The sequence below is a fragment of the Mobula birostris genome, chromosome X (assembly GCF_030028105.1).
Source record: "Mobula birostris isolate sMobBir1 chromosome X, sMobBir1.hap1, whole genome shotgun sequence".
Lineage (NCBI taxonomy): Eukaryota > Metazoa > Chordata > Chondrichthyes > Myliobatiformes > Myliobatidae > Mobula > Mobula birostris.
The window spans coordinates 60,533,404-60,677,582 of NC_092402.1; the positions used below are offsets into that span (position 1 = coordinate 60,533,404).

General features: G+C 44.8%; 3 protein-coding genes and 1 long non-coding RNA gene across 4 annotated transcripts; 3 read left to right on the forward strand and 1 right to left on the reverse strand.

Annotated features, from left to right (window-relative positions):
- Positions 1-332: 332 nt before the first annotated feature.
- On the reverse strand, positions 333-3,156 carry LOC140191465 (uncharacterized). Its single transcript, XR_011883828.1, has 2 exons — positions 2,858-3,156; positions 333-515 (listed from the first exon to the last, which is right to left on the reverse strand). It is a non-coding gene; the product is annotated as an uncharacterized lncRNA (long non-coding RNA).
- On the forward strand, positions 1,608-10,169 carry LOC140191464 (insulin-like growth factor-binding protein 5). The gene is made up of 4 exons (XM_072248901.1): positions 1,608-1,981; positions 3,466-3,668; positions 7,319-7,438; positions 8,580-10,169. Exons 1-4 carry the CDS (start codon positions 1,651-1,653, stop codon positions 8,715-8,717), a joined length of 792 nt encoding a protein of 263 aa, XP_072105002.1. The 5' UTR covers positions 1,608-1,650; the 3' UTR covers positions 8,718-10,169.
- Positions 10,170-22,988: 12,819 nt separating this feature from the next.
- On the forward strand, positions 22,989-66,734 carry LOC140191692 (sterol O-acyltransferase 2-like). The gene is made up of 16 exons (XM_072249342.1): positions 22,989-23,200; positions 30,378-30,475; positions 32,170-32,228; positions 38,233-38,369; positions 39,355-39,414; positions 43,200-43,307; positions 44,680-44,962; positions 46,793-46,868; positions 48,378-48,462; positions 55,108-55,153; positions 58,178-58,307; positions 59,473-59,570; positions 60,832-60,930; positions 61,549-61,684; positions 63,457-63,602; positions 63,781-66,734. The coding sequence occupies exons 2-16, from the start codon at positions 30,391-30,393 to the stop codon at positions 63,835-63,837; spliced, it is 1,605 nt and encodes a 534-aa protein (XP_072105443.1). The 5' UTR covers positions 22,989-23,200; positions 30,378-30,390; the 3' UTR covers positions 63,838-66,734.
- A 24,300-nt stretch (positions 66,735-91,034) lies between these two features.
- LOC140191473 (protein reprimo A-like) lies at positions 91,035-92,650 on the forward strand. The gene has a single exon (XM_072248918.1). It carries the CDS (start codon positions 91,170-91,172, stop codon positions 91,482-91,484), a length of 315 nt encoding a protein of 104 aa, XP_072105019.1. The 5' UTR covers positions 91,035-91,169; the 3' UTR covers positions 91,485-92,650.
- The last annotated feature ends 51,529 nt before the right edge of the window (positions 92,651-144,179 follow it).

Genomic DNA, 144,179 nt, shown 5'->3' on the forward strand with positions numbered 1-144,179 from the left:
AACAATTGTGATAGTAGCATGCCTATTATTAGGGTGGCATAGTAGATAGTGCTTCTTTCTATAGTTCCAGCAAGCCAATTCCGCCCCCCCCCCCCACCAATTTCTGGTGCTCTCCTGACATTCTGAAGATGTGCTTGTTGGAAAGTAAATTGGCAACTGTAAATTGTTCCTAATGTAGGTCAGTGATGGGGTAATTGTGGTGGGAGTTGATGGGGATGTGAGAGGGAGCAGGTTGGGTGGTGGTAAATGGGATTCCTCTGAGAACCGGCAAGACTCTGGCCTTTTTTTGTCACTATTAGAATATGAAATATTCAGGGCATAGAAAATTAGCATCTGTGAAACGCTTTTATTTGTGTTGTTTAAAAATACAAGTATCATTGCTCTGTCTTAAGTACATACTAAAAAAAGTAAGTGTGCTACTTTATTTTGAAGGAAGAAACTCCCATCCTAATTCATCAGAACCTTTCCACCAGATTACGCTCCACGGGCCCACGTGAATTCAACTCTGCCAACACCTAAAAAAGTACAAACAAAGCAATCAGCTCAATTTATACCCAATCTATTGCTTTAAGCATTCAGTCTGCTCATTGCTGACACACCGTAGCTGCAGTATTACCATTTACAGGAGGCTTCTCTAACAGTACCTTTGAAACCAATGAACTCTTCAACCTTGAAGGACAAGGACAGAAGGAAACATCACCACCTTTTAACTTGAACAAATATTAGTTATTTCATCATCGCTGATTAGTCAAAATCCTGAAACATCCTATCTAATAACATTGTGGGAGTACTTTCACCACAGGGACTGCAATAGTTTTTTTAAAAAAGAGGCTCATCGCCATCTCAAGAGTATGAGGCTATGCCAGCAATTCCAACATTCCATATTTTTTTAAAACTTGCTAAATAATACCTATACAAAATACTTAAAAGAAATAATTTGCATGAAAATACTTATCTGCAAAATATGCACCTAAAGTACTTACATTCAAAATAAATATTTTAAGAAACAGATATTCCAAAATATAACTGTGCAAGAAATAGTAAATACAAGAAATAAATACATTGAAAATATCAAAAACATACTTTAAAATATTCATAGAAATAAAAAAAATAGCCTATTTCTTTGCCAATCCAAAGAAATAGTCTACAAAGAAATACCTACACAACCTATATCAGCGTAAAATAGCTGGAATAAATAAATACTACAATCTGAAAAACACCTAAACGCATATGTGAAAGTACTGATCTATAGGATATTCTCATATTCGAAAACATTAATCCATACAAAATCTTATCTACAAAAGAATGAAGGGTACTGGTAAGATACTTATGAATAAATATCTTTATTTTAAAAGTAGTTACAAAAACAGTAATGAAAGTTAGAAACCGAAATAGGCTAAAACAAAATATGAAAAGTTCACGAGAATACAGTAAACTTTTGTATGCACTTGACTGTTAGACCATCCCATTCACAAGCCATGCAGGCAGGGAGCTGGCGCCCTGTCACGTACATAATTCGTCCCCCCTCCTTGTGTGATTTAAATAATTTCTTACCTATTCAGATTCTGGGGCATGCCCTTCCCTGCCTATTTAAAAAGGGGGGAATAGCAGACTGAGCAATGTCGTGGAGCGATCAAGCTGCTGCAAACAATGCTCGGGATCTGCGTACTGCTCGCTTGGCTGGGATTTTCCAGCCAGCTCCGTGCGCTAGCTGCAATGATAGAGTGTGCCCCATGCAGTGAGGAGGAGGTGTCCTCCTGCCACCCCCCCAGGGGCTGCGAGCTGGTGAGAGAGTCCGGCTGCGGCTGCTGCCTGACATGCGCGCTGGCGGAGGGAGCGGCGTGCGGTGTGTACACCGAGAGTTGCGCGTCTGGCCTGAAGTGTATGCCCCGCGGCGGTGAGAGGGCGCCGCTTCAGGCGCTGCTGCAAGGTCGGGGCATATGCCGCAGGTCGAAGCGCAGGAACCTGGTTCAGCACACTGGTGAGTGGGAAACGGTCGTGCACAGCGAACAAAGGGGTTGCATCTGAGATAGATTTAACAAGCAATCTAAACTGATATAAATTACGTTGCTATAATTTTAGGAATTATAATTTCAAGTTCTAAATGGTGTAACTAAATTAGGTAATGTAAATGCGAACTGTATAGAGCCAAACCATAAAACATCTGCTATTTGAAATACTCTGGGATCAGTGGGAGAGATGAGACTTTTTTTTTTAAATGGCTTGTGGGCAAAATAGATTCTAAATATTTGAAATTTGTATGTTGAATAAAGTCGGCGGGAGTGGATCCTAGTCCAGGGACAGCGGATTCGCATTAGGAAATTGCATTTCTGTGGGTAAGGAGAATGCGATGTCCCTATAGCGGTTGAATATCCTGACATAGCTGACACTGGGTTAGGTACTTTCGCTGACCTCTTCTAAAGGATATTTTTTGGGGGGAAAAAACGGGCTTTGGATTTTTTTTCAACCTGCAAATTGTCCACAAGGAACAAAGAAAAGAATCGGTCTACAAAACAAACAAAAATTATAATCTCGCAAAAGTTTGAGTATGTTCAGTAAATCAAAATTAAAATTTCCTGAGGATAGAGAGTGGAACAATCTAAACGTTGCATGCCCAATAAGCAATCTCTGCGTACTGGAACGTTGTATTACTGCCCAAAACACAAATTGACTGTGCTCCTATCCCCAATGAAGCGAGTTTAGTTATTTAAAAAATGTAGTATGTGTAAGGAAGATCCCGTAAGTGTCATTGATTGAAAGATAAATGTATGGAAACAAGGACAAAGATTCCCAGCTTGCTTCTGAAATTGCACCATTCCTTTGAGAGAATAGATGGGGCCTCAATTTGACATCTTACCTGAAAGGCAGCATCTCCAGCAGTGTAGTACTCCTTCTGCACTGTGCTGGGACTGTTGATGTTACAGTATGTGTTTCCCTAAAGTGGGAGTTGAACCTGTGCCGATCTTGTTCAGAGGTGAGGGAGCTACTTCTGAGCTATAGCTGACATACACCTCTGTAAGAACAAAAGTTGACTCCACAAATATGTAATGAATCCATAAGACCACATCTAGTGAGATCCCCCTGTTGACGAGAACTGTTACTGCAACGGTTTTGTCTTCACTCTCCGCACTTCCACGAACACTTGCCTGTTAGTGGCATGTGATCATTGCTCAGAAGTAAACTAAAGTGGTTTGTGCGTTACTTACAAGAGCTTCTAATGAAATTGTTTTTCTTTATCTAAGATGCTTATCCAATTGTGGTTTTATCAAAAAAGTGATCTCCCATAAGTAATGCAGAAGCTAGAGCTTGTTGCAGTAATTTGCCAAATTCCTTGTCTGTTTAGAAATATGTAGATATCGGCTTTGTGAGACAACTGTGCTTTTCTTTCTTTAGAAAATTTAAAATTTCTTTGCATGTTTCTGGGCTCTGTATTTCACTAGGCTGTTCACATTTGTATCCCTATAGGAAACCTAGAGGCTGATGAAAAATATTCTTTCGGAAAGAGACAAGATGGCAAAAACCATGGAAAGTCGCTTGATGGTCCCAGCCACCACTTGAAACTGAAGCCTCATCGGGGAAATCGCTATTCAGCAATGGGAACTGTGCACACTGTGACGAACCCTTCAAAGCCTACTGTGGTCACTACACTTATGCCAGATTCTGAATATGTAAGTAGTAGGTTCAAGTGAACACGAAGCACTACAACAAATTCAATTACATGTTTTAGGGGTTGCTACATTGGAATGTGGATTCCTGTATCAGAGAACTTGAAGTACAAATAAGAAATGAGTATTAATGACCAGCATTTGAAAACTTGGTCTCACTTGCAGGCGTAATAGAAGTGTTCCATAAACCATTTGCCCAATTTGTGTCTGGTTTCTTCAATGTACCAGAGACCATGAGCAGTAAATGCATTATACAAAATTGAAAAAGTAAATGTATCTATAGAAGTGTTTTTATTTCATATTTCCTGCATCTGAGGTATTTTACTCTGCATTTGACTGTACGTTGTACTGATTCTGACTGTTTGATCATATAAGACCAAGCAATACTAGAAACGTGAATTCACAGAAGTAGGTCCTATCAGCTATCACTTCAAAATGCCATTTCTTTCTTTGCATGACCATTAAAATCTCTGAAAGTACTTAACGACAGTTTATTGACTTCTGAAAATGATTCAAGGTGCTTCACCGGATAGTTTTAAAGAAAGCAAGGTGCTTTGTAAGGAATTGGGGTAAAGGACCAAAAGATCAGTGAAAGGTTGATATTAAGGAGCTCATGAAAAGTGGAAAGAGCTGGGGAGGTGTAGTAAGGGAAATTCCCTGACCTTAAAGTCCTTGGCAGCAGAGGACTGGTGATGTTCAGACAATGAAAATGGGGTGATTTTGGGGGAGGGGAGACCAAAGTTAGAGAAACACAGGAGGGTGATGAGGCAAAGTAAGAGTATGAGATATTTGAAATAGAGGGTGAAAGTTTTCAAAGTGCAGCGTTACTTCAACACTAGATGTTGGTATAGACTTTTGTATCATCTTAGCTTTATGGAGACTGGAATAAAGAATAAAAACTGAAAGTGCAGCATTTTTTTTGAAGAAGAAACAGAATCAATATTTGAGATTGAAAATCCTTACATCAGAATGAAGAAGACGTGACCAGGGTGCATTGGAGTAGCCAAGTCTAGAGGTAACAAGGGTGTGGATGAGTTCCACCAGCGGATGGGTTGAGGTAGGGACAGAATCTGGTAATGTTGCAGAAGAGGAAATCACCAGAATGAGTGTGGTTCTGTAGCCTGAAGCTCTTCTCTAGATGAGTTAAGTGAAGTTTGATTTATTGATTTTTATTTAACTTTCTCTATCAATGCACTGGTAAATCTGAGCATAATATTAAATCTCTGTTGCAAAATAATCCATAAAGAGAACATATTCTATAAATCTGAAATTCTAAGGACTGATTCAGCTTTTCTATATAGATTGCTGCACCCTGGCAGAGAAGGCTTTTACTAATGACAGTATTTGTGGCTGCAGTATTGACTGTTCTGACTGAAGTTTCTGTGAAAAATAGATCCATTATATGAGTGTGCTTCTCAATTTAATGGACATCCATATTTCATATATTGATCTGGGTTTCAAATATAAATTCTGGTCTGTAACAGCTGTTCTGAGTTTGGGTCTCTTCAGAAATGAGCGAGTCGACAGCAAACTGTAATCAATTTGGTAAAAGAGTTACTTCAGCTGAAATAATTAACTCCTGGATTCACGCAACCGTGAGGATTGAGTCTCCATGTTTATCAGCCCACACAGAGTAAAATGGAACAGTTTCCTCCTTTCTGGTACTGTAGATCTTGCATGTGCTTCAGGGTCAGCCCTGGTATATGTATATATGTAACTTATTGGGAATTGGGAATACACTTGTAGTCATAGCCGGTGATTTCAGAAAAGCTTCTACAGAAAACACCAGATACAGAGGTGTAGTGAGGCTGAAGTGTGCTTTGGAGCACATTTTCATGGCATCATTAAGAGCTTCTTAATTTTTACCTTTGACCTTGCCCAACTCTGCTTTGCCGTAGCTCGTCTACTCCAAAAACCCTCGTCCATCTTGACTATTCCAACTTGCTCTTGGTTGACTTGCCTCAATCTACTCTTCAAAAACTTGAGCTCCTCCATACTCTGCCTGCTGCTGAATGCACACCGTCCCACTTAGCTGTGTTCTCTGGCATAACTGCCTGCGAATGAAGCTATGCCTCAATTTATAAATTCTCATCCTTTTTTGCAAGTCTCCCTGTGGCCTTGCCTTTCTCTATTTACATATAATCTAGGAACAGGAGTAGACCATTTGGCCCTTCAAGCCTGCTCCACCATTCAATGAGATCATGGCCTGAACCGATTGTAACCTCGACTCTGGGATCCTGCTTGACTCTGGTAAATGTTATTCTCTTGTAAAGATTCTTCCTTTCACCATCCTTTTAAGGAAGAGGGAAAAAAACCCCACCTTGCCCCATCTTGAATGTAATCCCTTCCAGCTCAACAACTTCTGAGCTCTCTACACTCCATTTCTGACCCCTTCCTCATCTGCGGGTCTAATTGTGTGAGCTGCCAAGACCCTGAAGACCTGCAACACTTCCTAACTCTCAAAACTATCCCAATGTCAAGTTTTTGGTTATCTGTTATGATGTTTTCCAATATGGCATGAAATTTTATTTAATAAAGTTTCCATGGAGGACCCCAGGAGGTTTTTCTTTGTTAAACAGACTGCAAGAATGCATGTTGTCATTGTTAGATTACCCAGGTTGGATTATTGTCCCTATATACTATAGTTGGCTGAATTTGGTGGAATATGCTCATACAATGAAGTGGTAGTCTCCAATGTTGCTCTAATTTGTTTTAGTTTCCATAATAATTGCAATGAATCTGAAACATTTAATAACCAAATTTGGGAAGGAGAGGTTTATGAATATGACCCTCTGATCCTGCCTACATTCTGATGAGTTTGCAAGTGAAGTAAAGAATAGGGGTCAGGACAGTAACTGCCAGTGAAATGGAGACCTGTCAGATAGTCTAGTACCTTAAGCAATTAAATGTAGATTCACAGACCTGTACCCCTTCTATCCTCCCCTCAAAGTCTATGCTGTCCAAAAATAAATGTCATAAACTGGAATTTTCTCTTTTCCCAGAAAGCAATTCCTAACAAGCAAATCTAATTAGTCCTGAATTCTGTCATAAATAGTATTTAACTTGGTTCAGAAGCTTTTAAACAAGTGGTCTACAAATTTTATTAACTTTTTAAAAGTAGTTCAAGTTTGTGTCTCACACTTACTTTTGCTCAATGTATTTGTTCCTATTATTTTCAATGAGTGAGGTTGAGTGGTGGAATCTAGGATTGGTTCCCAGGTTGCTATCCCAGGTACTAGAAATGACAAGCAATACTAGACCTGTTTCTGAAGCTACTATGTGGAAGGCATTGAAAGTCAGTGCTAGTTTGCAGAAAAATGGTGAATTTGTGCCTGTTTCTGACAGACTTCTGAGTGAAGAGAAGGTATTGTTTTAGGGTGTTGCACTTAAGACATTCATGAACAGGCATTTTTAAGGCTAATCGAGAAAAAAGTTAAGTCTGTGAAGAGTAATATGTTTTTCTTTTTTTAAAAAAAAATTGTACCAATTTTCTCTGAATACTTGTGATATAATGGTCATTTGTTTGACATAGCATTATGTAGCCCGGTGGTGTTATTGGAGCCAGGAGGGATTTCAGTGGAACCACTAAGAGTTCCAGATAGCTCTTTCAACTTGCCTTACTGATTGTTGTCTGATCATTGATCTGTTTTTAGGGCCCATGTCGGAGGGAAATGGAGTTGATTCTGCAGGATCTGAAGCCGGAATTTTTCCGCAGCCCGGAAGACATCTACATCCCAAACTGTGATAAGAGAGGCTACTACCGAAACAGACAGGTAAACATTGAACCCAAAGTAGTAAACTCTTCTGTCATGAGTGATTATGAAACCCTGTGCCTTCTAAAGCAACAGTCATTTCCAAAGACGAGTGGCATGAAAGGAAAGAAGATAAGGACAGCAACTATTTTGTTTTAAACAGTCCGATATCTTGACTCTGTTTTCCATTCCCCTTGAGACTCATCGTGATCCTTGCCTTCCTGGGTATGATCAGTTAACTTGCTGACCAAAAGCTGGACTGTCAGCTTTATATAGCTATGTCAGTTAGAGTTGGATGAGAAATTTAGGGCATCACTATCACGTAGCGGTTAGCGTGATACCATTACAGCTCAGGGCGTCAGAATTCAATTCCAGCGTCCTCTGTAGGAAAATTTGTACGTTCTTCCCATGTGCGTGTAGGTTTCCTCCAGGTGCTCTGGTTTCCTCCCATAGTCCAAAGGTATACTGATTAGTAGGTTAATTGGTTATTATAAATTGACCTGTGATTAGGCTAGGGTTAAATTGGTGGGTTACTGGGTAGCACGACTCGGTGGGGCGAAACGGCCTGTTCTACACTGTATATCTCTAAGTTAATACAGAAGTCTGCATTTTCTGACTAATATTTTAATGTTTCTGTTGACCTTTTGTTTTTAATAAAAATATTATTAATTTTTTTTTGGCTATTGTTACTATAGAGTCCAGGCCTGGGATATAGGATAAGATGCCTGTTGTTATGGCGGGGCTACAATTATTCTTATTCCTAAAGTAGAGAAGAGGAAACATTGAGGTGGGATCGGGCAGGGACCGCTACAATTGTACCTCTGTTTAGACATAGCCACAACTAAATTTGCCTAACCATCTTTCATAAGAGATATTAATATTTCAGATTCCTATTAAAAGCTCCCGTTGGACTATTTGAAGGAAAAATAGAAAGTTATCCCCCTTGTCCTGTCTAAAATTTATTCCACCATCAATACTAAAAAGGGATTCTTTGCAAAATTACAGTTTGGGGGAGTTTGCTATGTACATATTGACTGGAACATTGACTACACTTCAAGAGTACTTAATGGTTATGACTTTTTTTCTGGGTTATTTGGAGAATGAAAGGTGGTGCAGATAAGTGTATATTTTGATTTAACACCATGCTTTTAATATTTTGTAGTGTAAACCATCAAAAGGCAGAAAGCGTGGCCACTGCTGGTGTGTGGATAAATATGGTCACTCACTTCCTGGGCTACCAAGCAGGAAAAGATCTGTGTCCTGTTCACAAACTGCATCTTCTGAAGAAGTTGGGTATTAGTTTGTGCAGGGCGGTACTGCCTGAAGTTTCCGAAGAGAAGATTAAATTAGAAATGGGATCTCTCCAATCAATCTTGCTCCGTATCTGTAGGTCAACTCCAAAAAAGGTTTGCAGGCTTTCTTGGAGTCACGTCTGATGGAAGTAGTTTAGTTTAAAGATTAGAAAACATGCAACAACTGCTCTGAGAGTCTTCTGAAATCTGACTTTAATTCTAATTCCTGGTTGTTCCGAACATGGGGCCAAATTCTTTAGCCAGATTGTTTCAGTGCCAAGTCCCTGCCAGTAATATAATCCACTAGCATGGTTTCTGTGCCCCATTGCTTGATCATTTCTTCATCCCAGCACCAGTCTTGAGCTGGAGCTACAGGAAGTCCGCCTGGTGAAGTTGTTTCTGTTAAAACACTAAAGTTAAATCTGAAATTGCCATTTCACAGAACACCCAGAATATAGTAGAGAGCTTCTCCTGGTAACATAGTGAGTGAAAGCACTAGCTGAACTAACACTGAAAGACACAGACTAGGTCAGTGCCGTATTGGTTCTCATCCATTGGCCCCTGCTGGAGAAAGTGCCCATTTGTTGTTCAGTTCAATGGTGATGCAGAGCTTTGACAACTCTCTCTATTCAACTTCTTGCAAACAGCAGTAGTCATATGAGATAGCAGCACATCCCAGCATAGATTAATGCTTTCAGGAGAGGAAAAATAGTTTAATAGATGAAGTGGCGTAGCAGTAACATTACTGAACCAGGAATGCAGAGGCCTAAACTAATTGAACACAGTACTGTGTGGCATCTGGATAGGTGTTCCCGTCTACTAATACATGGTTTGTATTAGCCTTTGGAGCAGGATAATCCGAAACTTTTTTTTGTTAATGTCATTTTAAAGAGTTCAGGATGATACAAAAGAAAGCCTTTGAATAAACAGATTTGTTTCACCTCTGTTTAGTTTTATTATTAAACCTTACATAATTGGTATCCAGAAGAATAAGCACTGACTATATTTAAAAGTGGCTATCTTTGAGTCAGACAATTGTTTTATTGCTCTTCCATCAGCGCTGTGCAGCAATGCTTTTTTTTAAACAATAAAGGTTACTGTCCTGCTTTCCTCCTCCAAGCTTAATATTTTGAAATTTGTTTAATTTAACATTCAGTTTAAAACCTCCCTGTTAAGTTTCAGGATGCTTCTTGTGAATGTACTGTCCTCGATGTGTTTCTCTGCATACAACCCATGCAATTTTATATCACTTTACAGAACTTGATAAACACTATGTATTTTTTTTTACTGGGAATATGATGCACCTAAATATTTAAAGTCCACGAACAGAAGTAATGAAGTAGTATTTTGAAATGTAGTATGTCTAAGATCAATAAATGCTTCTTTGTGATAAATTGGTGGTTGCTTTGAAATTGGGAATGCTTTTGCGTTTTATTTAATAAAATCTTTCAACAACTTGATCAGTATTTCATGTTCCTCATCCACAATGCATCTGGGAGAAGTAGCTACGCAGCATTTGAACTGATGATAGTTAGCCAGTCAGTCTGAAAAAGAACATGGGACTCATCCAAAACTGATCAAAGGAGAGTATTGCCTGACAGAAATTGGCAGCAGGATTCCCTGCTTTTTATACAAGAAGTGGGTGGGGGAACTGGTGAAAGCACCCTCATTGGAGTAGACCTTCTCTTTCACTGAATGATGCAACACACAAAAAGGACATTTACTCTCTAGGAAGAGGTACAGTCGACGTTTCAGGCCAGGACCCTTCGTCCTGACGAAGGGTCTCGGCCTGAAACGTTGACTGTACCTGTTCCTAGAGATGCTGCCTGGCCTGCTGTGTTCACCAGCAACTTTGATGTGTGTTGCTTGAATTTCCAGCATCTGCAGAATTCCTGTTGTAAGTCATTTACTCTGTTGTGCAGAGCTGGCTGACTCCTTTGAGTTGACTATTCAATGAAATTATGGCTGATGCTCTGCCTTGTGTACCTGAGGTGCATAATCTCCAACGTCAAACAATCTGCTGGGGGAGCTCTGCGGATTGAGCAGCATTTGGGGAGAGTGAAGGAACTTGGGTCAAAACACTGCATCAGGACTGAGTAGGTAGTGAGATCGTCCTTCACTACACCCACTCTTCCCCCCCCCCTCCCCCCCTTTATACTGGCTCTTTCCCTTTCTGGTTTTGCCTGATGTAGGGTTTTGACCCAAAACATTGACAATTCTTTCTCCCCCACTGGCCTCAGACACTGCTTGACCTGCTGGCTTTGCCCACATTCCAGCATCTGCAGTTTCTCAGTGTAAGGAAACCTGAACTTCGTGTGACACTTTACAGAGCCAGTTGTAAGGTTGGGGTTCAATTCCCACAGCAGTCTGTGAGGAGTTTGTACGTGACTGCATAGGTTTCCTCCCACATTCCAAAGATGTACATTTGGGGTTAGTGAGTTATGGGCAGGTTGTGTTGGTGCTGGAAGCATAGTAACACTTGCAGGCAGCTCCCAGCACATCCTTGCTGATTTTATTTGGTGCAAGCGGCTTCGCTATGTTTTGATATAAATGTGACAAACAGCTATTTTATTCTTAAATCTTCCATCTTTGTGTATGCTTGATTTTGCAAAGTCCCTTTGAGATTGAAAATTCTGAAGATTCTTTGTGAAGTGATTTTTCCCCCTTAGTCTAAAACGGCAGACCCCTTATCCTGAGACCATACCTCTCCTTATTTTAGACACTTGAGCTGAGGAAATGGCATCTTGCTATCAATCTTCAATCCCCTTTGAACTAATAGTATTGTCTCACTTTCTCAAAAACGCAAGCATTTCTTCAGATGTCTGGAAATCTGGAGCAACACAAAATTCTGGAGGAGCTCAGCAGATCAGGCAACACCTACGAAGGAGAATAAACGGATGACATTTCAGGCCAAAACTTCATCATCAGGACTGGCAACAAAGGGGGAAGAAGGTGGGGGTGGAGTACAAGTTGGCAGATAATAGGTGAAGGAAGATGGGTGGGGTGGGGGGGGATGAAGTGAGAAGCTGGGAGGTGATAGCTAGAAAAGGTAAAGCTGAAGAGGCAATCCGATAGGAAAGGAGAGTGGACCATGGGAGAAAGGGAAGGAGGTGATGGACAGGAAAGGAAAGGGAAAAGTTGACTGCTTATTCCTTACCATCAATCGGGTTCCCAACCCTTTTTTATGCCATGGACCCCAGGTTGGTAACCCCTGCCATAGATGTTTCTTGTCCTGGTAAGTTCCTCCAGCATTTTATGAATTGCCTCACTTTCTCTACAGTTCTGATTCTCAAACCTTTTAAAGTATTTATTCCCACTCACCAAACATTGCTATTGAATCTGTTCCTACCATCCTTCCAGACATTGTACTCCATAGTAGAAAATAAATTCTCCTATTTGCCTCTTAAATCCGTAATTACTGACCCAGAAATCAGGGACTTATCCCATATACGCCATTAAACCTCTGTGTTTGAACCCCTCTGCTAATATGCACCATGAATTTTCTCAGCTATTGGGATACCAAACCTTATCTTCTCTAGTCTCCACATGTCTGATTGCCTCAATATATATATTTTTAAAATTATGCTGCAGTCAGCTTCAGGGTCATGCTAAATGGAGCAATGCCTGTTGAAAAGGTAATGATTAAACCCTTTACAACTGATCAATTGCCCTCACTCCTGACCTGAAACGCAACTGTTGATGTTTTTCAGAATTTTGCAGATTTCCAAACACATTCCATTCTGAAGAAAGCTTGGCAGTTGAAATATTAAAGAATTTTGGGTACTGTTGTTCAGAAGAGCTGCAACCCACACATGATGTGAAACAGATTGCATTTTCCACTGGACCACCTGGAGTAATGATTAACACATTGCAGAGGAGTGGGTGTGTGTGTGTGTGGGTGGGGGGTGGGTGCTGGGGAGTGGGAAGATGCAGAAGACAGGGAAAGGAGTGGAGCAGGTTTAACTGAGGCTGCACCAAAGGAAGAATGTTGGCATGATTGAGGCTGGACAGGAGGAGGGAAAATGGCCCAACTGTGCCAAGATGGGGGCAACACAGTTGCAGCAACCCAGATTCAATCCTGTCTGTGTGGATTCTTTGCGTTCTCCCTATGACTGTGGGTTTTCCCCGGTTTCCCCTGACATTCCAAAGGGGTGTGGATTGGTAGGTTAATGGTTGGTTACTGCCTGCTAAACTGCTGGCGTTTAGGGCAGCAATGAATATCCTTCATCTTTGTCCATGGCCATATACTGTTGCACTCAAATGTAGAAGGATTCTTCATTGCTGTTTCCGTAACAGTTTTCTTTCGACCAGTCAGGGTTGTTATCCCTGAGCTGAATCTCTGAACCTGGAGGAATGGTGAACCACTCTTAGTCTAGTCTCTACTCTGTTTGGAATGGGTGACCCTACCAAGAGCCAAAGCATAAAGCCCTGACTCCAGCCAACATAGCCCACTGGGTCAATGAGGCACACAAGCCTCCAAACCATGATAAAGTTGCAGTCCTCTTGGAGGTTGTAGGTTAATAGGCTGCTGTAAATTGCCTCCAGTGTGTGGGTGAGTGGCAGAGTCTGCAGGGAGTTGACAGAATGTGAAGAGAGAATGGGATTCATGTAGGATTACTGCAAAGGGGTGGTTGGTAGAATGGAGTTGGTGGGCTGAATAAAACACACAGAATGCTGGAGGAACTCAGCAGGCCGGGTAGCATCTATAGAAAAGAGTACAGTTGACGTTTCGGGCCAGACTCCTCAGCATTTTTTCTCCAGTCCTGATGGAGGGTCTCAGCCCAAAACGTCAACTGTACTCTTTTCCGTAGATGCTGCCTGGTCTGCTGAGATCCTGCAGCATTGTGTGTGTGTTGCTCGGATTTCCAGCATCTGCAGATTTCCTCTTGTTTGCGATTGGTGATCTGAATACCCTGTTTCTGAGCTATGTCAAACACTATATGACTGAAATAGGGGAACTGAAATGTATGAACATATGTATACAAATACTTTATTTGTTCAAAGCTTACCGAAGCATTTTACAATCAATAAATGACCATTAAAGTGAAGACGTTGTAGTTGCTCTACAAACATTTGTATAAGCAGACCATTTGCATTCAACTACTTGCACATTCCATAAGCGAATTAGCATTCAGAACTTGCAAGTAAATATGGTCTTTTAACATAAAAAATCTCTATTTCATCATAGAGGCATGAGACACAATGGATGCCGGGCCATGCATCAAGAAGACTTTAATGAGAGTTTTTCAAAAAGAGTAGGTAATTTAGGGAGACAATTCCAGAGCACAGGGTTCAGAAAACCTAATGGCAGAGGTAGTGATGGTGAGCTGAAGACAGACACACATGAATCCAAATCTAGGATGATGTTCTGGGATGAAATGGTTGCAGGGAGAGTAAAAATTATAGATGAGAAGAGGCAAAGCAACGAACAAACTGCTGGAAGAACTCGGCAGGAGATCCATGGAGGCAAAGACACAGTCAACATTTCAGGCCATGATCCACCATTAGGGCTGAGGGTGTACCGTAGAGGGAAGATGGTCAGTATATAGAGGTGAGGGAGACGGATGAGACAGGTGCTACCAGGGGATAGGTAGAACCAGCTGAAGGAGCGGACTGATGGGTGGATGGAGCCAGGTGGGTAAGGGATAGGAATGTGCACCAAGGGGAAAGAAACCCTAGTTTGTAGGGAAGACGGTGATATGCAGAAGGAACCAAGTGGGAGAGCCTAGTTAACAGGGGGTGGGGGGAGGGGCAATGGGATGGAAAAGGTGGACAAAGAGTGGGAGGGAAACTAGATGGACTGAAGGGAGTAGGAAAGGAACACAGAAGGTGTGGGTAACTTAAAAATGGAAACATTAATATTCATACCATCAGGCCATTAGCTACCCAAGCAGACTGTGAAATGTTCTTCTAGTTTGCGTTTGGCCTCACAGTGGTAGTGGAGAAAATCAAGGATGGACAGGTGTGGGAATAGGAGTGTGATTTAAAAGAAGGGTGCAAGTTTTGAGCTAACTTGGATTACGAGCCACTGTGGAAGAATATGAGCAGAGGTGAGCTGGACTTGGTGGGGGATAAAGTGAAGGAGAGGAGAGGCATCAAGTCAATGAGAGTCTCGGTAGTGGGAGAGCTGAGGTGAGGAGCAAGTGGAATCTGCAGTTTAATTTAGATTTTGATCTTGCACCAGGCTGATTGGCTATGCTCTACAAGAGCATCATCTCTGTGTTCACTGTGCGGAAATGGGGTCAGAGATATTAAGGCAACTGGAGAGTGAGGAAGGAGACTGAACAGAACTGAAAAGAAAAGCAGAGGCACCAACACAAATAATAGGCATCCAGGTGGGAGGATTCTCCCACTGTCCTGAGGGGAGCAACTTCAGCATTTAGACCCAGTGGCAAAAGATTTCCAACTCAGGACATTATGTCATTTTAGGAGGAACCTACAGGTAGTAGTATTCTTGCTGTACCCATTGCCTTTGTTCTAAGTTATACAGGCTGCAGGTTTGGGAGCTGTATGTGTCCCAGTGCCAGATGCTGTACAGACTGTGTGTGTGTGTGTGTGTGTGTGTGTGTGTGTGTGTGTAGGGGTATGTGAGGGTGTTTGTGTGTGTACCCTAGAGTCAGACCCTGTACACCCTCTGTGTGTGTCTGTGTATACCAGTGTCATACCCTATCCACCATGGGTGTGGGTGTGTTTCCCATTGTCACACCCTATACAGTGTGCGTGTGTCCCAGTGTCAGTCTCTGAACACCCTGTGTGTGTATTAGCCCTAGAGTCAGACTCTGTACATTGTGTGTGTGTGTGTGTCTCCTAGTGTCAGACCCTATAACCATATAACTATATAACAATTACAGCATGGAAACAGGCCATCTCAGCCCTTCTAGTCCATGCCGAACTCTTACTCTCACCTAGTCCCACCGACCTGCACTCAGCCCATAACCTTCCATTCCTTTCCTGTCCATATATCTATCCAATTTAACTTTAAATGACAACATCGAACCTGCCTCAACCACTTCTGCCGGAAGCTCGTTCCACACAGCTACCACTCTCTGAGTAAAGAAGTTCCCCCTCATGTTACCCCTAAACTTTTGCCCTTTAACTCTCAACTCATGTCCTCTTGTTTGAATCACCCCCACTCTCAATGGAAAAAGCCTATCCACGTCAACTCTATCTATCCCCCTCATAATTTTAAATACCTCTATCAAGTCCCTCCTCAACCTTCTACGCTCCAAAGAATAAAGACCCAACTTGTTCAACCTTTCTCTGTAACTTAGGAGATGAAACCCAGGTAACATTCGAGTAAATCTCCTCTGTACTCTCTCAATTTTGTTGACATCTTTCCTATAAATCGGTGACCAGAACTGTACACAATACTCCAAATATGGCCTTACCAATGCCTTGTACAATTTCAACATTACATCCCAACTCCTATACTCAATGCTCTGATTTATGAAGGCCAGCATACCAAAAGCTTTCTTTACCACCCTATCCACATGAGATTCCACCTTCAGGGAACTAGGCACCATTATTCCTAGATCCCTCTGTTCTACAGCATTCTTCAATGCACTACCATTTACCATGTATGTCCTATTTTGATTAGTCCTACCAAAGTGTAGCACCTCACGTTTATCAGCATTAAACACCATCTGCCATCTTTCAGCCCACTCTTCTAACTGGCCTAAATCTCTCTGCAAGCTTTTAAAACCTACTTCATTATCCACAACTCCACCTATCTTAGTATAATCTGCAAACTTACTCATCCAATTTACCACCCCATCATCCAGATCATTTATGTATATGACAAACAACACTGGACCCAGTACAGATCCCTCAGGCACACCACTAGTCACTGGCCTCCGATCTGACAAACAATTATCCACCACGACTCTCTGGCATCTCCCATCCAGCCACTGCTGAATCTATTTTACTACTTCAATATTAATACCTAACGATTGAACTTTCCTAACTAACCTTCCGTGTGGAACCTTGTCAAAGGCCTTACTGAAGTCCATATAGACAACATCCACCGCTTTACCCTCGTCAACTTTCCTAGTAACCTCTTCAAAATATTCAATAAGATTTGTCAAACATGACTTTCCACGCACAAATCCATGTTGACTGTTCCTAATCAGACTCTGTCTATCCAGATAATTATATATACCATCTCTAAGAATACTTCCCATCAATTTACCCACCACTGACGTCAAACTCACAGGCCAATAATTGCTAGGTTTACTCTTAGAACCCTTTTTAAACAATGGAACAACATGAGCAATACGCCAATCCTCCGGCACCATCCCTGTTTCTAATGACGTTTGAAATATTTCTGTCAGAGCCCCTGCTATTTCCACACTAACTTCCCTCAAGGTCCTAGGGAATATCCTGTCAGGACCTGGAGACTTATCCACTTTTATATTCCTTAAGAGCGCCAGTACTTCCTCTTCTTTAATCATCATAGTTTCCATAACTACCCTACTTGTTTCCCTTACCTTACATAATTCAATATCCTTCTCCTCAGTGAATACCAAAGAAAAGAAATTGTTCAGAATCTCCCCCATCTCTTTTGGCTCCGTACATAGCTGTCTGCTCTGATTCTCTAAGGGACCAATTTTATCCCTCACTATCCTTTTGCTATTAATGTAACTGTAGAAACCCTTGGGATTTATTTTCACCTTACTTGCCAAAGCAACTTCATATCTTCTTTTAGCTTTTCTAATTTCTTTCTTAAGATTCTTTTTACATTCTTTATATTCCTCGAGTACCTCATTTACTCCAAGCTGCCTATATTCATTGTAGATCCCTCTCTTTTTCAGAACCAAGTTTCCAATATCCCTTGAACAGCATGGCTCTCGCAAACTTTTAACCTTTCCTTTCAACCCAACAGGAACATCAAGATTCTGTACCCTCAAAATTTCACCTTTAAATGACCTCCATTTCTCTATTACATCCTTCCCATAAAACAAATTGTCCCAATCCACTCCTTCTAAATCCTTTCGCATCTCCTCAAAGTTAGCCTTTCTCCAATCAAAAATCTCAACCCTGGGTCCAGACCTATCCTTCTCCATAATTATATTGAAACTAATTGTATTGTGATCACTGGACCCGAAGTGCTCCCCAACACATACCTCCGTCACCTGACCTATCTCATTCCCTAACAGGAGATCCAACACTGCCCCTTCTCTAGTTGGTACCTCTATGTATTGCTGCAAAAAACTATCTTACACACATTTTACAAACTCCAAACCATCCGGCCCTTTTACAGAATGGGTTTCCCAGTCTATGTGTGGAAAATTAAAATCTTCCACAATCACAATCTTGTGCTTACTATACACCGTGAGTGTGTCCCAATGTTAGACACTGTACACTGTGTGTGTATGTCCAAGTGTCAGACCTTCTACACTCTGTGTGTGGGTGTCCCAGTGCCAGAGCCTGTACACCCTGTGTGTGTGTGCCCTAGTGTCAGACCTAGTACTCCCTGTGTGTGTGTGTGTGTGTGTGTGTGTGTGTGTGTGTGTGTGTGAGTCCCAGTGTCAGACCCTGTAAACACCATGTGCGTGTGTGTGTTCCCTGCTGTCAGATCCTGTACACATTGTGTGTTGTGCCCTAGTATCACACCCTGCACACAGTGTGTGCATGTGTGTATGTGCTCTAGAGTCAGACCCTGTACACCCCATGTGTGTGTCTGTGTGCCCTAGTATCAGACACTGTACAACCTCTATGTGTTTGTCTGTGCCCTAATGTCAGACCTTGCACACCCTCTGTATGTGTGTGCCCTAGAGTCAGACCCTGAACACCTTGTGTGTATTTGTGTGTGTGTGTGTGTGTGTGTGTGTGTGTGTGTCCCAGTGTCAGACCCTGTGTACACCCTCTGTGTATCTGTGCCCTAGTGTCAGACCCTGTACACCCTGTTTATGTGTGTGTGTGTGTGTGTGTGGGTGAGTGCCATAGCGTCAGACTCTTTAAACCCTCTGTTTCTGTGTGTGTGTCCTAGTGACACACCCTTTACATCCTGTTTGTGTGTGTGCCCTAGTGTCAGACTCTATACACCCTGTGTGTCTGTGCCCTAGTGTCTGACCGTGTACACCCTATGTGTGTGTGTGCCCTAATGTCAGACCCTGTACACCCACTGTGCGTATCTGTGTGTGTGTCCTAGTGACAGACCTCTTACACCCTCCATGTGTGTTTCTGTACTAGTATCAGACACGGTGCACAATGTGTGTCTCTGCCCTAGTGTCAGACCCTGTAAACCCTGTGTGTGTGTGTGTGTGTGTGTGTGTGTGTGTGTGTGTGTGTGTGTGTGCGTGCCATAGTGTCAGACCCTATACACCATCTGTGTCTCTGTGTGTTCCCTAGTGACACATCCTTTACACCTTCTGTGCATGTGTGCCCTAGTGTGAGACGATGTACATCTTTTGTGTGTTTGTGTGCCTTAGTGTCAGATCCTGTACACAATGTGTGTCTGTGCTCTAGTGTCAGACCCTGTACACCCTCTGAGTGTGAGTGTGTGTGTGTGTGTGTGTGTCCTTGTGTCAGACCTTGTAGTCCATGTTTGTGTTTGTGTGTGCCATAGTGGCAGACCCTATACAACATCTGTGTCTGTGTGTGAGCCCTAGTGCCAGACCATGTACACCCTGTGTGTGTATGCCCTACTGTCAGACTGTGTACACACACTCTGTCTATGTGTATGCCCTAGTGTCAGACCCTGTACACACCGTGCGTGTGTGTATGTGCCCTATTGTCAGACCCTATACTCCCTCTATGTGTGTGTGTGTGCGTGTGTGTGTGTGTGTGTGCGTGCGCGTGTGTATGTCTGCCCGTCATAGTGTCGATCGACCCCTGGCAGGAGGTACAGAAGCTGAAGTCCCACACCTCCAGGTTCAGGAACAGCTACATCCCTGCAACCATTTGGTTGCAGAACCAATTGTCAAACTATTCACTACGGTTTAGCAACACTGTGACCACTTTGATCACTTTGCATTAAAATGGACTTTATATTCCTGCTTGTTCTAATTGTGTAAAACCATAAGACCTTAAGATATAGGAGCAGAATTAGGCCATTCAGCCCATCGAGTCTGCTCTGCCATTCCATCATGGCTGATCCTGGATCCCATTCAACCCCGATACACCTGCTTTCTTGCCATAACTTTTGATGCCTCAAAACAGGAAACGATCAACTTCCGCCTTAAATATACCCACGGACTTGGCCTTCACTGCAATGAGATCAATGAGATCCACCCCCGCCACACACACATTCTTCTAAATTCCAGTGAGTACAGGCCCAAAGCTGCCAAACACTCCTCATATGTCAACCCCTTCATTCCTGGAATCATCCTTGTGAACCTCCTCTGGACTCTCTTCAATGACAACACGTCCTTTCTGAGATATGGGGCCCAAAATAGATGACTAGTGTGGCCTGACCAGTGCCTTATAAAGGCCCAGCATTATCTCCTTGCCTTTATATTCTATCCCCCTTGAAATAAATGCCAACATTGCATTTGCCTTCTTTACCACAGACTCAACCTGTAAATTAACCTTCTGGGAGTCTTGCATGAGGACTCCCAAGTCCCTCTGCACCTCTGATGTTTGAACTTTCTCCCCATTTAGATAATAGTCTACATTATTGTTCCTTTTACCAAAATGTATTATCATACATTTCCCAACACTGTATTCCATCTGTCACTTTTTTGCCCGTTCTTCCAATTTGTCTCAGTCCTGCTGCAATTGCATTGCTCCCTCAGGACTACCTACCCCTCCACCTATCTTCATACGATCTGCTAACTTTGTCACAAAGCTATCAATTCCACTCTCCGAATCATTGATAAACAATGTGAAAAGTAGAGGTCCCAATACTGACCCCTGAGGAACACCACTAGTCACTGGCAGCCAACCAGAAAAGGCCCCCTTTATTCCCACTCGCTGCCTCCTACCTGTCAGCCATTCCACTATCCATGCCAGTATCTTTCTTGTAACGCCGTAGGATTTTATCTTGTTAAGCAGCCTCATGTGTGGCAACTTATCAAACGCCTTCTGAAAATCCAAGTAAATGACACCCACTGCCTCTCCTTTGTCCACCCTGCTTGTTACTTCCTCGAAGAAATACAACAGATTTGTCAGGCAAGATTTCCCTTCACAGAAGCCATGCTGAATTTGACATTTTATCATTAGTCTCCAAATACCCCGAAATCTCAACCTTAAGATGCCAACACTTTCCCAAGCACTGAGGTTAGGCTAACTGGCCTATAATTTCCTTTACTGTGCCTTCCTCCATTCTTAAAGACTGGAGTGACATTTGCAATCTTCCTGTCCTCTGGGACCATGTCAGAATCAAGTGATTCTTGAAAGATCACGACCAATGCATTCGTTATCCCTTCAGCAACCTCTCTCCAGACTCTGGGGTGTAGTCCATCTGGTCCTGGTGACTTATCCAGCTTAAAACCTTTCAGTTTGCCTAACACTTTTTCCTTTGTAATACCAATGGCACTCGCTACTGCTCTTTGACACACACATACCTCTGACACACTGGTAGTGTCTTCCACACTGAAGCCTGATGCAAAGTACCCATTAAGCTCATCTGCCATTTCTTCGTCCTCCATTACTGCCTTGCCAGCATCATTTTTCCAGTGGTCCAATATCAACTCTCACCTACCTTTTAGCCATCTCTGCTCTGCCCTCATCCCCACGAGAATCCTCCTCCAATCCACCTGGGCAAGCTCTTCTCTCATGCCTCTGTAATTCCCTTTATTGCATTGTGAAGCTGGTACATGCAATTTATGCTTCTCCCTCTCAAATTACAGTATGAACTTGACCAAATTATGATCACTGCCTCCTAATGGTTCCTTTACATTAAGCTCCCTAATAAGATCTGGGCTACTATGCAATGCCCAATCCAAGATGGCCTTTCCCTGAGTAGGCTCAAGCACAAGCTGCTCCATAAAGCCATTGCTTTGGCATTCAACAACCCTCTCTTGAGATCCGACCTGATTTTCCCAATCTCCTTGCATGTTGAAGTCCATTACAATTGTGACATGACCCTTATTACATGCCTTTTCCAGCTCCACATGCAATCTCAACCCCACATCTTGGCTACTATTTGGACCCCTATATATGATTCCCAGAATGCTTTTTTTTACCCTTGCAGTTTCTTAACTCCACCAACAAAGATTCAACATTCTCTGACCCTATGTCACCGCTTTCTAAAGATGTAATTCCATCTCTTACCAACCGAGCCACACCACTGCCTTTGCCTTCCTGCCTGTCCTTTTGATACAAAGTATATCCTTTGATGTTAAGCTCCCAACTATGGCCTTCTTTCAGCCATGACTCAGTGATGCCACAACATCAAACAGACCAATCTCTAACTGTGCCATGAGTTTATCCATCTTATTCCGAATGCTATGCACATTTAAATACAACACCTTCAGTCCTGCATTTTTCACCCTTTTGAATTTGTAAGGCTTGTCCTTCCTTACTTTCATGTTACATCCATAATCTACTTGTAAACCTGCTGGCTAATCCTCAACTCTATCACACTGGTTCCCATCCCCCTGCCATGTTAATTTAAACCACTCCCAACAGCTCTAGTAAACCTTGGATTCAAGTGCAACCTCTCCCTTTTGTACAGGTCACACCTGCCCCAGAAGAGGTCCCAATGATCCAGAAATCTGAATCCCTGCCCCCTACTCCAATCCCTCAGCCACGCATTTACCTGCCGTCACATTCTATTCCTATACTCACTGTCGTGTGGCACAGGCAGCAATCCTGTGCCCTTTATTGTGTTTAATTTATGTCTTACTGGCGAATGCTGTTTGTAATTTTTATTGCTACATTGCTATTTTATAGTTTTAAGAACAGCTTCTTCCCTTCAGCTATCAGATTTCTGAATGGTCCATGAACCCATAAACACCACCTCATTATTCATCTTTTTCAACATTTACTTACTTTTGTAACTTATAGTAATTTTTTAATGATTTGCACTGCACTGTTATCACAAATGAACACATTTCACAACGTATGTCAATGATAGTAAACCTGATTTTCATTCCAATGGTGCTCCATGTCTGTGATGCTACTGGGCAGGTAAGTTTTTCATTGTACTTGTGCCACTTGTGCTCGTGACAATAAACTTGACTTTGACGACACCCTGTGTGAAAGACTGAGAGAGGACAGAGAGAGAGAGAGAGAGAGAGAGAGAGAGAGAGAGAGAGAGAGAGAGAGAGAGAGAGAGAGAGAGAGAGAGAGAGAGAGAGAGAGAGAGAGAGAGAGAGAGAGAGAGAGAAATTAAATCACAGTGATGAGTCAGAGGGAAGAGTTAAAAACAGTCCCCAAAAACTGGGGCAAAGAGCTTGTGTGTATCTTCTAGATTAGAAGGTCACCACTATAACCTCTTGGAAGATTACAACACCCTGCGTATCGGTACAAAGGCCGGCACCCAACCAAGTAGATCGAGGAGCCCAGGAGCAGAAGGACTGGAGGGTGAGCTGTGAGCAGAAATTTGGTGAGTACAGCCCGCAGCCACTCCGATTACAACATCGTATCAAGGGGACAAAAGTCAGCCAAGTCAATTTGTGGTATTTCACAAAACAATGCAGGGACATGTTTTCCTATTTGTGGCTTCATGGTTAGTAGTTCAAAAATATGTTTATAGTCTATAGTACCATGAGATTTTGATGGTGGGGGTTGAATTTCCAGTTTCTCCTCTAAAGACAAAGTGATGCAGGGCACAGCTCCCTGGGTAGGCCACAATGAGCACATGACCTATGTTACTGATTAAACAGGCAGGGCAGTGAAAGGGGTGGGATGTGGGGGAGGGGTTGTGGGGGTGGTGGTGGAGACCACACCACTGCGCCGGCCTGTTGTCATTACAGTTCCATTACATTCCACCAGTGGTCACAGGAGAGTGAGCAGCAACAGAACTTGCTATTAGCTTTTCATGCCATTCTACATGGCTGCTCCAGCAAACGATCACAAGACTGGAGCTGTATGGATTCTGCCTGCCTCGGTTTCAGCTCCCTGTGTACCCTGGGTGCGTGTCCCAATGTCAGCGCCTGTACACAGAGTGTATGTGTGCGTGTGTGTGTGTGTGTCTGACTGCCAGACCCCGTCATACAGGGCTGATTGAAAGCTCTTGACTCGAAGCACCAACTGTCTATCTCACTCCACAGAGGCTGCCTGACCTGCTGAGTTCCTCTTTCAGTTCATTTTTTCCACTCTTGTTCCTAGCGTCTGCAGTCTGTTGTGTCTCCATCCTGGCGAATTTCTTCTGCATTCTCTCCAGTGCAGACACATCCCTCCTACAGGAATGTGACCATAACTGTACACAGTGCTGTGGTCTAACCAGCGTTTGATAAAACGTACCAGAACACCCTGCTCCTGTATTCTGTTCCTTGCCTAATGAAGACCAGCATCCTGCATACCTTCTAAACCAACTAATCTACCTCTGCTGCCAACATGCAGGGACCCTTGGGCATGTACCCAATGCCCTTCTGTTCCTCAGGAATTCCCAACGTCCTGCCATTCATTGTCTGCATGCTAGCCTTACCATTCCTCCCAAAAAAAGGGATTTTTCAGGATTAAGTATCATATGCAGTTTCTCTGTCCACATTAGCAGTGAATCATCATTATCCAGGAGGCAAACCTACTCTCCACACAACCAACACCACCATAATTCCTTGCTTCAACCCTAAACTTACCTGCAACACTCATGCCCAGATTGATAATGTATCGAACCAACTGTATATTGACACACTGATCCCCAGTGTACAACAATGGACAAGACTTTCAATAAAAACAACATACAGCTCTACATGATCCTCATCTCTTTCCAATCACCAAGCTGCTGTCAGATCCAATTTACCAGATTTAACTTGACACCTGAGTTGTCCCACTGTCAGACCCTGTATACCCTCTGTGTGTATGTGTGCATATGTGTGTGTGTGTGTGTGTGTGTGTGTGTGTGTCCTTGTGCCAGACCTGTACATCCTGTGCATGTGTATATCCCAGTGTCAGACACTACACACTGTGTGTGCGTTTGTGTGTGTGTATGTGTGTGTGTCCGAATGTCAGACCCTGTACACCAATTGTGTGTGTGCAGTTTCTATACACCCTGTATGTGTGTGTGTGTGTCCCAGTGTTAGACCCTGTATGCCGTGTGTGTGTGTGTGTGTGTGTGAAGCTGTCAGAACTTGTACCCTGTACACCACGTCAGTTTGTGTGTGTGTGCATGTGTGTGTGTCCATCCTAGTGTCAGAACCTGTACACCCTGTGTGTATGTGTGTGTGTGTGTCTCAGTGTCAGAACTTGCATACACCCTCTGCGAGTGTGTGTGTACATGCACGCGCACGCTTGTGTGCATGTGTCAAACTGTCAGAACTTGTAAACTCCGTGTGTGTGTCCCACTGTTGGACCCTGTACACTGCGTGGGTTTGTGGGTTTGTGTGTGTGTGTGTGTGTGTGTGTGTGTGTGTGTGTGTGTGTGTGTGTGTATGTGTCCTAGTGTCAGAACCTGTACACCCTGCGTGTATGTGTGTGTGTGTGTCTCAGTGTCAGACACTTTACACCCTGAGTGTGTGTGTGTGTGTGTGTGTGCGTGTGTGTGTGTGTGTCTGCTGGTCCGTGTGTATCCCAGCGACAGACCTTGTACAATCAGTGTGTGTGTGTGTGTGTGTGTGTGTGTGTGTGTCTCAGTGCCATACCCTGTACACCCTGTGTATGTGTGTGTGTGTGTGTGTGTGTCTGCGTGTGGGTGTGGGTATGTGTGTGCCCTAGTGTCAGACCCTGTACACCATGAGTGCGTCCCAATGTTAGATCCTGTACACCGTGTGTGCGTCAAACTGTCAGAACTTGTACACTCTGTGTGTGTGTCCCACTGTCGGACCTTGTACACCACGTGTGTTTGTGTGTTTGTGTGTGTGTGTGTGTGTGTGTGTGTGTCCGTCCTAGAGTCAGACCCTGTACAACTTCTGTGTTCCCTAGTGTCAGACTCTGTATATGTGAGTGTGTGAGTGTGTGTGAGAGAGTGTCCCTATGTAAGATCATGTAAGCCCCGTGTGTTTCTGTGTGTGTGTGTACGCGCACGCACGTGTGCCCTGGAGTCAGACCCTGTACACCATGAGTGTGTCCCAGTGTTAGGTCCTGTACACCGTGTGTGTGTGTGTGTGTGTGTGTGTGTGTGTGTGTGTGTGTGTGTGTGTGTGCACGTATATGCCCTAGAGTCAGACCCTGTACACCGTGAGTGTGTCCCAATGTTATATCCTGTACACCGTGTGTGTGTGTGTGTGTGTGTGTGTGTGTGTTTATGTGTCTGTGTGTGTGCGTGATTGTGTGTGAGTGTCTGAGAGAGAGAGAGAGAGTGTGTCCCTATGTAAGATCATGTAAACCCCGTGCGTTTGAGTGTGTGTGTGTGTGTCCCAATGTCAGACCCAGTATACCCTGCGTGTGTGTGTCGGTGCCAGATCCTATACCCCCAATGCCTGTGAGTGCGCATCCCGGTGTCAGACCCTGTACACCTTGTGTGTGTGTCCCAGTGTCAGGTCCTGTGCACCCTGTGTGTTTTTAGTTTCTATGTGTCCCAGTGTCAGACCCTGTTCCCCATCTGAGTAGGCTGCTTCACCAAAAACATCATTTTAGGATATGATTCAGATGTCTCACTACTTCGAGCTTACAATACATTCTTGGCCTCAACAAACTGATTGCAAGGAGTTAAAATGTTGACGTTCCCTTAACACTCTTCATGACCTCAACCATTTTTCAGCTTGGCTGAATTGAAGCTAAGGTACAAGATTACCAGGGGTATAGATAGGGTAAATGCAAGCAGGCTTTTTCCACTGAGGTTGGGTGAGTCTCAACTCAAGGCCATGGGTTAAGGGTGAAAGGTGAAAAGAGGTCTCAGGGAACATGAGGGGAAACGTATTCACGCAGAGAATGCCGTGAGTGTGGAACAATCAGCCTGCACACGTGGTGGATATGGGGTCGATTTCAACATTTCAGAGAAGTCTGGATGGGATGAGAATGATGGGCTATGTCTGGGTGCAGGTCAATGGGACCCAGCAGCTTAAATGTTTCAACATGGTCTAGAAGGGCCAAAGCGCCTGTTTCTGTGGTGTGGCTTTCTGTGAGTGTATGACTCTAATTTCTTTCAAAAATCCCATAGTTCGATTCCAGATGAAAATCTTAAACCAATTTTATTTATCGTCTTATCACCAGTTCCACTCTTGATGCCTCAAATTGTCATTAGATCAAGAGAAACCTTCCATTTTGCCTCAGCTTCTGTCAGTTCTTTCCAGTTAAATCAGATAAATCAGACATTTTATTGTCACAAAGCTTTCTGATTTTCTGAACTTGTTCTCAACTGATTAAAGTTCTCTGAAGTACAGTACATGACTCAGCTTCCTTGGTATGTCTTTTAATTGTGGTTAATAGAGAATGAACTGGCCATTGAATTGTAATCGCTCTTGCCTAATTAACTTTCACTTCTCTGCTGTATAGACAAAGGGTGAAGGTTAATATTCATATGATACATACAATACCAGCATAATGACAGTAGACTTTAGAGAAACTAATTAACTCCTTCCTTACATTTTGAATTTGCCGGTGTTGAAACATGACAGTGGTTCATTGTCTGATCTTGATTCAGGTGGAGGGATGGGAACCCAATTGTAACTAAACTCATGATCAATATTTCATGTTCTGTTCTCTCCCACTGTGTGCACTGGATCCACTTTTGGTCTCTTCCACCATCAGCACTGGATTCCGTTCTGGCCTCTCCCACCATCAGCACTGGATCCAGTTCTGGTCTCTCCCACTATCAGCACTGGGTCCAGTTCTGTTCTCTCCTTCAGTTCTTCAGTTCTGTTCTGGTCACTGAGTTCAGTTCTAAGATAAACACTTTGGATCACCTGGTTAAAAAGCTCACTACCCCCCTCTCCTCTTTAAGATACATCACTGTCATGTCTCCACAATACATCTCTATCAAGCAATTGATTTAAAAGATATCTTTGTCATTTATGAAGGGAAAAGATATTCAATCTAATAAGGCGCCTCGATAGGGAGGACACATAATTTCAAAATTGATCATTACAGGAGAGAGGGCAAAGAATGAGCTTCACTGAGAAGGTGTTCGTGTTTGAAGCAGTTTATCAGGAATGATGGTCATAAACCTTTTCAGGGGATACTGGAGAGAAGCACATTATCTGTCCTAACTCAAAGCAGAAAGTTGGACTAAGTTCATTTATGGTTGTGGTGCTTTATCTACAGGGCAAAGTCAGTTGTAATTGATTAGGGATAGGGTTCAATCCCTCCTTGGACTACAATCCTCTGGCATGTAAACCATTTCCTTAACCATTCACGGGATGGTGGGAAGATCCCTACCAGAGACCAAGCGAGAGACAGGAGAGAAAACTGTGTGCCAAACCATGAGAAGTTTGTGGGGAAAAGAGGGGGACTAAAACTCCTGAACGCTTTCTGGAAGCATAAGGCTGTAAGCAGCCTTTTCTGAAGCTGAAGCGGGCAGAGGATAGAGGAGAGTCAGGCACAAAGTGAAAGGGGAAGGAGCACTGTCAGTTCATCAGAGCTGGTCACCCGGGTCCCCGGACTCAGTAACTGTCAGAGTGATCCAACACAGTACTGCTCCATGGCAAGTTGGGGAACGGTCACGGCTGGTTATTACTGTCCCATGATGTACCAGCCTAGTAAGCGATGCCCCACCAATCAATTTACCATGCAACAGGTGTGCCATTTAGTGTAGGCACTGCAGGGACGTATCATGAGATCGGGTCAGTGGAAGAGAAAATGGTATTTTTATTATTTTCAATTTTAATGCGAAGCAGCAAGAAACAAATGCTTCTCAGTAGAAACAATTGTATTTATTTATAAGTTTTCTGTATACACCCCAGCTGCTGGTTTGCAGTTAAAATCTTGGACTTATCAGAAAGACATCATACTTTGTAAATATTGTTCTTAGTACCTCCTGCACACAATCCCGTGTTGTTCTAATATTGGACGGTAAATGCTCATTCCGGAGTGCAAGGGAAAGAGACCCATAAAGTAATAAATCACCCGAACCCTGAGAAGTTGGGCCCAATGGATCCATTGTTTCAGTGTGCCCTCACAGAGAGAGTTTGCTGTGTTCTGAGTGGAAATATTTATCCTTCCAACTTTGTTTATGTGAGCTTGTGAATGATTAGGCAAATAAACCTGCGACCAAAGTGCCAGAAGACAGCAGAATCCAGTCAGGAAAGCAAATATATGGTTATTTGATGTTGGCCTGTTTGGGAGTTGGGAGTTCACAGAGAATGAATCTCAGGGACACGAGATCAGGTCGGTCTATACTGGGTAAATAGATACAGTCCCCATTCACCTTTGGTTCATGGCCAGGAGAAACGATAGATAAAAGACCCAGGAGGGAGGGGGCGGTGAGGGGAGGAGCAAGTTGCTTTCTGATTAGGGTAATTATAATCTGGAGCTCATTGACACCCAGGGCTTGCAAACTTCGGTAGGAATGTGTGAGAAAATAACTTACAGGGTGATTGGGAAACAGTGAGCAAACGTGACTGGATTTTCTCTATGGGGAGCTAGCGTGGGCATGATGGCCAATCTGTACTGTAGTGATCCGACACAAGGAACAGGCCCTTTGGCCTAACTAGCTCATCTCATTTGCCCATCCTCCAAGAGGACCACAAACTTGTCGTGGATTGGAGGCTTGCGTGCCACAATGACCTGGAGAGCTATGTTGGCTGGAGTCAGGGCCTTGTGCTTTGACTCTTGGTAGGGTCACCCAGGTCAAAGGGTAGAGGCCAGACTCGGATTGGTCCACCAGTCCCCCAGATTTGCGGGTTCAGCTCAGGGCCAACAACCCTGACTGGTAAAACAAAATCATTACAGAAACAGCAATGAAGAATCCTTGCACATCTGTGTGAAATGGTATTCCTGGGACTTGCGTGACTGACAGTAGTGAAAACCAAGAGGAAGCTACTGACATGATGAAGGAAGCCCTGAACACCGCCAAGATTAAGACCAAAATTGGTTTTGATGTCCAAAGACAGACAGGGATGGAGGATCTTCATTCTTGCTCCAAATGCCAGCTGCGCAATGGGCAGTAAGAAGATTTACCCATGTTTGGCCCATATCTCTTTAAATCTTTCCTGTCCATGTTCTTGTCGAAGTGTCTTTTAAAGCTGTCCAGGAAGCAGTATGCATATTGTGAAATGTGCTTATTGGGAACAGCTTATGTAACGGTCCACAGTATGAGCTGTTGGCAGGACACATTTCACTGTAGGGTGCCACACACAGGTCACAGGTCATGTCACCCGGATGATAGGTGACTGGTACACGTAACGTACAGTATGCGCACAAAACTGTATGCAGCATTCTGCACAGGCAGAGAATGGGTCGGTAGGTTAACCGGCCACTATAGGTTGTCCGTGGTGCTGGTGGGCTGCAGAATTGAAGAGAATGTGGGAAGAATAGGCTATGGGAAATACGGTTGCTCTGAGAGACGCCATAGACTCGATGGGCTGAATGGCATGCCAATATGTCAATAGGAAATATGGACGTCCTGTCTATGTCACTCAAGGTGCATGCAGTACATTGCAGGAAGAGCGTGGTGTGCAAATACAACACAGCATTGCCTATGCCTGCTTCTTTCACAATAAGTTGATTGTTATGTGTTTTCTCAGAATTTCAGTAAAGATGACTGAATGTATGGAAGAATATGAGGTGCGAGAGAGAAAGAAACAATCCAATGAAAACATTGCACAAGATGCTGCAGAAAATGGTAAGAGTCTGTTTTTAGATATAGGTCATGAAAGCAACATCACAAAGCATGAAACAAGTGTGGTAAACGTTACTACTGCGGCAACAAGATCAGGTCAGAGGTTTGGTGTCCTGTAGTGAGCGACTCACCTCCTGACACCCAAAGTCTGTCCGCTGTCTACAGGGCTCAAGTCAGGTGTGTGATGGAGCTCTCCACTTGCCTGGATGAGTGCAGCTCCAACAACTCTCTAGAAGCTTGACACCAGCCATGACAAAGTAGCTCACTCAATCGGTAACCCACTCCCTCCCTCCACCACTGGCGCACAGTGCCTGCAGTGTGCACCATCTTCAAAATGCACTGCAGTTACTTAGCCAGGCTACCCCAACAGCATCACCCAAACTTGTGGCCTCTGCCAACTAGATGAGAATGTGCAGCAGGCTTATGAAATGCTGGCACCTGCAGGTCACACTCCTCTTTAACAATTCCTCTTTCACTGGTCTTTTCACCCCTTTCCTCAGTGTCAGTCGTCATCCCCTGCAGCTGCCACTTTCCCAATGCCTCACACTTCACCCACGTGACCTCCACTTGAACAAAGCTCAACTACGTTCCTTTTTCACAGCTGCGCAGACCAACCATTGCTCTGAGCAGCAAATTATTACATGGACTGAAAACTGCAGGGCACTTTAAATGTTTTTTTGTAATATGCATATTACAGTGTCAGCATTCAGCAAGTCAACAGTTTATTAACAATGAGCCACCTACGTCCATTCTGTGTTTATTGTTACAATTTATAACAGTGTTTCAACTTGTAACACTGACAATGTAAATACATTGAAGCTCTAAAATGTTTCAAAGTAAAGGTTGTGGTACATTTATTAACTAGAAAATTTATGGATTATATTCATTAACACTATTACAGGGTATTTCACCATTATATTAACATAGATTTCAAAATTATATTAGCATAATTTCAAAACTATATTAACATTATATAAAAGAAAATTTCAGTTGTGCAGCAACAAAGGCTATGCTCGCGGGAGCATTTCAGTTGCTGCGTGACCACGCATCCTGAGTGCTTGAAGGTCCCTTCTCAGTGACACCTAACAGATATTAATATCTTCCAGTTCCGCTGGTGATGCAACTTAAAGCCTGATATAAAGCCCACTGCAGTCAACCTATTGTTTAACAGTCTCACCTGGGAGGTGGGGTGGAGATAGCTGGGGTCACCCATCTTGTAAAGACACTGCCCAGAAGAAGATAATGGCAAACTACTTCATAGAAAAATTTGTCCAAGAACAATCATAGTCATGGAAAGGCCATGATCACCCATGTCATATGACAGGGCACACAATGATCAAACAAGCCCATAAGTACTTCTTTCCCCTTTGCACTTAGATTTAGTGAGAATTTTTATCCATACACCGACATGTGAGAAGATCTGGTAGCTAATGTACAGGGTGAAGATCCTCTGCGACATCTTTGAGTCCCACTGTTGCTGGTTAAAGACAGGACAGAATAATTTACACTCCCAACTGTAAGGAAGTGAAATCTAACCACTGGAAAAGACACAAATGTGAAAGAAGATCGGCAAAACTTGACAGGGCCTTTGGAGCCTTTTATTTTGTCGGTCAGGGTTGAGTCAGATCCCAGAAACCTGAAAGGAACTTTCTTAACCTGATTATACTTTTATTAACCCAATTTTTCTTTCTTTGTAGGTCCTGCCAAACATGGCAATGACACTGATAATCTAATTGCCTGGAAGAGGCATATTGAGGTAGGAACATAAACCTACTATGGCTTTGCCCTCTTAAATTTAGGATTTCATGACAGAACTAGTAGCATCCTGTCAGTTTAAATTGACAGGAGTTGGCCATTGGAAGGATTTATTTGTTGCTTTAACATTGCCAAATTTAGATAAGTATCACTGATTCAGAGTTCTACAATGCAAACTGTGCTGAAATTTGCTTATTGGGCTGTTGGGCTCACCATTAACATCACAGTATACTTGTGGCGCAAATCTCTAGACATGCAAAGACTGATGACACTGCACTTGGACACATTGTGCCCTGTGGTCGACTTTTTAGGGAAATTTAAGAAAAGTGAAAGAAACAGAATGAATAATGTTGAAAGAAACATAGAAACATAGAAAACCTACAGCACAATACAGGCCCTTCGGCCCACAAAGCTGTGCCAAACATGCCCTTACCTTAGAACTACCTAGGGTTACCCATAGCCCTCTATTTTTCTAAACCCCATGTACTTGTCCAGGAGTCTCCATCACCGCCGTTGGCAGTCCATTCCACCCACTCACCACTCTCTGCGTAAAAAAACTTACCCCTGATATCTCCTCTGTACCTACTTTCAAGCACTGTAAAACTGTGCCCTCTCGTGCAGCCATTCCAGCCCTGGGAAAAAGCCTCTGACTATCCACACGATCAATGCCTCTCATCATCTTATGCGCCTCTATCAGGTCACCTCTCATCCTCCGTCGCTCCAAGGAAAAAAGTCTGAGTTCATTCAGCCTATTCTCATAAGGCATGCCCCCCAATCCAGGCAACATCCTTGTAAATTATTAACACCGAATTAGGGGTAAAAGGAGAAATAAAGAAAAAGAAATAAAAACGAATAAAGAGAGAAGGGAGGAGGGAGGGAGGGAACGTCGACTCAGGCCATGAGAGGCCTGCATCGGGCATTTTCATGCCTTACAAGGCGCAGATTGGAAGTCCGTGTGGGGCGCCACTCCTCGCACAGACACTAGAGCAATGTGTGGTTAAGTGCCTTGCTCAAGGACACAAACACGCTGCCACAGCTGAGGCTCGAACTAGCAACCTTAAGATCACTAGACGAATGCCTTAACGACTTGGCCACGTGCCCAACACAAAGAGACACAAAGAGAGAAGGAAAAGAGACAAAAAGATAAAATTGCATTGATACAGTGATAATGAAGTAGATGATTAATTAAAGCAATTATTATTCACTCATATATATCAGTCCCAAACTGGAGGCAAGGAAGTCCCTTGTGAATCTGAGGTGATGCAGTCATCAGTCTCTCCCAAGCGTTTGTACTAAGCACATGTTGTGTCTTAAGTTATAATGAACCATGCTACAGCTAGATCCACCAAATAAAAGACAGAAATTTCACTCAGAACTTCTGCCTGTGCAACTGGGCAGAAGTTCATGGATCCCGAGCAAAGGCAGGAGCCTCAGACCTGTGTTCAGCTGAAGTTCCTGGGCTAGATGGAGTGCAGCACAAAACTTCTGCAGACTGGGAAAGTTCCTTGCCAGACCTGAGCTAGGTTAACCTTGTGTAAGTCCAATTGACCCTTTAATTCCAAAGGGAAGAAACCATTTGAGAGGGAAAGGACCAGAGTAAACTAATTTCCTATTTTTGATCTAAGAGTTAATTTAAAGAGATTTGATTGTTTTGTTTAATTATTTCTTAATACCTTAATTGTCTTCACAAGAAATGTTATTCTTTCTTTAATAATACTTCTAATTTTTATTGAGGGTTTGAACTCAAACTCCTTGGCTATGCTGACAGCTGATAAGCCTGGAAGTTTAACTCAGAAATGCTTTGCAATACATGGATATTTCAGATCAGCTGGGCAAGTCTTCCCAGTGGAAGAATTCTGCTTTAAGTGAGAGCGGGCTCAGGCAGATCACTGGTCAGTGGGAGACCCAAGCTGTGATTTCCCGAAGGGAATCAATCTCATCTGCATTTGGATGAGTAAGCCTCTTTTGAGCATCCTGACACAGCGTGGTGGAAGCAATTGTCTTCTGACACTAACACGGGTGTGTTGAGTGAGATTGGACGGAAAAGCTTTAACGAGGATAGAAAGGCTCCACAAACCACTTGTAACCTAAACGGCCATGTTGGGAAATGTCTGCAATAAGGTCAAAAAATCCAGCGATTATGTGATTATCAATGCATCAAAAGAATTTTTAAAAATTACATTTCCCTCCAGTTACCATTCCCTTCCAGCTGACCCTCTCCGCGTAAGGGTCTAAACAGGCAGCGGTTCAGCGAGCAGGTTTTGCCAGCATTGTCGGGGAGGTAAAGCAAGGCTGGATTCCCCTGTTGAATCTCACGTGCAACCCAGTATTGGGAGACCAGCCTGTAAGTGTGGGACTTTTGCGTTCCCAGAAAGTTCCAGGTCTGATGGGTTTCTTTTAATCCTCCAAGAATTGGTGCAATTTTTATGAATCCCTAATGGCAGGGACAATTAAAGCATCATTCTGATCCAAGCAATTTCTTTTTTTTCCCCATTTCATCTTTATTCCCGTCCTGCCAACAAGTAGTTCATTATGTGTACATTTCCAATGCATTACCACTTGGCTGACCAGCCTCACGGGCTGTGGGACATTCTGTACTTGCTTGTTCCCAGCTCATGCACGTCTTTCAGCTGTCAATTTGTGATACCAAGAAGGCCACGCCAGTCCAAAAGACATTATAGAGAGGAGGGTTAAACTGTGATGTGTTTATGTGTGGGTGAAGGCCTGTGTCAAGGACATCCAGCTCAGAGTCCTCATAAAGATTGATAGCTTGCTTATCAGTCCATGAAACGCAAGGTCATGTTTGGAATCCAGATAAGGATTTATCACTTCTTACAGCAGGAGTTTTCTGATCTCAGTGCTCCTCCACAGAATGTATTGGTCACTCATTGGGTAACAGGGGGGCAAGGCTATCAATAATTGACAGCACTGCATCACGTAGCCTGGTCCACTCTGGACCACAGGAAACATGATGCCTTTGCACTATTAAAGTCTTTTAATGATATGTCTACCCACATTTAGGTGAATGAATTACCCTCATTATCACAAAATAATCTGCAGATGCTAGGATCAAAGCAACACTCACAACACGCTGGAGGAACTCAGCAGGTCCGGCAGCATCCATGGAAATGATGAGTCGACGTTTCGGGCCGGAACCTGACGAAGGGTTCCGGCCCGAAACATCGACTCATCGTTTCCACCGAAGCTGCCTGACCTGCTGAGTTCCTCCAGCGTGTTCTGAATGAATTACCCTCTCTTGTCTATTCCCTAACTGGGGTTTCTAGAACCAGGGGCTCTAGAATAAGAGGTCAGCCAATTGTGATAGAGATAAAGAAGAATTTCTTCACCTGGAAGGTAGTGGGTCTTTGGAACTCTTGCTTCTAAAGGCCTGTGGAGGCTTAGTAGCTGAATGTATTCAAGACAGAGTCTGATAGAGTTCTGGTTACCCAGGGAGTTGAGGGCTAGTACAAGAAAGAGCTGCTGAGGTAAAAGGTTAGCTGAGGTCTTACTGAATGAAAAAGCAGGCACAGGGGTGGGGGGCGGGGGCGGTTGGCAAATAGCCTACTTCTATTTCTCATGTAGATCCAACATCATTTTGGCTCTGTCCAACCAGGTGACCACCTTCTGTTCCTGCCATTGATGATGGACTGTCCCAGCTAATTCCGACAGTACTTGAAAGGGTGACTGCTGTCCAATTAAGTCAGAACAAGCAGCTGGAGACACTTTTCTGTGCATTGCGAGCACTTTTGGGTTCCATATCTAAGACTGGAAGCGCTGACATTGGAGAGGTCCAGAGGAGGTTTACAAGAATGATCCCAAGAATAAAGGGTTAACGTATGAGGAATGTTTGATAGTTCTGGGTCTGTACTCACTGGAGCTTAGAAGAGTGAGTGGAGATCTCATTGAAACCTGTCGAATATTGAAAGGCCTAGAAAGAGTGAGTGTAGATAGTGGTAAGTGTCTAGCATCAGAGGGCACAGACACAGAATACAAGGATGTCCCTTTAGAACAGAAATGAGGAGGAATTTGTTTAGCCAGAGGTATGTGAATCTGTGGAATTCATTACACAGATGGCTGTGAAGGTCAAGTCATTGGTTATACTTAAACGGAAGGTTGATTGCTTTTTAATTAGTTAGAGCAACAAAGGTTATGGGGCAAAGGGAGGAGAATGAGGTTAAGAGAGAAAATTAATCAGCTGTGATGGAATGATGGAACAAACTCAATGGACCAAATGATCCACTGTTTATGGTCTTATGGAATCATCTGCAGAATTTCCACCTGCGCTGAAAGCTCGTGCCTTTTTTTTAGTGCAGATTCAGCAGTTAATTTCCTCTTTCTATAAATTGCTGTGTCTTTCTGATCTCCTTGGGACTACAGGATTTGTTTTTTCTTTTAGGGTCAGCTCCTCTGTGTGTGACCCTGGCTGTTCCTTTGCAACAGAATTAACCACACAGTAGACAACTCCGCTACATGCTAAATAAATCGCGGATGTTTCTGTATTACTCACAAGGATCTGTGCAAAGCAAAGCTTTAATTTGCACTATATGTGCATTGATAGATTTTACACATTTAGTCAAAGTCGAGCTTATTGTCACATGCACAAGTACGTGCATGCCAAGTGCAATGGAAAACTTACTTGTGGCAGCATCAGAGACAGGCAGCATCATAGAAGCAGCATTCACAAGAAAACATAAATGGAACCTAAACTACGCAAATTTTACAAGAAAACAGCCAGCATTAGAACAAAAAATGTTGATTTTAGTGGAAAGTAGTCATACTGTTACTTAACTGTAGTGATTAGGATTTTGCTGTTATGGTTTAGGAGCCAAATGGTTGAAGGGAAGTAGCTGCCTTTCAACTTGCTGATCTCATAGCATTTAAAAGTACCACTTGGCGACAGCTGTGTAGGGGCAAGGTTCATATTCTGGAGATGGAAAGAACAACCAGAAGACAGCAGAAAAGAGCCAGGAGAATTGCAGCCATGGCTGCCATCACTACTACATATACATGTCCCACCCGCAATAGAGCTTGTGGGTCCAGGGTAGGACTGTATAGTCATTAAAGATCTCACCGTTAAAGGAGTGGACATCATCATCGGATTTCGATGGACAACCGAAGAAAAAGAAGAAAAGTAATGCATTACATGAATGAACTTCTAGACCAAACAGATCCTACTTCTGAGAAACCAGGCAGCAGATGTGCCTAATTTAATCCTTGTAAGAAGTTCAGCAAACTGTATGACAGGAGAAGCCATACTCATGCTCCATAGGAACCATAACCAGTGTCAATGGAATGGAGTACTAAAGACACCTCTATTCAGGTAGAAACGGCAGGCATTGTTACACATGACTACAGCGTGGGCCAGAAGGATACAGTGAAGAAGGTGCACTCCTCTGCCCACATCATCTTTCAAAATGTCAAGTTGCAGAAGCTTGTAAAATTAGTCATCTCCATCATGGGTACTAGCTTCTGTAGTATCCAAGACATCTTCAAGGAGCGGTGCCTCAGAAAGGCGACGCCCATTATAAGGACCCCCATCACTCAGGGCATGCCCTCTACTCACTGTTACCATCGTGAATGAGGTACAGAAGCCTGAAGGCACACACTCAGCGATTCAGGAATAGCTTCTTCCCCTCTGCCATCTGATTCCTAAATGGACATTCAACCCATGGACACTATCTCACTACTTTTTTTTCTGTTTTTGCAATACCTATTTTAATTTAACTATTTAATATACATAGATATACTTACCGTAACTCAGTTTTTCTATATTCATCATGTATTGTATTGTACTGCTGCCGCAAAGTTAACAAAATTTCACGCTATATGCCGGTGATATTAAATCTGATTCTGATTCTGAAATGCAAGTTGTTGAACACAGTGTTGGCCACTTGGGATCGGGGCAAATAACCGACCAGGTTACCCAAGACCAGACTGCCTGTGACCAGGATGCCATGACAATTAATCTCACGCTGATAGGAACATTCTTTTTGTCTCTGACCTAGGACATGAAAGTAGAATTATTGGATCAGTTCAAGGGTCACCTGACTGAGCTTCTAGACAAAACCATAGAAGAATACATTGAGTCCTATTCACAGTATAAACAAGTGACAAAGTCCCAGGAGTCAGGACAAAGAAACAGGTATCAAGAGCTCTATGCAGAGCAAGCGATTTCCTTTTGTAGAGGTAGTGTCACTGCTGGTGAGCACTGATCTAACTGTTCTGAACATGACTGCAGCCAGTGAATGTACAAGCTGCTCACAAAACACCTTGAGCCTGAACGTCTTCTGTCACTGGGAGTGTGGCGGGACAGGACTGCCAGCTCGCAGTTGACCCTGACCTGAACCCGTCCCGACTTCTGGAGGTGTGGTCTTTCCCGTAAAATGTGCAGGCATCCACAACATGGAAGGCTGTTCCCTGAGAGCCCTCCCTGAGGTGGAGGTGTGTATTTCAGACTGCCATCCCATCAGTTGTCTGAAGGGATAGGGCATGGGGCAGTGATGGAAATAGCATCCTGTTCTCCCATCTGAGCCAGCTCAGCCATGCTTGGCCACAGCGGAACCTCACCTTTTCCTGCACATGCCTTCCTCTGGCGCACTCCTTTTAACTTTGATTGCAAACATAGGATTAGTAACTGTGTAAGACCGTGTGTATATGTTCATCTGTGTGTATGTATGTGAGTACACATGTCCTTGGATCTCTTACTCCCTTTGTGTACAAGGAATGATACTCCACAGAAGTCCTTATATATGACTCTACTTCTCTCCCTCTATCTTTTGCTGTCTGTCTCATTCACAATTTTATCTCTCCATTTTACTTTCTCTTTTACTGCTTCTGCTATCTATCTATCTATATATATACACACATTCCTCTCTTCAGCTCCTCAATCTTCAGCTCTCTCTCTCAAACCTTTTATACTACTCCTTGTATACTGTGATGAACTCCCATAGTCTTAACAACCACTTCTCTTTCTGTCTCTAACTCTCTTTCTCTCTCTTTCGCTAACTCTCCCTAATTCTCTCTCTCTCCAGCACTTCCCCCACCGTTCACTACCTTGTAAAGTGTTGCAGTGTTGAATATTGCTGATGGGGTGGGCACATTTTTAATAACATGATCTTTGTCCCAAGGAGCAAGAAAAGTGCATCAGAGAAAGGAAAAGTCTTTGTGAATCGACGCTCGATCCTTGAGTAAGTACAAAAGGCATAATTGTGTGGAGTTACACTGTGTGGTGTGATGCGCCTGCATCAGTTTGAATTTTACACAGTCGTTGGTGGGCAAGTAACTTTGAGCTGCCATTGGGAGTACTAACGACAGCAGCAAGACAACTATTGCACATGATTATCATGGCAGGAGCCTTGGCAACACAGATGTCAGCAGGAGAAGAGGTGAATTCTTTGTACATGCACAGTAAGTTTTCAGAAATCTGAGAGGGTAGTGGAAGGAGACCTAATAATGACTTTTCAAAGTGGAATTGGATAAATTGTTGTAAAAGGGAACACAGTCTGGACCACAGCTTACACGAATTGCAGAGCTCTTCCAAGGAACTAGCACAAGCATGATGAACTAAATGGCCTCTTTTTGTGATGTCTCTTTCCAATTGAACATTACAGGAATTAAGAAGTAGGCACGGACTCGCTGGGCCAAGGGGCTTGCATCAATGCTGCTTTGATCTATGACTCTAAGCATGGGGAAATGCAGGAAAACTGAGATAAAAGACCAGCCACAATCTCATCGAGTGATGCAGCAGGCTTAGGAGACCAAGTAGCCTTGCTCTCCTCCGAGTTCTTGTGATCACGGTGAAGGTGGAGTAAGGTGTGGAGGAAAGGCAAATCCCAGTTCAGGGTGGTGCATTTGACAACGCATCACCCCCCAACCCCGCTCTCGGCGAGGTGGTATGAGGAGATGTCAGTTGGGGCATGTGCCATCAAGGACCGCAGCTGTCTTACTTTTTTTGCACCGTGCTCGATCTTTTTCATAAAGGTGTCTCGGCAATAGGAGCCAGTAATGAACATAGAGCATAGGACATTGAAGAGTACAGCACAGGAACAGGCCATTCGGCCCACAATGTTGTGCTGAACCAGCTAAAAAGCAAATCAAAAAACACCCAAACACTAATCCCTCCTACATACACCATGTCCATATCCCTCTATCTTCCTTACATCCATGTGCCTATCCAAACGTCTCTTAAAAGCCTCCAATGTATTTGCCCCTACCACCTCTATGAGTCTGGTGTCAGTCCGATTTCATGGGGCACTTGACCAAGCTCAGGGCAACAGCCTTGCAAAGCAAGGGACTGAAAGCAGGCTGGCACTGACCTGACAGTGACCTCGCTGAGTCCACCCCTTTCCTAATTAGTCACGGCTTAACTGGGCCACGGCAGATTCACGTAATCTTTGCTGAGCAGCTTGCTCCTATTTTGCTCTGGATTCACAATTTTGAACAACTGCGAGAAATGCAGACGAGAGGACTCCTGAAATTCTAGTGTTCCTGGCTGGGCCACACATTGGCAATCCTGGGATTTGCCAGTATGGACAGAGCAGCATCTCACTCAAGAGATACTTGGCTTAGCCTGTAGCCAGGACTCTGAGTTAGAAGCAAGGGTCCTTATCAGGGGATTGCCAGCTCAGAGAAAGCAATGAACAAAATTTTAAAAAAATATTGCAAATGCTAAAAATCTGAAATAAAAATAACGGCACTCAACAAGCCAGGCAGCACCTGTGGAGAAACAGAGTCAATATTACAAGTTGAAGTCCCTTTGTCATACTCCTAAAACCAGCTGTGCAAATGATGTAAGACTGGATTGGAAAACTTCAAAGGGAGAAATCTCCTTTGCTGTGCGTAAAGCTAACAGCAGGTGAAAGGTAGGCGAACTCCCTGTCCTTTCCAGCTCAGGAACCTTTGCCTGCAGGTTGAGTGGGTTACTTCAAATGAAGCCTTGTATTCATTGTTACAAATTGGAACAAGGGTCAAGTTACTTTATTGCTGCGTTTTCTTTGAACGTCCACCAGTCCTTTCATACTATGTTCCTCCAATCCTGGCTCTTGCACTTCCCTGATTTTAATCACTCTACCATTAGCGGCTGTGCCTTTGTAGTAGAGGCCCAAAGCTCTGGAACACCCTGCCCAAACCTCCCCTCTCTCTTTCTGTTTTAAGGATTTCCATAAAGCATTCTGCTTTAGCCAAGCTCGCAGTCTAGTTTCGTGTTCTCTTTGGCTTGGAGATCAGTCTCCTTCTGATGATCCTTTTGCAGAATTCACTGGGTTGCACGTCTAAGATGAGTGCATCATATGAATCACCCTCACCTCCTGTCGGGCTCTGTGGCACCAAGTGTCCACGGGGAACCTGCCTACCTCGCCAGTGCCAGTCCCCACTGCAGGATCTCTGCAGCATTGTTCAAAGGTTCAAAGTACATTTATTATCAAACTATGTGTACATTATATAATCTCGAGATTTGTCCCCGAACAGGAAGGCACGAAACAAAGAAACCCAAAAGAACCCATACGAAAAAAAGAGCACCATTGAGCATTTAATGTGCAGAGAGAAAAAAAAACTGGAAGCAAATAGTGTCCCATAGTTGAGCGCAGAGCTGAGTAAAACTAGTTGAGCAGCGATCTGAACCAGCTCACCCCTCACCTCGGGCCCTGACACCCTGACCTTTTCAGTTTGCTCTGGTGCCTAATTCAACATCCAAACATCAAGTTCACTCAAATTGGTATGCTCTGTGGCATGGACCTCACCACCTTGATTTGGCCTGTAACCGACCTTTCCGATTTGCACAGCGCTTAAACCTCTGTCTCAACATCGAGTTCAGTAGTAAAATCAGTAACTCTGCTTGCTACTTGCCTTGGGCTATTTGGCACACAGTACTTGCCCAGGAACTCACACAACACAATCCAGGGATCCCATTGATGGGTGGTTCAAGTTTATTGTTGTCATAGGTTCATACCCAGGGGATAAATACCATGAAACTTTGCTTTTAAAATAACACCCATGTTATTTAGAGTGACTCCAATTTATGACTGAATTAAAAACAAACAATTCTAAAATGGGGCAATGTTCAGTTGTACTACAGCCCTGGGGGAAAAGCTGTTTTTCAGTCTGGATGTCCGTGCAGAGATGTTTCTGTATCTCCTGTCATATGGTAGGAGATCGAACTGGCGATTTACTGGGGTGGGATGAGTCCATCGCAATTTTGCAAGCCCACCGCAGACATCGTGAGTTGTAGAAGGTTTCCATATCCGGTAGTTGCATCCCGATCACTTGCTGAAGTGCTGATTGGTCGACCTTGTTGCAGCTAGTGCACCGTACTGTCAAGCCGTGGGTCAGTATGCCCTCAATTACGCATCAATAAATGCTTTGGGGCAGATTTGCTCTCTTTAAACTTGTAGATGGCCTCAATGGTGGGGAGAGCTGTACCCGACTAATGCCAACACAAGCTGCAGAAAACATGGGAAGAGCCACTCTGAGTAACTTGCCAGCCAGCAGGCTGCAAACGTGGGCATCCTGACAGTCACTCCCCAGCTGACTGACTGCATTGAATTGATAGCTCCTTCATGTAAAGCAGGTGAACCCAGGGCTTCAGCAGTTCCAGGCACGTCTGGGGGAGTGACGCCCCCCAGTAGGCAGGATCCACAGTGTCAAGTACACGACAGTGCAGATCTCCTTCAGTCCTGCTTCCCTCCGCCCGCCACAGTGGACCACTTCAGCAGTGAAACGTCAGCCTGAACTTGGCTCTCAAACCTTGAGAGCAGGGTATGAGCGAGATAGACTTCTGTCTCAGAAGTGAGCATGTTGTCCCTGAGGCATGCCCGGCACTTGCCGGTTCCCAATCCAGGGGAGCACAATGGCGAACTGAACAGAATTCAGATCAGAAACCCCTGAGTTGGAGAAGAGCCCGGATAGTCCTCGATGGGCTGGGTTTGATGAGGGCACTCTGGTCTAGGACATGCTAACTGCCTCCGTTCTCTTCCAGTGAACTGTTCGAGAGTCCTCACATTCAGACAATATATCACATGTTCATCGCTCTGTTAATCGTGTTCGTCGTCAGTACGGTGGCAGTTGAATTCATTGACGAGGGCAGGTGAGAGCACTGATCTGTGGAGCTTCGTCGAGCACCTTCACTCCAGCCAGGGCCTCCTGCTGGCCACCTACTTCAATTGCACTTCCCATTCCCATGCCGACATGTTGGGCCATGGCCTCTCCAATGCCACAGTGAGGCCAATCCAGGTTGGAAGAGCAAAACCTCATATACCATCAGGGTAGCTTCCAACCAGATGACACGAACATTGACTCCTCTAACCTCTGGCAACCACTCCACTCTACTCCCCCACTTTATTATTTTATTCCCCCATTCTCCATTCTACTGGCCCTCTCATCCTTTCCCTTCCCCTCCCTGCCTTCATGACGTGCCCATTACCCCCCCTCCCCCCCCGCACTCTGGTTCCTTGCCTCCCTCCCTTTCTCCCATGGACCACTGTCCTCTCCTATCAGATCACTCCTTCTTCAGCCCTTTATCTCTTCCAACTATCATCTCCCAGCTTCTTACTTCAACCCCCTCCCCCATTCACCCACCTTCCACTCACCTGGTCTCAGCTTGTACTCTTTCCCCTTCCCCCACCTTCTTATTCTGGCATCCTTCCCCTTCCCTTCCAGTCCTGATGAAGGTGTCTCAGCCTGAAACATGGACCGTTCACCCCCCTCCATAGATGCTGCCTGACCTGCTGAGTTCCCCCAGCATGTTGAGCGTGTTGCCGAGGAAGCAGCTGCTGTCACGGGCACTCCAGAGTGTGGGCAACTGAACTGGGCGGTACACACTCCGTGCCAGCATTGCCATCGCTGGAGTCAACCACGCTGGCCTCAGCGCTGTTCCCAGTAGGCACTCAGTCACATGGTCTGTGGAGCCTGTGGTCGGGGACCAGCTACTGTTCACAAGCTAGAGGAGTCCAGCAATGCATCCAGAATGATTCCAGAGCAATCCCCTAGCATTATTGGGCAGCTGGCATGGCCAGAAAAAGTACCAGGGATGCCTCAGCCCGGGAGTGAGCAATAGGGTGGTATTTAATTGAGGGTTTCCAAAGGGAATTATACACAGAAACAGATCCTGGGAGTGGGTTACAGGCTGGGATCTAATCCAGGGGTTCGAATGCATTATGGATAGAATACCAGATCCCAGGAAGTGTGTTACAGGTTGGAATCTAATCCAGGGTTTCTGGGGGTTTTATGTAGCATAACAGATCCCCAGGAGTGAGCTGCAGGCTGGGATTTAGACAATGGGTTTAGGGTGAGGGTTATAACAAAATGACAAATCTCTGGGAGCGGGTAATTGAAGGGTTTAGGGGGTTATGTATAGAAATTCACTTAGTGTAAGACTTCTTGAGAACTTCTTATCTGGGATTCTATGACCTGAGTTGTTTGGGATGGGACTTTTAACTCATTTATTTTTCCTCTTTCAGGCTAATACTTGAATTTGACCTGCTGGTTTATGCTTTTGGTCAACCACACAGAGTGCTTTTTGCCTGGATCTGTCTCTTCCTGTACACTCTGATTGTGCCCTACAAAGCTCTGGATATGTGGGGAAGCTCGTATCACCTGGTCAGATATCCTCGCCTCTCCACTCTGGTCTTTGGGTTGGTGCTTATTCTGTGCCAAGTCTATGTCCTTGGATTCTATCCCATCTACACGGTCATTCATTACGAGCTGCCTCCAGCCTCGAGGTTTATTGTGATACTGGAACAGGTACAGCCTACAGCCTCACTGATCCTGTGCACTGCTTGTCCTTGCTGTTGTTTGGGTTTGTTAGTTTAAGGTCCACTAGTAAGTCAGAGCACACACTGAAGAACAGAAATTCAGTGAACTGGAAAGTGGTGAATGGGCACTGACAGGGTGAATGCACACAGTATTTTTCCTTGAGAAAAGGAACTCAAAACTAAAGGGCATGGATTTAAGGCGAGGGAGGGGGAGAAAGATCTTAAAGGGACCTTAGCAGCAACTTCTTCATCCAGAGGATGGTGAATATGTGGAATGAGCTGCCAGAGGAAGTATTTGAGGCAGGTACATTAACAGCATTAAAAAGGCATTAGCAAATGTACATGGATAGTAAAGTTTTAGAGGGAGTTGTGTCACATGCAGGTAAATGGGATTGGCTTAGGTGGGCTCCTTGGTTACCATGGTGCAGGTGGGCCGCAAGGTCTGTTTCCATGCTGTTTGACTCTGCTTCAATCACCTCAAATCAAAAGTTAGCCTCAGTCATGGTGAGTATGAAATGGGCTCAATGATTTGAAAAAGCCCACATCACAACTGCTAATATCCTCTAAAGAAACTGATCCTTACCTGATCTGGTCTCATTGCAATACGACTGACTCCCAAATGCCTTCTGAAATGGCGTAGCAAGCGTCTCCATTTGAGCAGACTGTCTGGCCAGCAGCTCTGCTGTTTTGTCAAGGTGTCCCCGAAGTGGCCCCCATCACCCTGTGCACTGAGCCACTTTTCCCTGGAGGGGAACCTGCAGGTGGTGCTTCCGGCCACCAGACAGGTCGCAGGTTTGGGAGGGGCTGCTGGTGTAGCTTTGAGAGGTTGCTGTAGTGGTTGAGGACAGTCTCGGGCTCAGAGGTGAGGAGTGGTGAAGGGGGTGAACGGTGTGGTGTGGGAGGGTCAAAGCGTGTTCACTCACGGTGGAATCTCCAGCCTCTGATCTACTTCGTAGCCGTGGTGTTTATGTTATCAGTCCAACTCTGGCCAGAGATAAACTCCTGAAAGGTGAAAATCAAAGAAAAATGCAGATGCTAGAAATCTGGGAATTGGTTTATTACAGAACATAGATCAGTGCAGCACAGAAACAGGTCATCTGGACCACAGTGCTGTGTCAAACTAATTAAACGTCTAACTAATTTCTTCTGCTGACATGATGTCCATACCTTTCATTCTCTGTGCATTCATGTGCCTATGCAAAAGCTTCTTAAGCACCCCTCCACCACCACTCCTGGCACCCACCACTCTATGTAAAAAACTTGTCCCGTGCAATCTCTTTGAACGTGCTCCCTCTCACCTTAAAAGCATGTTCTCCATTATTAGATACTTTGACCCTAGGAAAAAGATACTGGCAGTCTCCTCCGTCTGTGCCCCTCAAAAAACAACCAAGTTTATCCAACCTTTTCACCTAGAGAGTGGTCTGTGCATGGAATGAGCTACTGGGAGATGAGGTTAATTCGAGTGCATTAACAGAATTTAAAAGACACTTGGCCAGGTACATAGATAGGAAAGGTTCAGAGGGCTATGGGCCAAATACGGGCAAATTGGACTAGCTTAGATGGAAATCATGGCCAGCACGGACTGTTTCAGTGCTGTAGTTCTGTGACTTGAAGTTCCGTTTGTCCTGAGCTCAGTGGTCAACCTTCTGCTTCTGTTGCCTGAACTGAGCTGAAACAAAGACCTGTCTGAGTGCAGGAGGCTGTCCTGGAGGAAGTACTATGTTTAGTTGCCAAATCTGCAGAGAGATTTGATGAGGTAGTTATTGACAATTATTTAAGCATGATTTGAGTGGATAACTTGAGTTTTTCTTTACACTAGATTCGTTTAGTGATGAAGAGTTACTCTTACATACGGGAAAATATTCCAAAAGTACTGAAGGCAAAACCATCAGAAGGTAAGGATCGAACTTACAATGATCTCTATCAACCAATGCAATTCACTGTCAGTTTAAGCTGAGTTCAGGTTGTGGGGGCTAGCACATCCTGCATGTGATCTGCTCACGTACAAGATGCCCCCACTGGTGCCAGTCCCAAGGCCACAATAAATCTGTGCTGTTCCAACCCTGGAAATGTGTGATGGGTCAGTACAGAGGGAGATTCACTCTGTGCCTGACCTTGGGGGTGTGTGATGGGACATTGTAGAGGGAGCTGCACTCTCTGACCCTCGGAGTGTATGATGGGACGTTGTAGAGGGAGCTGCACTCTCTGATCCTCGGAGTGTGTGATGGGACGTTGTAGAGGGAGCTGCACTCTCTGACCCTCGGAGTGTGTGATGGGACGTTGTAGAGGGAGCTGCACTCTCTGACCCTCGGAGTGTGTGATGGGACGTTGTAGAGGGAGCTGTACTCTCTGACCCTCGGAGTGTGGGATGGGACGTTGTAGAGGGAGCTGCACTCTCTGACCCTCGGAGTGTGTGATGGGACGTTGTAGAGGGAGATTTACCACGTGGCTGATTCATGCCTGGGAGTGTGTAAACAGGTAGTGCAGAGGGAGCTTTGCTCTTTTGTCTAACCTTGGTTTTGGACCATGTTTTTTTCCATAAAATAGTGTCAAGTTTATTGGCCTTATTTCTTTTGAAGGAGCTGATTGATTTTGTATATGTTTAAAATCATTATCGATTTTCTGGGTTATTTTTCCTCTTTTTGCTTAAGCATAATGTTTACTTTTAGATATCCAGAGATCTTCTATCCTCTGTAAGCAATTAGCAGTTGAGTTTGTACAAGGATAATCTTTCGGTTAAACTCTGCCCTTTTGTTTGTACAGTGTGAACTCTCAGTAAACTCCCAACAGTTCAAATTCCAGCTCACTAAAAGATGGTTCCTCCCTTTACTTCCACTCTGCCTGAACTCAATGACTTCACTTTCAGTCATGCATCAGCAGAGGCCTCTCAACTAGCTAAGACCTTATATATACTATGTAACCCAGTAATTTCCAACAGTGAGCAGCTTTCTTTGCCCCCCCCAACCCCGGCCGCCCTTCCCCGTAACTGGACTCCGTGGTATCTACCGCCACCTGTAGGCACCTGATGGTATTACCCTATTCATGAACTTCTTTTTTTCTTTTAAATGGAGTACATTTTCTCTTCATTTTTCATAGTGTTAGATAAACACTGGATATTGTCCTTGGCCAGCGTCCGCTCCTCACGCCTGAGCCCGAGGTTGCCCTTGGCCAAGTAGCTGCATCAGTTCCCTCCAGACGAGTTGACAGATGGAGAACCGGTGTGTGTGGGGCCTCCCAGATATTCCCTTTCCCTGGCCTGACGTACTGACACCACATGTGCCCCCATCAGAAAAAAAAAACAATGTGATCCAATGCTAGTAATACTTACAGGTAATACACCCTGAACTCATTCCAAATGAAGTGCCAGTTTGTGAACTGATTTTTTGTTTATTTTTTATTTATAGGCAAAGAGCTTCAGATGCCAACGCTCTCCTGTTACCTTTACTTCTTGTTCTGCCCTACTCTCATCTACCGAGACTCCTATCCCAGGTAGGACTCACCCTCTCACTAAATGGGACTTTCCTCTTCCCCCATGTCCCTTCCCTCCTGTTTTGTTGGTGCAAGGGGTGTCCTCCCTTGTGGTTATTCTTGGGTTGTGGGGCTCAAAACAGAAACTGTCCACTGTGATCGATGCCCACTCCAACCCTTGTGTCAAATGCATTGGGCAGCCCATTCCAGACACTCACCTCCCCCTGTCTAAAGGAGTTGAATCTAAAATGCCTCTTCCTTCTACCTCCTTCAACTTTAGGATGGGTGCCTACTGTACAGCTGGTGATAAACATTTTCATTTCCTTTGTCTGTGTCCCCGTTATGATGGTCCAGAGCTGCTGCTCCTTTGAGAATGTCTCCAGTTTATTCTGCCTTTCCTGGTAACCCCACCAGGACGTGCATTCCCACACCCCTGTTGCTCACCAGGACACGTGTTCCCATGTCCACATTAATCACGAGGACATGCGTTCCCATGTCCACGTTAATCACCAGGACACGTGTTCCCATGTTTCTGTTGCTCACCTGGACACGTGTTCCCATGTCCACGTTAATCACCAGGACACGTGTTCCCACACCCCTGTTGCTCAACAGAACACGTGTTCCCATGTCCACATTAATCAGCAGGACACGTGTTACCAGGTCCACGTTAATCAGCAGGACATGTGTTCCCATGTCCACATTAATCACGATTACACGTGTTCCCATGCCCCAGTTGCTCACCAGGACACGTGTTCCCACGCCCCTGTTGCTCACCAGGACACGTGTTACCAGGTCCACGTTAATCAGCAGGACATGTGTTCCCATGTCCACGTTAATCACGATTACACGCGTTCCCATGCCCCTGTTGCTCACCAGGACACGTGTTCCCATGTTCACGTTAATCACCAGGGCACATGTTCCCATGCCCCTGTTGCTCACCAGGACACGTGTTCCCACATCCATGTTAATCACCAGGACCCATGTTCCCATGCTCCTGTTGCTCACCAGGACACGTGTTCCCACGTCCACATTAATCACCAGGACACGTGTTCCCACACCCATGTTAATCACCAGAACACGTGATCCCACGTCCACGTTAATCACCAGAACATGTGTTCCCACGCCCCTGTTGCTCACCAGGACACGTATTCCCATGTCCACATTAATCAGCAGGACACGTGTTCCCATGTCCACATTAATCATGAGGACATGCATTCCCACGCTCCTGTTGCTCACCAGGACACTTGTTCCCATGTCCACATTAGTCACCAGGACATGTGTTCCCATGCCCCAGTTGCTCACCAGGACACATGTTCCCACGCCCCTGTTGCTCACCAGGACACGTGTTACCAGGTCCACATTAATCAGCAGGACATGTGTTCCCATGTCCACGTTAATCACCAGGACACATGTTCTCATGCCCCTGTTGCTCACCAGGACACGTGTTCCCATGTCCACGTTAATCACCAGGACACATGTTCTCATGCCCCTGTTGCTCACCAGGACACGTGTTCCCACATCCATGTTAATCACCAGGACCCATGTTCCCATGCTCCTGTTGCTCACCAGGACACGTGTTACCACACCCATGTTAATCACCAGAACACGTGATCCCACGTCCACATTAATCACGATTACACGCGTGTTCCCACACCCCTGTTGCTCAACAGAACACGTGTTCCCATGTCCACATTAATCAGCAGGACACGTGTTCCCATGTCCACATTAATCAGCAGGACACGTGTTCCCATGTCCACATTAGTCACCAGGATACGTGTTCCCATGCCCCAGTTGCTCACCAGGACACATGTTCCCACGCCCCTGTTGCTCACCAGGACACGTGTTACCAGGTCTACGTTAATCAGCAGGACATGTGTTCCCATGTCCACATTAATCATGATTACACGCATTCCCATGCCCCTGTTGCTCACCAGGACGCGTGTTCCCATGTCCACGTTAATCACTAGGACACATGTTCCCATGCCCCTGTTGCTCACCAGGACACGTGTTCCCACATCCATGTTAATCACCAGGACCAATGTTCCCATGCTCCTGTTGCTCACCAGGACACGTGTTCCCACATCCACATTAATCACCAGGACACATGTTCCGACACCCACGTTAATCACCAGAACACGTGATCCCACGTCCACGTTAATCACCAGGACACGTGTTCCCACGCCCACGTTAATCACCAGGGCACGTGTTCCCATGTCCACATTAATCACGATGACATGTGACCCCATGCTCCTGTTGCTTACCAGGACACGTGTTCCCATGTCCACTTTAATCAACAGGACACGTGTTCCCACAACCACGTTAACCACCAGGACACTTGTTCCCATGTCCATGTTAATCAACAGGACACGTGTTCCCATGTCCACGTTAATCACCAGGGCACATGTTCCCACGCCCCTGTTGCTCACCAGGACACATGTTACCAGGTCCATGTTAATCAGCAGGACACGTGTTTCCATGCTCCTGTTGCTCACCAGGACACGTTAATCACCAGGATACGTGTTTCCATATATACATTTATCACCAGGACACGTGTTCCCAGGTCCACGTTAATCACCAGGACACATGTTCGCACACTCCTGTTGCTTACCAGGACACGTGTTCCCATGTCCACATTAATCACCAGGACACGTGTTCCCACGCCCACGTTAATCACCAGGGCACGTGTTCCCATGTGCACATTAATCACGATGACATGCGACCCCATGCTCCTGTTGCTTACCAGGACACGTGTTCCCATGTCCACGTTAATCACCAGGACACATGTTCCCATGTCCACATTAATCACCGGGGTACGTGTTCGCATGCCCACATTAATCACCAGGGCAACTGTTCCCATGTCCACATTAATCACCGGGGTACGTGTTCCCACACCCACGTTAATCACCAGGGCAAGTGTTCCCACGCCCCCATTGCTCACCAGGACATGTGTTCCCACGCCCCTGTTGCTCACCAGGACACGTGTTCCCACACTCACATTAATCACCAGGCATGTGTTCCCACGCCCCTGTTGCTCACCAGGACACGTGTTCCCACACTCACATTAATCACCAGGCATGTGTTCCCACACCTCTGTTGCTCACCAGGACACGTGTTCCCACACTCACATTAATCACCAGGCATGTGTTCCCACGCCTCTGTTGCTCACCAGGACACGTGTTCCCAAACCCACATTAATCACCAGGGCACGTGTTCCCATGTCCACGTTAATCACCAGGACACGTGTTCCCACGCCCCCATTGCTCACCAGGACATGTGTTCCCACGCCCCTGTTGCTCACCAGGACATGTGTTCCCATGCCCCTGTTGCTCACCAGGACACGTGTTCCCACACTCACATTAATCACCAGGGCATGTGTTCCCATGCCTCTGTTGCTCACCAGGACACGTGTTCCCAAACCCACATTAATCACCAGGGCACGTGTTCCCATGTCCACGTTAATCACCAAGACACATGTTCCCACGCCCCTGTTGCTCACCAGGACACGTGTTACCAGGTCCATGTTAATCAGCAGGGCACGTGTTCCCACGCTCCTGTTGCTCACCAGGACACGTATTCCCACTTCCACATTAATCACCAGGATACGTGTTTCCATGTATACATTAATCACCAGGACACGTGTTCCCATGCCCATGCTTATGACCAGGACATGTGTTTCCGTGTCCATGTTAATCACCAGGACACGTGCTCCCACGTCCCTGTTGCTCACCAGGACACGTATTCCCACGTCCACGTTAATCACCAGGACACGTGTTCCCATGTCCACATTAATCACGAGGACACGTGTTCCCACGTCCACGTTGCTCACCAGGACACATGTTCTCACATCCACGTTGATCACCAGGACACGTGTTCCAACGCCCACGTTAATCACCAGGATACGTGTTCCCATGTCCACGCTAATCACCAGTACATATGTTCCCACGCCCACGTTGCTCACCAGGACAGGTGTTCCCACTCCCACGTTGCTCACCACGACACGATTTCCCACGCCTACGTTAATCACCAGGAGACGTGTTCCCACGCCCACGTTAATCACCAGGACACCTGTTCCCATGTCCATGTTAATCATGAGGATACGTGTTCCCACGCCCACGTTTATCACCAGGGCAAGTGTTCCCATGTCCACATTAATCACCAGGACATGTGTTCCCATGCCCCTGTTGCTCACCAGGACACGTGTTCCCACGCCCACGTTAATCAACAGGACACATGTTCCCACGCCCCTGTTGCTCACCAGGACACGTGTTCCCACGCCCACGTTAATCAACAGGACACATGTTCCCACGCCCCTGTTGCTCACCAGGACACATGTTACCAGGTCCATGTTAATCAGCAGGACACGTGTTCCCACCTCCTGTTGCTCACCAGGACACGTATTCCCACGTCCACGTTAATCACTAGGATACGTGTTTCCATATATACATTTATCACCAGGACACATGTTCCCATGTCCATGCTTATGACCAGGACATGTGTTCCCGTGTCCATGTTAATCACCAGGACACGTGTTCCCATGTCCACGTTAATCAGCAGGACACGTGTTCTCATGTCCACATTAATCATGAGGTCACGTGTTCCCACGTCCACGTTGCTCACCAGGACATTTGATCCCACGCCCACGTCTCTCATCAGGACACGTGTTCCCACGGCCACGTTAATCCCCATGACACATGTTCCCACGCCCACATTGCTCACCAGGACACGTATTCCCACGTCTACGTTATTTCCATGTATACATTAATCACCAGGACACATGTTCCCATGTCCATGCTTATGACCAGGACACGTGTTCCCACGTCCACGTTGCTCACCAGGACACGTGTTCCCACGCCCATGTCACTCACCAGGACACGAGTTCCCACACCCACATTAATTGCCAGGACACGAGTTCCCACGCCCACGTTAATCACCATAACACGTGTGCCCACACCATCGTTGCTCACCAGGACACCTGTTCCCATGTCCACGTTAATCACCAGGACATGTTCCCACACCCCGTTGCTCACCAGGACACGTGTTCCCACGCCCACGTTGCTCACCAGGACACGTGTTCCCACGCCCACGTTGCTCACCAGGACACATGTTCCCATGTCCACGTTAATCACCAGGACACATGTTCCCACGCCCACGTTGCTCACCAGGACACGTGTTCCAACTCCCACGTTAATCACCAGGACACGTGTTTCCATGTCCATGCTTATCCCCAGGGCATGTGTTAATCATTAGCGTGGAGATGGGAAAACGTGTTCCGACGTCCCTGTTGCTCACCACGATAGGTGTTCCCATGTCCACGCTAATCACCAGTACATATGTTCCCACGCCCACGTTGCTCACCAGGACACGTGTTCCCACTCCCACGTTGCTCACCATGACACGATTTCTCACGCCTACGTTAATCACCAGGACCCCGGCCCCCGGCCCCCAGCCTGGCCCCCGGCCCCCGGCCCCCAGCCTTGCCCCAGGACACATATTCCCACACCCACATTGCTCACCAGGACAAGTGTTCCCACGCCCACCTTTCTTCCCAGGACACACCAGCACACGTGTTCCCACACCCACATTGCTCACCAGGACACACCAGAACACATGTTCCCATGTCCATGTTGCTCACCAGGACACGTATTCCCACGCCCACGTTAATCACCAAGGCACTTGTTCCCACGCCTATGTTGCTCACCAGGACAAGTGTTCCCACGTCCACGTTTTTCACCAGGACACGTGTTCCAACGTCCACGTTGCTCACCAGGACAAACCAGGACACTTGTTTCCACGCCCACGTTAATTACCAGGACACGTGTTCCCACGCCCACGTTAATTACCAGGACACGTGTTCCCACGCCCATGTTGCTCACCAGGACACGTGTTCCCACGCCCACGTTAATTACCAGGACACGTGTTCCCACATCCACGTTAATCACCAGGACGCATATTCCCATGCCTCCATTTCTGACTTGGTCAGGTGTTCCGTTGTCCCCTTTACTCACTAGGGCAGTTTTTCCCATACCCTTGGACAAGGGCCCACAGTGCTATCAATCTCATCTAAATGCTGTTACGTCGACTGTTATTGTTCGGAAAGACTGCTGACTGCTTCCCTTCACTTGGACATTGCTTCCCTATTCCTATTGAACTCAACTGGACTCTATTCCCATCCTCTTGTCAAATACAAGTGGGCAAATTTCCCATATGGCATTTAAAGACACCTAGCCTCCATATCGCAGCCTCTCTTTGCACAGCACAGCTCCCCTTCCGGTGTATATTTCCCCACAGGACTCTGTCTCAGACTCCTGTCAATCTCTCTGGACTTTGCTTCCCATGCTCAGCTGGGCTCTGCCTCTGTGTGCAGATTGGCTGCTCGGTGTCCTACATTCTAATCTGTGCCACACACATCAAAGTTGCTGGTGAACGTAGCAGGCCAGGCAGCATCACTAGGAAGAGGTACAGTCGACGTTTCAGGTCTCAGCCCGAAACGTTGACTGTACCTCTTCCTAGAGATGCTGCCTGGCCTGCTGCGTTCTCCAGCAACTTTTATGTGAGTGGCTTGAAATTCCAGCATCTGCAGATTTCCTCGTGTTTGCGCTCTAATCTGTGGCTACCGTTCAGAAGTACCCCTTTGGCTGTCCTCACCAGCAATCTGTTTTATTGTAGGACTCCGAGGATCAGATGGAAGTATGTGGCTCTGAACTTTGCTCAGGTGAGAATGAGGCTGTGTTTTCAGTCTGGATGTGAAGAGCTGGTCACGGCTCAGATTCCAGCCTTCACTGACAAGGACAGTTCACTTTGTATAGTTGACCTTGGAAGATCGGGAGATTGGAGCTGTTTATCAGCTTTCCCCACACCTAGAGCCCCTAGTGACTACCCCCAGAAGTGGCAACTCAGGCAGTTGAGGAAGTTTGGTATGGGCCCCCAACTCCTAAGGACTTTCTGCAGGGGCACAATTGAGAGCATCCTGACTGGCTGCATCACTGCCTGATATGGGAACTGAACCTCCCTCAATCGCAGGACTCTGCAGAGAGTGGTGCGGACAGCTCACCACATCTGAAGATGTGAACTTCCCACTATTCAGGAAATTTACAAAGACAGGTGGGTAAAAAGGGCCTGAAGGATCACTGGAGACCTGAGTCACCCCAACCACAAACTGTTCCAGCTGCTACCATCCGGGAAATGGTACCACAGTGTAACAGCCAGGACCTACAGGTTCCGGAACAGCTTCTTTCACCAGGCCATCAGACTGATTAACTCACGCTGATTTGAGTGTACTCTATATTACATTGACTGTTCTATTTATTATAAATTATTGTAAATTGCTATGATTACACATTGCACATTTAGATGGAGACGTAATGTAAAGATTTTTACTCCTCATGTATACGAAGGATGTAAGAAATAAAGTCAGTTCAATTCAATTCAATCCAATGGGTGGATAATGCAGGCTCATGGATAAGGGACATGCAGGGCTCTTCGATTTCTAGGGTCGCTACAAGGAAGTGCAGCTGCAAACTAAAGTGAAGCGGAGGTGATTGTAGGGTGACTAGTGGTGGCAGCATGATTGAATAACTGAACCAATTAATAGCTTTAGCTGGCCGGTGGTGTAGTGGCATCTGCACCAAGACTTCGAAGCGAGTGGTCCCGGGTTCGAATCCGGCCGGCTCTTTGCACTCTCTCCATCCATGCTGGGTCGAGCAAAGAGCCAGCATCTCAGCCTCGTAACAAACAGACAAAAATGCTAAAGAAACAGCAAGGTTTCCTTACCGATGCGCCACAAGGCGCGGAAGGGAACAACCACGATTAAAAGCTTGATTGTGATTTGATTAATTAATTGCAGTGCATTTAAAGGCACTGAGTTTGTGACTTTCTTTTACTGATTTTTTTTGGAATTGGGGTACCACTGTTGATGCCAACATTTATTGCTCATCCATATTGCCCCTGAGAAGGTGGGGGTTGCTGCCCTCTTGAACCTCTGCAGTCCTTCCAGTGGGGGTGCCCCACTGTGCTCTTGGGGAGCGAGTTCTAGGATTCAGACAGAGGAATGGTGATATATTTCCCAGTCAGGAGGCTGTGTACAAGAGCTTCAGGACTCACACCACCAGGTTCAAGAACAGTCACTACCCCACAACCATCAGGCTCTTGAACAAAAGGGGATAAGTACACTCACTTGCCCATCCTTTGAGATGTTCCCACACCCAATGATCTCACTTTAAGGACTCTTTATCTTGTTATTTCATGTTCTCGTTATTTATATTTGCATTTGGACAGCTTGCTGTCTTCTGCACCCTGGTCAATCTTTCACTGATCCTGTTATAGTTACTATTCTCTACGTTTGCTGAGTATGCCCACGGGAAAACGAACCTCAGGGTTCTATGTGGCGACGTGTACTCGGATAATAAAATTTACTTTGAACTTTGGGAGGTAGCTGATTGTTTTAGGATGACTGACGTGAATGAACAATTAATTGGGACGGATGGTGCTGGAGGGTCACGACAAGTTGTCAGATTTCAGAGTCAAAGTTGAGTTTATGCGTGCAGGGGTGCAATGAAAATCTTCCTCGCAGCAGCATCACGGGCGCGTAGCATCAGATACACATCATTCATAAGAAAAACATACATTGAATTAAGTTTACAAGAGAGAATGCAATGAGAACAGAACAGTCAATTGTAGTACAATGGTCATGGTGCTCCCACATTCAGGTAGTGATTATAGTTACGCAGGCTTCTGGATTGATGAGTGATTGCAAAGAGCTTTGGGCTGAATGATTGAATTAAAGGAAGCAATAGTTGGTTGGTAAATCCATTCATTGAAGTTGGGGGGGGGGAGTAGTGGGGAGGAAGTCCTGAGTAATCCAACTTCTCAAAAGTGAGGGAAAAGGGAATGGCAACATTGAAAGGAGTGCAGTCAAAGTCAAGGTGAATTTATTATTGAAGTATATATCTGTCATCATATTCTACCCAGAGATTCATTTTCTTTCAGTCATTTACAGAAAAACAAAGAAACATAATAGAATTCATGAAAGACTACACATAAAGGCTGACAAATAGACAATGTGCAACAGAAGACAAATAGTGCAAATAAAAAATAAAACTAATAGTTATATGAAGAAGAAGAAGAAGAAAACCCTTAACTCTGAGTGGAGTCATTGGGACGCCGTCATGACGGCGTTTTTTTAGCAGCCTTCTTATTCTTACGAGGCCGAGTTGCCAGCTCGACGCTCAACCCAGCACGGATGGAAAGCGTGCAAGGGAGTCAGCTGGATTCGAACTCGGGAGCCTTCGCTTCGAAGTCCGGCGCTGATGTAATATTTATATAAAAAGTAAATAATACTGAAACATGAGTTCCTGACAGTGAGTCTGTAGCAGGGGCACGCACCCCTCGGTTAATTGTAGGTGTTCACGGCATAAAAAGGCTGGGAACCCCTGATCTATTGGTTGTGGAATCAGTCCAGCATTCTGGTTAATGAAGTTACCCACGCCAATTCAGGAACCTGATGATTGAGGGTAATAACTGTTTCTGAACCTGGTGGTGTGGGACCCAAAGCTCCTGTACCTCCTTCCTGATGGTAGTAGTGATAAGAGAGCATGGACTGGATGGTGGCGGGGAGTGGTGGGAGGTTGGATGGTCCTCGATGATGAGTGCTGCTTTCCTGCAACAGTACTCCCTGTTGCTCAATGCTGCTCAAAGTTCTGGTGCAGTGCACTGTGATCACTGTGTTCTTTCCTCGCAGGTTCTTGGCTGCCTCTTCTACTTTTACTTCATCTTAGTGAGGCTTTGTATCCCAGTGTTCACCAACATGAGCAAACAGCCTTTCAGCACCAAGACGCTCGTTCTGTCCATATTCAACTCCACATTACCAGGTACAGACAGTGGGAGAGGCCAGGGTCTCTTCAGGCGCAGCAAGCATCTCACCCTGTGGACCTCGTGTCAATGTGGATCAGGCGAACGAGGTCAAAGGAAGGGTCCAGTTATAAGGTGGTTTCAAGCTGACCTTGAGAATTGAATATTAATTGATTTGGCACTGCCAGTGTGGCCTAGTTGGTGATGAATTGTCAATTACTGACAGAAATGCAATGACGATAAGACCTGTTAAAAATGATGGTTCAGCCAGACCCATAAACAACCGAGAGCAAGGCTTTAAGGAGAGAGAAATGGAGAGCACAGACAGAACAGTAACCACCACCACCCAGTCCCTTTGTCTCCTAACTTTCCCTCTGTGTGTCTACCTATTGACTGGCTCAGGATGTAGCCTCTGTGGTTAGGGGGCCTTACACTGGTGGAAAGCCCAGGTTTGTGGTGGAGGTGAGGTTCCCTTCATTCAGGCCCAGTGCATGCCTCCATCCGCCACTTCCAAGTATTTCACAGCCAGTGAAGTCACTTTTGAAGTGTTATAATTCAAGAAAAACAGCACCCCTATTTATGTCGGATGGGGAATTAACGTCATCCAGCGCACTGCAGAAAACTCTCCCATTCTTCGTCAAAGAAGTATCACAAGACCTTTTTCATTGGGTCATAGAACTGTTGGGACACAAGAGAAGGATATTCAGCCCATTGAGTCTACACAAGCTACTAGACCTGTTGGTCTCTGACCCCCACCTAGCCCTGCGAGCACTCTCTTAAATAAGGTGTGGGAGTGCCATTTAATTCCAACCCCATTCAGATTTGATCAGGAACTGTTCCACATGTCACAGTGCAAGGCCATTGGAGACTAACATCTGGCTATTCCAATAATTAAATTGACCTCACTCACTGTGCAAATGCCCCATCTGTGGGTTAGGAAAGTCATTGGGTGGCTGCTGGCTACTGATCCCATCTGTATTATCAGGAGTCAGGCCCACCATGAGTTAGTGTTGGGTAAGGATGGGATTTGACTCTGCTGTGATGCACCATGCAGTCAAATAACCAGCAGTCGTACAGCTCACTTTACTGAAGTCAACAGTTCAGGGACTTGGGGGAGGAGCTGAGCTTATGGATTTGCTCTCTTTCAATCGGATAGCCGGGCAACTGTTCACGTCTCTGCTTCAGGCACCTTCCTACTGCTGCTGTTCTTCTATGCCTTCCTCCACTGCTGGCTGAATGCCTTTGCTGAGATGCTCCGTTTTGGCGACAGAATGTTCTACAAGGTAACGGGGGGAAAGGTGGCTAAGGATGAGAGGCGGGCAGAGGGCAGTGGGTAGGTCTGGACAAACTGAACCGATCCAGAGGGACTGTCAGACCAGTGGTGGAATCCAGGGAGTAGAGGGTGTGTGTGTGTGTGTGTGTGTGTGTGTGTGTGTGTGTGTGTGTGTGTGTGTGTGTGTGTGTGTGTGTGTGTGTGTGTGTGTGTAAAGGTGTGAGGAATGGGAAGGGGAGATGGGGATACTGTCAGCGGGTGGGTGGGATGAGCTGGGGATGGAGCGGAAGGTGGGATGGGGAGCTGAGCGGAATGGTGTGAAGAATACAGGAAGGTGAGGGTGTGAGGGGGCTGGAGGGGGAGGTTGTCAGAGGTATGGGGAGGGGGAAGGAGCGGGAGGGGGTGAGGGAAGGGAAGGAGCAGATAGAAGGTAGGGAGAGGGAGGAGAAAGTGCCGGCATTTTTCCCATTCACTGGACAATTCTTGTTCTGTACCAAAATGCCCCTTCCCACCCTCTTCTGCCCTTGACATGTTCAAATCTGGTTCTGGCCTTCCGTGTGTCTCCCGGTTCTTGGTCAGGGGCCATTCACGGGCTGTCCCTCATGTTACCTGTTCTTCCACCGGCCCCCGACCGCCCCTTGCCTAAGGGAGACTCACCCTGCCACACACCCCAGTAAGTGTCTGAACCTCAGTGGGGCTGGCACGTTTCTCGTTGCCCACCGCTTGTGCCACTGCTCCATCGTTCATCCCGGCATCCATTGCAAAGCCATCCTTCGCTTCCTCGCTCCAGCAGCCATAACAGTTATCATGCTGCAGCCATTAACTGTGGACCCCCTCTCCGTCCCTCGGCCAGGAAATCTGGTGGAATCTAACGCCTGATACGTTTTCCTGGGCGGCACGGTAGTGCAGTGGTTAGCACTATGCTTTACAGTACAGGAGACCCGGGTTCAATTCCCGGCACTGCCTGTAAGGAGTTTGTACATTCTCCCCGTGACTGCATGGGTTTCCTCCGGGTGCTCCAGTTTCCTCCCACAGTCCAAAGACCTACCGGTTGGTAGGTTAATTGGGCATTGTAAATTGTCCCATGGTTAGGCTATTGTCCCGTGGTTAGGCTAGGGTTAACTGGTTTGGTCTGCTGGGTGGCGTAGCTCGAAGGGCCAGAAGAACCTGTTTCACACTGTACCTCAATAAATAAATAAATAACATCATCCCCTCCCCTACAAATCCTCATATGATTACCACGGTGATTCACCTGGCATTTCTTGCCCTAGGACTGGTGGAATTCCACCTCCTTTGCCAACTACTACCGAACCTGGAATGTGGTGGTTCATGACTGGCTCTACTCCTACACCTACACGGACTTCCTTTGGGTAAGGAGCTCACCGGGTTATCCCCGGTTATCCCCTGGTGGACCTATCCCAGAGTGGGAGGTGGGAGGTGCCGGTGGGGGGGAGGTCGCGGGGATCTAACGTGACTAGATTTACAGAGACATTTTGCTTTAGCAGAAACCTCAGGACAAGCATATTAATATGCCACGTAGCACTGGGATTTACACACACTGATATGCACACCGGTGAACGAGCACACATGCATGCACGTATGCACATATGCACAAGCATGCAATCGCACACATGCATGCACGTATACCTATATGGACACATGGGCACTCAAGGACAGTAGGAGGTGGCACCACCAAGCCCGATGCTCCCACTGCAGCGGAGTGATTGGACATAAGAGGCAGTATGGGCTGACTGCTTTTAGTCACCAGCCCCTGGCGCTGAGACCAATTGCACCTCTGGGTCAATGTCCCGGCTGTGATCTCTTGAGTCAGGCCTGGTCGGATGTCGAGCCTGTGCCTTGCTACTCTGTGACTCGGCAGTATTTCAGCACCCAGCCGCCAGGTCGCAGCAACGTGTCGCTTGTAAATCAGCATGCGCCTGTACGTGGGAGCAGTGCGGACACCAGCAAAGATGCCTGTTCTGTTGCAGATATTTGGTAGGAGGTTTCGAGCGGCTGCGATGCTCTCAGTCTTCATCCTGTCCGCCGTGGTGCACGAGTACGTCCTGACCCTGTGCCTAGGCTATTTCTACCCAGTTATGTTCTGCCTCTTTGCCATCATTGGAGGTAGGTGACACATGCAGGACTGCGATGGGAGGAAGGGGTAACGTCGCCTGCTGCGTGACTCTGAGCCGAGGCAGTGCCCCGCAGTGCAGTGAGGGTCATGTTCAGTGTGCTAGTAGTGAGCTGGTGCCAAGTGTTGGAGTGTGACTTGGTTCGAGTGGAATGTGTCCCTTCTAGTACTGAACCTGAGGCTCCCAGGTACCACCCCTTGTCTGATGGTACTGAGCTGACCCCAGGGGTTGGGTGGGGTGGGGGTTGTGGGTGCCAAAGTTAGTCAGTGCCTTGGAATCAGAAGGAGGACAATCAGTCGGGGTTCCTGCTCCTGATCGGGATCCAGATTGGACAGAGTTACTCAGCGAGAGTCAGGGCCTACGAGCAAGCTGGGGAACGCAGAGGTGGCTGTCTCCCAGAGGTTTAGTCACCTGGTCAGAACAGATTCTGGGGGGGTGGGGAGTATCCTGACTGATCAACTGGTTGGGCAACTTGGGTGAAGGGACAGAGAGCACATGGCAATGTCCTACAGAATGGCCTTGCGTTAAACTAGACGACAGCCTCAGAGGTGTAAGTGTGGTGGTGTGGGTGGGTGTGAGAGAGCTTTTGTCAACTTTACAGGCACGGTTCACATCCAGCTGCAGTTGATTAAATTAATTTCAAGTACATAAAGCACAGAATGGTACAGCACAGGAACCGGCACGTTGGCCCACAATGTTGTGCCAACCACGTTGCCAGTCTAAACTAATCCCATCTGCCTGAACATGGTCTATCCCTCCATTCTCTGTCCGTTCGTGTGTCTGTCTAAATGCCTCTTGCATCTGCTCCTGACAGCCCATTCCAGACACCTACCACTGTGTAAAAAAACTTGCCTCTTAAATCTCTTTTAAACTTTCCCCCACCTCACCTTAAAGTTATACCCTCAAGTTTTTGACATTTCCACCCTGGGAAAAACTCACTAACTATTCTATCAAAAACTAATTAAACATCACTCTGTTATTTTTTGAATGGCTCTAGGGATGTTTTTCAGAACAGACGGAGAGGCCACGTGGCATCAAGGGAAAATGAGTGACCGTGGGTATATGTCACACCTTACTGTACCTTGAAATTGCAACCCCCAGGACCAATGCACAACAGCCGACCTCATTCCTAGACTACAACCAGCGTCCAACAAGCACTCCACCCTGCTTCCTCAGGGCCCGTTCTGAGATCAGGGTGCCGCGGTGCTAACACAAATATGATAGTAAGGTCGCTGGAGCTAATTATGTGAGCCATTACCAACTCACTTATGTACATTTAGACTTAACTGTCATATATGCAACCAACTGAGAGTAGCATTCAGACACAGCATGAGCACTGGATCCAGTTCTGGACCCTCCCACTGTAATCACTGGATCCCGTTCTGAACCCTTCCACTGTAATCACTGGATCCACTTCCGGTAACTTCCACTGTGACCACTGGATCCGGTTCCGGACTCTCCCACTGTAGTCACTGGATAAGGCTCTGCCCCCCCCCCCCCCCCGGTGATCACTGGATCCAGTTCCAGTCTCTCCCACTGTGATCACTGGATCCAGTTCTGGTCTCTTCTACTGTGTATTTAAGAGTAACATTGACACATTACTAGATGCATGCAAATGCAAAACCCCAAAAAACATATGAAGCAATTGGATGCTTTAATTGAGGGGAAAGAAATGACCATTTGCCAACTGAATGGCAATCCTCAGTTGTAACCGTGATTTCTACCTCTATTACATTCATTACGTTGGTGTTCTCTTTCCTACAGTGTTCTTTAATTTCATTTTCAACGACAACAGAACGAGTCCTGTCTGGAACATCATGATGTGGGTTTTCCTGTTCATTGGTCAGGGGATCCAAGTGTGTCTGTACTGCCAGGAATGGTACGCTCAGATACACTGTCCTGTCAAAGAGGTGAGTGCGTGCACGGCACAAGCGCAGAAATCCTGTACAAACACATGCAAGCAGAAAGACACATCCATATACACACAGACACAGACACACAGTCACATGCACAGACCCACACACAAACAGACACACAGACACTACATGGACGTCACATTCTAACAGTTCATCTTCTCCTTTTATTCAGAGAACCTTTTGGGAACTGGTCACACCCCGGTCCTGGTATTGTCAACTGGAAGCTTAACCACATGTCGCAACGTATTGCCCGACATTAAATCTGTTGTCCTTTGATCAGTTTGTAAGGGGGATGGGGGAGTTATTAATTTTTGATTCCACGATATTGTTCTATGTTATTTATGTCAATCAATAATTTCCATCGTCCATTGTGCTGTACACTGACCCTGCCCCTCCTCTACTGCAGCGGCGTCTCCTTCCGATCTGCTCCTTCTCCTTGCTCCATTCTCCTTCTCTCAGTTTACAAGGAGCCCAGCTACCCATAAAGCAAACAGCGGGTCTGAACTCCTGTTTCACCTCTTCACTGAAAGAACTTGTTCTGGCCAAGGCAGTATCCTCGGTATCCTGAACAAGGAAAGGTCCCCAAAAACAGCCATTAGGTTTGATCCAGGGATAGCACAGGATTGAGCTCAGTTGCCATTCCCATGTGGTCAGTCATCTGACCTGCACAGGAATGGCTACTTAGTGAGATAATGGAGTGTGGAAAGCCTGTAAGGGCCAGTAAAGCCTGAACCCAGGTGGAAGAGAGAGAAAGCCTTTAGCATTATTCCTCCCCCAAATGAGACATCCTGGGGAACAGTGACATGTGTGAGAAGTGGGGTTCCTCGGGGATTGGCTACAGCAGATTACCAGCATGTTTCCTGAGACAAAGTCTGGTGGATACCTATTAATAATAATACCACAGATTTCAAATAATATAAACTTAATAATCAAATGCATATCAATTCCTGTACTTTGATCGAAGGTTATCAATATGTTTTGAATATGTTCTTGAGAATGTTTTGCTTGTTGCCACAGGATATTATGTGAATATAAATTCTCCAGCTCTCAACAATTCTTGTGTTTTTTTCTGGGAATGTTGTTGTTTTGTATGGCAGGTGCTTTTCTCTTCACACCTGATTGGTTTTTGTCAAGCCACTCCTCCAGCTCAAGGCCGCATCAAAGGACCATGGCAAAGCTGTCTCGGATCTTGGTGAGAGGGCATGTTTGGACCAGGTGGTGGACGTCCTGGGTTGGGGCACCACAGGGGCAAGCTGTGGTTATGTTGAAAAGTTGGCTTGATTCACGATGAAGTCTGGCATCTTGTCCACAACCGTTTCAACATGGGTGACCCTGAGTTGGCTTCGCCTAATGGAGTCCTTGAAGCATGCAAGCCTCCACACAACGTCAACGTGTTGATCCAGGTCATGGAGGATTCTGGGAATAAAGAAAAGGAATAAAAAACAGAAAATGCTGGGAACACTTGGCAGGCCAGGCAGCATCTGTTGAGGGAGAAATGATCCATGTTTTGGGTCAGGGCTCAGGAGTAGGGTTATGCTGCGAGGGCTCCCACTGCTGGCAGCTGCACAAATTCATTCACAAAGCCAATTGCAGACTGGCAACTTGCACACGGCCTCTGTCTGACCCACAGCTCCAGCCCATCTCTCACTATATGTCAGGAGCTCTCCCAAGAACAAGAGACAGATGGTTAGTAGGGAGTGTGCACTGAGAGAGAAAGCGTGTGTGTGTGTGTGTGTGAGAGAGAGAGAGAGAGAGAGCGAGTGAGAAGGAGAAGGAGAGAGAGATGGATATGGATGATGTGTGTTGGGGGAGAGGTAGAGAGAAGAGAGAGAGGGGTAGAGAGATAGAGAGGTAGAGGGAGAATAGAGAGACATAGGGAGGTAGAGATAGATGAGAGAGAGGGAGTGATGTAGAGAGAGGGAGAGAGACACACACACAAGCAGAGAGAGGCTGGGTAGAGAGAGAAGAAGAAGATGTGAGAGGTCTGTTCTCGATGGCCTGTCACTTTGGGCATGCCAACAGATTGGCTTCAGTGATTTGCTCAAATTCATAAATTCACCTACAAGATTTTATTGCTGGTGTTAGGGAGTATTCTGGAGTTATATGATTATCATCATCATTATGTGCCATGTTCTATGACGTGGGCAATCAAGGTCCCATGACCATGATTGTTCTTGGCAAATGTTTCTACAGAAGTGGTTTGCCATTGCCTTCTTTTGGGTGGTGTCTTTACAAGACGGGTGACCGCAGCCATTAACAATACACTTCAGAGATTGTCTGCCTGGTGTCAGTGGTTGCATAACCAGGACTTGTGATGTGCACCAGCTGCTCGTATGACCATCCACCACCTGCTCCCATGGCTTCATGTGACCCTGATCAGTTAGGGGGGGCTAAGCAGGTGCTACACCTTGCTCAAGGGTGACCCGAAGGCTAGTGGAAGGAAGGAGCGCCTTACACCTCCTTTGGTAGAGACATATCTGCACCCCACCACCCACTATATAAATATAGCAAATATTAATTAATGCAAGAACCAGTCTTCAGTTCTCATTGTAAATTACAAAGCCTACAAACTAAGAGATTAATTTGCAAAATGATGACCATGAGATGTTTGCATATGCAAGAGCCAAATATGAAGACAATGGGGTTGTGTTAGTTGGCCTGCACCAATCCAGTCAACATGGCCTAAGTTATTTGCAGCATCATGAGTTCAAGCTGGCAGACCAGACTGATGTTGTCACTTAGCATATCAAACATGGTGACAGGTATAGGAAATCAATACTTTAGTGCACTCAGACACAGCACTGACAACATTAATTTTGGGTGTCTGGGATTTCTGCCCCCAGAAGCTTAAGATTATTTGTGTGAATTATTTTGTGATAAAGATGTCTGAACATTCAGGGGTGTCTTCCACTGTAGATATGTAATTCAAAGGAAGCATTGTCAACCCAAAATATTGAAAGACACAATGTCATTGTAACTATTGAAATTATGTTGAATAACCTACTGTTAACTTTGATCTTAAGAGTAAAAAAAATGCAATGTACTTTTGGGTTTGTAAGCCTCTACTGAGAGTGTCTTCATGAGAATGTCTGCTTGCTGTGATGAATAAAGACTTCTGTATTAGCAGCTTCAATGTCTCTCAAGTGACTTTGATCACACTCACAACAGCTGGAGATCACACTGAGCCACCAGGCTATCGCTAATTCAGGTGTGGTGAGAGGAGGCAGCGTTTCCTCTTCTTGTGGTGAGCCACCCAGTTGTTTCACTTTTCACAAAAGACATTGAAAAAAACTAGTTGAGTTTTCAAAACTCTTCTTTCAAGCAAGTGATGAAATTAATCTAAAGCATTTTAGTTCATTGTAATCTTATTACTGTACGAGTGGGAACTCTTCCCATTGGTTGTGGGCCTTCAGTTCGAAGAGCAACCGTAAGTCATTTTACCTGTGAGAACATGGGCAGATCACGCTGAACCCTAACCATAATGCATTGCCCTCTGACTGGAGTCACCGTTTGCGATTCTGGGAAGGCACAGTGGGTGTACAGTGGTGAAACCACACAGCTCCAGAAACCCAGGTTCAATCCTGATCTCAGGAGCTGTTTCTCTGGAGTCTGTACGTTCTCCCCCCGATCGCATGGGTTCCCCACAATTGCTCCGGTTTCTTCCCACATCCCAAATACTTGAGGGTTGGCAGGTTAATTGGCCACTGTAAATTGCCCCTAGTGTGTGGGGGAGGGGTAAAACTTGGGAGGAGTTGACAGGGGCATGGGGAGAATAAACTGAGACCCGTGTAAGTGGGTGGTTAATGGTCAGTACGGACTTGGTGGGCCAAAGTGCCTGTCTCTGCAACTTCTGTCACCAAGAAAAAAAATCTTGAGATGGGCTGTTGCCACCTGTGAAAACTTTCTCTGATATTTACAGTTCTTAAATGTCTCTGATATTTGGAACCGTTTACAAACAATAAGATATGATTGGAAAAATAGTATGTATTGAAACAATTTTAAAAAATTCATAAGACATAAAAATAAAGAGTAATTTAAAAAATAGACTAAAGCAAAAAACCCTTAATATTCCCCTTTAATCCTCTGGCCGAAAATCCCACTGATGTTCAAAGAGTTTGAGATTCTGTGCCTGGTTGGACTATCGTAGGATCTGAGCGGTGATTCCTCAATATCTGGAATACTGGTCTCTCTATATCTCGTTCTCTCTCTCTGATATCAGGACACACTCACAATACAGGGAGTGGAGCAAAGATTTTCAAGACCGGTTTTAGAGATGTTGGGATTTGCCCTACCGGGAGAGACGGGCGATACTTTGCCTCTATTCTCTGGTTTGAAAGAGAAGGAGATAAACTCATTGAATTTTGCAAGATTCTTACAGGGCTTTGCACAGTGCAAAGAAGATGTTTTCCCTGGCTGAAGAGTCTAGACACAAGAGATTCTGAAGATGCTGGAGATCTAGAGCAACAAACACAAGGTTCTGTTGGACCTCAGCATCTATGAAAGGGAATAAACAGTATTTTGTGAGGAATCTAGAGCTCGGTTAGACAGTTTAGGATTAAGATGAGGAGAAAGGTCTTCGTGCAGAAGCTGGTGAATCATTGACATTCTCTGTCCAGCAGGTTTAGTCATTAACAGATGTTAATAGATTGCCTTCCCTGTACTCATCATTCAAAGTTCAAAGTAAACTTATTATCAAAATACACATGTGTTACCATGTACTACTTTGGGATTAATTTTCTTGCAGGCAGTTGCAGGAAAAAATAAATACAGAATTTAATGAAAAACGACTCATAAACCAAGACTGACAAACAACCAATCTGCAAATGGAGACAAACTGTACAAATAAAAATAATACTGAGAACGTGAGATGTAAAGGGTCCTTGAAAGTGAGTCTGTAGGTTGTAGAATCAGTTCAGAGTAGTGGTAAATGAAGTTATCCATGCCAGTTCAGGTGCCTGATGGTGTGGGACCTAATGCTTCTGTAACTCCTACCCAATGGTAGTCGTGAGAATAGAACATTGCCTGGATGGTGGGGGTCTTGGATGACGGATGCTGCTTTCCTGTGGCAGCGCTCCTTGGAAATGTGCTCAGCGGTGGGGAGAGCTTTGCCTGTGGTGACTTTTCCCATTCCTGGGCATTAGTGTTGCTGTGTTGTAACCAATGAGGATATTCTCCACTGTGTATCTATAGAAGTTGGTCAGAGTTTATGGTGACGTACCAAATGTGTGCAGACTTCTAGGAAGGTAAAGGTGCTGTCATGGTTTCTTTGCGATGACACTAACGTGCCGGTCCCAGGACAGATCCTCTGGTATATTTACTCCAAAGAATTTAAAAACTGACCTTCTCCTCTGATCTTCTAATGAGGACGGGTTCATGGGCCTCCAGCTTCTTTCTCCTCCAGTGGTACGGAGTAAATGATCCATGAGTTCTTTATGCCTGTGTCAATTAGATATACTGTGACTTGTCAGGGGAACAAGCTGCTTTGCATTACTGAAAAGAACCGTAAACGCAACAAAATGACCCTACCACATTACACTTCAAATTGGTAATTAGTTCATTACTGTCGCAGTGAAAAACTTAGTTTTGCACGCCATCCGTACAGATCAAGTCATCACATCAGTACACTGAGGGAAAACAATAACCGAATGCGGTTATAACTGCAGTGCAGGCAGGTAATAAGGTGTAAGGCCATAATGAGTTAGATGCTGAGGTCAAGATTCCGTCTTAATGTACTAGAGGATTGTTCCGTAGTCTTATAACGGCAAGGGTAGAGGCTGTCCTCGAACCTAGTGGTACATGCTTTCAGGCTTTCGTATCTTCTGCCTATATGTCTGGGGTGGGTGGGATCTTTGTTTATGCAGCAAGTAGTGTCAACAGAGTCTATAGAGGGGAGGATGGTTTTCGTGATGTACTGAGCTCTTTCCACAACTCTGCAGTTTCTTGCGGTCATGGGTCATACCAAGCTGTGATGCATCAGGATAGGGTCCCACTTCACTGACAAAACTGCCCAGTTAAACAAGTGTGTGCAATTATAGGTAGTGAGAAGTGTGTGCAGTAGTTTGGATAACTGAGTTTTCAGAAGTACAGAGCTTCACATTCATAATAAGGGATCGCTGAGCAGAGTCTCAACTCCAGTGTTGTAAATTCACAGCTTTAATTAACGTTAAGAATTCATCACAAGGTATCAATGTGATCATGGGGTGCATGCTAAGTGTGTGCTGTGATTATTTGAACGTGATTACTATGTAATACACAGAGAGGAAGGGGAGCCTGTGTGATTTCTGAGTAATGCTGACTCTAATGCAGGTCATTTAACTCACTGGGTTCCCAGCTTCCAGCCCTAACAGGTATCACAGATACCCACTAAAAGTGGGCCCATTATCCACTGTCGTGATGCAGCTCCTGTATTCGTGCGGTTGACTTAAGTTTCTGATGAGCCTTGATGGCCAATTACTAACTCCACCAGTCTGTTAGCCTCTCTCTGCCCCTCTTGGGGATGTGGTAATCTGCTCCTGTTGTCCTGACATGCTTGTTCCGATTTCCTGAAAGGCTTTTAATCTGTTAGCCGGCCAGTGGTGTAGTGGCATCCGCACCGGACTTCCAAGGCGAGTGGTCGCAGCTTCGAATCCGGCCGTCTCCTTACACACTTTCCATCCGTGCTGGATTGAGCATCGAGCTAGTAACTCGGCCCCGTAAGAAACGCTAAAGAAACAGCGAGGTTGCCACCTGATGTGCCACAAGGTGCGGAGAGGAGCAAAACTTTAATCTGGTATTTGCGTTGAAGCTGCAGTGTTCTCTGACCTGTGAACTCAAACTGTGCTACCTCTCTCTTCTTTGGTTACATGTTCTTGATGCAAGTTGCCCTTGCATAGTCATGGCTAGCATAACATAAAAATAGAGTGGAGCTGGCACCTTTGTATTTTGCTGTTATATTCTAGTATATTCTCTTCCATGTGCATGAGCAGAAGGCACATTTCTGTTATGCTGTGGTGCCTGACTGTGAGTATATTTCACTGTTGGCTTCTGCTGAGATCACTGGCACCAATGGAAGTCATAGAAATGGGTGCAAGGCCCTCTGAGTGCTTCAATATTTAAGTTAAGCTGTTACTGAGGAAGTGGTGCATTATAGAAGTGTTCTCTTTCAGGTGAGGTTTTAAATTGAAAGCATGCCTGTCTATTGGTTTTCATTTTTTTAGATATTGTATCTCTAAGACTATTTAGTCTCTGTTGATATCTTTCTGGTTTATGTCTCAAAGTTGTATTCTTAGGTCCCTCAAAATTTATTTCCAATTTATCTGTTGATATTTTCTCTTAATTCTTTTGCAAGTATTAGATTAGATTATGAAGACATGTAGTCCTCTTTTATTGTCATTTCGTAATGCATGCATTAAGAAATGATACATTATTTCCTCCGGTGTGATATCACAAAACACAGGACAAACCAAGACTGAAAAAACTAACAAAACCACATAACTATAACATATAGTTACAACAGTGCAACAATACCATAACTTGATGAAGAAGTCCATGAACACAGTAAAAGTTCAAAGTCTCTCAAATGTCCCACATCTCACGCAGATGGGAGAAGGAAGAACTCTCCCTGCCATGCCCGACCACAGTCCGACTTTGAGTCATCCGAAAACTTCGAGCTCTGATCGGCTCTCTGACACCGAGTACTGAGCGCCATCTCTGCCGAAAGATTCAACCTCCTTCTTGTTCACCAAAAGCAGGCAAGGCCGGGGATTTTGAGGCCTACCCTCCGAAAGATTCCCGACCACGCAGCAACGACAGCAATGAACAAGCGTTTCAGAAATTTCTCCAGATGTTCCTCTGTGCTTTCACATCCACTCTCCATCAAATCAGAGTTGTCCACGGCCCCTATTTAACAGATACGATGTCATTTTTCACCGGAGGGCTGCGCACGCGCAGTGCGCTACTCTCTCTCTCCTCCTGCTTTTATCCTCATTATGCTGTGATCCCTACTACCCAAATGCTCCCTTCCTTAGCTACTGACTATGACTTGATCAGGATGACTTTGCGTTATTTCCTAACAGATCAAACAATGCTTATTGGACTTCTGATGTATAGTCCTCTACGCACAGTAAAAACTTTATTGCCCAGACCTATCTTTGCTGCCTTTCCTTTCTGGCTTACCTGAGGATGGTTAAAGTCTCCACATTTATTATTCATCATTTTCTGTTCATTTCTTACCTTTGATTATATATTTCTCCCTGCACTTTCTTTCAGCTATTAGGTACTGTTTGGTTTACTTGGTTGCCCCCATCCCATCAGAATTTAATCTATGTGAATCCTATTTCTAACCTTCCATTAGTTGCGTTCCTCTACTGACCCTGTGTTATCACTGATCACTACAGCTTTGCCCTCCCCGAATTCTTTTCCTTTCTAATTCAAGTTTCAAGATTGTTTAATGTCATTTTCAGTACACAGTGTAATGAAGAACAAAGTAATTGTCACTCCAGATCCGATGCAGCACAAAAAAAACACAATAAGACAAAGAACACAATAATAAAAAAACACAGTAAATATAAATACATAAGAAAGCTTATATACATAGATTTATTGCATGTTCATAAAGTGCAGGCATATTATAACTTGCAGTGTTTAGACCAGTGGTTACCAAGGGAAGTGGTGGGAATTTCTAAGGTGGCGATAAAGGGGGCGGGTGGGATGCTTGGTATGACGGGGGGGCAGCTGAGATATCTTCTGAGAATTCAGAAGAATGAGGGGTGATATCATTGAAACCTATCAAATGGCAAAAGGCCTTGATAGAGTGGAAGTGGCGAGTATAGTGTAAGAGTCTAAGACCAGAGGACACAGCCTCAGAACAGAGGGGCATCCTTTTAGAACAGAAATGAGGAGGAATTTCTTTTCCCAGAGAGCGGTGAATCTGTGGAATTTTTCGCCACAGGCAGCTGTAGAGGCCAAGTCTTTATGTATACTTAAGGTAGAGGCTGATCAATTCTTGATTGGTCAGGGCAATGAGGGATACGGGGAGAAGGCAAGGGATTGGGCTGAGAGGAAAATTAGATCAAACAAAATGAAATGGCAGAGCAGACTCGATGGGCCAAATGGACTAATTCTGCTCCTATATTTTATGGTCTTTTGGTTTGCAGAAAGAAATCTCTAAATGCTATCCTGCACAGTGGAAAAAGGTCAAGTTGTTCTATATTGCCTTTCCAACATCATGTTTAGTAGAGTGCGGTTTCAAAGCAGTTGCTCCACTTCTTTCAAAGCAAGAAACAGACCGTAAATTACTGAACGTTGGGACCTGAGACCCCTTCTGCGTGACATTGAGCCTGATGTTGAGAAACTGATATCACTACACCAAGCCATCCATCTCACTGAACAGTGGAAAAGCAATGTGAATAGTCGGACTACTAATGTATGCTCTAAAATTGTTGATAAAAATAGTTTTTAATCATAAATAAATAAATAAATATTTTTTATTTGTGGCTTTAATTACATTTAAATAATCTTTGCAATTATTTGTCACTGCTTTGAACTTGCGCTTTCTACTTTCTTTCATGATGAATCGTAAATCAAAATATTTTATAGTTTTGATGTAATGCTGGAAAGGGAGAGGGGGCACTGAAGATGTGGTCTGGGAGCCAAGGGGGTGGTAAAGCAAAAAAATTGGGACGCTCTGGTTTAGGCTCAGGCCAGCTCATGGTGGTGTTGTTTTGGTTACTTTGCTACGACTGGTTCCTCACTATGTGTGGTTGTCTTCAACTCCATAGTCTTCTGAATGCAACGTGCATTTGCTGTACAATGAGTTTACCATTCGCAGTTGTTACTTCAATTTGAGATGCTGATGCTTATTTTATAAGTATGTTTGTCCCCTGCTTGCTTATGTGGCTATTAGTCCTTATCTTTGTCTGAAATTCAGTATCACATCTGAATTGCTATTCATTTTACCACATCCATCTGCCCAGACGACCTTACCAAAAGTCATATCCAGAACCCACATGATATCCTTTCTGCTAGGACAGAGCTGTACAACCTTTCCTTTGCAGAGAGGTTAAGAGTGACAATCCAAATCACATCTGAAAATCCGTCATGTGAATTGTGTTTAATTTATCCATATTATACCATACCATTATCTTTTAACCAGGTACATTAATAAATAAATTCAAATGTGTATTAATAGTTTATTTTCTGATAGCAACCAAACAGCAACATGTCACTAAAAGTCTCTTGATTTTATATGCATTGACTTTCTTGTGTTTTGGCAACGTAATTTGATTGAATTCATTTTGAAATCCTTTACTGATCCTTAAGACTAAATAAGAGTCTGGGTTTTTGATCCTACCCACATATACACGTTGTATATCTCAACATGGCTGTTAATAATCCACTCTTTTACAAATTAAACAGCATTTCGACAATAATACTTAGCAAGTCGGCATTGTTTACTTTCATTTAACAAAAAAAACTTCCTCGAATTTTCTTTCCTTACTTCTCCAAATTGTATTTAATCACTTTTATCGCTGTTTATTCTTTGCCAAGTCATCATCCAGCTCATCATAAGAGGCTATTGTTAGAATCTAAATGCAATTTGGATGTAGTGGAGTATGTTTGCAATTGCTGAACCATTATTATGAAACAGAAAAAGGTCTGTATAAACACAAATTAAGCTTTAAGGTTTGGCAAGGTAAATGTGAATTATGCTTTTGAAAAAAAAGTACTGTTTTGTTTTCCAACCTCCCTGAAGCTTGCTGCTCAACATTAATTTACTCTGCTTTGTCATTTTTTTTTTTGTCAGCATCCTCTCTAAGTGTTTTCAAATCAAGATACTGAAAGAGGTGGAATGATTAAAATTTCTGATTACTTGTTCAAAAAACAAATTCTACAGAACAGCGAACAGTACAGTACGGGAACAGACCCTTTGACCCACAATGTTGTGCTGATCTAAATAAACTAATGACGCCCAATCCCTTTTGTCTGCACGTGGTCCGTTCTCTGCACATTCATGTGCCCAAGAGCCTGCTAAATTCCTCTATCATATCTACTTCCACCACCACTCCTGGCAGCACATCCCAGGCACCACCACTCGCTGTGTAAAAAACCTGCTCCACATGTCTCCTTTAAACTTATCCTCTCCGACCTTAAATGAACATCGTTTTGTATCAGACCTGGGAGAAAGATACGGCTGTCATCTCTAACTATGCCTCACATAATCTTTTATAATCCTATTAGTTCTCCCCTCAGTCTCCGACGCTCCAGAGTAAGCAATTCCGATTTGGCGAACTATTTCTTGCAGCTAGTGCCCTCTAACCCAGATAAATCTGCCTGAGCGTAAGTCTGTGAATGCAAAAAATCCAAAATAGAAACAGAAGCTTTTAGAAAGCATTTTTAAGGCAGGCGGCATCTGTGGAAATTCAGAGCTAATGTTTCATATCAATGAAACATGACACAAATAGAGAAAGCTTGGAGACAGTGCGAGCGGGAGGATAGGCAGGTGATAGAGAAGGGACACGCTCAGACCGATGGTTTGAGATGTGTCTATTTTAACGTAAGGAGTATTATGAACAAAGCAGATGAGCTTAGAGCGTGCATCAGTACTTGAAGCTATGATATTGTGGCCATTACAGAGACCTGGATGGCTCAGGGGCAGGAATGGTTACTTCAAGTGCTGGGTTTTAGGTGTTTCAGAAAGGACAGTGAGGGAGGCAAGAGGTGGGGGCGTGACACTGCTGATCAGAGATAGTGTCACGGCTGCAGAAAGGGAGGAAGTCATGGGGGGATTGTCTATGGAGTCTCTGTGGGTGGAGGTTAGGAACAAGAAGGGATCAGTAACTCTACTGGGTGTTTTTTATAGACCACCCAATAGTAACAGGGATATCGAGGAGCAGATAGGGAGACAGATTCTGGAAAGGTGTAATAATAACAGGGTTGTCGCAGTGGGAGATTTTAATTTCCCAAATATTGATTGGCATCTCACTAGGGCAAGGGGTTTAGATGGGGTGGAGTTTGTTAGGTGTGTTCAGGAAAGTTTCTTGACACAATATGTAGATAAGCCTACAAGAGGAGAGGCTGTACTTGATCTGGTATTGGGAAATGAACCTGGTCAAGTGTCAGATCTCTCAGCGAGAAAGCATTTTGGAGACAGTGATCACAATTCTATCTCCTTTACCATAGCATTGGAGAGGGATAGGAACAGATAAGTTAGGAAAGCGTTTAATTGGAGTAAAGGGAAATATGAGGCCATCAGGCAGGAAATTGGAAGCATAAATTGGGAACAGATGTTCTCAGGGAAATGTATGGCAGAAATGTGGCAGATGTTCAGGGGATATTTGCGTGGAGTTCTGCATAGATAAATAGAACATAGAAACATAGAAAACCTACAGCACAATACAGGTCCTTCTGCCCACAAAGCTGTGCCGAACATGTCCCTACCTTAGAACTACCTAGGCTTACCCATAGCTTTCTATTTTTCTAAGCTCCACGTACCTATCCAGGAGTCTCTTAAAAATCCCTATCGTTTCTGCCTCCACCACCATCGCCAGCAGCCCATTCCACGCGCTCACCACTCTCTGTGTAAAAAACATACCCCTGACATCTCCTCTGTACCTACTTCCAAGCACCTTAAAACTGTGCCCTCTCGTGCTGGCCATTTCAGCCCTGGTAAAAAGCCTCTGACTATCCACATGATCAATGCGTCTCATCATCTTATACACCTCTGTCAGGTCACCTCTCATCCTCCATTGCTCCAAGGAGAAAAGGCCGAGTTCACTCAACCTATTTTCATAAGGCATGCTCCCCAATCCAGGCAACATCCTTGTAAATCTCCTCTGCACCCTTTCTGTGGTTTCCACATCCTTCCTGTAGTGAGACGACCAGAACTGAGCACAGTACTCCAAGTGTGGTCTGACCAGGGTCCTATATAAGGGCAACATTACCTATCGGCTCCTAAATTCAATCCCACGATTGATGAAGGCCGTATACCTTCTTAACCACAGAGTCAACCTGTGTAGCAGCTGTGAGTGTCCTATGGACTCGGACCCCAAAATCCCTCTGATCCTCCACACTGCCAAGAGTCTTACCATTAATACTATATTCTGCCATCATATGGCCCTTTATGGCTCTGCTAATTTCATTCTTATGCTCCTTCCTGCTGGCCTTATAAGCTTCAAGATCTCTATCATTACCTAGTTTTTTGAACCTTTCGTAAGCTCTTCTTTTCTTCTTGACTACATTTTCAACAGCTTTTGTACACCACGGTTCCTGTACCCTACCATCCTTTCCCTGTCTCATCAGAACATATCTATGCAGAACCCCACACAAGTATCCCCTGAACATTTGCCACATTTCTCCCTGAGAACACCTGTTCCCAATTTATGCTTCCAAGTTCCTGCCTGATAGCCTCATATTTCCCCTTACTCCAATTAAACGTAGACAACCCCTCCATGACTTCCTCCTTTTCTGCAGCCGTGACACTATCGCTGATCAACCTCTTTTGCCTCCTCTAAAACCTGGCACTTAAAGTAGCCATTCCTGCCCCTGCACCATTCAAGTCTCTGCAATTACTACATCATAGCTCCAAGTGCTGATCCATGCTCTAAGCTCATCCGCTTTATTCATAATACTCCTCACATTAAAATAGACACATCTCAAACCATCGGTCTGAGTGCGTCCCCTCTCTATCACCTGCCTATCCTCCCTCTCACAGTGTTTCCCAGCTTTCTCTATTTGTGAGCCAACCGCCTCTTCCTCCATCTCTTCAGTTCAGTTCCCACCCCCCAGCAATTCTAGTTTAAACTCTCCCCAATAGCCTTTGCAAACCTCCCCGCCAGGATATTGGTCACCCTCAGATTCAAGTGCAACCCATCCTTTTTGTACAGGTTACACCTGCCCCAAAAGAGGTCCCAATGATCCAGAAAGAAGAGGGAGTTGTATGAAATGTATAGGAAACGGGGTAAATCAGGTGCTTGAGGAGTATAAGAAGTGCAAGAAAATACTTAAGAAAGAAATCAGGAGGGCTAAAAGAAGACATGAGGTTGCCTTGGCAGTCAAAGTGAAGGATAATCCAAAGAGCTTTTACAAGTATGTTAAGAGCAAAAGGATTGTAAGGGATAAAATTGGTCCCCTTGAAGATCAGAGTGGTCGGCTTTGTGCGGAACCAAAGGAAATGGGGGAGATCTTAAATAGGTTTTTTGCGTCTGTGTTTACTAAGGAAACTGGCATGAAGTCTATGGAATTCAGGGAATCAAGTAGTGAGACCATGGAAACTGTACAGATTGAAAAGGAGGAGGTGCTTGCTGTCTTGAGGAAAATTAAAGTGGATAAATCCCTGGGACCTGACAGGGTGTTCCCTCGGACCTTGAAGGAGACTAGTGTTGAAATTGCGGGGGCCCTGGCAGAAATATTTAAAATGTCGCTGTCTACGGGTGAAGTGCCGGAGGATTGGAGAGTGGCTCATGTTGTTCCGTTGTTTAAAAAAGGATCGAAAAGTAATCCGGGAAATTATAGGCCGGTGAGTTTAACGTCAGTAGTAGGTAAGTTATTGGAGGGAGTACTAAGAGACAGAATCTACAAGCATTTGGATAGACAGGGGCTTATTAGGGAGAGTCAACATGGCTTTGTGCGTGGTAGGTCATGTTTGACCAATCTGTTGGAATTTTTCGAGGAGGTTACCAGGAAAGTGGATGAAGGGAAGGCAGTGGATATTGTCTACATGGACTTCAGTAAGGCCTTTGACAAGGTCCCGCATGGGAGGATAGTTAGGAAAATTCAGTCGCTAGGTATACATGGAGAGGTGGTAAATTGGATTAGACATTGGCTCGATGGAAGAAGCCAGAGAGTGGTGGTGGTAGAGAATTGCTTCTCTGAGTGGAGGCCTGTGACTAGTGGTGTGCCACAGGGATCAGTGCTGGGTCCATTGTTATTTGTCATCTATATCAATGGTCTGGATGATAATGTGGTAAATTGGATCAGCAAGTTTGCTGATGATACAAAGATTGGAGGTGTGGTAGACAGTGAGGAAGGTTTTCAGAGCCTGCAGAGGGACTTGGACCAGCTGGAAAAATGGGCTGAAAAATGGCAGATGGAGTTTAATACTGACAAGTGTGAGGTATTGCACGTTGGAAGGACAAACCAACGTAGAACATACAGAGTTAATGGTAAGGCACTGAGGAGTGCAGTGGAACAGAGGGATCTGGGAATACAGATACAAAATTCCCTAAAAGTGGCGTCACAGGTAGATAGGGTCGTAAAGAGAGCTTTTGGTACATTGGCCTTTATTAATCAAAGTATTGAGTATAAGAGCTGGAATGTTATGATGAGGTTGTATAAGGCATTGGTGAGGCTGAATCTGGAGTATTGTGTTCAGATTTAGTCACCAAATTACAGGAAGGATATAAATAAGGTTGAAGGAGTGCAGAGAAGGTTTACAAGGATGTTGCCGGGACTTGAGAAACTCAGTTACAGACAAAGGTTGAATAGGTTAGGACTTTATTCCCTGGAGCGTAGAAGAATGAGGGGAGATTTGATAGAGGTATATAAAATTATGATGGGTATAGATAGAGTGAATGCAAGCAGGCTTTTTCCACTGAGGCAAGGGGAGAAAAAAACCAGAGGACATGGGTTAAGGGTGAGGGGGGAAAAGTTTAAAGGGAACATTAGCGGGGGCTTCTTCACACAGAGAGTGGTGGGAATATGGAATGAGCTGCCAGATGAGGTGGTAAATGCGGGTTCTTTTTTAACATTTAAGAATAAATTGGACAAATACATGGATAGGAGGTGTATGGAGGGATATGGTCCGTGTGCAGGTCAGTGGGACTAGGCAGAAAATAGTTCGGCACAGCCAAGAAGGGCCAAAGGGCCTGTTTCTGGGCTGTAGTTTCTATGGTTCTATGGTTCTAAATCTGAATCCCTGCCCCCTGCTCCAATCCCTCAGTCACACATTTATCCTCCATCTCATTCTATTCCTATACTCACTGTCACATGGCACAAGCAGCAATCGCGAGATTACTACCTTTGGAGTCCTGCTTCTCAACTTCCTTCCTAACTCCCTGTAGTCTGCTTTCAGGACCTCCTCCCTTTTCCTACCTATGTCGTTGGTACCAATATGATGGTCGAATGAGACAGGGAAAGGATGGTAGGGTACAGGAACCGTGGTTTACAAAGGCTGCTGTAAATCTAGTCAAGAAGAAAAGTTTACGAAAGGTTCTAAAAACTAGGTAGCGATTGTGACCTTGAAGATTATAAGGTTAGCAGGAAGGAGGGTAAAAATGAAATTAGCAGAACCAGAAGGGGCCATGAGAAGGCCTTGGCAGACAGGATTAAGGGAAGTCACAAGGCATTCTACAAGTGTGTGAAGAGCAAGAGGATAAGATACGAGAGAATAGGACCAATCAAGTGTGACAGTGGAAAAGTGTGTATGGAACTGGAGGAGATAGCAGAGATACTTAATGAATACTTTGCTTCAGTATTCACTACGGAAAAGGATCTTGGCGATTGTAGGGATGACTTGCAGCAGACTGAAAAGCTTGAGCATGTAGATATTAAGAAAGAGGATGTGCTGGAGCTTTTGAAAAGCATCAAGTTGGATAAGTCACCGGGACCAGACGGGATGTACCCCAGGCTACTGTGGGAAGCAAGGGAGGAGATTGCTGAGCCTCTGGCAATGATCTTTGCATCATCAATGAGAACAGGAGAAGTTCCGGAGGATTGGAGGTTTGCAGATGTTGTTCCATTATTCAAGAAAGGGAGTAGAGATAGCCCAGGAAATTATAGACCAGTGAGTCTTACTTCAGTGGTTGATACGTTGATGTAGAAGATCCTGAGAGGCAGGATTTATGAACATTTGGAGAGGTATAATATGATTAGGAATAGTCAGCATGGCTTTGTCAAGGGCAGGTCATGCCTTACGAGCCTAATTGAATTTTTTGAGGATGTGACTAAGCACATTGATGAAGGAAAGAGCTGTAGATGTAGTGTATATGGATTTTAGCATGGCATTTGATAAGGTACCCCATGCAAGGCTTATTGAGAAAGTAAGGAGGCATGAGATCCAAGGGGACATTGCTTTGTGGATCCAGAACTGGCTTGCCCACTGAAGGCAAAGAGTGGTTGTAGACGGGTCGTATTCTGCATGAAGGTCGGTGACCAGTGGTGTGCATCAGGGATCTGTTCTGGTACCCCTACTCTTTGTAATTTTTATAAATGACCTGGATGAGGAAGTGGAGGGATGGGTTAGTAAATTTGTTGATAACACAAAGGTTGGGGGTGTTGTGGTTAGTGTGGAGGGCTGTCAGAGGTTACAGCAGAACACTGATAGGATGCAAAACTGGGCTGAGAAGTGGTAGATGGAGTTCAACCCAGATAAGTGTGAGGTGGTTCATTTTGGTAGGTCAAATATGATGGCAGAATATAGTATTGATGGTAAGACTCTTGGCAGTGTGGAGGATCAGAGAGATCTTGGGGTCCAAGTCCACAGGACACTCAAAGCTGCTGTGCAGGTTGACTCTGTGGTTGAGAAGGCATACGGTGTATTGGCCTTCATCAATTGTGGAGTTGAATTTAGGAGCCGAGAGGTAATGTTGCAGCTATATAGGACCCTGGTCAGACCCCACTTGGAGTACTGTGCTCAGTTCTGGTCGCCTCACTACAGAAAGGATGTGGAAACCATAGAAAGGGTGCAGAGGAGATCTACAAGGATGTTGCCTGGATTGGGGAGCATGCCTTATGAGAATAGGTTGAATGAACTCAGCCTTTCCTCCTTGGAGCGGCGGAGGATGAGAGGTGACCTGACAGAGGTGTATAAGATGATGAGAGGCATTGATTGTGTAGATAGTCAGAGGCTTTTTCCCAGGGCTGAAATGGCTAGCACGAGGAGGCACAGTTTTAAGGTGCTGGGCAGTAGGTACAGAAGAGATGTCAGGGGTAGGTTTTTTTACGCAAAGAACGGTGAATGCGTGGAATGGGCTGCCAGCGATGGTGGTGGAGGCAGATACGATAGTACCTGGAGGTGCATCTGAATGACAGACTTGAGTGCAGCACCAACATGGAGGCTGTGTACAAGAAGGTTCAGAGTCGCTTCTACTTCCTGAGGAGACTGAGGTCGTTTAGAGTATGCAGGCCTCTGCTTTACATGTTCTACCAGTCTGTTGTTGCCAGTACAATCTTCTATGGGGTGGTGTGCTGGAGCAATAGCATCAACATGGGTGATGCTAACAGGCTCAGTAAACTGATTAGAAAGGCTGGCTCTGTTATAGGAGTCAAACTGGACACACTGGAAGGTGTGGTAGAATAAGGATCCTACGGAAAATCCTGGCAATGTTTCTCACCCTCTGCATGTCACCTTGGCTGAACAGAGGAGCACTTTTATTAATAAACTAAGACATCTGCACCGCTCCAAAAAGTGCTGTAGGGGGTCATTCTTACCCTCGGCCATTGAGCTCTATAATAAGTCAACCTGTAGCCGGAGAAGTGATGACCCCCCCCCCAACCCCCACCGTTGGACTGTTCGAGGTAACTTATTTTTTATTCTTTCTTACTTCGTTTCTAGTATTTGTATATTTGTATATCTGTGTACTTTTGCACAACATCCAATCCAGAGTAGCTGATCCCCTAAGTGGGCTCAACCACGAGCTGCTCTAAAAAGCCATCTTGTAGGCATTCTCGAAATTCCCTCTATTGGGCTCCAATTCCAAGCTGATTTGCAATTTACCTATAAATTGAAATCCCCCATGGCTAATGTAACATTGCCCTTTTGACATGCATTTCCTATCTCCCGGTGTCATTTGTAGACCATATCTTTACTACTGTTCTGGAGGTCTGTATATAACTCCCACCAGTGTCTTTTTACCCTTGCAGTTCCTTAGCTCTACCCTATGACACTTCATTCTAATGATTTAATTTCATTTTTACCAACAGAGCGTACATGCCTGTCAAAGCAGCAGTGCACCAATGTGAAAGGGATTCACATGAAACTGTCTTAACAAAGATACTTCCACTTTTGACACTGTGCTTCTTGGTAACGTGTACAGCCTGCACTTCTCCAGCAGAGGGAGCAACAGTGTAAGAATAGAGAGCAACGTCCCGCTGCAGCTGGTGGTCTGAGACTGGTGCGGGGACTTCAGACAGGACATCCGTCAGTCCACACTGGCGCTGGCTCTTCTTAGCTAGTGGACAATGAACCAGTGTTACTGGTGGATAACTTGCTCAGTATTAGAAAGGCATTGCGTCCTGACCCAGTTCACCGATTGTCTGATAGCCTCCACCCCAAACACCACGATATTATAACTGAACTGGTTGATGCAATTCTGTTTTAAGCTCCCACCTTTCCAGTTAAATCCACAAATCTGATGAATGTGCACTGTACGCATTTCCACTGTTGACAATTTGATAGATACGGCTTTCTTAGGTGGGTAAATATGCTTGCATGAAACTCCGCTCAGGATCTGCTCTGACAGTTCCCAGTACAGAGTAATTGGAGCAAAGTAGAAATGTCGGTGGGTTACAGGGAAGGAGGAGGGAGCCCGGCACTGTCCACAGTGTTGGTTCGATGAGATGTTATACCAACTGCCTGCTCCTGGGTGTATGTCGTGCCTCTTATTCAGTGTTTTCACCTTAGTTGCCAAAACGCTCTGATGGCTCTCCCCTCACTATACTTGAAGACTCTTCCAGTCCTCTGAGGTATCTTCCTCCCTCCAATTCTGACCCCTTCATTCCCATAGTACTCTTGACTTCAGAATCCACCTCATTATGACCTTGCACTTTATTGTTTACCTCCTACTGTACTTTCTCTGTAGCTGTTACACGAGTACAGACCCTGAACTATCAAACATTATTTGTAAGGTAACCCTTTCATTCCTGGAATTATCCTTGTGAACTCCTCTGAACCCTCTCTAGTGCCAGCACATCTTTTAGATGAGGAGCCCAAAACTGTTCACAGATAATACTCAAGGTGAGGCCTCACCAGTATCTTATAAAGCCTCAGCATCACATCCTTGCTCTTGTTTTCTACACCTCTCGAAATGAATGCTAACATGGTATTTGCCTTCCTCACCTCAGACTCAATCTGCAAATTAACCTTCAGGTTGTTCTGCACAAGGATTCCCAAGTCCCTCTGCATGTTATATTTCTGGATTTTCTGCCCGTTTAGAAAAGAGTCTGCACATTTATTTCTACTATCAAAGTGCATGATCATGCATTTTTCAACATTGTATTTCATTTGCCACTCTCTTGGCCATTTTCCTATTTTTTCTAAGTCCTTCTGCATCCTACCTGTTTCCTCAACACTACCTGCTCTTCCACCAATCTTTGTATCATCTACAAACTTGGCAACAAAGCCATCTATTCCATCATCTAAATCATTGATATACAACATAAAAACAAGTGGTCCCAACACCAACCCCTGCAGAACCCCACTAGTGACTGGCAGCCAACCAGAAAATGATCCTTTTATTCCCGCTCGCTGCCTCCTACCAATCAGCCAATGCTCTAAAAATGTCAGTAACTTTCCTGTAATACTCTTAATTTGGTAAGCAGCCTCATGTGTGGCACCTTGTCAAAGGCCTTCTGAATGTCCAAATATACAACATCTGCAGCATCCCTTTTATCTACCCTACATGTAATCTTCTCAAAGAATTCCAGCAGGTTTGTCGGGAAAGATTGTCCCGTAAGGAAACCATGTTGACTTTGTCCTATCTTGTCCTGTGTCACCAAGTACTCCACAACCTCACCCTTAACAATTGACTCCAACATCTTCCCAATCATCGAGGACAGGCTAACTGGTCTATAATTTCCTTTCTGCTGCCTTCCTCCTTTCTTAGAGTGGAGTGACATTTGTAATTTTCCAGTCCTCTGGCACCATGCCAGAGTCCAATGATTTTTGAAAGATCATTACTAATGCCTGTACAATCTCTAAGGCTACAACTTTCAGAACTCTAGGGTGCAGTTCATCTGGTCCATGTGACCTAGGTACCCTTGGGTCTTTTAGCTTTTGAGCACCTTCTCCTTTACAATAGTAACTGCACTCACTTCTCTTCCCTCACACACTATAACATCAGGCATACTGCTAGTGTCTTCCACAGTGAAGACTGACGCAAAATACTCATTTAGTTCATCAGTCATCTCCTTGTTGTCCGTTATTATTTCTCCAGTCTCATTTTCTAGCGGTCCTATATCCACTCTCATCTCTTTTATTTTTTACATTCTTGAAAAAGCTTTTACTATCCACTTTGATATTGTTTGCTAGCTTGCTTTCATATTTCATCTTTTCCCTCCTAATGATTCTTTCAGTTGCTCTCTGTCAGGTTTTAAAAACTTGCCAATCCTGTCTTCCCACTCATTTTTGCTTTGTTGTATGCCCTCTCTTTTGCTTTTACATAAGCTTTGACTTCTCTTGTCAGCTACGGTTGTACTATTTTGCCATTTGAGTAAATTCCTTCACTTTTGTAATTCATCTATCCTGCACCTTCCTCATTTTTCCCAGAAACTCAAGCCATTGTTGCTCTGCTGTCATCCCTACCAGCATCTCCTTCCAATTTACTTTGGCCAACTCCTTATTGTACCACTGTAATTTCCTTGACTCCATTGAAATATGCTATGTCAGACTTTCTCCTATGAAATTTCAAGTTGAACTCAATCATACTGTGATCACTGTCACCTAAGGGTTCTTCTACCTTAGGCTCCTTCATCGCCTCCTGTTCATTACATAACACCCAATCCAGTATAACTGATCCCCAGTAGGCTCAATGACAAATTGCTCTAAAAATCTATCTCATAGGCATTCAACAAACTCTCTCTTGAGATCCATTTCCAACCTGATTTTTCCAATTGACCTGCATGTTGAAATTCCCATGACTATCATGACATTGCCCTTTTGACATGTTTTTTCTATTTCCTGTTGTAAGGCCAGTGATGATGTGGGGATGGAACTGGACTCTCTGACGGTGGTGTCTGAAAAGAGGATGCTGTCTAAGTTGCATGCCATCTTGGACAATGTCTCCTATCCACTACATAATGTACTGGGTGGGCACAGGAGTACATTCAGCCAGAGACTCATTCCACCGAGATATAGCACAGAGCGTCATAGGAAGTCATTCCTGCCTGTGGCCATCAAACTTTACAACTCCTCCCTTGGAGGGTCAGACACCCTGAGCCAATAGGCTGGTCCTGGACTTATTTCATAATTTACTGGCATAATTTACATATTACTATTTAACTATTTATGGTTCTATTACTATTTATTATTTATGGTGCAACTGTAACGAAAACCAATTTTCCCCGGGATCAATAAAGTATGACTACTACTACTACTACTACTACTAAGCTGTCATCTAGATCCCAGCTACTGGTAGGAGGCCTGTATAATATATAACCACCGGGCTGCGGACTGATAGCGGGCCGCAAAGCATGTGCTACCGGGCCGTGAGGAAACGATATGAGTCAGCTGCACCTTTCCTCATTCCCTGTCACGCACTGTTGAACTTGATCATAGGGTTGCCAACTGTCCCGTATTTGCCGGGACATCCTGTATATTGGGCTAAATTGGTTTGTCCCGTACTTCCTCTGCTAAGGTAGAGAATTCCTATGAAACCTTTCGTGCCGAAATGGCGTGAAGCGAAGAAGCAATTACCATTAATCTACATGGGAAAAATTTTTGTGCGTTCCTAGACCCAAAAAATAACCTACCAAATCATACCAAATAACACATAAAACCAAAAATGAATAACAGTAACATATAGTAAAAGCAGGAATGATATGATAAATACAAACCTATATAAAGTAGAAATGTATGTACAGTATAGTCGGGAAGATGAAGGCAAAACTGATTTGTGGGGGAAAAATTCGGCACGTACGTGCATATGCACACAGGTGCCCACGCAAGGCTTCATGGTCCTGGTAGTCTTTCCTGGGGTAAAGTGTCTCGTATTTGACTGCTACTTTTGTCCCTTATTTGGGAGTGAGAAAGTTGGCAACCCTAACTGTAAAAGACATGTTGAGGTGAGTTTAACCCTACTTGAACACCACCCCCACCCCCCCACTGGTCGGTCGGTCTGCAAGAATATTGTCAATATTAAACCGGTCCGCGGTGCAAAAAAGGTTGGGGTCCCCTGCTGTATATAACTGCCATCAGGGTCCTTTTATCCTTGCAGTTTCTTAAAGGATTCAACATCTTCTGATCCTATGTCACATCTTTCTACTGATTTGGTGCCATTTTTTAGCAGTAGAGCCACACCATCCCCTCTGCCTATCCCTCCGATACAACGTGTAACCTTGGACAATCAGCTCCCAACTACAACCATCCTTCAGCCACGATTCACTGATAGCCACAACATCATACCTGACAATCTGTAACAGTGCAATAAGATCATCCACCTTATTTCTTATGCTCTGTGCATTGAGATATAACACTTTGAGTACTGTATTTGCTACCCTTTTTGATTCTGCATCCCTAAGGGACTGATACTCACTCTGCTGGCTGCAATTATGTTTTATCATCTGCCTGCCCTTCCTGACAGTCTGACTGCACGCTATCTTTGTTTTTTTACCATACGTCCGATCCTGAGCCCCCTGCCAAATTAGTTTAACCCCTCCCCAACAACTCTAGCAAACCTGCCCACCAGAATATTGGTCCCCCTCCAGTTCGGATGCAACCCGTCACTCGTGACCAGTCATACTTCCCCCAGAAGAGATCCCAATGATCCAAGAACCTGAAGCCCTGCCCCCTGCACCAGCCTCTCAGCCACGTATTAAACTGCCAAATCACCCTGTTTCTACCCTTACTGGCACGTGGCACAGACAGCCATCCAGAAATTACTACCCGGGAGTCCTGCTTCTCAGCTTTCAGCCTAGCTCTCTAAATTCCCTTTTCAGGACCTCTTTGTTTTTCCTTCCTATGTCATTGGTAACAATATGTACCAGGACATCTGGCTGCTCTCCCTCCCTCTCCAAAATGTTGTGGACGCGATCTGAGACGTCCCTGACCCGGGCACCTGGGAGGCAACATACCATCTGGGTGTCTTGTTCACATCTACAGAATCTCCTGTCTGTTTCCCTCACTACTGAGCCCCCTATTACTACTGTTGCCCTCTTCTCCCACTTTACCTTCTACACCATGGACCCATGCTGAGTACCAGTAACCCAGTCTCCATGGCATTCCACTGGAAGATCATTCCCCATAATAGTATCCAAAGCAGTGTACTTATTATTGAGGGCAATGGCTGCAGGGGCGCTCTGCGCTAACTGCCTATTCTCATTTCCATTTCTCCTGACGGTCACCCAGCTGCTCACCTCCTGCTACTTTGGGGTGACTACTTCCCTGTAACTCTGAGCGATGATCTCCTCACTCTCCTGTACAAGCTGAAGGTCATCCAGCTGCTGCTCCAGGTCCCTAACACGGTCTTCAAGGAGCTGCAGCTGCAACCGGTCTCCCAGAACTCCCACATCTGGCATGAAAAACACACCACGGCCATTTACTACACCAGGTACAGTAAGAGGAAAAATAAAGTGAACCTTAACAGAAGCTTACCCTGAGCCAATGCCTCTCTTGAGCCAAAGCCTGACACTCCAACTCTCACCACTGGCCCACTCACAACAATGGCCGCCCCGCTTGCCCCATCTGTACTTTTATACAAGCGTTGCCGTCCTGCGAGAAACGTTGATGCTGTGGCCTGCTCCTACCACTGATTGGACCGTCAGAAAACAGTAAGCAGTATGCAAGAAAGGTTTTTCACTGTATCTTGGTACATGTGACAATAATAAGCCAATTACAAAACCAAATTAAGTCATCCCTCCATTAGTGGCTGTGTCTTCAGCGGCCAAGCCAGAAACTCTGAATATCCCTGTCTATACCCCTTGGCTCTTTTAACCACCACTTAAATTCTAATTATTTGACCATATGTCCTTGTGTCACCTTTTATCATGAATCATCTTCTGGGGATTTCTAGATACTTAACAAAGCTGCAAAATACTTTAAAAAATGTTGACATGTGAACTGCAATTTATGATTAAATGTATCAATTTTGATGCGAAATAAAAGGCAAACTTAACTCAATTCAAATTACTATGCCCAGAAACAAGGGCCAAGGATCAAGGGGCAACTTTATTCACCATAGACATTGATATGTATTAGGGATTTGCTGTGGTGTGTTGACATGACGTGACAAAAAACAGCAACATTCAACAGTTGTAACGAATAAAGAATTATATGGAAATGAAGTTAAAAATTAACGTACAGATATGGAATAAAATGTGCATAAATACATAAATACCAGCACGTATTTACAATGTAAACATAAAAGGTGGTTTAATGTGTTTACAATGCACAGTGACAGGGGGTAATTTGTTATTGTAAATTGTTCTGAGATTAGGTTAGGGTTAATTGGGTATGTCGGGGTTGGTGGGGGTGGCATGGCTTAAAAGGCCAGAATGGCCTCCCCTGCGCTGTATCAGTAAATTAATAAATAAATGTAAAGCATCCTACAGCACTAGTTTAAAGAAGACTGGCTGGAAAAATGGGCTGAAAAACGGCCGATGGAATTTAATGCAGACAAGAGTAAGGTGTTGCACTTCCATAGAACCAGCCAGGGTAGGTCATACACAGTGAACGGTAGGGCACCGAGGAGTGTGGCAGAACAAAGGGATCTGGGAATACTGATCCATAATTCGTTGAAAGTGGTGTCACAGAGAGATAGGGTCATAAAGAAAGCTTCTGGCACATTGACCTTCATAAATCAATGTTTTAAGTACAGGAGACGGGATGTTATCCTGAAGTTGTATAGGACATTGGTGAGGCCTAATTTGGAGTATTGTGTGCAGTTTTGGTCACCTGCCTACAGGAAAGATGTAAACAAGGTTGAAAGAGTACAGAGAAAATTTACATGGATGTCGCTGGGTCTGGAGGACCTGAGTTATAAGGAAAGATTGAATAGGTTAGGACTGTATTCTTCAGAACGTAGAAGATTGAGAGGAGATGTGACAGAGTATACAAAATTACAAAGGGTATAGATAGAGTAAATGCAAGCAGGCTTTTTCCACTGAGGTTGGGTGGGTCTAAACCAGAGGTTAAGGGTGAAAGTTGAAAAGTTTAAGGGGATCATGAGGGGGAACTTTTTCACTCAGAAAGTTATGAGAGTGTGGAATGAGCTGCCAGCCAAGTGTTTCATGCGAGCATAATTTCAATGTTTAAGAGAAGTTTGGAAAGGTATGTGGATAGTAGGGGTATGGAAGGCTATGGCCCTGGTGCAGGTCGATGAGAATTTGCAGTTTTAATGGATTCAGCATAGACTTGATGGGCTGAAAGACCTGTTTCTGTGCTATAGTTCTCTGACTCTAAGAGTAGGGGAGTCATTGTCAGTGACTTGCCTGACAATCTCCCATCTAAGACTATTGGGTGGGGACTGCAGGCGGTGACCTCCTTCCACCTCTTACCTTCCCAGCGTCCAGGGATCTAAACAGTCCTTCCAGGTGAGGCAGTGATTCATTTGCACTTCTAATGTACTGTATTTGGTGTTCACAATGTGGTCTCCCCTACACTGGAGAAACCAGACATAGATTGGACGACAGTTTCACATAACGTGTAGTGACCCTGGACATCCTGTTACCCACCCCTTTAGTTCACCATCTCAGTCCTATCAATCTGCAGCCTCCTGCACTGAGGCCCAACAAAACCTTGAGGAACAGCATCACATCTGTCTGGGCACACCAGCCTTCCAGGCAATATTAAAATTCTACAACCTCAGGTAACTTACTTCCTCTGTCTGTATCAGAATTCAGCCTCTCTCAGTCCCCACTTTAATACATTGTTCTCTCCACCTGTTTCTGCCGGGATTTCTAACTTTGGTCCAAAAGAAAGGTCTTCGACCTGAAAGACTAATCCTATTTCTCCACAGATGCCGCCCGACCTGCTGAGTGTTTGCAGCACGTTCTATTTCCATTGTGAATTCTTTCTCACATGCTACGCGCAGCATTTCCTTTGATCTAGACTGGTGTCACTGCCCTAATGTGCTGTTAGCGCCGGCTCAATGATAAAAATGCCTGAGTTATCCTCGTCATGGACGCACTGGTGCACATGTCACGTTGCACAGCCACAGTAGTTGTCTTCGGGTTGAATTATCAGAACCGCCCCACCACTCCAGTCGGCCACGTGCCTTCCAGTCCTTGCGCTCGCCTGGGCTCGGGAAGCAGGACCTCATGCCCTAGGGGAGGGGAGAGTGGGACGGGTGGGTCGGAAAGTAGGTATCACGTGGTACGTGGAGTGGTGAGACATAAAGTTAAAACTATTTAATCCCAGCAACCTGAATATAAAAAGAAAGAATACAGACGACCAGTAATTGCGCCTACCATTCTGTCAGTACAATTGGATTGAACCCCTGGCCTTTAAACAAATGGTTTAACCCAAACTAGTATTAAAATCCCTCGCAAGTGAGTGAAGCTGACACTGTGAGGAGGTTTATTGGTTGAAGCAGGCGAGGTGCGAAGATTCATTGGTTGGCTCAGTCCGGGCAAACACGCGTGTCGATTTTCTGTCTTCACTGGCGAGGTTTGCGAATTAACGCAGAGTCCTCAGCGGTTCGGCGTCTGCGAAGAATGAATTCTATTTGGCCGAGTACTGATTTCTATCCGACGAAAGCTGCCGCTGCTCGGGCGGTCCTCGCCTGCTGTAATTACACCCGGGTTGTAAGCGATGCCGCGGTCGGGGCAGCCGCTCGGGACGAGCGCAGCCTCTACATCATGAAAGTGGTCCAGATCGCTGTCCTCTGCGTCCTCTCCCTCACTGTCATCTTCGGTATTTTCTTCCTGGGCTGCAACCTGCTCATCAAGTCGGAGAGTATGATTAACCTCCTGGTGAAGGAGCGGAGACCGTCGAAAGAGGTGGAAGCTATAATCATTGGCTCTTTCTAAAGTTCGGAGCAAAGGACAAGACCAGGAGGTGGTGGGAAATGATCCTTGCGAAGAGGTCAATGAACTCTGGACTCTAAAGAGGACTATCAATTCGCCCTGCAGAGTGTTTAAATTCTCTGAAAGAAAATAGTTTTGTAAGAGCGCGGCTGAGTTATAAGAAGTTTGCTCGCGGTGTGCATTTGGGGTGTGGGGAAGATACGGACAATGTACTGCAGTGTAATGTCTGTTGGGCGGATATCGGAATACCGTTTCACCGTGTCGTGCCCCCCACCTCCCTTGGCTTAGAAAATTAAAAAAAGACTGGGGAAATGATTACGAGGAGTTCTCGGTTCGTCCTGTTGGATCAAAATGTAACATTAGCGTGCCTGTTTCAGTACTGAGTTCTGAACTTAAACACTTCGTGTTAAAACCGATGTTGAGATGATTCTTGCGATGGTGTATACTTAGCTGCTTTGAAAGCTTTCTCTCGGGTTTGAGTTGTCAATCATACCCCAAAGTTAGAATGTTGCGCCCTCGTTGTATAATGACCTGTCTGGCTCAAGCATCCCTGCTAGCTCTTTGAAAGTACTGTCCATTTAATGCCAAAGTCCTGCAGATGCCCCTTTCCAACCCCCTCCGCATTCCACTCTCTACCTCATTTCCATTAGGGAGGTCCCATATTCCGACCACCACACCCCGACCTGGGTCCGCGCCCTTCTCCCAAACCGAGAAACCCCAGGCAAGAGCGGGCAGGAGCTGATGTTACATTTCAAATGTAGCTTGAATCTCGAGAAGGATCAAAGTGTGTATGTAATGTGGTTTGCGGACACTCCATCCTGAGTAAAGCCCTCGAATGTTTCAATTTTCCTTCTCGGGGAGAGAACTTTTCTAAAGGCCTCTGCAGGCGGGAAAAGAAGGCGTCGAGGGTGGGAAAACTGCCGTTGCCATTGCTGGGCAAATACCTGATGTCCTTTAGGACTTTTGTTAGTCTGCTTAAAATAAATTGGGCAGCCGCACGGTAGAAGGTGTTGGAGAGGAGGACTGTATAACTGAATAGACTGACATGCGGGCGTTTATATTTAATCCGCACAGCCTTTATTAGGTGACGATTATTGTATTATTGTGTGTTTATTAATTTGTATGGGGCTTTATTATTGATTTCTAAAAATCATCAACATAGTACTGTTTCCCCCGTATATTGTGTTGAAAACATTAACAATAAATTGATCAATCAATTTTGAGATATTTGGTGTATTGATTTGAATAATTATTAGCAATAATGACGTGAATTATCTTTCTCTGCGTGTCTGCCTCTCAGTGAAACTCTGATATCGTTTTTAATAAAGTTAGACCTGAAAGTAATGTCGATTTCCCTGCACTGGCACTGACCTTTATAGATCACCGCTCATTACTGAAGGAGTGAAAGTGTCATGAAGTTAACATACGGATGGCAGGGGCATTGGTAATGGTTACACTGTTTCATTCTGGGTTCATAAACAGGTTTATCAGATGAGAGTTGAATTTTCTGTCTCATATCCCTCTTGCCAATCACCTGTCCAGCTCTTGGCTCCATCCCTCCCCCTCCTGCCTTCTCCTATCATTTTGGATCTCCCCCTCCCCCTCCCCCTCCCACTTTCAAATCTCTTACTCACTCTTCCTTCAGTTAGTCCTGACGAAGGGTCTCAGCCCAAAACGTCGACTGTACCTCTTCCTAGAGATGCTGCCTGGCCTGCTGCGTTCACCAGCAACTTTGATGTGTGTTGCTTGAATTTCCAGCATCTGCAGAATTCCTCGTGTTTATGAATTTTCTGTCTCTTAGGATTCTCGAGATGGTGTTTCTCCCATCCCATTTCCCCTCCTAGACATTGATTTTAAATTAACGTTGCTGCACACACAAAGCAGGATTTAAAAACTATCACATTAGAAATATAAAACTTTTCTTTTGAATAATTTCTAACGCGATGAGGAGGAGGAGAAGACTTCCTCTGAGTATGGTGAATTCGTAATCATCGACCCTTTACAACACAAAAATAAGCCACCCCGCAACAGAATCGGGTTTACTATCACTGACTTGCCATGAAAGTTGTTGTTTTGCAGCAGTAGTAGAGTGCAGAAGATGCAAAATTACTGTAACTTACAAAATAAACAAATAGTGTAGAAATAACGAGGTAGTGTTCATGGGTTCATGTTCCATTTAGAAATCTAATGGGGGGCGGGGAGAAGCTGATTCTAAAATGCTGAGTGTGTATCTTCAGGCTGCTCTCCCTCCTTCCTGATAAGAGTAACGTGAAGAGAGTCCTTCATGATGGATGTGCCGTGTTCTGGACGCACCGCCTCTTGAGGACGTCCTGAATGGTGGGGAGGGTCGTGCCCGTGATGGAACTGGCTGATCCTACTACCCTCTACAGCATCTTGCGATCCTGTGCATTGGAAGCTCCAAACTGGGCTGCGTTCAAACCGTCAGAATGCTCTCTACCGTACGTCGACAGGAATTTTCAACGGTCTTTGGAGATACAGTACACAAAAGACGCTTGGGTATATATTATGATATATCTTACCTCATGTACCTCCTTTGTGATTGCCGACGACACATTGATTGGCCTAATCTCAAACAATAACGAGGTGACATACAGAGAAGAAGTCATCTCTCTGATACAGTGGTGTCAAGAAAACAACCTCTCCCTCAATGTCGTAAAAACAAAGGAGCTGGTTGTGGACTACAGGAGGAACGGAGACGGGCTAAATTCTTATTGACATTAATGGCTCTAGGGTTGAAAGGGTAAACAGCTTTAAATTCCTCTGCATCCACATCACCGAGCATCTTATGCGGTCTGTACATACCTGTTGTGTGGTGAAAAAGGCGCAACAGCGCCTCGTTCACCTCAGATGGGTGAGGAAGTTTGGTATGGGCCCCCAGATCCTAAGAACTTTCTACAGGGCACAATTGAGAGCATCCTGACTGGCTGCATCACTGCCTGGTATGGGAACTGTACTTCCTTCAATCTCAGGACTCTGCAGGGAATGGTGCGGACAGCCCAGTGCATCTGTAGTTGTGAACTTCCCACTATTCAGGTCATTTACAAAGACAGGTGTGTAAAAAGGGCCCAAAGGATCATTGGAGACCCGAGTCACCCCAACCACAATCTATTCCAGCTGCTACCATCTGGGAAACTGTACCACAGCATAAAAGCCAGGACCAACAGGCTCCTGGACAGCTTTCTCCACCAGGCCATCAGACTGATTAACTCACACTGATTTGAGTTTATTTCTATGTTGCATTGACTATTCTATTTATTCTAAATTACTATGATTACACATTGCACATTTAGACCGAGGCGTAATGTACAGATCTTTACTCCTCGCGTATGTGAAGGATGTAAGAAATTAAGTTGATTCAATTCAATTCAATTTCTTGGGCCCAGGAGAAATAACTTGAGATGAAACTTAAAGTTGTTCACCTTTTTCATTGCTGACCCGTCAGTGAGGGCTGGTGTACTGTACGTTCTCCATAATTGTCCTTCCTGAAGTCTACTTGGATTTGGCGGTGGTCTTCCAATCAGTTCCATTCTCCAGCACAAATCCAAATTCTTCCATTTTTTTTCCTCTTGTGAATCTACTTAATACTCTTAAAAGGACGATTGGTCACATTACTATATGGATATAATAGCACTGGATACAGTCCCAATGGAGATTTGTGGGCTAATTCCCGGAATAAACAACAAAACATAGAGTAATAGAAGACTATAACACAGAAACAGGATCTCTAGTTCTAGTCCCACCCAACCTCAGTGGAAAAAGCCTGCTGGCATTTAGCCTATCTATAGCCCTCATAATTTTGTATACCTCTACCAATTCTCCTCTCTTTCTCCTACACACCAGGGAGTAAAGTCCTAATCTATTCAATCCTTTCCTATATCTCATGTCCTCAAGTCCCAGCAACATCTTTGTAAATTTTCTCTACACTCTTTCAACCTTGTTTACATCTGTCCTGTAAGTAGGTGACCAGAAATGCACACAATACTCCAAATTAGGCATCACCAATGTCTTATACAACTTCAACATAACATCCCATCTCCTGTATTCAATACTTTAATTTATGAAGGCTGAAAGCTTTCTTCATGAGCCTACCTATCTGGATAGCACTTTCAAGGAATAATGGCCCATGATTCTATGCTGAACATGATGCTAAGTAAAACTAAATCTCTTTTGCCACAATCCATATCCCACCACTCCCAGCATATTAATGTGTCTAAAAGCCTCTTAAAGACCACTTCTGCCTCCACCACTACCCCCAACAGACCTCTCCAGGCACTGACCACACTATATGTAAAAATACTTGCCCTGTATGTCTCCTTTGAACTCTCCCCCCCCCCCCCACCCTTAAATGCATGTCCTCTAATACTTGACATTTCTACCCAGGGAAAAAATTCTGCCTGTCTACCATATCTATATCTTTCATAATTTTATAAAGTTCTATCAGATCTCCCCTCAGCCTTTGATGCTTCAGAGAAAGCAACTCAAGTTTGTCTAACCTCTCCTTATAGCACATGTCTTCTCCCCCAGGCAGCATCCTGGCAAACCTCTTCTGCGCCTTCACTAAAGCCTCTACATCCTTCCTATGATGGGGTCATCATAAATGCAGGTACAGTACACTTAGTGGCCACTTTATTAGGTACACCTGTACACCAGCTCATTAGTTCAAATATCTTTTCAGCTAATCAACTCCATAAAAGCATGCAGACATGGTCAAGAGGTTCAGTTGTTGTTCAGATCAAACATCAGAATGGGGAAGAAATTTGACCTAAATGACTTTGACCGTGGAATGATTGTTGGTGCCAGATGGGGTGGTTTAAGTATCTCAGAAACTGCTGATCTCTGGGGATTTTCACACACAACAGTCTCCAGAGTTTACAGAGGGTGGTGTGAAAAACAAATAGTATCCAGTGAGTGGCAGTTCTGTGGGTGAAAACGCCTTGTTAATGAGAGAGGTCAGAGGAGAATGGCCAGACTGGTTCAAGCTGACAGGAGGAAGACAGTGACCTAAATAACCACACATTTCAACAGTGGTGTGCAGAAGAGCATCTCTGAATGCTCAACATGTTGAACCTTGAATTGGATGGGCTACAGCAGCAGAAGACCACAAACATACACTCAGTGGCTACTTTATTAGGTACAAAAGGTATCCAATACATTGGCCACTGTGCAATAAGCTGAGAGGGTTGTCCTATCAAGAGAGGTTAAACAGGTTGGGTCTGTATTCCATAGAGTTTAGAAGACAGAAGAGTGATCTTATTAAGACATATAAGAACCTAAGGAGGCTTGACAGGGTAAATGTAAGGATGTAGAAACATAGAAAACCTACAGCACAATACAGGCACTTTGGCCCACAAAGTTGTGCCGAACATGTCCCTACCTTAGAAATTACTAGGCTTACCTATAGCCCTCTATTTTTCTAAGCTCCATGCACCTATCCAAAAGTCTCTTAAGAGACGCTATTGTATCTGCCTCCACCACCATTGCCGGCAGCCCATTCCACGCACTCACCACTCTCTGAGTAAAAAACTTACCCCTGACATCTCCTCTGTACCTACTCCCCAGCACCTTAAACCTGTGTTCTCTTGTGGCAACCATTTCAGCCCTGGGAAAAAGACTCTGACTATCCACATGACCTATGCCTCTCATCATCTTATACACCTCTGTCAGGTCACCTCTCATCCTCCGTCGCTCCAAGGAGAAAAGGCCAAATTCACTCAACCTATTCTCATAAGGCATGCTCCCCAATCCAGGCAACATCCTTGTAAATCTCCTCTGCACCCTATGGTTTCCACATCCTTCCTGTAGTGAGGTGACCAGAACTGAGCACAGTACTCCAAGTGGGGTCAGATCAGGGTCCTATATAGCTGCAACATTACCCCTGGGCTCCTAAATTCAATTCCACGATTGATGAAAGCCAATACATCAGTTTTCTGTTTTCACCAGTGGGAGAGTCTTGAAAGAAGCAACGTTGGTACAAGACAATGGGGTGGTCATTTCAAATTGAGGTATGTAGAAATTCCTTTTCTCAGATGGTAATGAATCTCTGGAATTCTCTGCCCCAGAGTGTGGAGGTCAGATTATTAGATATATTTAAAGTAGCAGTAGATAATATTTTGAGAGACTGGGACATTGACGGCTATGGGGAACTGGCACAAATGATCATATTGAATGGTGGGACTGGCTCAAGGAGCCAAGTGGACAACTCCTGCTTTTATTTTCTTGTGTTCTTGTACATTCTTGTGATTGAGTTACATTCAGGTAGTGAACCCTATGTCATTGCCATCTGCACAGGGTGCTTAAGACTGTGTTACCTATAAAGCATCAAGATTCTCAGGGGGCAGCTGCTCTCTATAGCTTTTATAGAGTTATAGTGTCCTGAAGGCAGCAACTTTAAAATGAAATTCTCTGCTCTGTATGTAATGTGAAGATGCCACAGAAAGAGCCATTACAGCATTAATGTCGATCACATGAAGCTGTTAGGCTTCACACTGCCATGCCATCGTAATCAGGTGTAATAACCAGCACAGCATTATGCCAGCTGTAACTCACAATCACACACGGCATGCGACACCGGAAAATAACCTTATACAATGTGATTTGACAGATCTGCTTTATGAAGTTGGCTTTTAGAATTTAGCATCAAAAATGAAAATCAAAGACTGGCAGCTGCTGGAAATCTGAAACAAAAGCATAAGATGAAGGAAACATTCAGCAGGACAGGCAGCATCAGTAGAAACTCTGTCTCCATTCCCCTCATGTTTTCATCTTCAACCTGAAATGTTAACCCTGCTTCCCTTTCTGCAGATGTTGCCTGACTTGCTGAGTGTTTCCAGCATTCTCTGCTCCTTCTCACCTTAAAGCCATGCCTGCTTGTGGTTTGTGCCCTTAACATGGGAAGGGGTTCCACCAAGCACGACAGAAAGAAAAGCAAAAGGAATAAAGGTATGGTCTAATTTTTAAACAGGGAGAAAATCTGGGGTTCAAAGGAACTTGAGAGTCCTCGTGCAGGTTTCCCTAAAGGTTAACTTGCAGGTTGAGTCAGTGGTGAGGAAGATGTCGTTAGCATTCATTTCGAGAGGGCTAGAATACAAAAGAAAGGATGTAATGCTGAGACTTTATAAGGCATTGGTCAGATCACACTTGAAGTATTGTGAGCAGTTTTGGGCCCCTTTTCTAAGAAAAGATGTGCTGGCATTGGAGAGAGTCCAGAGGAGGTTCATGAGAATGATTCCAGGTTAACGTATGAGGAACATTTGATGACTCTGGGCCCTGTACTCACTGGAGTTTAGGAGAATGGGAGGGGATCTCATTGAAACTTGTCAAATATTGAAAGGCCTAGTGGATTTGGAAAGGATGTTTCCTATAGTGGGGGAGTCTCGGGCCAGAAGACACAGCCTCAGAATTGAGGGATGTCCATTTAGAACAGAGATGAAGAAAAAATTCTTTAGCTGGAGGGAGGTGAATCTGTGGAATTCTTTGCCACAGGTGGCTGTGCAGGGCAAGTCATGTGGTATATTTAAGGTGGAGTTTGATAGGTTCTTCATTAATCAAACTATGCAAATGCAGATATAAATAAACAGCAATAAATAACGAGCATGAAATAACAATATAACAGAGTCCTTGAATGAGCGTAGCTATCCCCTTTCGATCAAGAGCCTGATGGTTGAGGGGTAGTAGTAACTGTTCTTCAACCTGGTGGTGCAAGTCCTGAAGCACCTGTACCTTCTACCTGATGGCAGCAGCAAGAAAAGAGCATGGCCTGGGTGGTGAGGATCTTTGATGATGGATGCTGCTTTTCTACGGCAATGTTTCATGTCGATGTGCTCAATGGTTGGGAGGGTTTTAGCCGTGACGTACTGCGCCGAATCCACTACCTTTTGTAGGATTTTCCGCTCAAAGGCATTGGTGTTCCCATACCAGGCTGTAATGCAGCCAGTCTATACACTTTCCACCACACATCTATAAGAGTCTGCCAAGGTTTTTGATGACATACCAAAGCTCCGCAGACCCCTGAGGAAGTAGAGGTGCTGTCGTGCTTTCTTCACAACAATACTTGTATGATGGGTCCAGGACAGGTCCTCTGCGATAGTGACACCCAGAAATTTAAAGTTACTGGCTTCTCCACCTCTGATCCCCCAATGATTAATGGCTCATGGACCTCTGGTTTCCCTCTCCTGAAGTCTACAATTAAACCACTCAGCAAAATTTTCATTTTCCCTCCTGCATGCTAATTCATTAACCCCATTGATACAGCCCACAACAGTGGTGTCATCAGCAAACTTGTTTATGGTAATGGAGCTGTACTTAGCCTCACAGTCATAGGTGTAAAGTGAGTAGAGCAGGGGCTAAGTACACATCCCTGAGGTGCTCCTGTGCTGATGGAGATTGTAGAAGAGATGTTTTTGCCAATTTGAACTGACTGGGTTCTATGAGTGAGGAAATCTAGGATCCAGTTGCACAAGAGGGTATTAAGGCCCAGGTCCTGGAGTTTACAGATTAATTTTGAGGAGATGATGGTGTTAAATGCTGAGCTATAATGATAAGGAGCATCCTAATGTATGCACCTTTGCTGTCCAGATGTTCCAGGGCTGTGTGAAGAGCCAACGAGATAGCAGCTGCTGTAGACCTGTTGCTTCGGTAGGTAAACTGGACCGGATCCAAGTCACCCTTCAGGCAGAAGCTGATATGCTTCAACACCAGCCTCTCAAAGCACTTCATCACTGTGGATGAAAGTGCCACTGGGCCATAGTCATTTAGACTAGTCACCACACTCTTCTTGGGCATTCCAGGTGCTGGGAATCTGAAATAAACTAGAAAATATTGGAAACACTCAGTAGGTCAGGCAGCATCTATGGAGAGAGAACATAATTAATAGTTCAGGTTGAAGACCCTTTGACATTTCTACCTGCTTCACTTTATTTCTCTACTAATGCTATCTGGTCTGCAGAGTGCTTCCAAGCATTTTCTGCCTTTATTTCAGGATTAATTGAACTTGAGAATCTTGGATTCCCTTCCTCCACGTTTGCCTGTGTCCCGGTCCAAAAACTCTTGAAATCTAAAAATTTCCGGACAACAACCAGTCTCGTTTTATCTATTTCGAAAGGATGTTATGTTGAAGTTGGATTTGTGTGTTTGCCATACTTCTGTGCAGACAGTTGTTCTTACTTAATCTTTATTTAGTCTGAGGTTTCCACACGTGACTGGAATGCACTGGTTGATTTTGATACAAATCACAAAAGCACTCAATGTACTTTGGCAGTGATCTCTTCAACTTTAAACTAAGTTTTATGAAATAATCTGTGAATGAACTGGTGCCAATAGCAATATTCCATAGTAGATACAAGCCAAGACACCTACCATTCCCTGTAACTATTTCCCTCCTGATCTACATATGTACCTGTTTTGTTCTTAGGGGTAGAGGGAGGACTTGGTTCCACTCCTGTAGGAGATGTCGGTGTGTGAATTTGTTTAACATAGAGTGATCATTCCACACAGATGTGACAGAGGGAGAAAGTTCAAGGCTACTGGAGACTGGGGGCTTCTGTACAGGCAATGCACTCACACGTGTGTGTGGATCAGCATGCATGTGCACTTATATTTTTTATGTTATATGTCAATGATTTGGATGACAGAATTGATGGCTTTGTTGCAAAGTTTGCAGACAATATGAAGATTGGTGAAGGGACAGGTAGTTTTGAGGCAAGTAGAAAGGCTACAGCAGGACTTGGACAGATTAGAAGAATGGGCAAAGAAGTGGCAGATAGAATACAGTGTCAGGAAGTGTATGGTCATGCACTTTGGTAGAAGAAATGAAAGGGTTGACTATTTTCTAAATGGAGAGAAAATACAAAAAAAAACTGAGATGCAAAGGGACTTGGGAGTCCTTGTGGAGGATTCCCTAAAGGCTAATGTGCAGGTTGAGTCTCTGGTGAGGAAGGCAAATGCAATGTTAGCATTCATTTCAAGAAGACTAGAATTTAAAAGCAAGGATGACTTTATAAAACACTGGTGAGGCCTCACTTGGAGTGTTGTGAGCATTTTTGGGCCTCTTATCTTAGTAAGGATGTGCTGAAACTGGAGAGGGTTCAAAGGAGGTTCACAAAAATGGCTCCAGGATTAAACGGCTCATCATATGAAGAGTGTTTGATGGCTCTGGGCCTGTATTCACTAGAATTCAGTGACCTCATTGAAACCTATCAAATAGTGAAAGGCCTTGATAGAGTGGATGTGGAGAGGATGTTTCATATGGTGGGAGAGTCTAAGACCAGAGGACACAGCCTCAGAATAGAGGGGCATCTATTTAGAATGGAGATGAGAAGGAATTTCTTTTCCCAGAGAGTGGTGAATCTGTGCAATTCTTTGCCACAGCAGCTGTGGAGGCCAAGTCTTTATGTATATTCAAGGCAGAGATTGATAGATTCTTGGTTGGTCAGGACATGAAGGGATACAAGGAGAAGGCAGGAGATTGGGGCTGATCAGCCATGATGAAATGGTAGAGCAGACCCAATAAGCCAAATGGCCTAATTCTGCTCCTATAGCTTATCGTCTTATGGTCTTACACACACCCACTGACAGACACAGTGTACTCTGACCTTCCTGACTGTCATCACAGTGAGGCTCTTGAATTCTCAACCTGCTCAGTAGGCTCAAAGATCTTGTTGTGAAAATATTTGTATGAGAGTGTGTGTGTGTGTGTGTGTGTGTGTGTATGCATGCATCTGTGTGTGTGTGTGTGTGTGTGTGTGTGTGTGTGTGTGTGTGTGTGCATCTGTGTATTTGTGTGTGTGTGTTTGTGTGCATGCATCTGTGTTTGTGTGTGTGTGTGTTTGTGTGCTTGCATCTGTGTGTTTGTGAGTGAGCGTGTGTGTGTGCATGTGTGTTTGTGTGCTTGCATGCATGTGTGTGTGTGTATATGTGTGTGTGTGTGTGTGTGTGTGTCAGTATGTGCATGTTCTCCCTTCTAGATTGTACTTCTTTCCCTCCCCTCACCTTCTTATTTTGGGTTCTTCCCCCTTCCTTTCCAGTCCTGATGAAACTCTTTATTCCTCTCCATAGAGGCTGCCTGACCTGCTGGGTTCCTCCAACATTTTGTGCGCGTTGCTCTGGATTTCCAGCAACTGCAGAATCTCTTGTGTTTGTGATTTCCACCTCTCATCCTCCTTTGCTCCAAAGAGAAAGCTCTAGCTCAATCAACATATCCTCTTAAGACATACTCTGCAATCCAGGAAAAATCCTGTTAAATCTCCTCTACACCCTCTCTAAAGCTTCCACATCATTTCTATAATGAGGCAACCGGAATGGAACACAACACGCTAAGTGTGGTCTAACCAGTTATAGAGAGCTGCAACATACCTTGCCACTCTTGAACTCAGTCCCCCAACTAATGAAGGCCAACACATTACACACCTTCTGAAACACCCTAACAACTTGCATGGCAACATTGAGGGATCGATGGATGTGGACCCCAAGTTCCCTCTGTTCCTCCACACTGTTAAGAATCCTATCATTAACCCTGTGCTCTCCCTTCACACGTTTTCACATTGAACTGTACCTGCCACTTCTCAGCCCAGCTCTGCATCCTATCAATAACCCGTTGTAATCTACACTGTCCACAACGCCACCAACCTTCGAGTCACCTGTCACCCTTGCACTTCCTCATCAAAGTCGTTTATAAAAATCACAAAGGGCAGGGTCCCAGAACAGATCCTGCAGAAACTTGTGTTGTTTTTTTCTGGAGCATTGGCGGCTGAGGGCAGACGTGATAGAGGATTACAAAATTATGAGGGGTATAGATAGGGTTGGCAGTAAGAGTCTTTTTCCCTGGGGTCAAAATTTCTACTACTAGAGAGCATGCATTTAAGATGAGAAAGGAGATATGCTGAGTAAGTTAATACACAGAGAGTGGTGGGTGTCTGGTATGGGCTGCCAGGGCTGATGCTGGAAGCAGTGGCATTTAAGAGTCTGTTAGATGGCCTCATGGGTACGCAGGTAACAGACAGGTATAGACCATGTGCAGGCAGAAGAGTTATAAATCTGGCACCGTGTTCGGCGCAGACATTGTGGGCCAAAGGACATGTTCCCTTGCTGTACTGTTCTATGTCTAATGTCACAAGAAGTAACTGATGACAGGGCAGGCCAAGCTGACCTTTCACTGATGCACAGTAAGAAAGTGCAAGCACTTCCACCAACTTGCCGGCTCATTTGTCTGAGTTACAAGGTCAGCTGGGTGCAGCAGTCTCTGGCTCTGGCTGTTTATTTCTGGTGTCGACCAAATAACTGAAGGCCTCACCTTCAACGTTTCTGTGGCCTCAGGCAGTCAGCAATGACCAAAGCCATTTCTCAACTCACCGTCTCCTTCATTAAATAGCGTGCCTTGCAGCAAGCCAAGTACTGAGCTGTGGCAGGTATTAGTCAAAATGTCCTGTGTGCACACAGGCTCCAAAGGTCATTTGCCCATTGGTAACATGTACTGGCTTTTCACTGAATTATTTGAATGGATGGAAAAGAGCGAAGGTGGTATACCTCAAAGATGTAAAGGTTCGGTATGACATCTAAAACTTTGACAAACTTCTGTATATGTGTAGAGGAGAGTATATTGACTGGTTGCATCATGCCCTGGTATGGAAACACCAATGCCCTTGAATGGAAAATCCCACAAAAAGTAATGGCTACAGCCCAATTCATCACGGGTAAAGTCCTCCCCACCATTGAGCACATCTACACGGAGCGCTGTCGCAATAAAGCAGCATCCATCACAGAGACTACCATCACCCCAACTATGTTCTCTTCTTGCTGCTGCCATCAGGAAGAAGGTACAGGAGCCTCAGAACTCATACCACCAGGTTCAGGAACAGTTATTACCCCTCAACTACCAAGCTCTTGAACCAAAGGGGATAGTAGTGGAACTGTAGTGGAGCGTGTATCAAGCTTCAAATTCCTTGATGTCCACATTTCCGAGGATCTCACCTGGTCCCTGAACTCCTCCATCCTGATCAAAAAGGCGCAACAGCGCCTTTATTTCCTGCGGAGCATGAAGAAAGCTCACCTCTGTCCCAGGATACTGATGGACTTTTACCGCTGTACATTGAGAGTATACTCACCAAATGCATCTCAGTGTGGTATGGCAATTGTCCTGTATCAGACTGCAAAGCACTCCACCGTGTGGTGAAAACTGCCCAGCAGATTATCGGCACCCAATTGCCCACCATTGAGAACATCTACCATAAACCCTGCCTGGGCAGGGCAAAAAGCATTATCAGGGATGTATCTCACCCTAACCATGGACTTTTTACTCTCCTCCCATCTGCTAGGCGCTACAGGAGTCTCCACTCTCGCTCCAGCAGGCACAGGAAGAGCTTCTTCCCTGAGGCTGTGACCCTGCTGAACCTCTCATCACAGCGCTAAGCAGTATTGCATCCGTATTGTACTGTCTCAGTACTTTTATATTTGTGTGCTGTAGCACTTTTTTTATTCGCAGTTATTTTGTAAATAACGCTATTCTTTGCATTTCTGGTCAGATGCTAACTGCATTTCATTGGCTTTGTATCTGTACTCGGCACAATGACAATAAAGTTGAATCTAATCTAATAACTTCACTCAACTTCACTTTCTCCACCATTGAACTGTTCCCACAAGCTATGAGCTCACTTTCAAGGACTCTTCATCTCACATTCTCGATATTCATTACTTAATTATTTCAAATTTCAAAGTTCAAAGTAAATTTATTAACAAAGTACACATTTGTTACCATATACAACCCTGAGATTCAGTTTCTTGAGGGCATACTCAATAAATCCATAATAGAGTAATAACCATAATCAAATCAACAAAAGACCGCACCAACTTGGGTGTTCAACCAGTGTGCAAACGACAATAAACTGTGCAAAGACAAAAATAAATAAATAATAATAATAAATAAACAATGAATATTGAGCACACAAATTTGTTCCTCTAAATTCCTAGGACTGTTGGGTGCTCTATTAACATGGTCATATCTTCCTTATTCCTCAGTTCCACCCATAAAGCCTCACTAGACGAGTTCTCCAGTCTGTCCTGACTGAACAGTGCTGTGACCTTTTCCTTGACTAGTAATGCCACTCCTTCCCCTTTAATCCCTCCTGCTCTATCGCATATAAACCAGCGGAACCCCAGAATATTGAGCTGCCAGTCCTGCCCCTCCTGCAACCAAGTTCCATTCATGGCTGCAATATCTTAATTCTATATGTTGATCCATGTCCTGAGCTCATCTGCTTTTCCTACAACACTCCTTGCATTGAAATATACACAACTCAGAACAGTAGTCACACCATGCTCAACATTTTGATTCCAGACTTTGTTTGAGGTCTTAACAGCATCCTCCTCCACAGCCTCCCCGCTATCTGTACTGGCACTCTGGTTCCCATCCCCCTGTAACTCTAGTTTAACACTACCACCCCCCTCCCAACGCAGCATTAACAAACCTTCCCGCTGGGATTTTAGCGCCCCTCCAGTGTAGGTGCAAACTGTCTCTTCTGTACCTGTCCCACCTTCACTGTAAGAGAGCCCAACCATATAAAAATCTCTTGCCCACCATCCTACACCAACTGCTTAGCCACATATTAAACTGTTATGAGCTTCCTATTTCAGGTCTCACTAGCATGTGGGACAGGTAGCAATCCAGAGATCACAACCCTGGAGGTCCTGCCCTTTAACTTAGCACCCAACTCCCTGAACTCACTATGCAGAACCTCATCACTCGTCCTACCCATGTCACTGGTAACTACATGGACCATGACCTCTGGCTGTTCACTCTCCCACCTGAGAATACTGAGGAGTTGATCCAAGATGTCCCCGTCCTTGGAACGCAGGAGACAACATACCATCTGGGAATCTCATTTTCGCCCACAGAGCCTCCTTTCTGTTCCTCTAACTAATGAGTACCCCATCAACACAGTGCACCTCTTCTTCCCTTCTGAGTCACACAGCCAGACTCAATGGTAAAGATCTGATCATTGTGACTTTCCTCTGCTAGGTCTCTCCCCTCCCCCCAACCGTATCCAAAGTGGTATACCTGTTGCTGAGGGGGATGGTCACAGGGGTACTCTGCACTGGCTGTTTAACCCCTCTCTCCTTCCTGAAAGTCACCCAGTCTCCTGTGTCCTGCACCTCTGGTTAACTACCTCTCTATATGTCCTATCTATCCCCTTCTCAGCCTCCCAAATGATCGGGAATTCATCTGGTTCCAGCAACAACTCCTTAACGCAGATTGTTAGAAGCTACAGCTGAATACATTTCTCGCAGTTGTGCTTGTCGGGGACACTGGAGGTCTCCCTGCCTTCCCACATCCCGCAAGAAGAGCATTTCACTATCCTGCCTGGCATCCCTCCTGCTCTAACCGTGCAATTATAAGGTCCTGGTGCGAGATACGATCCGCTGTTTAGACAATTTAAATGCCAGCCCAGGTTGGAAACAAGAGCCGACTTTGCTCACTCTTCACGCTGTTCACTCCTTTCTCCAGGGCGCCACAGCCTTTCGCTGTTCCATCATTGGGTCAATTTAAATGCTGGCCCAGATAGACTGAAAAGACAGGGTGTCGGTGTCTGAGGTGAGAGCTGATTTTGTTCATTCTCTACGAAGGTCACTCCTTTCTCCATGGTGCTGAGGCTATGAAGACTTCCCCGGCTGCTGTGCTCTGTGGCCACTAACTGATAAGCAAGGCTTTGGGCCTACTCTAGGTTGCTCCGAAGTTCAGATCTGAGGACTCAAAATGGTTCCGAATGTTGTTGTTTGCTTCAATTGTTGGCATGATTTATGTTTATTCTCTCTTGCACTCCAAGTGTTTTATTTTTATTTTTATTCTTTTTCGTTGATTGGCTTCTTTCCGGTTTCTTGCTTTGTGGCTACCTGTGAGCAAAGAAACCTCAAGGTTGTATAATTTATACATTCTTTGATAATAAATAAGTAAATGAACTAAATAAACTGAAAAAAATCTACCTGCAGCTTTTTGCCTTCTCTCGCTCAAGCCTCGCCTCGCTGAAGCCTCAAAGAGCTAAAACCTCAAATCCTCACTCTAACACTGTCCACTCCAACAAAGGCTGCTCAGCTTGCCCCTGTGTTATTTTTATTTGCCTTTGCTAATGAATCCAATCCCTGACTGGCCTCTGTTCAAATGCTGAAGCTCCTGAGAAGTACTGCTTTTTAATGCACACTTGCCAACCTGTGTGATGGGATGTGTAGGTGTGAGTTGTATGGGGTGGGCCCAAAGAAGCCCCAGTTATAACTGATGATCTCAGGAGAAGCTCAGACTCAATGGGTCAAAACCGATTGAGGGTGAATGAAATCAAATTAAATTAGTGAACGATGGAAATCTGACCATGTCCCAACAGGAACATTCCTGCCATTAGTGGAACGTGGGACACAGGACTCTTGCTTCCGATGCAGCCAAACCAGGGTTGTTCTGCACGCCAGGATTGATGCTTAAAACTGTTAAACCTCCCTGTCCCTCAACCCTAACCATAGTGGACAGAGGTCTTTCTCATCCCCACCCTGTGCCTTGAGGAGAGAGGTTTACAGGTAAACCAGGTGCTGTTAAGAAGGGGTAATGGAGGGTTTTCGGGAAGCCTGTTGTTGAACTGCTCCCCAGGCACCAGCTCCCAGGGCCTAGAGGACCAGGTCTTCCTTGGGAATTCTATGCAGGATGTGCTGCCAGTGTGGGATGCTTCATTGCCCAGACTCAGGGTGCCCGGCTGACTTGGAATGCGACCTGCTTGTAAAATTAGAGCATAAGCCATAAGACATGGGAGAAGAATTAGGCCATTCAGCCCATCGGGTCTGCTCCTCTATTCCATCATGGCGGATTTATTCTCCCTCTCAACCTCATTCCCTTGCCTTCTCCTGTAGGCCTTGATGCTCTGATTAATCAAGAACCTATCAAACTCCGCCTTAAATATGCCCAATGACTCGGCCTAAATAGCCGTCTGTGGTAATGAATTCCGCAGATTCATCACTCTTTGGCTGAAGAAATTTGTCCTCATCTCTGTTCTAAAAGGACGTCTCTCTATTCTGAGGCTGTGCCCTCTGGTCCTAGGCTCCCCCAATATAGGAAACGTCCTCTCTACATCCACTATCGAAGCCTTTTAATATTAGATAGGTTTCAGTGAAATCTCCCCTCATTCTTCTAAACTCCAGTGAATACAGGCCCAGAGTCATCGAGCACTCCTTGTATGCTAACCCTTCATTCCTGGGATCATTTGCGTGGACCTCCTCTGGGCTCGCTGCATCGTCAGCATATCTTAAAATTATTGGAATAGTAATAACAAGCAATTTGCAAAGCAATCACCAGTGCCAAGTTGAACACGATAGAAAAGGACAAGGAATGTTTGCTCAAAGTATCTCTCTTATTTAATGGATTTGGTATAAATATCATGTGATAGTCCTCTTTAGCAATTACTGAATCAGACAGGACAGATTGAACTTTTCAATGATGCTAAATATAGACTGAGTGGTACAGAGGGACGGTGTGTGCATATTCAGCTATTGACAGGTGTGATCGAGAGCCAACTGAAGGTTCACAGGCTGATTTCTTGAGCCTTCCTGCTGAGGGCGGGATATTCAAAGGGACTGGGCGGCCCAGTGGTGCAATGTGCAGAGCCACTGCCTCACTGCTCCTAAGATCTGGGTCTGATCCTGACCTCCGATGGTGGAGTGTGTACATTATCCCTGTGACTGGGTGGATTTCCTCCCAGGAGACCCTGTTTCCTCCCACATCCTAAAGATGTGTGGGTCAGTAGGTGGCCTCTGGTATGCAGGGTGCCAGGCAAAAGGGTGGGAGCTGATGTGCTTCAGTGAGGGAATTGGTTACTGGGAAACTAAGTGAGTGAATGGGGCCAACATAAACCCAGTGGGCCAAATGGCCTCTTCCTGTTTTGTAAGGTGATATGAGAAACTTCATATAGGCCATCCTGTACACAACTCCACCACAGACTGGCAGTGGGATCTCCTCTTGCCAAACATAATAAAAGTTGTTAATTTCTGGTGGTTGGGGTATGCTACAGCACTCTCATTGAACTTTGCATATTCCAGAAGACCCAGCACGGAAAAATCGTCAATACAACAGGACAACCATTGCATGGATAGTCTCCTGAAGTGAGGCCGATGGAAGCTCACGAGCAAGACAAGCTTATCACAGTTATGTTCTCAACCTCCAGGATGCACGGAGTGTTGAAGCCGCCTCTACTTTTATTCATCTTCCAGCCCTCCGTAATTTGATTAGATCTTAATGATGGAAAACATGACGTCAAGCCACAAATCAATAGCTGTTAGATTGCTGGAGCCCTTTGTGGCAGGAAGAGTTAGCAGTAGCTCAGACGGATTTGACCCACAATATGTCAGTGTAAACATGGTCTGCTGCTCAACGCTTCGCCTGAGTCGAGCTTTGATTGCATAAGCCGAGCAGGGGTAACGGTGGGAAGGGGAAGCATGTATTAGACTGGTCTGGCAGGCAGCACACCGAAGAATGTTTCAACTAAATTACATGGGCAGCCTTGCAAAATGCGATCTTCCAGACTAATGCCACTACATGTGAGGAACAATGAGATTAAAATAAAATTGCCTTGATCTGAATGAAAAGTCCTTCTTCATAAGTACAGAAAGAATCGCTAAATCCGAAATCCACTTAATTAAGCTGACTTCATCCACGCATGGTAATATCTGATTATGCATCTCATGTCCTGTATGCTTATGTTCATGCACTGAACACGTGGATAAAAATAAGTGTCTTCTATAGCATCAGCTGACAGGCCAGAAGGAGATGGGGAGGCAGCTACTTGTCCAGGCTCTGGGACATTGCAATATCTAAGGTTGGTTGTCTGGAGCAGGGAAGGTCAAAAGGACTTGGAATAGAGCGGCTCGATTCAGTTTTGGATTTCTGTAAAATAATTGGGGACAAATTGTTTCCGCTGGCTGGAGGGACAGTAATGTGGGCACACCATAAGACCATAAGACATAGTCGCTGACTAGGCCACTCAGCCCATCGGGTATGCTCTGCCTTCATGGCTAATTTATTACCCCTTTCAACCCCCTTCTCCTGCCCTCGCCCTGTAACCTTTCACACCCTGTCTAACCAAGAACCTGTCAACCTCCGCTTTAAATATACTCAATGACTTGGACTCTACAGCCATCTGTGGCAATGAATTTCACAGATTCACCACCATCTGGCTAAAGAAATTCCTCCTCATCTCTCTTCTAAAGGGATGTCCTATTCTGAGGCTGTGCCCTCTGGTCCTAGACTCCCCCACGATAGGAAACACCACTTCCATATCCACTCTCTCTAGGCCTTTCAGTACTCAATAAGTTTCAGTAAGATCCCTCCCTCATTCTTCCAGAGGCCCAGAGTCATCAAACACGCCTCATACATTAACCGTTTCATTCCTGGAATCATTCTCGTGAACCTTCTCTGGGCCCTCTCCAGACCTGGCACATCTTTTTTTAGACAAGGGGCCTAAAACTGCTCTTAATACTCCGTGCAGTCCGACCAATGGCTTATAAAGCCACAGCATTACATCATTACTTTTATATTCCAGTCCTCTGCACGGTTCAAAGATAAATGGCAAATCAGAGGAGTGAGGAGACCTTCCTTCAGCTGAATGAGCCATTGTGCTGTGGGGCAGGATGACGGTGGAAGCAGACACCAAACGACATTCAAGACTGGATAGACACTTGAAAGGGACATTTTGCAGGGCAGTGGGGAACAGGCTGGGGAGTGGGACTAAATTGGATCACTCTTTCAAGAAGGCATGGTGAGCTGAGCAGCCTCTGGTGGTACAGTGCTTCATTGTACATCCCTCAGCTCCACGAGACTGACAGAGACCTTTCATCGGCCAACGATAAACAAATGTGCTCTTCATTGTTGAACCGAACTTTGGGAAATTCTCAGTATCACTCCCTGCCTGAACCCTGAACCCAGTCACAGAATGCTCCCAGATTGTGCCAGACTCCTGTTATTCCTCCCCCCACCCCAGTCTAACACTAGAGGGTGCGGGTCTACAACAAGAATGAAAGATTTAAAGGGGACTTAAGGGGCAGGTTTTTCACATGACTATAATATGTCATAGAGCAGGGATGTGATGATGAGGCCTCACCTTGAGTATTGTGAACAGTTTTGGGCTCCTAATCTTAGAAAAGATGTGCTGGCATTGGAAAGGGTCCAGAGGAAATTCACAAGGATGATTCCAGGAATGAAAGAGCTATCATACAAGGAATGTTTGTTGGCTCTGGGTCTGTACTCACTGGAATTTAGAAGAATGAGGGGGATCTCATTGAAATCTTCGAATGTTGAAGGCCTAGACATGGTAGATGTGGAAAGGATGTTTCCCATGATGGGGGAGTCTAGGACAAGAGGGCACAGCCTCAGGATAGAGGGGCGTCCTTTCAAAACAGAGATGTGGAGAAATGTCTTTAGCCAGAGGGTGGTGAATTTGTGGAATTTGTTTCCACATGCAGCTGTGGAGGCCAGATCTTTGGGTGTATTTAAGGCAGCGTGAAAAGGTTCTTGATTGGATATGGCATCAAAGGTTATGGGGAGAAAGTCGGGAACTGGAGTTGAGGAGGAGAACAGAAAGGGTCAGCCACGATTGTATGGTGGAGCAGACTCGAGGGGCGAGATGGCCTAATTCTGCTCCTATGTCTTATGGTCTTATAATGCAGTAAGTGTGGGCTGTTTAAGATTCGTAATTGAATGTTCCGCTAGAGATGTTCACACTGCAGGAGAGCAGCATAGACGTGACACTGAACTTCTAATCTTCATGAAGCCATCTAGCTGTGACACCGCAGGATGTAGGCAGTAATATCGCAGCGTGTGGACTGTAATGTCACACGATGTAGGCTATGGGAAGCCATCAAAGGCCGAGCTCTCAAATTGGATTGTTGTTGGTTTGTGGCACGGGTTCCTAGTGGGTCACAGTGCAGCCAGAGGCAGCTGCATTCATCCCCTCATCTCTTCAGAAGGTCTGTAACAAGACAGGTGCAACCACTCACTTTGTACATTCATTGGCATTACCAGCGCCAAGTCCCTCTCCGTCAATATTCAGGGGGTCTCCCCTGGTCAGAATCTTACATGGATAAACAAAGTAACTGCGTGAGCAGGTCAGAAACTGAGCAGCCAGCAGAAAGCCAGTCACTTCCTGACACCGCAGGGTCTTTCCACCATCTGCAAGGCGCAGGTCAGGAGTGTGATGAAGAACTCTCAGCTTGCCTGGATAAATATAGTTCCAATAGCTGTCAAAAAGCTTGACGCCGTCCAGAAAGAGCAGCCTGCCCAATCAGCCCGCTGTCTATAGTACCTCCCTAACACTCCCTCCCTCCCATTGGCTACTGTGTGCACCGCCTACAAAATGCATGGCAGATATTCACCCAGGCTATCTGACAGCACCTCCTGAGACCATCATCTCTACCCCAAAGATACGGGCAGCAGGTGCAAGGGAACACCAACCTTGGGGTTCTGCTCCCATTCACACACTGTCCTAACTTGGAAATCTATCACCAGCACCTCATCGTCACGGGGTCGAAACGCTGGAACTCCCTCCTCACAGCACTATGGGAACAACTTCACCAGGAGGACTGCAGTGATTCAAGAAGACAGACCAGCCCCTCTTTCTCAAGGGACATATAGAGAAGGGCAATAAATGGTGGTCTTTGCTACCGACACCCAGATTTTAAAAATATGTATAGCCACAGACTCATAGAAACATACAGAATGGACACAGGCCCTTTGGCCCAACTTGTCCATACTAACCCTACTGTTCAGCGAGCCGATTCCATCTGAGAAACAGATAACATTTTAGGTTAAGACCGTCTCATGAAAGGTTAATTGTTTTTTTCCTCTTCAGAGATGCTGCCTAGCTTGATTTTTCTGCATTTATAGAGAGGCACTCTTGACCTTGTAATTTTACAGCCACTGAAGTGAAGTTACTGTAGGAAACACGGCAGCCATTGTTAACAGTGAGTAAGCATGTTGTTTATTGAAAGAGATACTATTGGGCGGGGGAAGAACTCTTCTAGTCCTTTATGTCTACTTATAAGAAGGGACAATACACCACGGGAGGGGGCGACAGGGCCCTTGGGTATTGAGAGGGGAATTGTGAGGTATCAGGGCAGCAAAGTGTCCAGAGGCATGCTAAGAAGCAGCTGATGAACTCATTATCAACCCCCTAACTTTAAACCTTATCCCTATTTGCCATTTGATCTTGCCTTTTCTCACCCATGCTGATTCAGGGAGTGGTTGAGAGCACTGTTGGTTCCATACAGAAGCCGTAATCAGTACTCAGTCCAAACGTCCATCAGACCCAAGTATGTGGCCACCATCAGAGTCCTTATGCTCCCCTCAATACAATGCACCCATGAAGCTCATATTATTCCCCAAAGGTGCATCTTGGCAAAAACAGAAAGGAGAACCCATACAGATTCTAGTGCTCTGGATGGGGGATCGACTTGTGGTCAGACTTGCTACGGATCCATGTGAGTTTAGGAGGATGATGGAGCCTAACGGCGACCCCTTTGCTTGTATCTTCAGAAACAGTTCTGTTTCTATCTTTAATATCTCTTTTTTCCTTCACAAGGTTCTTTTGAAGGCCCTGATTTGGGGTTACATGCTGACTTCAATTATTTGCGGAAGTGTGACCCGCTCTCGGGGCCTCATGTCCGGCCGCTTTTTGGTATGCCAAAGATGCGACCTGGAAGACTAGCGTGCCTTCAGGGTGCCAGATTTTCATGGCTCTGGAGGTGGGCAGACTCGAGGCTGGCGCTGCCCCCTGATGCGTCGTGGGAGATTGTAAGCAGCGAGTTGGCTGCTGGCCATGTGTCCAGAGACTCGAGTTCTTTAGGTACGGAGCTCAGAAAAAGCAACACAACAGATTTTTAACACCATAAATCAGTGAGTTGCTTGTTATGTCTCCCCTCTCGCTGTGAAACGGGGACACCTCTTTTTCCTTTATTAGGGAGAGAGAATATGTCGAGTTACCAGGTGAATGAGTAGTCTTTGGGGTACTGCAAGTCTGTGTCTTTATTGATGCTTTGCTGCACACTTGACTGCTTGGTGGGGGGGGGGGGATGCCGATGCTTTTTTACCTGGTGTGGGAGGGGGGCCGTTGCTTTGCTGCTGCTTATGTGCGGGTGGGGAGCTGGGGCGGAGCTTCAGGGTTCTAATATTTAACTGTCGTTCATTCTTTGCTGCACTTCTCTGTTTTCATGGATGTTTGCGAAGAAAAAGAATTTCAGGATGTATATTGTATATACTTCTCTGACATTAAACGTACCTATTGAAATCTATTGACTCCATTTGGAACAGAGTCACTCCTATCTGCATTTCTAAGAGGAATACAACACTTTTCCCATCACACTGCAGCTTGGCTGATGAACACTCCATCCTTGTGCCTTTTTGGAATAAGCTTCTCCATGGATGCCAGGAAGCACTTTCTTGATGACAAAAATGTCCAGGAGCCTGAAGACACACACTAAATGTTTTCGGAACAGCTTCTTCCCCTCCGTCATCAGATTTCTGAATGGACAATGAACCCACGAACACTACCTCACTATTTTTGTTCTCTTTTTGCACTATTTATTTAATTTTTAAAATATTTATTTCTTATTGTAATTTATAGTATATTTTATGTATTGCACTGTACTGCTGCCAGAAACCAACACATTCCATGACATATAATTAGATGTATACAAAATTATGAAGGGTACAGATAGGGTAAATGTAAGCAGGTGAACCCCCCCCAGTTTCCTTGGCTGCGTAAGTCGAGGGAAGACACTCTCCGGTCCCACCAAACTCGTGAGATTGAGACGGCTCTCCCACCTCAAACCCCGTTTGTGTGGATGCGGGGTAATTTGCTACCCTGGTACAAATTAGTGCCATGAAATGACAGACAGTACACTGCATACGATTAAAGGAATTATATTTATGAATCTTAACTTAACTAAAGGGTTCATAAAGAAAAGCAAGAAAACAGCCCATTTTAATTCAACAGTCAACTGTGCACAAGTTGGAGCTCAAAGTTTCACCATATTCACCAATCCTCAAATGATCACCGCCCCTGACTTCATCGAATCATGGTCCCGTTCCAGGTCGAATCCTATGACCTATTCTCTCCAGCATCTTCTCTCTTCATTTCCCGCTGAACAAAAGCCCCAAGCCCAACCTTTGTGTCCCTCACCAGAAAAAACCTCCCCTCAGTTCTACCATCCCAATTGAGTGGCACACATTCCTCATCATCCCTTATCTTCAACAATAACCCAAACAGGCTGAAAGCAGAGCAGACTGCTCTTACCGAGCTGCTAAATGAAATACATACAATATAACAGGAAAAATATGAACCAGGGCATTACACAGGCTCTTTCACTGAGGTAGGGTGAGACTACAACGAGAGGACATGGGTTAAGGGTGAAAGGTGAAATGTTTAAGGGGAACGTGAGAGGGAACTTCACCTAGAGAATGGTGAGTGTGTGGATCGAGCTGCCAAAGGAAACGATGGATGCAGGTTCAATTTCAACATTTAAGAGAAGTTTGGTTAAGTGCATGAATGGGAGAGGTATGGAGGGCTATGGTCCGGATGCAGGTCTTTGGGACTAGGCAGCTTAAGAGTTCAGGGCAATCTAGATGGGCTGAAGGGTCTGTTTCTGTGCCATAGTGCTCTATGACTCGAAATGTCAGTAAGAATAAACCTGATTCTGATAGACGAAATGTGATGCAGCTTAACTAGGCTCTGCAGATTAGTTGTATTTTTTAAGAGCACCTCTTGATCAATAATAGCTCTCATCACAGCTAAGTGCTGGGCAACCTTGTTTTGTTAATCCCTGCACTGTGGAAAAGGAAAACTCAGCTGTCATTAAAGGAGCATCAGACTGGTTGTAGGATAAGTCGCTTGAGATTTGAAAATCAAAGTTCCTCGTTAAGTGTAGAACAAGCTTCCTATCTCTCCATTCCCAGCTGACTTCACTCCTTCTATTCATACCCTAACTAGATAGGGTTATGCTCATTTTGCAGAGTTTCAAGTCCCATGTAGACCACATCTTCTGCCAATTAACAGCAGTCATTCCAGCACCAGGGGTATTGATTCTGAATCTTGCTACAGAACCAAGATCCTGTTGACAATGTCATTATTATTGATCCATTCATGAAATAAGAGTTCAAAGCACCTTTGTGGAATGAATTGCTGCATCTGTCAGTTTGTAACATTTGGTAACGTCCTGGCATTCAGCACTTGCTGAGATTTAAAGGAATCAAAGCATTTTCACTGTCTGACAGATAAGTAACTCTGGAGAGAAGTAAAGAAAGGCAACATGAATCTATGGAGCCCTTTTCCTTCAATGTTGGAGAGAGGCTAATAATCCAAACTAGTTACTCTTCTGTTATTCATGTTGAGGCGATCCCTGCATTACATTAATTTGGGTTGTCGGAAATTTGCCCTTCAAGGATTCAGAAATCACTACAAAAAATTTGAGCTTCGGGATAAAACTCTGAATCATGGTTGAAAGACGAGCATAGTTGGGTGCTTAACATTCAAAGATACAAATTGTATCAAAAGGACAGGCAGGTAGGCAGAGGGGATGGGTTAGCTCTTCTGTTAAAAAATAAACTCAAATCCTTAGAAAGAGGTAACATAGAATCAGAAGATGTAGAATCCTTGTAGGTAGAGTTAATAAACTGCAAGGGTCAAAAGACTCTGATGGGACTTGTATACAGGTCTCTGAACAGTAGCCGGGATGTGGGATACAAATTATGAAGGGGGGGTAGAAAAGGCATGTAAAATAGGCAATGTTACAATAATTATGGGGGATTTCAATCTTCATGTAGATTGGGAAAATTAGGTTGGTGCTGGATCCCAAGAGAGTGAATTTGTAGAATACTTACAATTTGGCTTTTTGGAGCAGCTAAAACTGGATGTATCAGTACTAGAGTGGAGTAAAAGGAATTATAGAAGCATGAGAGAGGAGTCGGCTAATGTTGATTGGAAGGGGGCACTAGCAGAAATGACGACTGAACAGTAATGGCTGGAGTTTCTGAGGGAAATTGAGAAGGTGCATGATAGATACGTTCCAAAGATGAAGAAGTATTCTAAAGGGAGGATGAGGCAACCGTGGTTGACGAGGGAAGTCAAAGACAGCATAAAAGCAAAAGAGAGGGCATATAATAGAGCAAAAATTAGTGAGAAGGTAGAGGATTAGGAAGCTTTTAAAAACCAACAGAAGACAACTAAAATAGCCATAAAGAGAGAAAAGAGGAAATTTGAAGGTAAGCTAGCCAATAATATAAATGAGGATGCAAAATATTTTTTCAGATATATGAAGAGTTAAAAGAGAGGTGTGAGTGGATAGTTGACCACAGGAAATGGCACTGGAGAGGTTGTCACAGGGTGGGGGGGGGGACGGACAAAGAAATGGCGGATGAACTTAATAAGTATTTTGCATCAGTCTTCACTGTGGAAGACAGTAGTAGAATGCCAGAAATGCAAATGTGTCAGGGGGCAGAAGTGAGTGTTGTTACTATTACTAAGGAGAGGTGCTTGGGAAGCTAAAAAGCCTGAAGGTGGATAAGTCACCTGGACCAGATGGACTACACCCCAGGATTCTGAAAGAGGTAACAGAAGAGATTGTGGAGGCATTAGTAATGATCTTTCAAGAATAATTAGATTCTGGAATTGTTCCCGAGGACTGGAAAATTGCACTCTTTAAGAAAGGAGGGAGGCAGAAGACAGAAAATTATAGGCCAGTTAGTCTGACCTCAGCGGTTGAAAAGATGTTGGAGTCTATTATTAAGGATGAGATTTTGAGGTACTTGGAGGCACATGATAAAATAGGCCAAGGTCAGCATGGTTTACTAAAGAGGAATTCTTTGAGGAAATAACAGGCAGGATAGACAAAGGAGAGTCAGTGGATGTTGTGTACTTGGATTTTCAGAAGGCCTTTGACAAGGTGCCACACATGAAGCTGCTTAACAAGATAAGAGCCCATGGTTTTACAGGAAAGATACTAGCATGGTTGACTGGTAGGATGCAAAGAGTGGGAATAAAGGGAACTTTTTCTGGTTGGCTACTGCTGACTAATGCTGTTTCACAAGGGTCAATGTTGGGATTACTTCTTTTGATGTTATATGACAACGATTTGGATGACAGAATTGGTGGTTTTGTGGCCAGGTTTGTGGACGATACAAAGATAGGTGAGGAGCAGATAGTGTTGAGGAAGCAGGGAGTGTGCAGAAGGGCTTAGACAGATTGGGGGAATGGGCAAAGAAGTGGAAAATGGAATATAGTGTTGGGAATATAAAAACTATTAGACTGAAAGAAGTCTGTGGTCCAAGTCCACATCCAAAACGCAGAAAACTTGGGCAACATTCTCCAGCAGGCCTTTCCCTCTCCGTAGTAGAGTGATCAAAAGACAGGCAGCCAGTACTCACCCTCAGCACTTGCCTCAGTGCTTCAATCTCCCTTGGCCATGTGTAGGATTCACTGAAATTTAAATTGCAGGTTGAGTCAGTGGTAAGAAGGGAAAATGCAATGTTAACAGTTATTTTGAGAGGACTAGAATATAAAAGCAAGGATGTAATATAGAGGCTTTATAAGGCAATGGTCAGACTGTACCTGGAGTATTGTGCAACACACAGCAAATGCTGGAGGAACTCAGCAGGCCAGGCAGCAACTATAGATAAAGAGTACAGTCGAGTCCTGCTGAAGGGTCTTGGCCCGAAACGTCGATTGCACTCTTTTCCATAAATGCTGCCTTGAGATTTACAAGGACGTTGCCTGGATTGGGGAGCATGCCTTATGAGAATAGGTTGAGTGAATTTGCTCTTTTCTCCTTGGAGTGACGGAGGATGAGAGGTGACCTCATAGAGGTGTACAAGATGATGAGAGGCATTGATCGTGTGGATAGTCGGAGGCTTTTTCCCAGGGCTGAAATGGCTAACACGAGAGGGCGCAGTTTTAAGGTGCTTGGAAGCAGGTACAGAGGAGATGTCAGGGTAAGTTTTTTAACGCAGAGAATGGTGAGTGAGTGGAATGGGCTGCTGGCGACAGTGGTGGAGGCAGATACAATATGGTCTTTTAAGAGACTCTTGGACAGGTACATGGAGCTTAGAAAAATAGAGGGCCATGGATAACCCTAGGTAGTTTCTAAAGTAAATATTGCGGGCCGAAGGGCCTGTGTTGTGCTATAGGTTTTCTATGTTTCTATGTATCTGAATCAGGTGGATCTCAAAAGGAAATTACCTGAGGTGCTTTTATGCACTTTTTTAAAACTGGCAAAATTTGTTAAAGACTTGAGTGCTTCATTCAGTAATTGACTCAAGAATATTATGCGTGACATTGCTTATTTGTCAGAATTATTTGCAAAGTTTAATGAAATCTGTCTTTGATTGCAAGGAAATTATGTGAATTTTATCAAAGTCAAATTAGTCATCTCCGTATTTCTGTGCAAGTTAATCCTATTTAAGTGCAGCATCGGCCATTGCGACCTTATACGATTTCCAAGACTCTCTGAGTTGGAAGAAAAAGAAAGACTACCAGATGAGGATCATCAAGTGTACTGTGCTCACCTGGGTGAGCTGCATAAAGACTTATCAGAGAAATTTCAGGATCTTCTCTCGATACAAACTCCAGATTGGGTAATAAATCTATTCCTGAACACTTGTAATGAGGAATTAACAGGAAGGATGGAGGAAGAACTGATCTCGCTACAAGATTACTTCGAGCTGAGCCAAGGTTCAAACAAATCATATCAAGACTTTAGGTTGCAGCAAGAAATTGTTGAACGCTATCCTGCACTGTGGAAAAAAGTCAAAATGTTATTCATTGCCTTTCCAACATCTTATTGAGTGGAACGCAGTTTTAGTTGAGTTGCCCAACTTCTTTCAAAAACAAGGAAACAGACTGTAAGCTACTGAACATGGGGAACTGAGACGCTTTTAATGTATTGTGCAGAAAGGGAGAGGGGTGCTGGGAATGTGGTCTGGGAGCCAAGAAGCAGTAACCCAAAAAAATTTGTGTAGCGCTGTTCTAAAGAAATAAAATAAACACACTATATGAGCTGGAATTTAAATAAAGGAAAGGAATGCACTGGTGTCTGCAACCTCGGTGAACTTGATTGTGTCTGAGTGGGTTTAGCAGGAAAAGCAACACACACAAAAAGCTGGAGGAACTCAGCAGGTCAGGCAGCATCTATGGAGAGGAAAAACAGTTCTGTTTATTCCTTACTCTTTATTCCTCTTCAGAGATGCTGCTTGACCTGCTAAGTTCCTCCAGCATGTTGGGTGTCTTGCTCTGGATCTTCAGCATATACAGAGTCCCTTGCGTTCATGCGTAGCAGAAGGAGATTATTTAAATAGGACATCCTAAAACTTGGGTAACCTGTGGAGTGATGCCAGAGATAAGGTGGGTCAGGGCTATGTGAAGGAAGGTTTGGTCAGAGTGTGTGTTAATGACAGGAACAGCAAAGGGCTTTGGTAATTAAGATGGTGATGAACAGGAGGCATTTGCCAACTCGATCAATGAGGGCACTTACGTTAGTGAACATTCGCAGCACCTCACCGAGGGCCCTTCATGCCCGATGGTCGTACACTTCGATTTGCTTAAGAAGAGGAAGTCTGAGAGGTGGGAGCCCATCACTGGCGGTGAGACATCTCAGTGTTCACCAGCCTGTTGTGAGTGAATCATCACATCTGTTAATGTATCATTATATTGTGATATTTACAATGATTGCCATTTTGTTGTGAACCTGTGGCCTTTTGGAAAAGGTAAACTCCCAGCCTGCTGCATGCTGTGTTGTGCTGGGAGGCACAAAGTGGATCCAACTGTCTATGGGTTGCTTGAAGCTGTAATACACAGTACTTAGAATTGCAACCTGCCAATTGCTTTGTAAACGACTCTGATGAATGTGCAATGTTGAATTCTATTTGCAACTTCTCAGCAAAAGAGGTGGCGCATTCCTGTCTGCGACATGACCCAGACAACATTCAGGCACAGGCAGATACTTTATACTTTATTGTTGCCAAACAATTGATACTAGAACATACAATCATCACCGCGATATTTGATTCTGCGCTTCCCACTCCCTGGATTACAAATCGGTAGTAAATATTAAAAATTTAAATTATAAATCATAAATAGAAAAATTAGAAAAATGGAAAGTAAGGTAGTACAAAAAAACCGAGATGCAGGTCCGGATATTTGGATGCATGAATGTAAGGTGACATTTGCACCCCCATAGTACCAAGCAACGACTGTCTCTAAGAAGAGAGGGTCAATCCCAACTCAACCTTGACATCTCATGGCATTCTCATCACTGAGCCCCCACCGTTAATATCCTGTGTGTCACCATTGACCTAGAATTCATTTGGCAATGAGAGCAGGTCAAAGCTTGGGTGCACTGTGGTGAGTAACTCAGCTCATAGAGCCCTGAAGTCTCTCCACCATCTAGAAGGCTCAAGTCAGAAGCATGATGGAACACTCTCCACTTGTCTGGATGAGAGCAGCTTCAGTAACACCCATGAACCTCGACACCATCCAGGACCAAAGTAGCCCATTTGATCGACACCCCACCCATTCTCTGAATACTCCTTTCCTCCATCACCAACACACAGTGGCTTCAGTGTGCGCCATCTGCGAAATGCACTGCAGTTATTTATCCATTTATCTGCCAATAACTCACTTCCCAAACCCATGATTCGTCCAACCAAGGAGGACCAAGGCAGTGGGTGCAGGGGAGAATCGCTACCTGAAGATAACTCTCCATGTCACGCACCACCCTGACTTGGAAAAATGTCACTGTCCTTCATCGTCACCAGGTATGAATCCTGGAACTCTCTCCTCAACAGCAGCCTGGGAGCACCTTCACCAGAAGGTCTGCAGCGGTTCAACTTAAGGTCAATTTAAAGGCAGTTGGAGATGGGCAATAACTGCTGGCCTTGCCAGTTACACCCATATTCTGGAAATGAATGCATGGAAAAGCGAGCGTCTTTGGGTAAAATTGGATACTGAGCAACAGAAGGAGAAATCGGGGCAGATGATGAAAGACAAAGATTTTAGTGAGCATCTGAAAGGCAGACAGAGGGTTGGAAAGTTTAGGGTGGGAGTTCCAGAGCCTGGGGCCAGGTAGCTGACAATGGCAGAACGATTGCAGTCGGCGGTGTGCCATAAGCTAGAATTGGGGATCGTGGATCTTGGAGGGTTGCTGGGCTGGAGATTGCATTGGAGAGAACTGGATCCAGAAAGAAATGGAGGAATCTGAAAGCAAAGATGGGAACATTAACATCGAGGTATTGCTTGAATGGGGGCAAGACTGATCAGAAGTATTGGTGAACAGGATTTGGTGAGTATAGACTGGTAGACATTTGGAAGAGCTTGAGATTAACAGAGGGTTCAAGGCAAGTAACTAGTCAGCAGATCATTGGACTTGGCGAGGAGAGAGGTAAAAGGACATGAGCTGGTGATGGGTGAGGTTCGGGAGGTGGAAGTCTTGGCGATGAAGGGGAGAGGGGGTTGGTCTGTCACCATGAGACCTGTTCCTCTTTTGAACTCTGCACAGTGGCACAGCTTGTTGAGCTGCTACCTCACAGCTCCAGAGAGCCTGGTTCAATCCTGACTTCTGGTGCTGTCTGTGTGGAGTTTGCACGTTCTCCCTGTGACTGTGAGTGTCTCCCCACTGGGTGCTTTGGTTTCTTTCCACATCCCAAAGACATGGATGGGTAGGTCATCCCTGGTGTGAAGGGAGTTGAAGGGCTTCTGTAAGAGAATAAGCTACCAAAAAATAAGCGGGTGGATGGGCTTGCTTAGAGAGCCAACAGAGGCCCAATAGGCCAAACGGCCTCTTTTTTTTGTTGTAAGGTGACCCAAGAAACTTCAGGCAGGTGTCGTGTGCCCTCCTCCTTTGTTCTGCACCCTGAGATTGAATCAGCACTCAGCTGTCACTCTCAGCCCTCTGCAGAGTCACAAAATACAAAAACTCTCAAAAGTAGGAGCAGAGTTCAGCACTCCGAGCCCGTCCTGCCATTCAATATGATTATGGCTGATCCCTCAGTGCTATACCATATCCCTGCCATCTTCTATGTTCTTGAAACCTTTTACGGTGAAAAATCTATCTCATTAAATATACTCAGCAACTTCTGCAGCCCGAAGTGATAGAGACTTGTACAGGCTCTCCCTCCTCCTGAGTGAAGAAGTTTCTCTCTACCTCTGCCCAAAACCTCCTGCCTGTAGCACATTGAAATTCCATCTTCGTCTCCTCCTCCCTCTACAAGATTTCGACTCAAGCCTTACCACTATGTCCTATTGTCACCTCCCCTCCTCCCCACACTCAAGCCATGAGGTCTTCTGCAGCAGAACCCTGGCTTCTGGATGATTTTTCAATTTAAAAAAAAGTAATTTTGCTTCCTCTTGAGCCATGTTCTATCTCGAACACTATAAGCCTGTGCCAAACATACTTTCAAGGGTGGGGGGGGGCAAGGAGTTTAGCTGTAATTCAGATGACTTACTCCCAAGAGAAGGTCAAATAATGTTCGGACTGTCATTCTTCCTTCTAGAAAGGATGGTGGGTCAAACGTTACTTAACCACGTGGTCATTGAATTTCTGAATGCTATGTTCTTAGCTTGAAAGAAAATCAAACCTGGTTTTAACTTGGACTGAACTACCATAGAGCAGCCTAATCTGTTTGCTGGTGCTTTCAATTTGCTGTGTGCTCTAACCATAAGAGAAGTAGACAACTGTAAATCTCTGAAAGATAGGATCTTTGAAAGATTAATTTTATTTCGAGATACAGTGCAGCACAAGCCTTTCCGGTCCAAAGAGCCGTGCCCCCCAGCAACCCACCTATCTAACACCTATTTAATCACAGGACAATTTACAATGACCAATTAATCTACTAATCAGTATGTCTTTGGACCATGGGAGGAAACCAGAGCACTTGGAGGAAACCCACACAGTCACGGGGAGAACGTACAAACTCCTTACAGACACCTCCTCTGTTTTTACTTAAAGGCTTCAGAACTAGGGAAAGTTGAAAGTTAGAGGAGATGCTGGCTGTCTTAAAATATATAAAGGTAGACAAATCTCCAAAAGCATTGTGGGAGGCAAAAGGGAAGTGAGGAAGGCTGTTGCCATGCTGGCTTTCATCAGTTAGGGCACTGATAAAAGTCGAGAGGTCATGGCGTGGTTGTACAAGATACTAGTTAGGCCGCATTCGCAATATTGTGTTCAGTTTTGGTCATCCTGCTACAGGAACAATGCTATTAAACTGGAAAGAGTCCAGAAAGGATTTACAAGTGTGTTGCTGGGACTTGAGGACAGAGCTATAGGGGAGAGGTGGATAGGTTAAGAGATTTTTTTTCCTTGGAGTGTAGGAGAATGAGGGAGATCTTATAGAAGTGTGTAAAACCTTGAGTGGCATAGAGAGGGTGAATGTGCAGTCTTTTTCCCAAGGATGAAGAATCAAGAACTAGAAGAAATAGGCTTATTATCTTTTGATATTATCATTTGATTTGAGTTAATTAAGATGGTCCCCTTCTGATTCTTGGGTAAATGGATTTGATTGGTGGATTGATGTCTTTCTTTCATGGAAGCTTGTATGGCGTATAGCTCCGGGTTTGTGCTCCAAATGGGATTTTTTTTGTTGGAAAAAAAAGAAAAAGAAATAGACTTAAGGTGAGAGGGGAAGAGCTTTACTAGGAACTTGAGGGGCAAAGTTTTTACACAATGTATGGGGAACGAACTGCCAGAGGAAATGTTATTAATAACATTTACAGTAAAAGGTACTTGGGCACGTACAGTGATAGGAAAGGTTCAGTGTGATATGGGCCAAATGCAGGTTGCAGTGGGTATCTTCTCTTCACTGGCATGGGGGCCAGTTGGGTCGAAGGACTGTTTCCGTGCTGCAGCTCGATTACAGAAAGTCTTAAGCTTTTTTAACCAATAACCTCTGTAAATGTAAGTGCTTATTTGTTATTGCTCTGTCTGTTCTCTCAGTTTGTGGAGACAGGAGGACTGTTCCTGCATTAACCTTTATAGCAAGTAGTGGGAACTACTAACCCACAAAGGTTTGTTCCTTCTAGACAGCTGGATTTTCAAGGCTGCATTGAAGATTACAATGATAAGCATTGAGACGGCAAGTGATCTGTGCTCATGTAGAAACTAACATTTCTTACTATCCCTCCTGTTATGTTTTGTAACTCCGGAAATTAATCGCAAGAAAAACATGGGAGCCTGGGAAAATGTTTAGACTTTGTACTTTCCTTTTCTTTAGTGAGGTGTGCACTTATGAAGTGGTGTCATATTAATGTGTGTCATTCACAAACTACTTGCATATAACCCATAATGAGTTATGTAAGCAACAAAGAATGCATAATCACACAATATATATACAAGGTTACTCAAATATTTCTGAAATATTAAATACATTACACTCCTCCCTGCTTAACAAAAAGCTCCAACTCAATATAGAATGCATCTCAACATAGTAACTTTTAACTTGTCCCATTCAGGCCTAGAGATTAAATCAACATGATTTCTTACTCTTGTGGGATAACATCTTTCCTGACAAGGGAAGCCACTCTGCTTGGCAGGTGAGACTTGTGGATGTGAAACAATCTCAGATCCTGGAGCCTCCTCCATGGTGGTTGTAGGAGTTGTCTCTGGGACTACAGGAAGTGATTCTGACAGCTCTAGACACCTTTCTTCTCAAACAATTGACTCTGCTCTCCTCAACTGATTGATGTATCATCTCCAGTTCTGTCCTTAATCTACCCAAGTACCCACGCTTGATCACCTCTGTAGTCCTTCGTCAGGACTGCTTGTCAAGAAGTGAAACATCAAACCTCCTTGTTTAAGGAGCCCTCAATTTGTCTCAGCTGCTTGTCCTGCATACTCCTTCTGAGGTTGGGTTTGAGAAGATCCAAGCGTGAGCACAAGGAATGACCCAGGTACAGCATGGCTAGTGAGTTGTTGGTTGTGGAGTGTGCTGCATTGCGATATGCCAGGAGGAAATTGGAGAGTTACTGATTCAGTGACAGTGTTGTGTGTTCTGCTGACATTGCTCGCAATACATTCTTTAGACTCTGGACAAATCTCTGTGATATGTCTTATTCCATTCATTTTCAGGAATAACTGAAACTGTCCCTCAACAAACTGTGGTCCATTCTCACTGACAAAGTGTTCTGGAACACCAGTCCTTGAGAAGAGGCTTCTGAACACAACAACATTGTGCAAGGTTGTAGTGGAGGCTATTGGGAACACTTCTGGCCACTTTGTAGCTACATCCACTACTACTGAAAAATGTGTGCCCTTGAATAGCCCTACACAATCCACATGAATCCTTTGCCAGGGCAATGCAGGCCAGTCCCAGGCATAGAGAGGTGCTGCTTTTGGCATCTTCTGGACATGTTGGCATCCCAGACACTGCACGGCAAGCTGCATGATCTACTGATCTATCCCAGGCCACCAGACAAAGCTTTGAGATAACGCTCTCATTTGACCACACCCAGATGACCGGCATGTAGCTCCTCCAACATTTTAGCTCTCAGCTTAGATGGTAAAACACCTCTCAATTCCCACATAAGACAAACCCCATCAAGGGCAGGTTCATCCGGGTGCTGGTGAAAATGGGGAACTGGAATTTCTGCTGCACATTCCAGCCATTTTGGGTGGCCATGCAGACCTGAGACAGTGTGGGGTCTTTTCTGGTTTCTCTTTGGATCATCTCTGCCATAAAAGGGAGACTTTGATTTTGCATTAGGGAGAATATGTCAAGAGGAGTGTCCTCTTTTGTAAATTTTTCAGGTATTTCCTTTTCCAAGGGTAAATGGGACAACTCATCAGCATGTCTATGATTAGCTGTCATCCTGAATTTTGATCTTGAATTCACTTCTGATGTAAGCCATATTGCTTGACCTTGTTAGTTTTCACTTTGTAAATCTTAAGGCTACGCAGTCCTCTGTCACTCTCATCATTATCAGACTCTTCATCAACAGCATGCAGATTAGTGCTCTTTTTGAAACTGCAACCTGACTTTTTATCTTTTTCTCTTCCCTGTGCAGTCCATTTATTTTTGTCTGTCAAATATGCTCTTTGTACGTATCCTAATTTGCTGCATTTTCTGCAGGTTTTGTCTTTAAACCTGCATTAATCTGGCAAGTGTGAGTCCCTACCACAATGGTAACGCAATTTATTTGGCCAGGCAGGTTTCTGTTATGACATTGCAATTTTTTTCATGCTCACTTTCTTTCCTGACTGCAACTTAGTTGTGTCTCTGTCTGCTGTTTCCATTGATAGTGATTTCAACTACTCCTTTAAATGTGAGTTGTGCTTCAGTTAGGAGATGTTTTTGAATGCTTTCTTGTAAGATTCCACAAACTAAACTACATCACTTAGCCCTGCACTGAACTGACAATGCTAAGACAATCTCTTCAATTCAGCCACATAAGCTGAAATGTCTCCCTTTCGTTTTGATTCCACTTATGAAACCTAAAGCATTCTGCAGTCAGCATTGATTTTGGTTCAAAGTGTTCCTGCATTATGTTCATGATATCAACAAAGCTCTTTTTGGCTAGTTTGGTTGGAAAAGTCCAACTTCTAAGCAAACTGTATGCTCTTCCACTTACGGCACTCAGCAAAACTGGCACTCGTTTCTCATCAGCTATTCCATTTGTTTTAAAATACTGCTCAATTTGTTCAGTATAAATCACCCAGTTATCTTTTGTACAATCGAATGTGTCTATCTTTCTGATGTAGTCAGCCATTTCTGCTTGTTATTTATTTTCTATTATTATTGTCCTGTACTCACTGTTTATGAACCCATGAACTCGTCTGTTTTCTGCCCTTTTTTAACTCAACCTTTTCAGTCCCCTTCTCAAGAAGCATGTGCTGTGCTATATATATTTTTTAATTCAAACATCTTTCTCTCCTTGTGGAGAAAACGTGCTGCATTGTTTAAAACTTTAACATCTTGCTGTGCTTCAACAGGTAAGTAGTTGTCTCAGGTTCATTTTAAAACTACTTTCTTGCCACTGTTATGTTTTGTAACTCCAGAAATTAGTCAAAAAAGAACACAGGAGCCAAGAGAGTGTATTCGTTTTGTTTTTAGCAACACACATCAAAATTGCTGGTGAAGGCAGCAGGCCAGGCAGCATCTCTAGGAAGAGGTACAGTCGACGTTTCGGGCCGAGACCTGAAACGTCGACTGTACCTCTTCCTAGAGATGCTGCCTGGCCTGCTACGTTCACCAGCAACTTTGACGTGTGTTGCTTGAACTTCCAGCATCTGCAGAATTCCTCGTGTTTATGTTTTGTTTTTTTAGTTTCCTTTTCTTTTCTGTGGCATGCACTTATGACGTGGTGGCGTAATAACGTACGCTGTTCACGTAGTACTTACGTATAACCTGCAATGAATCATTTAAACAAAGGATGCTTAATCACACAATTTACAATATGACTCAAATATTACTGAAGTATCAAATGCATAACACCTCCTATCTTTTCATTAACAGGGGTAACGCCTGAGGAACTGGAGAATGGTGAATGTTATTCCCTTACTTCAAAAGGGAGTAAGGATAAATCCTAGCTACTAAAGGAAGATCAGTTCATCCCCAGTGAGATTTCAGAAATGTTGATCCGGAACAGGATTAGTATTTACCAGGAAAAAAATGGATTAATTAAGGCAAGCCAGCACTGATTTGTCAAGGGCAAATTTTGTTTAACCATGTTAGTACCATTTTGAGATGAAGTAGCAAAGAGTTGATGAGGGCAGTTCAGTTGATATGGGGATCATGGACTTATGAAAGGTTTTTGATAAAGTGCCACGAAGCAGGTTTATCAGCAATGTTGAAACAATGGTGCAAAGGGAATATTGGTATCATAGGTGTGAAGCTAACTAAGTAAAAGACAATCAAGAGCCATGGTGAGTGGTTGTATTTCAGATTGTACGAAGGTGAATAATGGCATTCCCCAAGGTTCAGTGTTTGGGTTATTGGTTTTTTTTCTTAAATCTGTATCAATGATCTAGATTTGGGAATGCAAGAAACAAGTTTACACAAGGCACAAAGCCTGGCAGTATTGTGAACTGTGAAGAGGGCAGTGATAAATTGCAGCAGGACTGAGAATGGCTGGTGGAATGGGCAGGAAGTTCAATGTGGGGAAATATGAGGTGATGTTGTTCGGTTGGGAGAGTGAGGAGAGGTGAGAGAGATTAAAGGACACTGTTCTGAAAGGGTGCAGTGTGAACTGGGTGAGTGTGTGCACAAGTAGCTAGGAGGGTTGAGAAAGTGTTTAACAAGGTATAACAATTCTGCACTGTATCAATAGGGTAGAAGAACATGGAAGTCACATCAATCTCTTATAAAATACTGCTCTAGAGTGCTGTGTTTATTCCTGGCCACCTGATTATAGAAAGGATTTGAAAGCATTATGGAGAGACCAAGAGATATTTACAAGAATCCTCCCTGGAATGAGGGACAGGGCTTAGAAGAATAGATTAGAGAGGCTGGGACACTGAACAGAATGCACTGGGCCTGCGGCGGACAATGTTTCTTCTTTTGCCCATTACGCCGTTGGCATTTCGGGCAGCAATGAAGATCCTCCATCTTTGGCGGTGTTCGCGGCTTCCTTCATCGTGTCAGTAGCTTCCTCTCAGTTTACTGCCAGTCATTCAAGTCCACAGGTAGAGACTCAGGAATAAGATAAGATAAGATAAAACTTTATTTATCCTGAAGGAAATTATTGTTTCCAGGTTGTTCAGTCAGAAATATATACTTTAAAATACAAAATGTAAGCATTGAGGTATGAAAAAAGTACAAAATGTGCGTTAAAAGTGCAAAATACTGATGTGCAATGAAACCATATACTTATATACTTAAAGAGGAGGAGTTGTAGAGTCTTATAGCCACAGGGAGAAAGGATCTCCTGTGACGTTCAGTGGTGCATCTTGGTGGAATCAGTCTGTTACTAAACGTGCTCCTCTGTTTGTCCAGTGTGTCATGGAGAGGGTGAGAGGGATTGTCCATAATGCTTTGTTGCTTCTGCAGCATCCTCCTCCCAACCACTAGGGAATCCAGTTCCACTCCCAGAACAGAACCAGCCTTCCTGATGATCTTATTGATCTTCTTGGCATCAGCTGCTCTCCCCCTGCTGGCCCCGTGGAGTAGAATGCTGGCCACCACTGAGTCGTAGAACATCTGCAGCAAAGTACTGCAGATGTTGAATGACCAGAGTCTCCTCAGGAAGTACAGTCGGCTCTGTCCCTTCTTGTACAGATCCCCTGTATTTTTAGTCTAGTCCAGTTTATCATCCAGGTGAGTTCCCAGGTATTTGTAGTCCCAGATGACTTCCACATCTGTTCTCATGATGGAGGTGGGAATGCAGGGTGCTTTCACCTTCCTGAAGTCCACCACCAACTCCTTAGTCTTAGTGATGTTGAGCTGCAGGTGATTCAGCCCACACCACTCAACAAAGTTATCCACCTCTCTTCTGTACTCAGCCTCTTGACTCCAGTTTTACAGCCCACAACTGCTGGATCACCCGAGAACCTCTGCAGGTGCCAGGAATCCGAGTTGTATCTGACGGTAAACAGAAAGGGGGACAGGACAATCCCCTGAGGTGCCCCTGTGCTGCTAACCACAGCTCTGCAATCTCACATACAGTAGCTGTCTGGACAGGTCGTCTGTAAACCAGGACATTAGTAGAGCATCCGTGAGCTTACTCCCTAGTAAAGCAGGTTGTATGGCGTTAAAAGCACTGGAGAAATCAAAGAACATGATTCTCATCATGCTGCCTGGCTCATCCAGATGGGTGTTAGCCCGTCGAAGCAAGAACATAATGGCGTCCTTGACTCCAATATGTGGTTGGTAAGCAAACTGCAGGGTGTCCAGTGATGGATTTACAATGGTCTGGAGGTGTGTCAGGACCAGTCTTTCTAATGCTTTCATAACATGTGAGGTCAGAGCCACTGGTCTGTAGTCACTGGGCATGGTGGGCCATGTCTTTGTGGGTACTGGAACTAGGCAGGATGTTTTCCACAGCACAGGGACTCTCTCCAGGCTCAGGCTCAGGCTCAGATTGAGGATGCATTGAAAGGCTGCACCCAGCTGAGTAGCACACAGCTTGAGTACCCTTGGGCTGATGCCGTCCAGGCCCACAGCCTTGCCTGGGTGAAGTCTGCTGAGCTCTCTCCTCACCTGCTCAGCAGTGACAATCCATGTGTCTGTGGTCATTGGCTCGCTGGTGTCCTTGAAGAGCGAAGGAGGGCGAGGGGTGAGAGGGAAGAGCTGGGGGGTGGATGGGTTGTCGAGGGGAAAACTCATTAAATCTGTGGAAAGTACCATCACAGTCAGACCACATGACAGGGACGGGAAGTGAATAAGCAATAAGAAAAGATGAATGAACTTGCAAAAGAGCGATATGTCTGCAGCATCCCTGGATCACAGAAACCTTTGTTTTGAAAGATTGCTTGTTTGCTTGTTATTCCAAAAAATAAGAGCACAGTATGGAACTCAATCTGCAACGTGCCAAGTGATTCATTTGGTCACTGTAACCATCTGCTTTTATTAAACAGTAAATCCTGCAACTCTGCGCACAATGCCAGATGAGATGGATCAGTATGTTAAAATCATTCCATGTTTCTTTTGCGAACGACTGTTCTGGGATATTGTTCGTGAAGGTCACTGTCTGGATTACGCAGTGGGGAGGAATGTCTCAAACACAGAATATAGAACACCCTCCTCACATTTGGCTGCCCACAGAGGCATTTAATGAAGTCACAAGAGACTGTGGATGCTGAACTCCCTGTTCAGGTTATCCCTCACCTAACACTCTCTGCTGTAACTCCTACCCCTACACCTCCTCCCTCACCTCCGTCCAGGGACCTGAGCAGCCCCTCCAGCTGAGGCAGAGGTTCACATGCACCTCCTCTGAAAACCTGTCTGTCCTCGGTCTCCTCCACAGCTATCTCCACTCTCCCTACAGAATGGCTACAAGGTGAAAGAAATCATTTAGGCCCTTAAAAGGGCTGACAAGAACACCAAGGAATGAGGAGGAATTTGTCACTACCGCCTATCTTCCCTATATTTCCACAGTTTCTGGAAGGATCACAGGACCCTGAAGAAATATTGGACTAATATGGATAGCCAAAGATGGGAGGATAAAGTGTAGGTTAGGGTGTGTGTGTGTGTGTCTGTGTGTGCGCGCGCGTGTGTGATCGGGCGAAGGGAGTGTGCAATAGACGAGAATGTAAGTCTATTGCACAGTCCAGAGCAGAAGGTGGTGGTAATGCACCATTAAGCTGGGTGCCAACCGCCGTAAAACAAGATGGAGAAGAAGCTGAAGAGGATTAATACCATCGAGAAAGTCATAAAGAAGCTCAAATCACAGCTTGTGCAGGTCAAGGATGACCTGGGACTCAGGACAGCTGGCATTTACAGGATTCCCTGTGAATGCAGACAAGCGTATATCGGTCAGGTGGAACACACGGTGCAAACCTGCACCAGGGAGCACAGGAGGTGTATCCGTTTGGGTTACCCAGAGAAATTGTTGGTAGCAAAACATTGCATTCACAATGGCCATAGGATTGACTCTGATTGCACAAAACTACTGTGCCATGCCGATGGCTTTTGGGATCATCTGGTAAGGAAACCATTGAAATAAAACTAAAGGAAAAGAATTTTAACAAAGATGAAGAGCTCGCTCTAAGTAAGAACTGGAATTCAATTGTAAACAAGGTGGGAGAGCAAAACCTGATTGGATGAGGACTAACCAATCAGGAGGGACAGATTACAGGGGGTATAAATACCACCGGACTAGACATGCCCAGGAATCATCCCTGATGAAGATGGCAGAGCTTGTCATCAAAACATCTGTTATAATTGATACCTGTACCCAGCCAGAAGCCCAAGAAGAGTTTACTCATCCACTCTCCCCTCCTCAATCTGCCGATTGCCTCTCCCCACCTGGATCCACCCATCACCAATTCTTATCCCCACCCCTCCCCCTCATCACTTTATACTGACTATCTCCCCTCTGTTTCTCAGTCCAGGTGAAGGGTTTCGACCTGGAACATTGATTGTCTATTTCCCTCCACAGATGCCAAGTTCCTCCAGCAGATTATGTGTTGCCTCAATCTTATGTTTGCTCCATGGCAACGTGCAAGCCATTATACCAACCAAAAAAGAAGACGGGCAAGGTCAGTCATCTTATTTCAATTCATTGATTCCTTCAGGGAGGGAGTTCCTGCCCTCTTTTGCCAGCCTGGCCGAGATATGATTCCAGGCCTCTGGTGATGTTGGTTGCCTCTTAAATGTCTCACAAACTGGCCAAACAAGACACTTGGTCGACTCAACCACCACCTTCTCCAGACAGCTAGGGATGGCAGACAATCGGCAGCCTAGTCAGCAATGTCATAAGACCATAAAGATATAGGAGCAGAATTAGGCCATTTGGCCTATCAAGTCTGCTCCGTCATTCAATCGTGGCTGATCCTTTTTTTCTACCTCCTCTTCAACCCCAGTTCCCGGCCTTCTCCCCGTAACCTTTGATGTCGTGTCCAATCAAGAACCTATCAATCTCTACCTTAAATACACCCAACAACCTGGCCTCCGCAGGTGCATGTGGCAACAAATTCCACAGATCCAGCACCCTTTGGCTAAAGAAATTTCTCTGCATCTCCGTTTTGAAAGGACGCCCCTCTATCTTGAGGCTGTGCCCTCTTGTCCTAGACTCTCCCACCATGGGCAACATCCTTTCCACATCTACTCTATCTAGGCCTTTCAATATTCAAAAAGTTTCAGTGAGATCCCCCCCCATCCTTCTGAATTCCAGCGAGTACAGACACAGAGCCATCAAACGTTCCTCGTATGATAACCCTTTCATGCCTGGGATCATCCTTGTGAACCTCTTCTGGACCCTCTCCAATGCCAGCACATCTTTTCTAAGATGAGGGGGCCAGAACTGTTCATAATACTCAAAGTGAGGCCTCACCAATGCCTTATAAAGCCTCAGCATCACATCCTTACTTTTGTATTCCAGACCTCTTGAAATGAATGCTAACATGGCAATTGACTTCCTCACCACTGACTCAACCTGCAAGTTAACCTTCAGGGTGTTCTGCACAGGGACTCCCAAGTCCCTCTGCATTTCAGATTCCTGGATTTTCTCCCGGGATAGAAAATAGTCCGTACATTTATCTCTATGACCAAAATGCATGACCATGCATTTTCCAACATTGTATTTCATTTGCCACTTTCTTGCCCATTCTCCAAATCTGTCTAAGTCCTTCTGCATCCTACTTGTTTCCTCAACACTACCTGCCCCTCCACCAATCTTCATATCATCTGCAAACTTGGCAACAATGCCATCTTTTCCATCACCTAAATTATTGATATACAGCATAAAAGGAAGTAGTTCCAACACCGACCCCTGTGGAACACCACTAGTCACTGGCAGCCAACCAGAAAAGGATCCTTTTATTCCCACTCGCTGCCTCCTAACAACCAGCCAATGCTCTCACCATACCAGTAACTTTCCTGTAATTCCATGGGCTCTTAACTTGGTAAGCAGCCTCATGTGTGGCACTTTGTCAAAGGCCCTCCGAAAGTCCGACTATACAACATCCACGGCATGCCCTCTATCTATCCTACTTGTAATCTTCTCAGAGAATTCCAACAGAGAATTATTCCTCAAAGAATGCCAACCTCACTTGAGTGAGTCTGGTATTAAAAAGGAGCCATAAACTGTTCCAGTCAGTCCCAGGATTTAGGAGTCAGGGGATAGGATGCTCACATGGAAGAATGCAACCCAGAAATGGGCAATTCAGCACAACCAGTCTGTGCTGGCATTACCCCATGGTGTGAGCAAATTGCCCATATCACCGTTTCAGACGCCCCTTATTCCAGGTCACCTACAGGAGGGGTCTCACTCATTCGCAAAGCCTGATGGACTATAGATGGGTTGCCGAGTTACTCATCCCATGGTTGGCATGCTGCCTGCTGCCAACATAGGCCCCACCACTTATTGTGCTTCTACTCTGGTTGGCTCCAGAGACCCTGATTCTGCAAGCGGACTGCTCCCCACCCCCACAAGGACACATGAAAACAAGAACAGGAGTAGGCCTCAATCTTGCCCCACCATTCAATAATCATAGCTGATCTTTCCCAGGCCTCAAAATCCTATTTTTTGTCAATTCCCCAATGCCTTCATTTCACTGATCATTTATCTAACAGTCGGGACATTTAAAAGACTCTTGGATAGGCAAGGAAAATGGAGGGTTACAGGCTGTGTAGGAGGGAAGGGTTAGATTGATCGTGAAGTAGGTATTTATATAGGTCAGCACAGCATTGTAAGCCTGTACTCTGCTGTACATTTCTATGTTCTATTAGATCACTGAAGAGCAGAACAGGACTGGAAACAAAGATAATAAAAGAAAAACGTGTCATCCTTTTCACAGCTGACAGAATATCTGAACTATTGATTTCTAACTACAGTTTAAGTACCCTTAATGACCCGCACCCTCAACTCTCTGGAGCAGAGAAATCCAGAGATTTACTACACTCTATGAAAAAAATTCTAAGCGCCTCCATTTTAAACGACTGTCCCTTGTCTTGAAAATACGTCCCCTTGTTTGTGACTCTCCCATAAGTAAAAACTTCCCAACATCCACCCTGTCAGTCTCCTTTACACGTTTCAGTAAGATCGCCTCATTCTTCTCAGTTCCAATGGATACAAACCCAACCTATCTAAGTCTCTCTCAAAAGGAGAGCCTTCGCATCCCAGGAATTGGCCTCAGATGCACAATCTACACACAAATGATATCACTGCAATTGTCTGGTTCCAAAGAAATGGCATGAAATTTAAAATTCTTTGCAAATATCACACAATGCTTTTTCCTAATTATGTTTTCTCTTAAACAGTGGGAATCTTGTCCTCTCTTGAGATTTTCCTTCTCCTTTGGGTTGCGTTCTGACAGATTGTGACATTTTAGGGTCAGCTGATGCCTCGCAATGCTCCTGCCCAGCACCAGACTCCACTGATCACACCGCACCCTCTCTTGGGGTACCTCGACCACAGAGCAAAGAGACTGATGTGCAAGAGGAATGGAAGAAATAAATGTCAGTTCCCGGGGGTTTGTATTCACATCACGCAGGGACTTGGAGCAACTTTCTCCACGTTTGATTCTTCAGCTGACACCAGTTAATTTGGGGCTTTTTAGTGTTGTAAAAAAATAGAGCACTTAAATTTCACTGGGATTGATGACATCACCAGCGGTTGACCTGATAACATTCGTCCCAGTTGTTTCGACGTTTGCAAGCAACATGCGTGCTTGGTTTTTAAGAAGCCACTTTGGGGAATTAAATAATGGGTAAGTGATCCATATTGTATAGGCACTCTCAGGCAGTTATTCTACAGAAAAGATTTGATGTGGCTTTCTCAGGCTGTGCATCAAGATTGGAGATATGGATTCTACTGCCCTTGACAACAATTCAAGAACTTGCTTGGTACAGACTTTCTGTTCAGATGCAGTTTATTCTTGAAGAGGCCATGCACTGTGAATTCAAATTCAAGTCAGATCACGTTCTGGAAGCAAGTGCATAAACACTAATCATTATGTAGGAATGATTACAAGGAGAATACCAGCAACCGAGGAGTGGGTGGGTGTGCAGCTGGTATTTTACATCTGGCAATGTTTAAATAGAGAACAAATGCTTGGGAGTAAGTTTATAGACAGAAATATACACTTAGGAATGATTATAGGAAGAATAACAAATATCAGAGAATGAATATCTAGGCAGCTATGTTTAACTGAAAATGACTACACAGGCAATAACCTGTAATATATAAACCCAAGAGATGCTGGAAATCCAGAGCAACACACACAAAATACTGGAGGAACTCAGCAGGTCAGGCAGCATCTATTGAAATGAATAAACAGTTGATGTTTTTGGCTGAGGCCCTTCATCAGGACTGGGAATGAAGGGGGAAGAAGCTAGAAGAAGGTGGTGGGGGGAGGGGAAGGAGTACGAGCTAGAAGGTGATAGGTGAGACCAGGTGGGTGGGGGAGGGGGAATGAAGTAAGAAGCTAGAAGTTGATAGGTGGAAAGGGTAAAGGGCTGGATAAGAAGGAATCTGATTGGAGAGGAGAGTGGATCATGGGAGAAAAGGCACCAGGAGATGGGAGGGGAGGGGATGGGATGGGATGGGATGGGATGGGATGGGGAGGGGAGGGGAGAGGAGAGGAGAGGAGAGGAGAGGAGGGTCAGAGTGGGGAATTGAAGAAGACAGAAGAGGGAGGAGGAAGTATTACCAGAGGATGGAGAAATTGACGTTCATGCCATCAGGATGGAGGCTACTCTTTCAAGATTATTGGTATCTTTCCTGCGTGTAGGTGACCAGAACTGCACACAATACTCCAAATTAGGCCTCACCAAATTCTTATACAAATTCAACATTAACATCTCAATCCCTGTAGAAATGCAACTGGCAGTGACAGCCATTAAGTTGGCAAGAGGTCACCAATGCTATGTCTGGCTGAAAGGAATTGGAAGCAGCATCTCAAATCACACGCATGGACTGCAAGTATATCAGCTTTTGGCTCTGGTACCAAATTGGAAAGCTGCCAATCAATATTAGAATGGGTAAAACGGTTCCTTCCACATTCCTCCTGTCTCAAGTTCTGGCTTTCAAGACCATCTCATGATCAATATTGGATGGTCACTTTGTGGAGAACTTATGTTCGGTCTTCAGGATTGACCCTGAGCTTCTCGATGTCTGCCACTTTAATTTACTATCCCACTAACCCACTCCCACTTTGGCCTTACCCTCACCATAACAATGAGGCCCAATGCAACATTGAGGAGTAACGCCTGGTGAGCTGCAGTCTTCTGAATTCAGTGATGAATTCTCCAACTTTTGTTACTCAGATTTCTTTCAGATTCAGATTTATCTATCACTTGTACATTGAAACATACAGCGAGATGTGTAATTTCTGTTAACAAACGCACATAGGAATGTGTTGGAGGCAGCCTGCAAGTGTTGCCACACGTTCCAGAGCCAACATAGCATGCCTACGATGCTCGGCAGAACCACGCAGAGCACAAGAAACAAAGCAACAACAGCAAAACAAGCCCTGTTCCTCCCTCCCACCAACTCGCCCACCCACACACATACACTGTCCTGTAACCCCAGGAGAGGCCATTGTTGGCATTCAGCCTCCAGTGGACTCAGACTCACAGGCATCGGGCCTTTGGCTTCCAAAGTGGACTCAGGGAAATTCGCAGACTCGGGACGAAAGCCAAGGGCCTCCATTTCTGGACTTCCAATCGAGCTTCGGTATTGACCCCAGGACTCGCCAATGATAATGAACCTGGATGATGACTCACGAACACTAGGCCTCAAACTTTGGTCTTGCTGCCGATGGGACTCTGAGCACTTGGCCTCGAACTTCAGTCTCACTGATTTGCGTACCTAGGGGTTACCTCTCTCTCTGGAACAGAACCAATAACTCTGCCACTCACCTTTCTGTGATGTCAGCTCACATTTTTTCCTTTCTCTCCATTGGTATAGTCTGACAGCTGGACTTGACCCACGGCCCTGCTATTAGTAACACATACAAAGTAGCATAATTTAATTTTACCTGTAATATTCACCCATTTGGTCTCACACATTCAGAAATGGAACCCTTTGTTTTAACCATCCACTCTGCTACTGAAAATTAGCATCTTTTCTCTTTTCCAGTTCTGATGAAGGGTCTTGGTCCTGAAACATTAACTCTGTTTTTCTCTCTCTGTAGCTGCTGCCTGGCCTGCTGAGTGTTTCTAGCACTTTTTTTTTGTTTTTATTTAAGATTTTCAGCATCTAAAGGTTTTTGTTGTTATTTTTCATATTTCCTTACAAATTAGACAGAAGTCATTTGGCCCATCGAGTCCACCATGGCCATTGGAGGAACCCCATCAGTCCCATTCCTCCACTATGTTCCCTGTAACCTATTCTCCTCACATTCCCATCAAATGCCCCTCAGATTCTACCAGCCATGTACACACTCGGGACAATTTACAGTGCACAATTAATCACTAGCCTGCTTACCGTATCTTTGGGATAAGGGAGGAAACCGGAGTGTGACGGAAAGCACTTGGTAAATGACCTCCTTACACACACACTGCCTTGTCATTCTGCTGACGTTTGCTGACAATGTCTTCCCCGGTATAATCTAATAATGGGTCGTAAAGTGTCGGCTTTATGGTGCCTTTCCCACCGTACGTGCTGGACTAATCCATGCCTTAATAATAGGGAAGTGCAAATGTGTAAATGTTGTTTGTATACTGTATTTAAGGGAGACACTTCTGTTTATTTTGTAATATGATTGTAACTACAATGTGGGGTGTATCATACTTTGGTTCGTGTGTCGGCTTAAGTTAACTTTGTGGTAATTAAAGATGGTACGTCCTGGTGCCTAAAAACCAAGGCGGTCCGCTCTCAGTGGGAGAGAGAGATCGAGCTGCCAGGGGCTCACACTGGACAAATAGGATGGAGCTATTTTTGTGTTTACTAGCAAATATATTTTTGAAATTATTGGCAGTTTTCTGTATTGATGCAGCTACAAAGAAGGCAAGACAGCGGCTATACTTCATTAGGAGTTTGAAGAGATTTGGCATGTCAACAAATACACTCAAAAACTTCTGTAATTGTATCATGGAGAGCATTCTGACAGGCTGCATCACTGTCTGGTATGGAGGGGCTATTGCACAGGACCGAAAGAAGCTGCAGAAGGTCGTAAATCTAGTCAGCTCCATCTTGGTTACTAGCCTACAAAGTACCCAGGACATCTTCAAGAGCGGTGTCTCAGAAAGGCAGCATCCATTGCACCACTGTTCCATCTGCGCTTTGTGTGACAGGAAGTAAAGGAATGTGGTGATAACCGAAGCTTAAAGGGCAGTGGAGTGGAGTCGGCACCTGAATCGGACAATGTGAGCTGAGAACTCCTGCGTGGATCCACCTAGAGAAACTATGAGATCAGATTATATCTGCTGGCAATCAATCAGACCACTGAGCTAGTCTGCACAGCGTCGTCCTCCCACCCCGCTCTTCCTCTCACACTATCTGCACACCCTCCTACTCCAGCCTCCCTCAACTGTTCCCTCCAGCTTCCCTTAAATGTGTCAATATCATTCACCTCAACTGTATCATCACCGCTCTCTTGGCACAGAAATGCCTCCTGAAATCTCTAATGGATTTATCTGTAACTGTGTTACATTGATGGTCTTCTGGTCGTCTTCCCTACGTCCACCCTCAATTAGTTCTTGGACTAATAGAACAAGATCAAAGTCAGCTCCAGCACACGTGAAGTATGGGCTAACATTTTGCATGAGATCACAAATACCGGCTGAGCCGTCTCATGCATTTGCTCAGCATTCCTTCTGCCCAGCATTATAGCAGCCGACAGCCAGTTTGAAGTGAACGAGGTGGTGACTTGCTTAAAATAGTGGGCGGCAGTCATTCAGACATGTACAGAGTTGGTAGCTGGTCACTGCTGGCATTTAAACCATGAGAGGGAGTGCCAAACATTCATAAATCAGCGGGTGACCCCCAGTACGATTTTTGTGTCCAATGCAACCTCGAAAAGGCCACAGAGAGGTTCACGGTCACAGGGATGATGGACTCCATCACGTGGAGAGCCTAGAGAAACCGGAGTTTAGAGCCGCTGCCTCGTAGCACTAGTGACCCACGTTCGATCCTGACCTTGGGTATTGACTGTGTGAGTTTGCAGGCCCCCCCCAGCTCCGATTTCCTCCCACATCTCAGCAATATATGGACTGGAAGGTGAATTAGCCGCCGTAAGTTACTCCCCGTGTTGGTGGATTGTAACGTTGAAGGGAATATGGAGAGAACTGACGGGCTTTTGCGAGAGAATGTGTGTCAGGTAAATAAGGGAGGTGCAGACAATGGGCCGAATTGTCTTTTCACTCAGAGGGTGGTGAGAGTGTGGGACAAGTTGCCAGCGGAAGTGGTGGATGCGAGTTCAGTTTAAGAAGTTTGGATTGGTATGAGGATGGAAGGGGTATGGAGGGCTTTGGTCCAGGTAATGGTCAGTGGGACTAAGCACAATAACAGTTTGGCATGGACTAGATGGGCTGAAAGGCCTGTTTTTTTAATGTATCTCCCTCCCTTGCCCTCTCTCCCACTCTCTTCAAAGCAAATCTCCGTCCTGAAAGTCATACACAGGACCATAGAGAATACAAGATACTGTAAGTGGTTGAAGCAGATCAGATCAGGTTATATTTAGCACATTACGAACAAGACAGGTTGAAGTTCTTTGGTGCTCTGTGGGGCTACATTTCTGCAGGGTCATGCCATTGCAGGAATGCTCTACGTTCCAGGATATGGCAGAATACGGGTCAATGTAGCCCTTGATGTGGTAAGTTGAGGCTGTTTCCTGGGACTGGTGTGGTAAAAAGCAAGATCCAGATCAAGTTCTAAGTTCAGCTTGGTATGGCAACTATCCTGCCCAGACTGCAAGAGACAGCAGAGTACTGTGAACAGAGGCCCTCAGCACTTCAAAATACCCTTCCCACCCCAGACACTCTCTTTTCTTCCCTCTTCCATCGGGCAGAAGATAACACACAAAAGATGCTGGAGGAACTCAGCAGGTCGGGCAGCATCTATGGAGAGGAATCGAGTTGACGTTTTGGGCCGAGACCATTCATTAGGACTCTGGTGAGAAGTGCAACTGCACCCTCAGCTTTACGCCAATTATTTGAATGATCATTATGTAAAAGGCTCGGCCTAAGATTCACACACAAAATGCTGGAGGAACTGAGCCAGTCAGACAGCATCTATGGAGGGGACTAAACAGTCGACAATTCGGCCCAAGACCCCTCTTGATATGCCAAGTTCCTCCAGTGTTTATGTGTGTTGCTCAAGATTTCCAGCATCTGCAGAATCTCTTGTGTTTTGGGGTAGGTTTTTTTTCTTTAGTTCACTTTATATTTACATTTTTACCGGAACTAATTCACTGTCAGTTAATGTATTTTCAATTCAATAGATTATTTTTTAATTGTTTTGCTTTTATTTAAATCCATAAACTATTTGTCAGTGTTTCTGACTATCAGAAACATTGAGAATGGTGGGGGTGTTCTGGGCAGCAGCAGTGTGGCCTTAGAAGCTGAACTCACACTCATGGGATGGAGGCCGGAGGCATGGCTCATCCTGAGGGAAGAGCAGCAACGGGATTAGTGATAGCGGTGGTTGGGGGGGGGTGACTGGTGATGAGGGAAGGATGAGGGAAGGTAGGTTGGGCAGAGCACAAACTGAACCATCATCCAGCAAATACCTAAAGGGGATTTAATAATGTGTGTGTACTATCTAGTAGAAGTAGACTGTGTATAAATCATGTCCTCTAGCCATCCTTAACGTACAATAAAGTCTGTTGTATGAGTTGCATTTATGGGTATTTTTGCAAGAGGCTAGGAAACAGATGGGGTGACTTGCACGTGGAGCATAGTACCATAGAGCACTGGACAGACCATTCTACCCATGATGCTTTGCTGAACTTGATGCCAATTTAGGGTATGACTTCCATTCCTCCATTCCCTTCATGTTCATGTATCTATCTAAAAGGCTCTCCAACCCCACCAGACTGCCTGCTTCCACTGTTACCTCTGGTAATGTATCCCAGGCACCCCCATTTTAAAAAAAACTTGCCCCTCACGTTCACCTTTAAATTGCCCCTTGTAACTATCCCCCTCTCCCTGAGGTCGGCATGGCAGCATAACATTATTACATCGCCAGCAACTCAGGTTCAATTCCTATCACTGCCTGTGCATTCTCCCCATGACCGTGTGGGTTTCCTCCCACATTCCAAAGATGTATGAGTTAATAGGTCAATTGGTTACATGGGTGTAATTGGGCAGTGCAGGCTCGTTGGGCCAGAAGGGCCTGCTATTGTGCCATATCTCTAAAATAAAATCTTAAAAGCATATCCTCTGGTATTTAACATCTCTACCCTGGGGAAAAGACTCAAACTGTCCACTCTATCTGTGCCCTACATAATTAAAAAAGAACTCTATCAGGTCTCCCCTTAGCCTTTGATGTGCTAGAACAATTCAAGTTTGTCCACCTTGTCCTTACTTTCCCTGTAATCCAGTCGGCATCTGATAAGCTGCTTTGGCACCGACTTCACATTCTTCCTGTAATGGGGTGACCACACATAGTGCTGTACAGGTCAGTGAGACTTCTTCAGTTTTAATTTATAAGATACCATTGAAGTATGGTCACTGTTGAATTGAGTGATATGTTGCTGGAAGATTGTGCACAGCAAGATCCCACAAATAGGAATGAAAGGTTACCTCATTATAGGAGGGATGTGGAAGCCTTAGAGAGAATACAGAGGAGATTTATCAGGGTGCTGCCTGGATTAGAGAGCATGTCTTGTAAGGATAGGTCAAGTGATCAAGGGCTTCACTCTCTGGAGTGAAAGAGGCTGAGAGGTGACATGATAGAGGTGTACAAGGTGATAAGAAACATAAATCGAGTGGACAGCCATAGAGTTTTTCTCAGGGCAGAAATGGCTAAAACAAGGAGATTGGAGAAAAGTATGGGGGGATGTCAGGCATAGATATTTTACACAGAGAGTGGTGGGTGCATCGAATAGCCTAGCAGGAGTGCTGGTAGAGGCAGATACCTTAGGAACAAT

Bases quoted from the DNA above. Each gene is read 5' to 3' on its own strand.
- LOC140191692 (XM_072249342.1), top strand. From the start codon at position 30,391: ATGACTGAATGTATGGAAGAATATGAGGTGCGAGAGAGAAAGAAACAA. The intron at 59,571-60,831 runs GTAACGGGGGGA...TTCTTGCCCTAG, and splicing joins GCGACAGAATGTTCTACAAG to GACTGGTGGAATTCCACCTC. The intron at 60,931-61,548 runs GTAAGGAGCTCA...GTTCTGTTGCAG, and splicing joins CCTACACGGACTTCCTTTGG to ATATTTGGTAGGAGGTTTCG.
- LOC140191464 (XM_072248901.1), top strand. From the start codon at position 1,651: ATGCTCGGGATCTGCGTACTGCTCGCTTGGCTGGGATTTTCCAGCCAG. The intron at 3,669-7,318 runs GTAAGTAGTAGG...ATCTGTTTTTAG, and splicing joins TTATGCCAGATTCTGAATAT to GGCCCATGTCGGAGGGAAAT. The intron at 7,439-8,579 runs GTAAACATTGAA...AATATTTTGTAG, and splicing joins GCTACTACCGAAACAGACAG to TGTAAACCATCAAAAGGCAG.
- LOC140191473 (XM_072248918.1), top strand. From the start codon at position 91,170: ATGAATTCTATTTGGCCGAGTACTGATTTCTATCCGACGAAAGCTGCC.